The sequence below is a fragment of the Lissotriton vulgaris genome, unplaced genomic scaffold (genome assembly GCF_964263255.1).
Source record: "Lissotriton vulgaris unplaced genomic scaffold, aLisVul1.2 SCAFFOLD_2065, whole genome shotgun sequence".
Taxonomy (NCBI): domain Eukaryota; kingdom Metazoa; phylum Chordata; class Amphibia; order Caudata; family Salamandridae; genus Lissotriton; species Lissotriton vulgaris.
Window position 1 is genome coordinate 330,428 of NW_028246114.1, and position 127,327 is coordinate 457,754.

The following is a 127,327-nucleotide window of genomic DNA, read 5'->3' on the forward strand; positions in this document are numbered from 1 at the left end:
GCCCGGTGGTTTTGGTGCCCAAAGCCGCTCCACCTGGCGCCACACCAGAATTACGATTCTATGTGGATTACCGAGGACTAAATTCGGTAACCAAAACAGATGCTCATCCGATCCCACGGGCGGATGAACTGATTGACCGGTTGGGAGCTGCCCAATATCTCAGTACCATTGACCTCACTGCAGGGTACTGGCAGATTCCCATGACTGATGGAGCCAAGGAAAGGTCAGCCTTCTCCACACCTGATGGACACTACCAGTTCTGTGTCATGCCCTTCGGGCTCAAGAACGCTCCTGCCACTTTTCAGCGGCTGGTGAACACGATCCTCACCGGGATGGAGTCCTTCTCTGCTGCCTACTTAGATGACATAGCTGTCTTCAGTAGCAGTTGGGGGGATCACTTGCAGCACTTGCAGGCCGTTCTCCAAACCCTGGAAAGGGCTGGCTTGACAATCAAGGCCAGCAAATGTCAGATTGGACAGGGGTCGGTAGTGTACTTAGGTCACTTGGTGGGCAGGGGAAAGGTGCAGCCCCTTCAGGCGAAGATTGAGGCAATCATGGCCTGGAAACCCCCCAAGACCCAGACTGAGGTCCGAGCCTTCCTGGGCCTCACAGGCTACTACAGACGGTTTGTGAAGGGGTATGGCACTATCGTGGCACCCCTTACTGAACTCACGGCCAAGAAGCAACCCAGGAGAGTCATCTGGACGGAGGCTTGTCAGCGAGCCTTCGACACTCTGAAACAAGCATTGTTTAACGCTCCCATCTTGAAGGCTCCAGACTTCACAAAGGAATTCATTGTCCAGACAGATGCATCCGACATTGGCATTGGGGCGGTGTTATCGCAACTCAATGAGGAGGGTCTGGATCAACCCGTGGTCTCTCTGTCACGGAGACTGCTTCCCCGGGAACAGAGGTGGAGTACCATTGAGCGGGAAGCCTTTGCGGTGGTCTGGGCACTGAAGAAGCTGCGACCATACTTGTTTGGTTCGCACTTCCTTGTTCAGACAGACCACCGACCCCTTCGCTGGCTCATGCAGATGAAGGGGGAAAACCCCAAACTGTTGAGGTGGTCTATCTCCCTACAGGGAATGGACTTTCGGGTGGAACACCGGCCCGGAGTTGACCACGCCAATGCAGACGGTCTCTCCAGGTATTTCCGCCTTAGTGTTGAGAACTCCCAAGGGGTTGGGTAGCTCTCCCCACTTTCAGCTGGGGGGGACGCGTGTTAGACCCGTCTGCTTCTGAGAGTCCCCTCACCACTATGATTTCTTTTGTTCCCCTGTACCTCCCAAAATTTGTCGCTTTTCTTTGTCTACCAGGACCTTTTTGTGTGCTGTTTCAATGGGGCTAGATGTTCCTTGACGCCCAGTTGTTCACAAGGTTTTTGGCACCTATTCACAAGACACCTGGCGAAACCTGTGACATTATAGACTGGGATTGGCAACCTGTATGAATGATCTCAAAATGGTGGCCATCCATTTTCCTCATGAGAGTGACTCCCTGTGGAGCCTCCATGAACCCTGACCTTTCAAGGTTTTGGTGCCCTTTTACTTGGTGCGCATTCCTGACAGGAATTACTTTATTTCCCTCAGGTACACAAAATGGCTGCTCTAGAACCCCAGTATGGTGGCTGTTAGAGACCCAAATACCCCAGTAGTGCCATGTCATTGGCCTAACCCAAAGAAGGTTCTAGAACCTACTGGCACGAGCCAGCACCTCAGGGCACTGGCTATATAAGGTCCAGTCCCTGGCGGCCATTTTAGATGACCAAAAGACTAGATAGGATAATGATGTTCCAGATCTAGGTGAAGAAGGAGATTCCAGACTTGACACCAGATTGACACCTGCCCTGTTGACCCCTGAGGCGGCTGGTAGTGTGGCAGTAGAGCAAGCAAGAGTCACTGGCGTGGATCCTGACTGGCGTTCCAGTCAGCTGTGTGTGCGGTGACCTCGCGCCTACAGCGCCTGCCCAGCGAGTGCCTCGTCACCCCCAAGAGACTGTGGCCGATTTTTCGTGTGCCTCCCCACCCCCCCGTTGCGAATTACGACTGACTCGGGTCGCGGGGCGAGAGCAAGTTTGCCGTGACCACGAGCGTCTTCTGTGCCCCTTGTGTGACAGGCGCCTCCAGCGAGGAGCTCGGACGTCTCCGAGCTCCACCGGCGTAGAGTGCTTCCTGCGCAGACTGAGGTGAGGTGGTGCGCCGGGGCGGGGAAAGGCCGGCCTTCGTTGGGCGGGACTACTGTCTCTGCCCCTCCCCAGTGGATCGGCGGCTGTAGCTATGGGCGGGAACCATCCCTGTTTGAGGAAGTTGGAGGGAGGTCCGTGGAGCCCCTGAGAACCTGTCGCTGGCGAGAGAAGTGCTGAACCCGACTGAATCGCTTTTCGATTGCAGCCGATGCGAGGTGGGCCCGTTTCTTCAGGTGGGAAGCGCTGTTATAAAGGAACTGTGAACCGGCATTTATTTGACTGAGCGCGAAGATTGTGTGACCTCTCCGGCAGCCCCGTTCGGCAGTCTAAAGACTTGGAACTGGTGCCGCCTGAGTGCTAGCGGGGACAGAAACCCCTAGGCGCGCTTAGACCCCCACCGGCAAACAGAGATCTCAACCCGGTGGCAGCCGAGTGCAAATGAAGTGTTCACTGTCTTTCCTTGCCTTTTAGATATACGCGCATAACCCCCGTGTGATTCTTAAAGAGTCCCAGCACTCCCTGTTAAGCCCAGAGAAGCCTGTGTACACTAATGGTGAAATCGTCATAAACTGTAAGAGTAATCTTTCCAACCTGAAATGTATTTGCAAATGTAGTGTTCCTGAAGTATTTAATTGGTGGCAGCGATACCAGAATGAATCTGTAGATGCTCTTGAACTGAACCAGTATTTACTCTGCTACACAGACAGTGATATTTATGCTATTTATTGAAGATATTTATTCCCGATATTTATTCTATTTATTAACAATATTTATTCCTGATATTTAATCTATTTATTGATGAACTATACTCCTAAGCTTATTTATTGAATCTATTCCAAAATCGAAACCCAGCAAATTGTGACCCAAAAGAAATGTAATTGTGCTTTCCTAATTGATCACCATTCACAACAGAAAATTTTTACATAAAGGAATCGTATTTTTCTACAACAGTGGTGTGGTGTCCTTCTTTTTGGTGGTTGTTCAAGGAGATATTATTGGGTCGAAGCCGGCTTAACACGATAGCCTTCACTTGCCTTGACACTTGAGCCAAGCTACCCCCTTTGTGCTGGGCTTGCCCATCGCAGGTCCAACAGGTGGCTTTCTTTGTTCAAAGATGTACAAGAATTTTTAGAAACGTGCAATATATGTATTCAAAACAAATCTTCTCACCAAGCCCCTAGTGGTTTACTTAGACCTTTACCAGTCCCGCCTCCACCATGGCATACCATATCTTTAGATTTCATAGTTGATCTTCCCCCAAATAAAATAAAGGATACCACCATTTTCACAGTGGTGGATCAATTATCACGTATGGCACATTTTATACCTTTGAAAAAACTCCCAAATGCTAAAGAATTAGCACAAATTTTGGTGACCAATATTGTACGATTACATGGAATTCCATCAGTGGTAATCACTGATAGGGGTTCTCAATTTATATCTCATGTCTGGCAAAACTTGAGTACCTTATTGAACATGGAAGTCCGATTATCATCTAGTTATCATCCACAAACTGATGGTTTAACTGAACGTACCAATCAAACAATTGAACAATTTCTAAGATGTATGTTAACTAATTTAGATGATGACTGGTCAGACCTTTTAAGTGCTTTAGAATTTGCATATAATAATGCAGAACATAGGTCTATTAAAATGTCTCAATTTTTTTGCAACTATGGATTTCATCCAAAAAATATTCCAGGAAATTTGGATTCTGTAGATATAGTTCCATCAATCCATGACCTTATCTCCAAGATAACACCTGTTCATTCCGATGATAAATTTAATTTAGCTAAAACAAAAGAAAGCCAAAGAGAAACAGCAGATAAACATAGATCAGCGCAACCCTCATATGATGTAGGGGATAAGGTTTGGCTCAGCACAAGAAATCTGAGGATAAAAGGTTATAAAAAATGTAATCCTCATTTTATTGGACCTTTTCCTATAGAAAAAGTTATAAATCCGGTTTGTGTAAAATTGACTCTTCCTTCTAATCACCGTTTTCATCCAGTGTTTCATGTATCTTTGTTAAAGCCATACAACTCAAAAACTCGAATAATTAGTCCCCCTCCTCCAATTGAAGTTGATGGTCACCCATAATTCGAGGTAAAAGCAATTGTGTATTCCAAGAGAATTTGAGGAAAACTTTATTATTTAGTCGATTGGAAAGGGTATGGTCCAGAAGAATGATCCTGGGAACCGTTAATTAATGTAACTAATGCTCCCAGATTGATTAAAGCATTTCATATTCACTATCTAACCTAACCAAAACAATCCCAAAAGTCTTAGGAGGGGTCTTGAGAGGGGAGTACTGTCATGAAACTTAAACCACTTAAGCACCCACAGTATTTATGGCGCTAGTGGTTTATTTCACCATAAGAAAAATCCTCCCCTTTCCCGTGCACCAGCACCTCTTGTCAGTGTGATTTGGTGTATACTTGAAATATCTTTCTTGGTATGTTTTGTCTAGAGAGCACAAGTTGTAAGTTAGTTATTTGGGAAGTTGGTCCCTTGCATCCCTGCGAAATTCTACGACGTCATAGAAGACTTCTAAGGTAAGGGATGTTGTGGTACTTTGACACTTACTAGAGGTCTATACACTAAACTCTAGAAGCCTTCAGTGTATCACTAGACGTCTTTTCACTAAACTCTACCCGCCTTCGGTGCATCACTAGACGTCTATACACTAAACTCTACCATCCTTCAGTGCATCACTAGACTTCCATACACTAAACTCTACCAGCCTTCGGTGCATCACTAGACGTCTATACACTAAACTCTACCAGCCTTGGGTTCATCACTAGACGTCTATACTCTAAACTCTATCAGCCTTTGGTGCGTCACTAGACGTCTATACACTAAACTCTACCATCCTTCAGTCCATCACTAGATGTCTATACACTAAACTCTACCAGCCTTCAGTGCATCACTAGATGTTTACACACTAAACTCTACCCACCTTCAGTGCATCACTAGATGTCTGCACACTAAACTCTACCAGCCTGCGGTGCATCACTAGACGTCTATACACTAAACTCTACCAGTCTTCAGTCTTTAGGTGAAGTAGTGTGGCTCACTGGTTAGAGGCGGCAGACCCGAGAGCAGAGGACGGCCCGGGACCAGGGTTCGATTCCCGGCGCGGCAGGTTTCTGGACCAGGGTCAGCGGACTCGATAATTCTCTCGCCTCGGTGCCCACTCTGATCAGCGATCACACTCGGCAACTCTGGGCATTAGCTTGCCTCATCTTCACTAACGGCCCCACCAGACCGCCGGGGATGCCAGGTCTCACCCTGGAGATACCCATTAAGGGACCATCTCTCAGGGAAGCCAGGAAGGGTTTCGCAGCGGTCGAAGCGCCTTGGGGTAATTAGTGCGCTATATAAATGCCTATACATTACACAGTGCATCACTCGACGTCTTTACACCAAACTCTACCAGCCTTCGGTGCATCACTGGACGTCTATACACTAAACTCTACCAGTCTTCAGTGCATCACTAGACGTCTATACACCAAACTCTACCAGCCTTCAGTGCATCACTAGACGTCTATACACTAAACCAGAGTTCTTCAATCTGTGGGGCGCAACCCCCAGGGGGGCACGACACCATCTCAGGGGCGGCGCACACTCCACCCTAGCATCTTCCCTTTCAGAGTCTTTTTACTGTCCCGAGGTGTGCAAGTCTTCACCCCTTTCGAACGTTTATTTGCGAGCTCTGGTAACTGAGAGCTGCAGGAGGGGGGAGAGAGGGGAAATAGATAAGGCACGACTTGCGCTTTTGTCATGTATAGAGCGAACAGTTAACCTTCCCAGGTGGAGGTTAATTGGTAGAGCTGGGCTGCTTCAGCTGCAGTGGGAGGAAGGCTCTCTGCTAAAAACGAAACCAAATGAACAGACAGTCCTGTTCCTTTGCGTTTGATTTCATAGCAAAGGAGACTCCTTGCCTCCCACTGCAGCTGAAATTACCTCTGTTCCTTGCTTTCCGTTTTAGCAAAGGAGACATCCTGCCCCCCAAAGCAGCTGAAGCATTTCAGCTCTACCAGTTTCACCCCGTCCTGGGAGGAAGCTGTTAGCACAAAGGAGACAAAGTTTCTATTAAATTTACACAGGCAGGCGGTGCAAACCCACACAGCTTCAAGTTACCAAAAATAAAAATGTTTTAGCTAATTTATTAATGGACCTTACACCTTTTTATCACTTTTAAATATTCTAACATTTCTACTGACTTCTTATGGCATAAAACTTTTTGTATATTTGTATTGATTGTACTATGTATGTGCTTATAAGATATCTCTGCGTATCGAATAAAAGCTTATGACTGACTGACAAAATAAAAATGCAAGCCAGCCATGTGCTTTTTTTAACAACCTGCATGCAAATTGATTGTCTTGACACCAAATATACTTATAAATAAATAAGTATGTATACATTTGTAATGTGACTTTTCTGTCTTTGTTCCATTTTATTATCAGTCATGGACCATTCAGGCAGCCCTAAAACACAATTAAAAGTGCTACTATTTATATGTGCTGTTCAAGTATGCACAGACAAGTGCTGACAATGCAGCTTTAGGTGACTATTTTGATGGCCCAGTTGGTACAAAAATAAACAATGAGCTGGCAACCCTAACCATAAAACTGGAAGTTTGTTGCAAGATCAGCACATTTATTTCCTCCACCCTGATCCCTGGTTAATGCCATAAAAGCAATGGTTTAACATCTCTGAAACCCCACGCTGCCGTCAATAACCTGCTGTGTTAGTTCAAGGTTTTGGGAATGCACCCTGCATTCAGACAACTCACTCCTCATTCTCGCCCTTCACTTTCATGCTCACAATGCACTCACAGTGGTCACAATGCACTCACACTGATCACCATGCACTCACACCATTCACCCTCTCACCCTGCACTCACAGCCATCACAATGCACTCACACTTATCACCATGCACTCACACCATTCACCCTGCACTCACAGCGATCACACTGATCACCATGCACTCACACCACATACCCTGCACTCACACCATTCACCCTGCACTCACACCATTCACCCTCTCACCCTGCACTCACAGCGATCACAATGCACTCACACTTATCACCATGCACTCACACCATTCACCTTCTCACCCTGCACTCACACTGATCACAATGCACTCACACTGACCACCATGCACTCACACTATTTACCCTGCGCTCACACTGATCACAATGCACTCACACTGATCACCATGCACTCACACCATTCGCCCTGCACTCACACTGATCACTATGCACTCACACCATTCACCCTGCACTCACAGCGATCACACTGATCACCATGCACTCACACTGATCACCATGCACTCACACTGATCACCATGCACTCACACCATTCACCCTGCACTCGTTCTGACCACCATGCACTCACACCGATCACAATGCACTCACACTGATCACCATGCACTCACACCATTCGCCCTGCACTCACACTGATCACCATGCACTCACACCATTCACCCTGCACTCACAGCGATCATACTGATCACCATGCACTCACACTGATCACCATGCACTCACACTGATCACCATGCACTCACACCATTCACCCTGCACTCACTCTGACCACCATGCACTCACTCTGATCACCATGCACTCACACAGCGCAGAGGTATAATGTGCCTGCTAAAAAAAAATGTGTACCATGCAGATCAAAGAACTGAGTGTGGGAAACTATGAGTAGAACTATAAAAAAAATTACATGTTTGCCAGAAAGGTGCTATAGAGAGATGGGGTGCATTGTTGGTGAGTGGTAGTGAGGAAATTCATGGAGAAGGAGGAAATGGGGGAGGGGCGCCAAAACAGACTGTTGCACTATGTGCGACCAGTGCTAGGGCCAGCCCTGGATGGGAGTGTTAGCCCCCCTCGAAGTTCGTGTCTAGTTGCGCCCCTGTACACAAGTATGGACATGTCGTTCCCCATCAAGGTTTTCGTCCTAAATTACAAAAGGACATATTTACATGCACTGCAATCCAGCCTTTCAGGGGTTCCCTTGATAGAGGTAGCTCTGTTTTTGCCCTGATTCTTGTAAATTCCCTTTTTGTTTCATTTCTTTTTAATGTGATTGATGTGAGAGAGTCTATTACTATTTGCAGAGAAATGTTTTAGTTACATGCAATTTTAGATTAAAACGGGTCCACACAAATTATGTTGGTGGTGTTATTACTAATCTAGGTCATGTGTAAAAGAAAGAATCCTAGTAAAAAGAATTTGCGCACATTTTATCTTGAAAATTGTGTTTTGAGCTGTGTAATAAGCCTCTGTCATTTCACCACACCCATCCACAAACCTGCAGTTTACTAAACACTCTTATTGTGTTAAACATTATTTGCCGAATATGGCCTGTGATATGAACTTGGCAGTCGATTATGTAGTGTACCAGATTCCAGAAATTTCTGTCAGGTGGTGGGAGGGCCCAACATCTAAAAAAATTCAACTGGGGGGGCTCAACCTACAAAAGTTTGAAGACCTCTGCACTAAACTCTACCAGCCTTCAGTGCATCACTAGACGTCAGTACATTAAACTCTTGGTTATACCTTCACCCCCAGAAGTCCAGGTATTTGAATATGTTGAGAATACATTTTCATCTTGGGATGAAGGACAGGCCTTTGGGAAAAGCCTATTCAAGTATTTCTGGGATTTGGTCAGAATTTCCCGTGGAAAGCACCAGGCCCCCCATTCAGCCACAGTGAGTGGGAGAAACCACATATCAACAAGGTGGATCAGGTTTGGTGGAGATGTGAGTACCATACACAATCTGCAGTCATTTGGTGGTCTTATGCCGTACATCGACTTGGCCTCAACTATTGATGAGCTCTGCCAAGGTAGCTCTGTGCAGTGCATTGAGGACATAGTACTATGCTAACATCTACTCAACAAGCAACAGCATCTTAACACTACTAAAATGATTCAAAAGGAAGAAAGAAGTGCAGTCAGATGAAAACCTCTTGGAATGTGTGGTCGCTCAAGTATCACCACGGTCGTAAACATTATTCAGCCTCTACCATGAGCCACTGCGGTCAGGCAAATATGATGTGCTTCATATGTTCATGATTATGCTAACGTCACTCCATTGAATGTCTTATTGACATCGGTAAAACACACTGAAGAGTTAAAAACTTTCCCCATCAAAGTTGATGACTCTTCATCTCCTTTCCCTGAACTAAGGGTCACCACAGAATATGTTCTTCTTCTCCACGCTGACACAATCAAAAATCCAACATGGCTGGAAGAATATGCACCTTTCCCTCTACAACATTACCATGAACTTTAGTCAAAGCTCCTGGGTACACAATCGATTCTCAACACCAACATGGCCTCTACTGGAGTCCAGAGATGCAAGTCTAGGCGAGGCAGGCTCCATGAATTTGTAAGGAAGAGCAAAACATGGACCCCTGGTTTAAAAGTGAAGTTGGATTAGAGCTGAAGGGATGGGTATGTAAATAGAGTAATATCTGTTAGTGGATCATTTACAATGTAGATTTCACGTAGACATCATTTGCATTGTAGAATTCAGGTAGAAATCATTTACAATGTAGATTTCTAGAAGTCTTCATTTACAATGTAGATTTCTTGTAGACATCATTTGCAATGTAGAATTCAGGTAGAAATCATTTACAATGTAGATTTCTAGAAGTCTTCATTTACAATGTAGATTTCGTGTAGACATCATTTACAATGTAGATTAATTGTAGATATCATTTACAATGTAGATTTCTAGAAGTCTTCATTTACAATGTAGATTTCTTGTAGATATCATTTGCAATGTAGATTTCTAGAAGTCTTCATTTGCACTGTAGATTTCGTGTAGATATCATTTACAATGTAGATTTCACGTAGACATCATTTGCAATGTAGAATTCAGGTAGACATCATTTACATTGTAGATTTCTTGTATATATTCCTGATAATGCAGATTTCTTGTAGACATTGTGTGAGCGCAGACAACGAGCACTGAAAGCAGGAGAGCAGCACAGTGGAGAGCATGGCCTCTGGCATGAGTCTGAAGGAAATGTATGAGAAGTTATATGATCCACGAGCGTTGCTCCAGATGTACTATGGAGAAGACGGCCACTATGTGGAAGATACTGTTAATCAACTATTCCCTGCTTACCTGAGGATCTTATCATCAAGTGAGTACTATCTGTGTTACTCCTCACCACATAATGTGTGGTTAATTTTTTACGTTTAGTTGGGTGTGCCCCATTTCACCCACAGTTAATTAACAAAATATTGATCCATTTACAAGAGCAGTATTGATGAAGATAATTGTTATTGCTTGAAATGAGTAATTCTGTTGTATTTTTCAGATTACTTCATTTGGCTATCTACTTAGAGATTTTGGCTTTTTTTCATGCTTAAGGCATTGAAGCATTCCTTGAGACACATATGATTGAAATAATACTCTTTTTAATTAATTCATTACACACCTTAAATTGTATGTGAAATACAACATGCAAATGCCCATACTTCAGTCAATGGGAATAGTGTTTTGATCAGAAAAGCTTTCAAGAAAGATAGAACAACATGTGTGTGTGCTGAATTTCTGTTGTACCCATAGCAAAGAGACCGTTAAGGCTGCCCTGTCAGTATGATGATGTAACTAACTCCACAAACTAACAAGGCAAGTAATGTCTTTTAGCCTGGACAGTGAAGATTCTGCTGACACTTGGGTCACAAGTGGGGTCTGAGATTGAAGTCTTCATTTAAAATCATGCCTGTCCTCCTTCTCTTTTCATTTATTCACCTGCACTCAAACACTGACGGAAGGTGTATGTCCAGCATACGTAATTTACACACCTGTTATCACGAAACATTCAACCCATACTCCTCTGTGCATGTATCTAAGCACAATTTATTGAAATGCTTTTCTACATGGCCAGGTATCAAAAATACATTTTTAAACAAGTTTTACTTCTACCAAAACTTACTTGATCTGAGTTTCAAAACAGGTACAAATTAAGAAACTTTAATGAATGTGACTTCTCACCAATAAGCCACACCCAAACACTGCACTCCCACTTTTGGAGGCAAATATACCACTGCACCTTTAAATAATAAATGTTTGAGCAACACTCCCAAAAGACGAGGCAAAGACCCACCACCTCCCTTAAGGCGAGGTAAGAAAACAAATCCAGGTGCATCTAACATGACAAACAAGTTTATTTATGCAATATTTTAGAAAAGCAGGCCGAATATATCAGTAATTGCAGACTCCCAAATATCAAGTGAACAATTAAATGAACGATTGAAATATAATGCAGTATATACAAGTAGCAAAGAGTAGCAAATATATATATGTATTTGGTTAGGAACACCTCACCGATTGATATGGCATCATCCTTGCCAACTCAAGCTGGGGGAAGCCCGTCACCAGCCCAGGAAGGAGTTCAATCAGGACTCAAGTTCTGTCACCACATCAGCAATATGTCTATTCTGTGGTGAATTTCCACCTGGCCCTCGAAGGTTCCAAGCTTAAAAACCATTACTAAATGTAAGACAAAGCTTCTAGAAAACCTCACCCCCTTCTTATTAGAAAAGACTGAGCTGGCTGTACCAGTCTGGGTCAAGGCCAAGACGAAGGCTAGCCAGGCTCCCGTATTTTGTCTTCGAGGCAGAGTTGCACATTCCTCAGATAATATCCAGTCCACTCTGGTCAGTGAAGAGCAAAAAACAAGTGAGGAAAAATGCCCTCCCACTTTGCAGCTACGTGCGAGCAGCAAGGCAAAGCCAGAAAGCAAGATGACATGAGGCCATGTCAAAGCCAATAGTAAGACCTCATAATTAACCTAAACAACTTGCAAGCACTGCTGTGCACGCAGAAGCAAGGCAAAGTCAGAAAACAAGATGACATGAAGCCATTTAAAGCAAATGGTAAGAACTATAATGAACCCAAACAACTTGAAGCAAGGGTGTTAGAAATGGGGTAGCCAATTCTACGGGGGGTAGCATGGTGCAGAGCGGGCATGCCAAACTCCTGAGGACATGTGTGAAGCATCCATGCAGTACCCACAGACGACACACCAGGCACACCTCAAAAGAGACACAACACCGGTTTGGATGTAAAAGAATAACTCATGTATTGTGTCCAACCTGTAAAAGTAAGACACCGTAATCACAGTGGGGCGCCAGGGCAATGTACACCAGGGGGTTATTCACAGGGGTAATCAGAAAAAGAATAAAAAGGTAAGTCCGTTAGTTTCCAGGGCTGAAATAAAGACAAAGAGTTATCACATGACATGAAATATCAGCAATATCAATGTGAGGGAAAGAACACTAGGCGTGAAAGCCCAATATGAATAAACTACTTAGGCCAGCAACACTGTGCACATAAACATGGCATCGACAACATTTAGCCACAGTCCTCCTAATACAGCGCGGTAGGATCAGGCAATATAGCGCTTAGCAGGCAGCCATTCTTTTAGGCCAGGCAGTGCTTCGCAGGCACAGTTCCTCACAGCACAGCGCTTTAGGGGGATAGCGCTTGGGGGGCAAGCAGTCCCAATAGTAAGCCCCAGGGTAACGCTCCTCACCTCCTGGGGGCGGGGGTCCAGTCCAAGGCGCTCCTTCCCTTCCAGGAGCTCTTAGGCGCAGCGCTTGCGTGGCACCAGGTCCCACCAGCCTCAGGGACCTAGGGGGGGGCCTCCTTCTCAAGGGGGCCAGGGAACAGAGCAGCAGGCACTACTGGGCCAGGTCAGCAGTTAGTGGGGACTCATCAAAACAGGGTGGTAGGCTTTCACCATCCCCACTGTAGCGTGGCCCTCCTACTCAGCAGCCTGAACTCCTGAAGTGGGGCTTCCACTAGCCCTGGGGACAGTAGAGGGGTTCTAGATGGGTGCAGGGTCCAGCACACAGGCCCAAGTGGCGGTATCCCCTGGCAGAAGGTCCCCTCATGTTCCTGTCCCAGCTCTGTCTCTGTACATTGTGGCACATCCCCCTTATTTATCTCCCCTTACCCCACCTCCCAGACAGTGCCAGAAGCTTCTGGAATTCTCTGGCGAACTGGTTTAAACTGGCTCAGGGGGAGGAGAAGAGCACCCTGGGTGCCAGGCTTTCCCTCCAAAAGCTAGGGTGGCTGGGTACCAAACATCTAGACCGCTAACCTACTGCAGTCAGGTGGCACATCGCACAGCCATGGCAGTCATTTCAAATGCAGCATTCCATCAGGGTACATTCTACACAATGGGGGGAAAATAAGTGCACACCATTGCATCACATTATCACATTAACATGGCGTCTCACACCACACATGGCCTGTACAGTAACCTTTACCCTGGGGGACACATCCTGAATTAGGGGGGAGAAAACCGAAAAATTTCGGGGAGAAGGGCCAAGTCCAACAAAGGGAAAGTCAGAAAACAAGATGACATGAAGCCATTTAAAGCAAATAGTGCACGCAGGAAAACTGCAGCAAGGCACAGTCAGAAAACAAGATGGCGTGAGGCCATGTCAAAAACAATAGTAAGCGCTCATAATTCTCATAAGTGTACAATACACATTTCTGCACAACTGCTTATAGCGTCACATACTTTATCTCTCAATGTAGAACACGAGCACATGTGTGCACCACCGATCACAACACTGAACTTCAACACTCCACACCTCTCTCTCCCTCTCACGCCTTCAAATGTACACACCACACCTCCTATTCTTGGCAACACTGTTCTACTTCGTGACAGCTCCCACTGAAAGACAGCAAGATTACAAGACAGAAGAGAAGCAGGCATATGCAGGACCATCCTACATTAAGGCTAGGGTAAAATAACACACTAAAGTCAATTAAAATGGTGTTAGTCGAAGGTCATCATAAGGTGCCCAATCACAAGAGTGCCTCTTTCACTACAGACACATGGTAGTTACGTTTATACATTAGTGTAGATTACACCTGCCTCACTGATTCATAATTCTATGTTTCTTATACATGAGTTTGAATGTCAGAGCTCACTTACGCCTTTTAGTGAACATGTTTTCCTATTCCCACCTTACCATGTGCACTTTACACATTCATATCTGCACAAATGCTGAAGGTTAGGAAAGTTCTGGAATTTAAAGTCATGCGTAGAAAACACAGTTGCATCTGGCATTAATCGCGGGCAGAGGTGCGGGGGTCGCGCGGGGAGGGTTCGACTGGTAAATGTAATAATTCATTTTTAAAAAACGTACCTGTCCGCCTGCCAGGCCCTTCATTTTCAAAGCTCCGGTTCCAGCTCCTGCTCTCCTCTCCTGCCTCCGGCAGGATCAGGAAGCATGCAGCCTCCCTCCCCACCCCTAAGCCAATCACACCGCTGCAATGGCAGCATTGTGATTGGTGGGGACGCCGGCCAGCCGGGTGCCTTTGGGAAGGTCATTTTCTCCTTGTAGGCTGCATGGCAGTCTGCATACAGAAAGGGCAGAGTGCACATTATTGGTTTTATCGGCCCCAGAGGGCCAACCAAACCAGTCATGCTCACTCAGGAGTGGGCACACTACTCTTTCCATGCCCAGCCTTGCTCGTAGAGCAGCCTCGTCCCCCACCCGCAACCAAACACTTCTGCTTTCTTGCAGTGTGAGAAGCAGAAACATAAAATGGTAGTTTTACCATTTTATGTTTCTGCTTCTCGCACTGCGAGGAAGCAGTGGGGCGACGCTCCTCCGCCCCAGTGGAGGAGCCTCACCTGAGAAAATACAAGGTTTGTGATTTCTTAACTGCAACACTTACTCAATCACAAGTAGGAAATCGCTATTCCTAATGTATGAAAATGTATAAGTCTTAAATAGCGATTCATCACTTGCAGGGTGTCCTGCTGGGGTCAATAGACCATCATGTCTTTGATTGGTTACCACCACCTTTGAGGTGTCAGTAAGAAATTCATATTTTGCGACCCTAATTCATACATAGCACTGTTTGGAAGAGATGCCCTAAACACACACTTTCCAGGTACAAAATTGATAAACACAAGTTGTGATTCGGCAAAGTGTTACCAATTTGTGATTTGCACATATGAAAAAGCGTTTTTGCAGTCAGTGCAGTCAGACAAGGCTCAATTATGCGAATCGTGCCACTTCTAACCTCAAAATTGTCCTTGTGTTTTTTTTTTGGATTAGATTTCTCTTTCTGCAAACAGGGGATTTTCTATTCTGCCTCCTCTCCTGAATACTCTGTGATTTGCACACAGTGTGATGCAGTTTGTCACACTGACTGCAGGACTTTCACATGGGATTTTCCCATCAGCCCTTGTGCACACTCCTGGGACCATTCATGTCTAAATTAAGTTGAGAAATACATCTCAACTTACAATGGACAACTCAGGAGTGAGTAGTTTGCTATGAGATATATCACATGTATTTGCCCCTGTTTGACTATTTTTCAATTCAGAGTGGTTCATGCTACTTCAGATATTTGTCAAAGTAACAAGAGGTCCTTAGTATATAGGAATAAGAAGAGACAAAAATATAGACCACAATGGGCTACCATATATTTCTCAATTCCTTGTCCAGCCGGGCAAGGAATGTTTATTGATTTGATAGATAGTTGGATTTTAGAAATACAACACATAACCCAAAACAGTCAGGTTATGGTAGGGCACAGTCCTGTGCCGTACGTGGAGAAGACGGGGGAGTGGGTGAAAGAAATATCAGGCAAACATGGTGAGCTTACAGGTCACTGATAAGGATTTACAATGACAGTGTATCCTGGAGTTACTCATACAAACAATAATACAATAGAATCACATGTATGAAGTACTCTACAAAGAGTCGACGTTTCGATCCCAAGCTCTGTTATAGAGGGATCATCTTCAGGACATGAAAAATAAATTTGCCTGAATGAAGCTTTTTAAATGCCAAGTTATGGTCTGGAAAAATTCTCTTTAAATGGAGTGGCCTGTGTAGTGGGATCGCCAGGCGATGTCCATTTGTCACTTGTCCCTTAGTTACGGGGCAATCTTTGAGATGAAGCTTGGGGGCTCAGTGCCGGTACCGAGGTTCTTTATTCAGTCATGGCGTCACTTTAGAATACTTTACAGGTTTCTGAATGGTGCACCGGGTTTATGCTTTACCGGCGCCACGATTTTCTACATGCATTAATTGCGTTGAGGGTAAATAACTGGTTAACGTGCGTCCTCGGGAGAGAAGCAACTTTTGGGAAGGCTGGCTTGTATTTTGTAGTATTCCAGATAGGGTCACGTGATAAATTGGTTCCGGTTACAGCCGTAGTAAGTGCGCCGGGAGGGTCGCGAACTGCAAGAAGAGCACTTTCGGATTAGTTTCTTTTTAAGATAGGGTGCATTCGTCCGGCGTAGTCAATGGTGCCGTATTGACGGGACGGCCAGGATGATCACTGGTCCGCGGGAAATGCGTGGGTACTCTGCATACGCCTTCGCAAGCTGAATCTGGCAGGACAAGGAATTGAGAAATATATGGTAGCCCATTGTGGTCTATACAGTATTTTTGTCTCTTCTTATTCCTATATGCTAAGGACCACTTGTTACTTTGATAAATACTTGATACCCATGGTCCCGAGCCATTTACTGGGTTCCCCTTGTTTTCCTTTCATGCTACTTCAGAGGCATAAGTCAGAGAACAATCCTCTGTAACCCAGACCCTTTGTGCATGGATAATATTCCCCTGATAAAAAGAGAGACATGTTTACAAGGGGCGATCAGTTACAGACCTGCAGAAAGAACTGCTGCTCCTGGGGAGGCTCTAGATTTGGCAATTTTGAGACATGAGTCTGCCACCGGAACCTATTTATGTATTCATTATTTCATTATTTCAAGCATGTAAGATTTACAAAGAGGGATATGTCAGACAAAATTTGAAGCCTTTTCTGTGAGACCTCGGGTAGTCAGTGGTTAGAGGGTTGTTTCCTGTGTGGCGCTGGGACATTCAGTCGTTTAGGGCAGTATCCTGTGTGGATCCTGGAGAACTCAGTGGTTACCGGGCAGTTTCCTGTGTCTGGGTATTGAGGCAGTCAATGGTTACAGAGCAGTTTCCTGTGTGGTCCTGGGGCCCCAGTGTTTAAAGGGCAATAGCATGTGCGAGTCCTGGAGCCGTTTGTGATTACGGGGGAAAATCCTGTGAAGTCCTTGGGCAGTCAGTGGTTATAGAGCAGTATCCTGTGTGGTCCTGGGGTAGTCCTTGGTTACAGGGCTGTTTCCTGTGTGGGTCCTGGGGCAGTCAGTGGTTACAGTGAGGTCTCATGAGTGGTCCTGGGGCAGTCAGTGGTTATAGGACAGTATCCTGTGTGGATCCTGGAGAACTCAGTGGTTACTGGTCCGTTTCTAGTGCCTGGGTAATGAGTCAGTCAGTGTTTACAGGGCAGTATCCTGTGAGTTCTTTCGGAAGTCAGTGGTTATAGAGCAGTATCCTGTGTGTTCCTGGGGCAGTCTGTAGTTACAAGACAGTATCCTTTGTGACTCTGGAACAGTCAGCGGTTACAGGGCAGTATCCTGTGTCTGGGTTCCAGGGCAGCCAGTGGTTAACGGACAGTTTTCTGTGTCTGGGTCCTAGGGCAGTGAGTAGTTACAGGGCAGTTTCCTATCTGGTCCTAGGGCAGTCAGTGTTTACAGGGCAGTGTCTTGTGTAGTCCTGGAGCAATCAGTGTTTATAGGGCAATAGCATGTGTGAGGTCCCAGGGCAGTCAGTGGTTATAAGGCAGGATCCTGTGTGGTCCTGGGATAGTAAGTGGTTATAGAGCAGTATCCTTTGTGGATCCTTGAGAAGTCAGTGATTGATTACTGGGCAGTTTCTTGTGTCTGGGTCCTGGGGCAATCAGTGGTTACAGGGCAGTATCCTGTGAGGTCCTTGGGTAGTCAGTGGTTATAAAGCAGTATCCTGTGTAATCGTTGGGCAGTCTGTGGTTAAAAGACATTATTCTTTGTGGCTCTGGGACAGTCAGTGGTTACATGGCAGTTTCCTGTGTCTGGGGAAATCAGTGGTTAACAGACAGTGTCCTGTGTCTGGGTCCTGGGGCAGTCTGTGGTAAGAGGGCAGTTTCCTGGCGGTCCTGGGGCAGTCAGTGTTTACAGGACAGTTTCCTGTGTAGTCCTGGAGCAATCATTGTTTATAGGGCAGTAGCACATGTGAGGTCCCAGGGCAGTCAGTGGTTATAGCGCAGTATCCTGTGTGGTCCTGGGATAGTCAGTAGTTACAGAGCAGTGTCCTGTGTAGATCCTTGAGAAGTCAGTGATTGATTACTGGGCAGGTTCCTGTGTCTGGGTTCTGAAGCAGTCAGTGGTTACAGGGCAGTATCCTGTGAGGTCCTTGGGTAGTTAGTGGTGATAGAGCAGTATACTGTGTGGCTCTGGGGCAATCTGTAGTTACAATACAGTATCCTGTGTGGCTCTAAGACAGTCAGTCGTTACAGGGCAGTATACTGTATAGTGCTGGGGCAGTTCGTTGTTACATGGCAGCTTCCTGTGAGGGTCCTAGGGCAGTCAGTGCTACCAGGGCAGTTTCATGTGTAGTCCTTGGGCAGTCAGTAGTTGCAGGGCAGTAGCATATGTGAGGTTCCAGGACAGTCAGTGATTATAGGGCAGTATCCTGTGTGGTCCTGGGACAGTCAGTGGTTACAGGGCAGTATCCTGTGTGGATCCAGAAGAAGTCAGTGGTTACTGGGCAGTTTCCTGTGCATGGGACCTGAGGCAGTCAGTGGTTACAGAGCAGTTTCCTGTGTATGGGACCTGAGGCAGTCAGTGGTTACAGAGCAGTTTCCTGTGTGGTCATGGGGTCGCCAGTGTTTAAAGGGCAATAGCATGTGCGAGTCCTGGAGCAGTTTGTGATTACAGGGCAGAATCCTGTGAAGTCCTTGGGCAGTCAGTGGTTATAGAGCAGTATCCTATGTGGTCCTGGGACAGTCAGAGGTAATAGGACAGTGTCCTGTGTGGTACTGGGGCAGTCAATGGTTACAGGGCGGCGCCCTGTGCAGTCCTGGGGCAGTCAGTGGTTATAGGGCAGTGTCCTGTGTGGTCCTGGGACAGACAATCATTTTAGGGCAGTAACCTGTGTGGATCCTGGAGAAGTCAGTGGTTATTGGGCTGTTTCCTGTGTCTGGGTCCTGAGGTAGTCAGTCGTTACAGGGCAGTATCCTGTGAGTTCCTTGGGCAGTCAGTGTTTATAGAGCAGTATCCTGTGTGTTCCTGGGGCAGTCTGTATTTATAAAACAGTATCCTCTGTGGCTCTGTTACAGTCAGTGGTTTCAGGGCAGTTTCCTGTATAGTGCTTTGGCTGTCAGTTGTTACATGGGCGTTTCCTGTGTCCGGGTCCTGGGGCAGTCAGGGGTTACTGGGCTGATTCCTGTGTGGGTCCTGGGGCAGTCAGCGGTTACTGGGTCGTTTCCTGTGTCCGGGTCCTGGGGCTGTCAGTGGTTACCAGACAGTTTCCTGTGTCTGGGTCCTTGGGTAATCAGTGCTTACAGGGCAGTTTCCTGTGTGGTCCTAGGGCAGTCAATGTTTACTGGGCAGTACTGCGTGTGAGTCCTGGGGCAGTTTGTGACTACAGGGCAGTATCATGTGAGGTCTTGTGGCAGTCAGTGGTTATAGGGCAGTTTCCTCTGGGCTCCTAGGATAGTCAGTGTGTACAGACCAGTGTCCAGTGTGAATACTGTTATTTATTACTGGTGTCCCATGACCATTACACCGGGTCACTCCCTTTGGGCTCTTGTCTCTCCAAGGGTATGGGGGCATCACCTCATGCTCCTGGGGGGGAGGGCTTTCGAACGTAGAGTTCAGTAGAACAATATACCACTCAACAGACCTAACAAATCTACAATCTGCTTTACAAAAGTAAATATTTTATGTGACATGACAAGAATAAGAGGGAATTCTCCAAGCTTCTCAACACTAAATAATCATTCATGAGAGGTGCTCAGACAGGCAGACAGGTGAACAGAGAGATAGACAACCTAAAGAGGTATGTCTTCAGTAGTATGTTACTGAAGCGGAAGAGAGTGCTGCGGTTTGGCGCTGGCCACAAAGATGACTCTGCCTCGTACCCGGGCATCTGCTGAGGAGGGGTGACCAGAAGGGATTGACTCTCTGAGCCCTAGCACTTGACTCTGTCAGACAGAAAAGATGGAGTGTTTGACAAGACCATGAAACATGTGTAGACCCTGCACACCTCAATGACGCTGCTTTAAACGTCAAACAATACTGTTTATTATAGTGATCTGTGTGTAGCACCTAAGGGTGTGTACACATCCCACACGAATCAAGATCAAAAGGCAGGCCAGCAACCGACCGGCCTGCAACACGAAGGCGCGCACAACTTAAGTGATATACAACATATAAAACATGGAAGCATTAAATTCATTTCTTCCAGAATTTCTAATCTCATTTCATTTCATTGTGATCATGAAAATCTTCTATCATTTAATTACAAGGGCACATAAGTCACTGTGCTACTAATTCCATTGTAATAAAACCAAAGAATTCAGTTGCAGTTTCATTACGTAACAATCTGATCAAACAAGAGTCACCATAGCCCAATGCATGCTGGGATTACTGTCCCTTCGTCAGGGGCACATCTGTGAAAAAAGGAATAACAATGAAACACATAAATATGTACAAACAAAGAAAGATACCCAACCAGCCTACCCAACGCATGCCTCTCCTGCATCTCCTTCCCCCTTCACAGCCATGTGATGTGGACTCCTGAATGTTGAAAACAGCCCCATGTGAAAGTGTCCAAAGTGTGCATCTAGATGAAAAAAGGAGAACCAGTCCCCCTAATCAGTCAGGCCACTTAAATGTAAATGTAGCATACTCACATGACGCGCTGCTCGCTGTTCGTTCAATCCGAGCCTCGGTAGTGACGTATGCTAAAAGAAGAGGTGCACAAACCCCTGGTGAAGAGCCCTGAAGGCTGCACATCACTGGACCAATCACAACAAGGAAAGCTCATACCTTCAACTGTCGTAAAACAGCGAAGACGGGGCTGTCAGCAGCAAACACAAACCTACGAAAGGAACGCTCTTGCAAGACGGACTCTACAATGACATGAAAACAACCTGCCTCGGTGTAATATCAGTGGGTGCCAAACCAGATGTAGCGCTTTCGTTGCATATTCAAATCTTTCGTTTCCACTCGGTCTTGCCAACGCAAAGGATGCCGCGTGGGCATTTCATCGAGTAGAGAGCATTGTTGGGATTGCAGTCCCCATCATAGAGCAGCTTGATGCTCTCACCTGTGCGCGGATGGGTCATGATATTACATTCTTGCAGTGAATGCAATTATGGCATTTCCTCATACCAGCATATCCGTCTTTTAAAGGGTTGCTTTAGTGGCGAGCAGTTCTTTGATATTTCTAGATCTTATATAAGCAAATAACGGTTTAGATGTGAATACATTTCTGAAAGCAGTCTCTTACTGTAGAAGCTCCCATCTTCCTGTACTAATATTCTGAATTTTTCTGTGAATTAGTTGAACATTTGGAAAGAAACCCCATCTTTTGTGTTTCTGTCTTTCCTTCAGTAAACCTCCTCGCTCCTGCAATAATGCTTTGTGCCTGAGCATCGAGAGGTTTGCTGGGATATCCTCGACTTATGTCTTTAGTCTTCAGATCCACAATGGTAGCTTCACCTTTCGTACTGTCAGAAACTCCTAAAACCTGAGAATATGGAAGATTCCTCAGTAGAGTTGGTGACTGAAATAACAGAGCGCTGTTTCGGTCCGTTGGGTTTTGGTACAAGCTGGTATGTGAACCTTAGTCGGTGATCTCAACCCAAACATCTAGAAACGATACAGCTTTCTTACTCATGGTGTAAGTGAATTTAATCCTAGTGTTTTTTGAGTCAAGTTAAGATTTCAATGTATACAGCGGATCGATAACCCACCAACTGAAGCAACTCGAGTTTATCACACAAAGAGAACTCACTCAGAGACTTCATGTTTCAACCTAAATCCAATATCATAAAGTGAAGGTAATCAATCAATCAATCAATCATCGTATTTATATAGCGCGCTACTCACCCAGAGGGTCTCAAGACGCTAGGGGAGGGGGGGTCCGCTACTGCTCGAACAGCCAGGTCTTGAGCTGCTTCCTGAAGGCCAGGTGGTCCTGGGTCAGGCGGAGGAAGGTCAGGAGGGAGTTCCAAGTCTTGGCGGCCAGGTAGGAGAAGGATCTTCCTCCTGTGGTGGCTCTTCGGATGCGGGGGACGGCGGCAAGGGCGTGGTTGGTTGATCGAAGCTGGCGTTTGGGAGTGTAGAAGTTGAGGCGGCTGTTGAGGTATCCTGGGCCTTGGCTGTGTAGGGCTTTGTGTGCGTGGGTGAGGAGTCGGAACGTGATTCTCTTGTTGACCGGGAGCCAGTGCAGGTCTCTCAGGTGTCCGGAGATGTGGCTGTGTCGGGGGATGTCCAGGATGAGTCTTGCTGAGGCGTTCTGGATTTGCTGGAGTCTCTTCTGGAGTCTGGCAGTGGTTCCGGGGTAGAGGGAGTTGCCGTAGTCCAGTCGGCTGGTGACGAGGGCCTGGGTGACCATCTTCCTGGTCTCGTGGGGATCCACCGGAAGATCTTACGTAGCATGCGCAGGATGTTGAAACATGACGCGGAGACGGCGTTGACTTGTCTGGTCATGGAGAGGGAGGAGTCCAGGATGAAGTCCAGGTTGCGTGCGTAGTCTGTTGGTTTGGGTGCACTGCCCAGGGCGAGGGGCCATCAGGAGTCTTACCAGGCGGAGGGCGAAGATCCCAGGATGAGGACTTCCGTCTTGTCTGAGTTCAGTTTCAGGCAGCTGTTCTTCATCCACTCGGCTACGTCTTTCATCCCCTCGTGTAGGCTGGCTCTGGCGGTGGCGGGGTCGTTGGTGAGGGAGAGGATCAGCTGGGTGTCGTCGGCGTAAGAGATGATGTTGAGGTTGTGTTGGCGTGCGATGGCCGCAAGGGGGCTCATGTAGACATTGAAGAGGGTGGGGCTGAGCAAGGAGCCTTGAGGAACGCCGCAGATGACTTTGGTGGCTTCTGATCTGAACGGGGGGAGGCAGACTCTCTGAGTCCTTCCGGCAAGGAAGGAGATGATCCATTCTAGTGCCTTCTATTGGATTCCGACGTTGCTGAGGCGCTGCTCTAGGGTGCGGTGGCAGACAGTGTCGAAAGCTGCGGAAAGGTCCAGGAGGATGAGGGCCACTGTTTCCCCGTTGTCGAGCAGGGCTCGGATGTCATCAGTGGCAGCGATGAGGGTGGTCTCGGTGCTGTGGTTGGCCCGGAAGCCGGACTGCGAGTGGTCGAGGGATCCATTCGTCTCGAGGAATGCGGCCAGCTGCATGTTGACGGTCTTCTCGATGACTTTGGCCGGGAACGGGAGGAGCAAGATGGGGCGGTAGTTTTTGAGCTTGGTGGGGTCCGCTGATGGTTTCTTCAGTAGAGTCCTGAGTTCGGCATGCTTCCAGCTCTCCAGGAAGGTCGATGTGTCGAAGGAGGTGTTGATGATGTCCAGCAGGTGGGGCGCGATGACGGAGTCGGCCTTGTTGAAGACGTAGTGAGGGCAGGGGTCAGTTGGGGATCCAGAGTGGATGGAGTTCATTGTGCTTAGGGTTTCCTCGGTGTTGATCGAGGTCCAGGCGCGGAGGGTGGTGGTGGGAGGTGCAGGTGCTGTCGTGGGGTGCGTTAGTTCTGTGCTGAAGCTGTTGTGTGTGTCCGTGATCTTGTTGTGGAAGTAGGAGGCAAGGGAGTTGCAGAGGTCTTGTGATGGGGTGATGTTGTTGTTTCCGGCGCTGGGGTTGGAGAGCTCTTTGACGATGTTGAAGAGTTTCTTGCTGTTGTGGGCGTTGTTGTCCAGTCGTTCCTTGAATGCGGTTTTCTTGGTGGTGTGGATCAGTTGGTGGTGTTTTCGAGTGGCGAGCTTGAGGGTGGTCATGTTGTCTGGTGTTGGGTCTCTGCGCCAGGCTCTCTCGAGGGCTCGGCAGTCCTCAGTGGGGCAAGGTCGTCTGCGCAGTTGCTGATCCATTTCATGAGGTTGTTGGCAGCCTGGCTGGGGTTCCCTGAGCTGGCGGGGGGGTCCTGGCTCAAGGAAGCGGCGAGCTGGTCAGCCATGATCTTGTTCCATCTTCTGCGTGCAACCTGTTGCTGGTGGTGGTGGATCGTGTTCTTTCTGTAGCTGAAGTGGACGCAGCTGTGGTCCGTCCAGTGGAGTCCGGTGGCGTGGCTGAAGGTGATGTCCTTGCTGGAGGAGAAGACGGGGTCGAGTGTGTGTCCGGCGTAGTGGGTGGGGTGGTCACCAGCTGCTTGAGACCGAGGGTGGCGAGGTTGTCCAGCAGGGTGGCGGTGTTGCGGTCGTTGTTGTTCTCCAGTTGGAAGTTGAGGTCCCCGAGGAGTATGTAGTCAGCAGAGGGGAGAGCGTGCGGGCTGATGAAGTCGGCGATGTCTTCGCTGAATTGTGTGCGTGGTCCCAGGGGTCTATAGATGAGGGTGCCTCTGAGGGGGGTCTTGGGGTCGGTGTGGATCTGGAAGTGCAGGTGTTCGGCGGTTGTGAGGGTGTCGTCGGAGTTGCTCGTGATGCGGATGGTGTTCCTGTGGATGATGGCGATGCCTCCTCCGGTCTGGTTGCCGCGGTCCCTCCGGATGATCTTGTAACCGTCTGGGATGGCGATGGCGATGTCGGGCGCTGAGGAGGCATTCATCCAGGTTTCCGTGAGGAAGGCGACGTCTGGTGATGTTGTGTCGAGGAGGTTCCAGAGCTCTACGGCGTGTCTGTGGACGGAGCGGGTGTTGAGCAGGATGCACTTCAGGTGGTTGCTGCTGGTTCCCGACTTGGTGGATGCGGGTGCGGTGCAGGTCCGGTTGCAGGAGAACTTGCAGGAGTGGCAGCTGAAGGGTCCTTGGGTGCGCCTCGGGGTGGCTCGGTAGCATCCAGGGATCCCGCAGGTGTTGGGAGCGATGAGTTCGGTGGCATTGTAGATCAGTCGGGTCGTCTTGCATCGGTGGGGGCCAGGGGTCCTGGCGCTGGGCGCGGTCCAGGTGCGGACGGGTGCAGACGGGCTTACCTTTGGCGGGCCTTTGGCGCACAATCGACGCACCCGCTGCGCGTACGCACGGTCGCCATTTATGGCGAAGTGGGAGGGAGGGAGGAGCAGCTGGGAGGTGGGAGCGGGGAGGGCACAGAAGGAAAAGGGGGCGTGGCCGTATGCTCAGCGGCGGGAAGCGGGGAGCGGGGCGGGGGGCACAGGGGCAGGGAGGGAAACGGTACAGCACTAACAATGTGGGATAATATGAGCAAACAGGCAATCAAAACAACAATATGGGGGACAGTACAGTACAATGCCAGAAAAACGAAAAAAAGCGATCAGAGTCAAACACGAGCACGTTGCTCCGGCGGGGGGGAGGGGGTTGTCGGGGCGGGCTCAGCGAGGCTGAGGTCAGCAGCGGGGGGGAACGCACACGCTACAGCTGGTGGCCGTGCGGCGCGGGGGTGTCCTGAGGACAGGTCACACTCACCTGCGCCGCACGGTCGCCATTTATGGCCAAGTGGGAGGGAGGGAGGAACAGCTGGGAGGCGGGAGTGGGGAGGGCACAGGAGGAAAAGGGGGCGTGGCCGCATGCTCGGCGGCGGGAAGCGGGGAGCGGGGCGGGGGGCACAGGGGCAGGGAGAGAAACGGTACAGCACTAACAATGTGGGATAATATGAGCAAACAGGCAATCAAAACAACAATATGGGGGACAGTACAGTACAATGCCAGAAAAACGAAAGAAAAGCGGTCAGAGCACGTTGCTCCGGCGGGGGGCGGGGTCGTCGGGGCGCGCTCAGCGAGGCTGAGGTAATCCCACGCAAGCTAAGACTGGCCAATAAACCTATGTTATACAGTTTGCAGAACAATACTCAATTCAAGGGAAAATAGTAGGCAATCCTTAATAAATGCTCTCTGGACTTGATGTTACTTCTAGTTGAAGAACTTGCTAAAACTATACACGAGCTGGAAGAGGAGATTGCAGTCATTTGAACAGATCTGTCAAGTAGAATGCCAGAGTTTGAATGGAAACTATTCCTATATGTCTTAAACATCAAACCGGATGTATATTGTAAAGAATTGCAAGAGACCAAGTTACGGAAATTCAAGCGTGATACGATTGATTACAAGCTGAATGAGACCTACACCTGGGCAGAGGTGTATGTTCAACGTCTTTTCACACGCAGGCCAAACACATCCTCTGAAGAAAGCATTGTGACAGACAAAGACACCGACACAGCGAGAATGCTAGTGAAGCGTGCACAATTGGTTAATGACGGGGCAACTGATAGTACAAAAGAAAAAGCAGGGTCATCTACGCAATCGGTTTCTTTTTTGTCCCAGGCACCGGACACGGGTCAACCACCAGACGTGAGCACAGAAAAAGGAAGCAAAAACAAGGCAAGGAAAAAAAAAAAGAAAAACACAAAGGGAAGAAAGGCCTGAGGAGCCAGGGCAAAACTTGTTGATCAATATATCTTCTAGAGCACTTACACTTCACAAAACAGCTATTTTGAATAAAGGGATTTCTTTTGTTCCAACATATACAGGTTGTTTCTTTGTATTACAATAGAATTAGTAGCACATAAACTTATGTGCACTTGTAATGAAATCATTGAAGATTTCATGATCACAATGAAATGAAATGAGATTAAAAATTCTGAGAGAAATGAATGTAATGCTTCCATGTTTCATATGTTGTATATCACTTAAATTGTGCGCACCTTTGTCTAGCAGGCTGGTCGGCTGCTGGCCCGCCTTTTAACAAGACTATGAAGCAGGTGGGGTGGCCGAGGAAGTTTATTAACTTTGGTAATTATGTCACCCCCTTCTGGTTTTCACTGCAGATTTATAACTTGATGTGACTGTCTCGGTCTTGTGGTGCACCTTTAAGTGTCTTTATGAGCTATACAGAAGTTGAGGCATCCTTTGATATCCCTGCAGTACACTGAAGTGTGAATGTTTCTCTGAGCAGGTGCTGTGGAAGGGGGCTCTCTGATCTACATTTGCACTGCCCCCCTCATCCATTACATCATCCCAGCCTGTGAGTATTTCTCTGAGATCACCTTCGCCTGCTTGAATGACAAGTCCACGGAGGAGCTACAGAAATGGGTGAAGAATGACCCTGATGCAGTGGATTGTAGTCACGCGATAAAGTTGTTGTGTGAACTCCAGGGCAGCAGGTAAGGATCCTACTATGTGAGAACCAAGCTCTTTTCTTTTTCTCTTCAGAAGATGGTATCTAAAACTATTATAAAAACCCCTGGTGTTCTTGGAGTCGACCACATTTGCCAGGGGAAGAGTGTGAGTGAATACTCAGTGGAATACACCTGAAAGTGCCACAGTGTATGTAAGGCTCCTTCTCCCTGTCAGAGGCAGTAGACAATCTTTGTGTCATGTAAGGCTGAATGTTTATCACACATTAACACTGGGCCACACCCTGCTCTAATGTCTCTGATGAACATATCTGGTGGACCTGGGATGATTCTTGCACTGGAGACTCAAGGGGACACTCAGGAGGTGTTTGTGAAATATGTTCTTCCACAAGATTGCTCTCAAGTCTACTGGTGATGGTGCTGACTAGCCCCATCCTTTTATACCTGTGTAGTCTGTTATCACTGGAACCCATGACTTCCTCTTGAGTGTGACAGGTGTGTGTAAAACATGTGGTGTACATGATGGCTTGTTGGACAACCAGCTGTGGGCCACCAGAGTACTTAGATGTTTCATTTCCATTTGACAATATTCATCTTTTTAGGTAGCTGTGTCTCACATCACTTCTATAAACACCTTTGTTGCTAATTCACCGCACCCACTCCCACAGAGGTAATTGTAGCCAGGGTGCTGTGTGTCCAGTTTGCCAAAATCAGTTTCAGATGTAAATCTTTTTGCCCACCTCACTGGATCTGAGGAGTTTGGAGAGATGAGATTGTGATGAGAACACTTTAACAAAGACTGTTTCTGGGGTATAATCGGTGCTATCAACTAGTCAAAAGAAATGTGCCACCCCTAGGTCTGTGGCCAGCTCTGGCAGTGAACAGCTGAAGCCCAGAAACAGTCCTTCTTACGCAGAAAAACTGACAGAAGTACACACTGCTTGTGAAAATTGTGGGATGTTTGCCATCTCCAGGGAATCATCGATATTGACAACCTTTGTAATGGTTAGTGCAGTGTACTGTGCAGTATCTGACATAAGGGCTTTTGAACATAATTCACATGCTGCACCTGCTCTCAGTGAAAGGTTGGTCTTAATGCACCTGTGAACCAGCTGCTAAAGTCCACATGCAGTGGGTTCCGTCTTCACTACCACGTTGAGCCTGATGGTGAAGTCCACCTGCAATGGGTTCAATCTTCACTACCACTTTGAGCCTGATGGTGAAGTCCACCTGCAATGGGTTCAATCTTCACTACCACTTTGAGCCTGATGGTGAATTCCACCTGCAATGGGTTCAATCTTCACTACCACTGTGAGCCTGATGGTGAAGTCCACCTGCAGTGGGTTCAATCTTCACTACCACTGTGAGCCTGATGGTGAAGTCCACCTGCAATGGGTTCAATCTTCACTACCACTTTGAGCCTGATGGTGAAGTCCACCTGCAATGGGTTCAATCTTCACTACCACTTTGAGCCTGATGGTGAATTCCACCTGCAATGGGTTCAATCTTCACTACCACTTTGAGCCTGATGGTGAAGTCCACCTGCGATGGGTTCAATCTTCACTACCACTTTGAGCCTGATGGTGAAGTCCACCTGCAGTGGGTTCAATCTTCACTACCACTTTGAGCCTGATGGTGAAGTCCACCTGCAATGGGTTCAATCTTCACTACCACTTTGAGCCTGATGGTGAAGTCCACCTGCAATGGGTTCAATCTTCACTACCACTTTGAGCCTGATGGTGAAGTCCACCTGCAATGGGTTCAATCTTCACTACCACTTTGAGCCTGATGGTGAAGTCCACCTGCGATGGGTTCAATCTTCACTACCACTTTGAGCCTGATGGTGAAGTCCACCTGCAGTGGGTTCTATCTTCACTACCACTTTGAGCCTGATGGTGAAGTCCACCTGCAATGGGTTCAATCTTCACTACCACTGTGAGCCTGATGGTGAAGTCCACCTGCAATGGGTTTAATCTTCACTACCACTTTGAGCCTGATGGTGAAGTCCACCTGCAATGGGTTCAATCTTCACTACCACTTTGAGCCTGATGGTGAAGTCCACCTGCAGTGGGTTCTATCTTCACTACCACTTTGAGCCTGATGGTGAAGTCCACCTGCAATGGGTTCAATCTTCACTACCACTTTGAGCCTGATGGTGAAGTCCACCTGCAGTGGGTTCAATCTTCACTACCACTTTGAGCCTGATGGTGAAGTCCACCTGCAATGGGTTCAATCTTCACTACCAGTTTGAGCGTGATGGTCAAGTCCACCTGAAATGGGTTCAATCTTCACTACCACTGTGAGCCTGATGGTGAAGTCCACCTGAAATGGGTTCAATCTTCACTACCACTTTGAGCCTGATGGTGAAGTCCACCTGCAGTGGGTTCTATCTTCACTACCACTGTGAGCCTGATGGTGAAGTCCACCTGCAATGGGTTCAATCTTCACTACCACTTTGAGCCTGATGGTGAAGTCCACCTGCAATGGGTTCAATCTTCACTACCACTGTGAGCCTGATGGTGAAGTCCACCTGCAATGGGTTCAATCTTCACTACCACTTTGAGCCTGATGGTGAAGTCCACCTGCAATGGGTTCAATCGTCACTACCACTTTGAGCCTGATGGTGAAGTCCACCTGCAATGGGTTCAATCTTCACTACCACTTTGAGCCTGATGGTGAAGTCCACCTGCAATGGGTTCAATCTTCACTACCACTTTGAGCCTGATGGTGAAGTCCACCTGCAATGGGTTCTATCTTCACTACCACTTTGAGCCTGATGGTGAAGTCCACCTGCAGTGGTTTCTATCTTCACTACCACTTTGAGCCTGATGGTGAAGTCCACCTGCAATGGGTTCAATCTTCACTACCACTTTGAGCCTGATGGTGAAGTCCACCTGCAATGGGTTCAATCTTCACTACCACTTTGAGCCTGATGGTGAAGTCCACCTGCAATGGGTTCAATCTTCACTACCACTTTGAGCCTGATGGTGAAGTCCACCTGCAGTGGGCTCTGTCTTCACTACCACTTTGAGCCTGATGGTGAAGTCCACCTGCAGTGGGTTCAATCTTCACTACCACTGTGAGCCTGATGGTGAAGTCCACCTGCAGTGGGTTCAATCTTCACTACCACTGTGAGCCTGATGGTGAAGTCCACCTGCAGTGGGTTCTGTCTTCACTACCACTTTGAGCCTGATGGTGAAGTCCACCTGCAGTGGGTTCAATCTTCACTACCACTGTGAGCCTGATGGTGAAGTCCACCTGCAGTGGGTTCAATCTTCACTACCACTGTGAGCCTGATGGTGAAGTCCACCTGCAATGGGTTCAATCTTCACTACCACTTTGAGCCTGATGGTGAAGTCCACCTGCAGTGGGTTCAATCTTCACTACCACTTTGAGCCTGATGGTGAAGTCCAACTGTAGCGGGTCCCATCTTTGGTTTACTTTGCTTTGAGGTGTGGAGTGGTAGTAGTAAGACTTTATTGATCAGTTAATTAAAACTTACAATACATCACAATATGATCACCAGATTAACCGTCATCAATAAATTACATCATAAAATCCGTCATCAATACGTTGGAAACCCATGATTTACTTAATGAAACCTCAAAGGAGAAATCGTTAACCTGAGACATATGATTTGTTGATTGATTGATTGATGTCGGATAATAATAATCTGCAACTTTAAACTACCACCTTTGGAAAATAATCCTGCTAACATGCCCAGTCCAGTGTGGGAGAAGGAGTGCTTTAATGTTCAAGTATTACAGAGCATGGGGTTTGCTCTAGTTTAATTCAATTGCAGTCAGCATATCCCAGCAGGTGCTACGTGCCTCTACTAAATATCCTACTTTGTATTAAGACTATTCTTATGGTAGCAGAACTACAAATAAAAACGTCCTACTTTATCACGATCCATCATACCTAATTCTCGTATTGACGGTTGAAGGTAAAATCATTAAAATTCATACTAAGTCGCCAGTTGAGATCACTTTTGAGCCCAGTATAAGTGGCACACAGGCAGCTCCTGCGGGCTACATGTACCATGGACAATTTCCGCTATAACTCAAACTTTGCTAGGTTTGACTCAGCGATAGACATAAACTTCAGGAATGTCCCACAAAATATCAAGTCACCTCCTTGGAGACAGACTTTACCTGTTTGTCGACAAGTTCATATAGTATTTCAATTAAAATGTATTATCTCAACAGTCATTTGCGCTCCGCCGTTAGGGCTGGGCAGGTACAGAGATTATGACAAATGTCTTCCTTAAAATAGTTACAAAGACAACATGATGACTCTTCAGACAATCTTTGCAAATCACCAAGTTGGTAAGAGAGCAGCTTTAGTTTTGGCTTTACACAAGTCAAACCCCCAAAGTATGAATGAAATTTTAGGGGGCCATAGAAACCTATAACCATTAGACACCACCGAGTTATCCATTTGGGATGAAATCTTTTTATTTGATCCATTCATATCTCTATCGAATGCAGTTCGAATATGGCATAAGGCCCAGAGCTCCTCCCCCTTCAAGGTAGTTAGGGCCAAGTTAAAATATTCACATGGTGCAGTATTTTCTTGGGTCACTTATTGTTTCCCACCCAATTGTGCTGAACATAGATCTTGGATAATATTTTTAGCTGTGGCAGAATTTCAAATACGACCCTAAACTACTTAGAAACTTCCACTGAAGACCAAACGGTAAGCAGATGAGGGCAGGCGAGGTAGATCAAACAGGCAACAGTAGGCTCCTGCAATTGCGTTATCAATTATTTTATCTGCTTTTCCTATCAATACCACAACTCTATACGCCAGAGAAGGGACATGATTAGCGGCCACTACTTGCAGGAGTGGCTCGAGGGACAAGCCTTTCAAAGAGTTATGTAATGCAGAGAAAACAGCTGATAGTGCATTATTTCTTCTTTGAATTGCTGAACCCTGGGGCATATTAACAAGGAGATGCGATAATTATCGCAAATCGTGCTTAGCGCGATATACTCTATCGCTGAATTACATCGCTGTTTTAGCAACGTATTAACAATGTTTTTCTAACAGGTGGTGTAATTGGAGCGATAGAGTGCGATTCACAGGAATAGCGCGTGAAGACCAGTGATGATTTCACAGCGCTAATGTACAGCTTGCTAATAGGCAGGTGTGGACTCACCCTGACAATCCACCTCCCATTGTCAAGATGGCTAAGTCAGGTTTTAATCAGGCGTTAAATACCGGCGATAATTGCGGTTAGCGCAACTTTTATTATCGCTTTGCGAGTCTGCTGCATGGCTTGCTAATATTGCGAAGCCATGTTAGCCAGCATTCCCATGTGGTGTAGCTCAGGAACACCTACTTTGCATGTCATTAGCGATATTAATCGCTGACATGCAAAGTAGCAAGGAAACACGCCCTAACGCTTGTTAGCGTGTCCTTGAGGATATTGAGATAACAAATTCCCACTTTTTCAGCGCTATGTGCCGAAAAAGCAGTTAAATAACTCTTGATAATATGCCTCTCTGTTTCTTAAATGAGCCTCAAGAGTAAATAACCAACCAAAGTATTTATACTCGAACACAGTTTTCAAAGCCGTCCCTTCTATATAGCATGCTGGTACGGATCTCCCCCTGACACAAGGATGCTTTTTATTTATTAAGATTGACTCTTAACCCATGATCCGCAGCGTACTGAGCAGTTGTGTTGATTAAACACTGAAGATCAACCTTTTTACAACTAATGAAAACAACGTCGTCTGCATACAACATGTGTGAAGCATTAAAACCAGGCACCGTAAGGGAAGGGGAATTGACCCCATTTTAAGGCAAAAGACATTCCAGCAAAATATAAATTAAATGAAAGGGGAGCCAGCACACAGCTTTGTTTTCGGCCATTTCTTGTTGGAAGTAGTTTGGAAATCGTTGAACCGTTATCCATCCTTGTCCTGGTATCTGTGTAGTGCAATTAGATAGCTCTTAGGCGTAGAGGAGAACTTCCCCAGTTCAACAGCGTGGACCACAAGATGTTTCTCTGCACCGTATTGAAAGCTACATAGCATATGTGCAGATTTAGGAACGATACCTTGCCTGTTCGATTAATAGAAAAGATAAACAATTGGTTCTTTCGGGTAATTATTTCTTCAAACAACTGACTTGATCAATGGTCTATTCTTAACAGAAATCAATTACTTTCAACAACACAAGCAACGACCATCAATAGTATTTATATGAGCTTTTATAAATTGCATCATTCATAAATACCCAAAAATGACTTTTTCATAAGACTGTCAAAACAACATGAAGTGCGCAACAGCTGACATTTTATGCTCAGTGATTTAGTGGTGGTGTCAAATATATACAAAGTGTTATACAGGGGAAACGGCCAGAGATGCAAGTTTATCGCAGAGTCTTTTAAATGGTCCATAGGATATTCGTCGACGTTTCAACCCTCTAAAGCTCCAGATCTGCGGCTTTACGTGTTAAAAAAAACAGAAAGATGATGTCAGGACACATAACTGGTCCCTTTATGGGACTCCTTGTCATCATGTTCATGGGCAGGAAGGAGAATAAACTGAGGTAAAGAGGCCACCCACAAGGGGAGAGAAGGTATCACAAGACTTACCACAAAAAGAAAGAGGCAGATGGCCTCACCCATAAGAGGAGAGAAGGTATTGCAAGAATTACCACAGAGATAAAGAGGCAGATGGCCCCACCCACACGGGGAGAGAAGGTATCACAAGAATTACCACAGAAAGAAAGAGGCAGATGGCCCCACCCACAAGAGGAGGGAAGGTATCACAAGAATTACCACAAAAAGAAAGAGGCAGATGACCCCACCCACAAGAGGAGAGAAGGTATCACAAGAATTACCACAGAAAGAAAGAGGCAGATGGCCTCACCCACAAGAGGAGAGAAGGTATCACAAGAATTACCACAGATAGAAAGAGGCAGATGGCCCCACCCACACGGGGAGAGAAGGTATCACAAGAATTACCACAGAAAGAAAGAGGCAGATGGCCCCACCCACAAGAGGAGGGAAGGTATCACAAGAATTACCACAGATAGAAAGAGGCAGATGGCCCCACCCACACGGGGGGAGAAGGTATCACAAGAATTACCACAGAAAGAAAGAGGCAGATGGCCCCACCCACAAGAGGAGGGAAGGTATCACAAGAATTACCACAAAAAAAGAGGCAGATGACCCCACCCACAAGAGGAGAGAAGGTATCACAAGAATTACCACAGAGATAAAGAGGCAGATGGCCCCACCCACAAGAGGAGGGAAGGTATCACAAGAATTACCACAGAAAGAAAGAGGCAGATGGCCCCACCCACAAGAGGAGGGAAGGTATCACAAGAATTACCATAGAAAGAAAGAGGCAGATGACCCCACCCACAAGAGGAGAGAAGGTATCACAAGAATTACCACAGAGATAAAGAGGCAGATGGCCCCACCCGCAAGAGGAGGGAAGGTATCACAAGAATTACCACAGAAAGAAAGAGGCAGATGGCCCCACCCACAAGAGGAGGGAAGGTATCACAAGAATTACCATAGAAAGAAAGAGGCAGATGGCCCCACCCACAAGAGGAGAGAAGGTATCACAAGAATTACCACAGAAAGAAAGAGGCAGATGGCCCCGCCCACAAGAGGAGAGAAGGTATCACAAGAGTTACCACAAAAAGAAAGAGGCAGATGGCCTCACCCATAAGAGGAGGGAAGGTATCACAAGAATTACCACAGAAAGAAAGAGGCACATGGCCCCACCCACAAGAGGAGGGAAGGTATCACAAGAATTACCATAGAAAGAAAGAGGCAGATGGCCCCACCCACAAGAGGAGAGAAGGTATCACAAGAGTTACCACAGGAAGAAAGAGGCAGATGGCCCCGCCCACAAGAGGAGAGAAGGTATCACAAGAGTTACCACAAAAAGAAAGAGGCAGATGGCCTCACCCATAAGAGGAGGGAAGGTATCACAAGAATTACCACAGAAAGAAAGAGGCAGATGGCTCCACCCACAAGAGGAGAAAAGGTTTCACAAGAGTTACCACAAAAAGAAAGAGGCAGATGGCCTCACCCATAAGAGGAGGGAAGGTATCACAAGAATTACCACAAAAAGAAAGAGGCAGATGGCCTCACCCACAAGAGGAGGGAAGGTATCACAAGAGTTACCACAGAGAGAAAGAGGCAGATGGCCCCACCCACAAGCGGAGAGAAGGTATCACAAGAATTACCACAGAAAGAAAGAGGCAGATGGCCCCACCCACAAGAGGAGGGAAGGTACCACAAGAATTACCACAGAAAGAAAGAGGCAGATGACCCCACCCACAAGAGGAGGGAACGTATCACAAGAATTACCACAGAAAGAAAGAGGCAGATGACCCCACTCACAAGAGGAGAGAAGGTATCACAAGAATTACCACAGAAAGAAAGAGGCAGATGGCCCCACCCACAAGGGGAGGGAAGGTATCGCAAGAATTACCACAGATAGAAAGAGGCAGATGGCCCCACCCACAAGAGGAGGGAAGGTATCACAAGAATTACCACAGAGATAAAGAGGCAGGTGGCCCCACCCACAAGGGGAGGGAAGGTATCACAAGAATTACCACAGAAAGAAAGAGGCAGGTGGACCCACCCACAAGAGGAGAGAAGGTATCATAAGAATTACCACAGAGATAAAGAGGCAGATGGCCCCACCCACAAGAGGAGAGAAGGTATCACAAGAATTACCACAGAGATAAAGAGGCAGATGGCCCCACCCACAAGAGGAGAGAAGGTATCACAAGAATTACCACAGAGATAAAGAGGCAGATGGCCCCACCCACAAGAGGAGAGAAGGTATCACAAGAATTACCACAGAGATAAAGATGAAGATGGCCCCACCCACAAGAGGAGGGAAGGTATCACAAGAATTACCATTGAAAGAAAGAGGCAGATGGCCCCACCCACAAGAGGAGAGAAGGTATCACAAGAATTACCACAGAAAGAAAGAGGCACATGGCCCCACCCACAAGAGGAGGGAAGGTATCACAAGAATTACCATAGAAAGAAAGAGGCAGATGGCCCCACCCACAAGAGGAGAGAAGGTATCACAAGAATTACCACAGAAAGAAAGAGGCACATGGCCCCACCCACAAGAGGAGAGAAGGTATCACAAGAATTACCACAGAAAGAAAGAGGCAGATGGCCCCACCCACAAGAGGAGAGAAGGTATCACAAGAATTACCACAGAAAGAAAGAGGCAGATGGCCTCACCCACAAGGGGAGAGAAGGTATCACAAGAATTACCACAGATAGAAGGAGGCAGACAGCCTCACCCATAAGAGGAGGGAAGGTATCACAAGAATTACCACAGATAGAAAGAGGCAGATGGCCCCACCCACACGGGGAGAGAAGGTATCACAAGAATTACCACAAATAGAAAGAGGCAGATGGCCCCACCCACAAGAGGAGGGAAGGTATCGCAAGAATTACCACAGAAAGAAAGAGGCAGATGGCCCCACCCACAAGAGGAGGGAAGGTATCACAAGAATTACCACAGAAAGAAAGAGGCAGATGGCCCCGCCCACAAGAGGAGAGAAGGTATCACAAGAGTTACCACAAAAAGAAAGAGGCAGATGGCCTCACCCATAAGAGGAGGGAAGGTATCACAAGAATTACCACAGATAGAAAGAGGCAGATGGCCCCACCCACAAGGGGAGAGAAGGTATCACAAGAGTTACCACAGATAGAAAGAGGCAGATGGCCCCACCCACAAGGGGAGAGAAGGTATCACAAGAATTACCACAGAAATAAATAGGCAGATGGCCCCACCCACAAGAGGAGGGAAGGTATCACAAGAATTACCACAGAAAGAAAGAGGCAGATGACCCCACTCACAAGAGGAGGGAAGGTATCACAAGAATTACCACAGAAAGAAAGAGGCAGATGGCCCCACCCACAAGAGGAGGGAAGGTATCACAAGAATTACCACAGAAAGAAAGAGGCAGATGACCCCACTCACAAGAGGAAGGAAGGTATCACAAGAATTACCACAGAAAAAAAGAGGCAGATGACCCCACCCACAAGAGGAGGGAAGGTATCACAAGAAATACCACAGAAAGAAAGAGGCAGATGACCCCACCCACAAGAGGAGAGAAGGTATAACAAGAGTTACCACAGAAAAAAAGAGGCAGATGGCCCCACTCACAAGAGGAGAGAAGGTATCACAAGAATTACCACAGAAAGAAAGAGGCAGGTGGACCCACCCACAAGAGGAGAGAAGGTATCACAAGAATTACCACAGAAAGAAAGAGGCAGATGACCCCACTCACAAGAGGAGAGAAGGTATCACAAGAATTACCACAGAGATAAAGAGGCAGATGGCCCCACCACAAGAGGAGGGAAGGTATCAAAAGAATTACCACAGAAAGAAAGAGGCAGGTGGACCCACCCACAAGAGGAGGGAAGGTATCACAAGAATTACCACAGAAAGAAAGAGGCAGATGACCCCACCCACAAGAGGAGGGAAGGTATCACAAGAATTACCAGAGAAAGAAAGAGGCAGATGACCCCACCCACAAGAGGAGGGAAGGTATCACAAGAATTACCACAGAAAGAAAGAGGCAGATGACCCCACTCACAAGAGGAGAGAAGGTATCACAAGAATTACCACAGAAAGAAAGAGGCAGACGGCCCCACCCACAAGAGGAGAGAAGGTATCACAAGAATTACCACAAAAAGAAAGAGGCAGATGGCCCCACCCACAAGAGGAGAGAAGGTATCACAAGAATTACCACAAAAAGAAAGAGGCAGATGGCCCCACCCACAAGAGGAGAGAAGGTATCACAAGAATTACCACAGAAAGAAAGAGGCAGATGACCCCACCCACAAGAGGAGGGAAGGTAGCACAAGAATTACCACAGAAAGAAAGAGGCAGATGACCCCACTCACAAGAGGAGAGAAGGTATCACAAGAATTACCACAGAAAGAAAGAGGCAGATGACCCCACTCACAAGAGGAGAGACGGTATCACAAGAATTACCACAAAAAGAAAGAGGCAGATGGCCCCACCCACAAGAGGAGAGAAGGTATCACAAGAATTACCACAGAAAGAAAGAGGCAGATTGCCCCACCCACAAGAGGAGAGAAGGTATCACAAGAATTACCACAGAAAGAAAGAGGCAGATGACCCCACTCACAAGAGTAGAGAAGGTATCACAAGAATTACCACAGAAAGAAAGAGGCAGATGGCCTCACCCACAAGGGGAGAGAAGGTATCACAAGAATTACCACAGATAGAAGGAGGCAGACGGCCTCACCCATAAGAGGAGGGAAGGTATCACAAGAATTACCACAGATAGAAAGAGGCAGATGGCCCCACCCACACGGGGAGAGAAGGTATCACAAGAATTACCACAAATAGAAAGAGGCAGATGGCCCCACCCACAAGAGGAGGGAAGGTATCGCAAGAATTACCACAGAAAGAAAGAGGCAGATGGCCCCACCCACAAGAGGAGGGAAGGTATCACAAGAATTACCACAGAAAGAAAGAGGCAGATGGCCCCACCCACAAGAGGAGGGAAGGTATCACAAGAATTACCACAAAAAGAAAGAGGCAGATGACCCCACCCAGAAGAGGAGGGAAGGTATCACAAGAATTACCACAGAAAGAAAGAGGCAGATGGCCCCGCCCACAAGAGGAGAGAAGGTATCACAAGAGTTACCACAAAAAGAAAGAGGCAGATGGCCTCACCCATAAGAGGAGGGAAGGTATCACACGAATTACCACAGATAGAAAGAGGCAGATGGCCCCACCCACAAGGGGAGAGAAGGTATCACAAGAGTTACCACAGATAGAAAGAGGCAGATGGCCCCACCCACAAGGGGAGAGAAGGTATCACAAGAATTACCACAGAAATAAATAGGCAGATGGCCCCACCCACAAGAGGAGGGAAGGTATCACAAGAATTACCACAGAAAGAAAGAGGCAGATGACCCCACTCACAAGAGGAGGGAAGGTATCACAAGAATTACCACAGAAAGAAAGAGGCAGATGGCCCCACCCACAAGAGGAGGGAAGGTATCACAAGAATTACCACAGAAAGAAAGAGGCAGATGACCCCACTCACAAGAGGAAGGAAGGTATCACAAGAATTACCACAGAAAGAAAGAGGCAGATGACCCCACCCACAAGAGGAGGGAAGGCATCACAAGAATTACCACAGAAAGAAAGAGGCAGATGACCCCACCCACAAGAGGAGAGAAGGTATAACAAGAGTTACCACAGAACGAAAGAGGCAGATAGCCCCACTCACAAGAGGAGAGACGGTATCACAAGAATTACCACAAAAAGAAAGAGGCAGATGGCCCCACCCACAAGAGGAGAGAAGGTATCACAAGAATTACCACAGAAAGAAAGAGGCAGATGGCCCCACCCACAAGAGGAGGGAAGGTATCACAAGAATTACCACAGAAAGAAAGAGGCAGATGGCCCCACCCACAAGAGGAGGGAAGGTATCACAAGAATTACCACAAAAAGAAAGAGGCAGATGTCCCCACCCAGAAGAGGAGGGAAGGTATCACAAGAATTACCACAGAAAGAAAGAGGCAGATGGCCCCGTCCACAAGAGGAGAGAAGGTATCACAAGAGTTACCACAAAAAGAAAGAGGCAGATGGCCTCACCCATAAGAGGAGGGAAGGTATCACAAGAATTACCACAGAAAGAAAGAGGCAGATGACCCCACCCACAAGAGGAGGGAAGGTATCACAAGAATTACCAGAGAAAGAAAGAGGCAGATGACCCCACCCACAAGAGGAGGGAAGGTATCACAAGAATTACCACAGAAAGAAAGAGGCAGATGACCCCACTCACAAGAGGAGAGAAGGTATCACAAGAATTACCACAGAAAGAAAGAGGCAGACGGCCCCACCCACAAGAGGAGAGAAGGTATCACAAGAATTACCACAAAAAGAAAGAGGCAGATGGCCCCACCCACAAGAGGAGAGAAGGTATCACAAGAATTACCACAAAAAGAAAGAGGCAGATGGCCCCACCCACAAGAGGAGAGAAGGTATCACAAGAATTACCACAGAAAGAAAGAGGCAGATGACCCCACCCACAAGAGGAGGGAAGGTAGCACAAGAATTACCACAGAAAGAAAGAGGCAGATGACCCCACTCACAAGAGGAGAGAAGGTATCACAAGAATTACCACAGAAAGAAAGAGACAGATGACCCGACTCACAAGAGGAGAGACGGTATCACAAGAATTACCACAAAAAGAAAGAGGCAGATGGCCCCACCCACAAGAGGAGAGAAGGTATCACAAGAATTACCACAGAAAGAAAGAGGCAGATTGCCCCACCCACAAGAGGAGAGAAGGTATCACAAGAATTACCACAGAAAGAAAGAGGCAGATGACCCCACTCACAAGAGTAGAGAAGGTATCACAAGAATTACCACAGAAAGAAAGAGGCAGATGGCCTCACCCACAAGGGGAGAGAAGGTATCACAAGAATTACCACAGATAGAAGGAGGCAGACGGCCTCACCCATAAGAGGAGGGAAGGTATCACAAGAATTACCACAGATAGAAAGAGGCAGATGGCCCCACCCACACGGGGAGAGAAGGTATCACAAGAATTACCACAAATAGAAAGAGGCAGATGGCCCCACCCACAAGAGGAGGGAAGGTATCGCAAGAATTACCACAGAAAGAAAGAGGCAGATGGCCCCACCCACAAGAGGAGGGAAGGTATCACAAGAATTACCACAGAAAGAAAGAGGCAGATGGCCCCACCCACAAGAGGAGGGAAGGTATCACAAGAATTACCACAAAAAGAAAGAGGCAGATGACCCCACCCAGAAGAGGAGGGAAGGTATCACAAGAATTACCACAGAAAGAAAGAGGCAGATGGCCCCGCCCACAAGAGGAGAGAAGGTATCACAAGAGTTACCACAAAAAGAAAGAGGCAGATGGCCTCACCCATAAGAGGAGGGAAGGTATCACAAGAATTACCACAGATAGAAAGAGGCAGATGGCCCCACCCACAAGGGGAGAGAAGGTATCACAAGAGTTACCACAGATAGAAAGAGGCAGATGGCCCCACCCACAAGGGGAGAGAAGGTATCACAAGAATTACCACAGAAATAAATAGGCAGATGGCCCCACCCACAAGAGGAGGGAAGGTATCACAAGAATTACCACAGAAAGAAAGAGGCAGATGACCCCACTCACAAGAGGAGGGAAGGTATCACAAGAATTACCACAGAAAGAAAGAGGCAGATGGCCCCACCCACAAGAGGAGGGAAGGTATCACAAGAATTACCACAGAAAGAAAGAGGCAGATGACCCCACTCACAAGAGGAAGGAAGGTATCACAAGAATTACCACAGAAAGAAAGAGGCAGATGACCCCACCCACAAGAGGAGGGAAGGAATCACAAGAATTACCACAGAAAGAAAGAGGCAGATGACCCCACCCACAAGAGGAGAGAAGGTATAACAAGAGTTACCACAGAACGAAAGAGGCAGATAGCCCCACTCACAAGAGGAGAGAAGGTATCACAAGAATTACCACAGAAAGAAAGAGGCAGGTGGACCCACCCACAAGAGGAGAGAAGGTATCACAAGAATTACCACAGAAAGAAAGAGGCAGATGACCCCACTCACAAGAGGAGAGAAGGTATCACAAGAATTACCACAGAGATAAAGAGGCAGATGGCCCCACCACAAGAGGAGGGAAGGTATCACAAGAATTACCACAGAAAGAAAGAGGCAGGTGGACCCACCCACAAGAGGAGGGAAGGTATCACAAGAATTACCACAGAAAGAAAGAGGCAGATGACCCCACCCACAAGAGGAGGGAAGGTATCACAAGAATTACCAGAGAAAGAAAGAGGCAGATGACCCCACCCACAAGAGGAGGGAAGGTATCACAAGAATTACCACAGAAAGAAAGAGGCAGATGACCCCACTCACAAGAGGAGAGAAGGTATCACAAGAATTACCACAGAAAGAAAGAGGCAGACGGCCCCACCCACAAGAGGAGAGAAGGTATCACAAGAATTACCACAAAAAGAAAGAGGCAGATGGCCCCACCCACAAGAGGAGAGAAGGTATCACAAGAATTACCACAAAAAGAAAGAGGCAGATGGCCCCTCCCACAAGAGGAGAGAAGGTATCACAAGAATTACCACAGAAAGAAAGAGGCAGATGACCCCACCCACAAGAGGAGGGAAGGTAGCACAAGAATTACCACAGAAAGAAAGAGGCAGATGACCCCACTCACAAGAGGAGAGAAGGTATCACAAGAATTACCACAGAAAGAAAGAGGCAGATGACCCCACTCACAAGAGGAGAGAAGGTATCACAAGAATTACCACAAAAAGAAAGAGGCAGATGGCCCCACCCACAAGAGGAGAGAAGGTATCACAAGAATTACCACAGAAAGAAAGAGGCAGATTGCCCCACCCACAAGAGGAGAGAAGGTATCTCAAGAATTACCACAGAAAGAAAGAGGCAGATGACCCCACTCACAAGAGTAGAGAAGGTATCACAAGAATTACCACAGAGATAAAGAGGCAGATGGCCCCACCCACAAGAGGAGGGAAGGTATCACAAGAATTACCACAGAAAGAAAGAGGCAGGTGGACCCACCCACAAGAGGAGGGAAGGTATCACAAGAATTACCACAGAAAGAAAGAGGCAGATGACCCCACCCACAAGAGGAGGGAAGGTATCACAAGAATTACCACAGAAAGAAAGAGGCAGATGACCCCACCCACAAGAGGAGGGAACGTATCACAAGAATTACCACAGAAAGAAAGAGGCAGATGACCCCACTCACAAGAGGAGAGAAGGTATCACAAGAATTACCACAGAAAGAAAGAGGCAGACGGCCCCACCCACAAGAGGAGAGAAGGTATCACAAGAATTACCACAAAAAGAAAGAGGCAGATGGCCCCACCCACAAGAGGAGAGAAGTTATCACAAGAATTACCACAAAAAGAAAGAGGCAGATGGCCCCACCCACAAGAGGAGAGAAGGTATCACAAGAATTACCACAGAAAGAAAGAGGCAGATGACCCCACCCACAAGAGGAGGGAAGGTATCACAAGAATTACCACAGAAAGAAAGAGGCAGATGACCCCACTCACAAGAGGAGAGAAGGTATCACAAGAATTACCACAGAAAGAAAGAGGCAGATGGCCCCACCCACAAGAGGGAAGGTATCACAAGAATTACCACAAAAAGAAAGAGGCAGATGGCCCCACCCACAAGAGGAGAGAAGGTATCACAAGAATTACCAGAGAAAGAAAGAGGCAGATGACCCCACCCACAAGAGGAGGGAAGGTATCACAAGAATTACCACAGAAAGAAAGAGGCAGATGACCCCACTCACAAGAGGAGAGAAGGTATCACAAGAATTACCACAGAAAGAAAGAGGCAGATGGCCCCACCCACAAGAGGAGGGAAGGTATCACAAGAATTACCACAAAAAGAAAGAGGCAGATTGCCCCACCCACAAGAGGAGAGAAGGTATCACAAGAATTACCAGAGAGATAAAGAGACAGATGGCCCCACCCACAAGAGGAGGGAAGGTATCACAAGAATTACCACAAAAAGAAAGAGGCAGATGGCCTCACCCATAAGAGGAGGGAAGGTATCACAAGAATTACCACAAAAAGAAAGAGGCAGATGGCCTCACCCATAAGAGGGGGGAAGGTATCACAAGAATTACCACAGAAAGAAAGAGGCAGATGGCCCCACCCACAAGAGGAGGGAAGGTATTGCAAGAATTACCACAGAAAGAAAGAGGCAGATGGCCCCACCCACAAGAGGAGGGAAGGTATTGCAAGAATTACCACAGATAGAAAGAGGCAGATGGCCCCACCCACAAGAGGAGGGAAGGTATCACAAGAATTACCACAGAAAGAAAGAGGCAGATGGCCCCACCTACAAGAGGAGGGAAGGTATTGCAAGAATTACCACAGATAGAAAGAGGCAGACGGCCCCACCCACAAGAGGAGGGAAGGTATCACAAGAATTACCACAAAAAGAAAGAGGCAGATTGCCCCACCCACAAGAGGAGAGAAGGTATCACAAGAATTACCAAAGAGATAAAGAGGCAGATGGCCCCACCCACAAGAGGAGGGAAGGTATCACAAGAATTACCACAAAAAGAAAGAGGCAGATGGCCTCACCCATAAGAGGAGGGAAGGTATCACAAGAATTACCACAAAAAGAAAGAGGCAGATGGCTTCACCCATAAGAGGGGGGAAGGTATCACAAGAATTACCACAGAAAGAAAGAGGCAGATGACCCCACCCACAAGAGGAGGGAAGGTATCACAAGAATTACCATAGAAAGAAAGAGGCAGATGGCCCCACCCACAAGAGGAGGGAAGGTATTGCAAGAATTACCACAGATAGAAAGAGGCAGACGGCCCCACCCACAAGAGGAGGGAAGGTATCACAAGAATTACCACAGATAGAAAGAGGCAGATGGCCCCACCCACAAGAGGAGGGAAGGTATCACAAGAATTACCACAGAAAGAAAGAGGCAGATGGCCCCACCCACAAGAGGAGGGAAGGTATTGCAAGAATTACCACAGATAGAAAGAGGCAGATGGCCCCACCCACAAGAGGAGAGAAGGTATCACAAGAATTGCCACAGAAAGAAAGAGGCAGGTGGACCCACCCACAAGAGGAGGGAAGGTATCACAAGAATTACCACAGAAAGAAAGAGGCAGATGACCCCACCCACAAGAGGAGGGAAGGTATCACAAGAATTACCACAGAAAGAAAGAGGCAGATGACCCCACCCACAAGAGGAGAGAAGGTATCACAAGAATTACCACAGAGATAAAGAGGCAGATGGCCCCACCCACAAGAGGAGAGAAGGTATCACAAGAATTACCACAGAGATAAAGAGGCAGATGGCCCCACCCACAAGAGGAGAGAAGGTATCACAAGAATTACCACAGAAAGAAAGAGGCAGATGACCCCTCCCACAAGAGGAGAGAAGGTATCACAAGAATTACCACAGAGATAAAGAGGCAGATGGCCCTACCCACAAGAGGAGGGAAGGTATCACAAGAATTACCACAGAAAGAAAGAGGCAGATGACCCCACCCACAAGAGGAGGGAACGTATCACAAGAATTACCACAGAAAGAAAGCGGCAGATGGCCCCACCCACACGGGGAGAGAAGGTATCACAAGAATTACCACAGAGATAAAGAGGCAGATGGCCCCACCCACAAGAGGAGGGAAGGTATCACAAGAATTACCACAGAAAGAAAGAGGCAGATGACCCCACCCACAAGAGGAGGGAACGTATCACAAGAATTACCATAGAAAGAAAGAGGCAGATGACCCCACTCACAAGAGGAGAGAAGGTATCACAAGAATTACCACAGAAAGAAAGAGGCAGATGACCCCACCCACAAGAGGAGGGAAGGTATCACAAGAATTACCACAGAAAGAAAGAGTCACATGGCCCCACCCACAAGAGGAGGGAAGGTATCACAAGAATTACCAGAGAAAGAAAGAGGCAGATGACCCCACCCACAAGAGGAGAGAAGGTATCACAAGAATTACCACAGAAAGAAAGAGGCAGATGACCCCACCCACAAGAGGAGGGAAGGTATCACAAGAATTACCACAGAGATAAAGAGGCAGATGGCCCCACCCACAAGAGGAGGGAAGGTATCACAAGAATTACCACAGAAAGAAAGAGGCAGGTGGACCCACCCACAAGAGGAGAGAAGGTATCACAAGAATTACCACAGAGATAAAGAGGCAGATGGCCCCACCCACAAGAGGAGGGAAGGTATCACAAGAATTACCACAGAAAGAAAGAGGCAGATGGCCCCACCCACACGGGGAGAGAAGGTATCACAAGAATTACCACAGAGATAAAGAGGCAGATTACCCCACCCACAAGAGGAGGGAAGGTATCACAAGAGTTACCACAGAGATAAAGAGGCAGATGACCCCACCCACAAGAGGAGGGAACGTATCACAAGAATTACCATAGAAAGAAAGAGGCAGATGACCCCACTCACAAGAGGAGCGGAGGTATCACAAGAATTACCACAGAAAGAAAGAGGCAGATGACCCCACCCACAAGAGGAGGGAAGGTATCACAAGAATTACCACAGAAAGAAAGAGGCAGATGACCCCACTCACAAGAGGAGGGAACGTATCACAAGAATTACCATAGAAAGAAAGAGGCAGATGACCCCACTCACAAGAGGAGAGAAGGTATCACAAGAATTACCACAGAAAGAAAGGGGCAGATGACCCCAGCCACAAGAGGAGGGAACGTATCACAAGAATTACCATAGAAAGAAAGAGGCAGATGACCCCACTCACAAGAGGAGAGAAGGTATCACAAGAATTACCACAGAAAGAAAGAGGCAGATGACCCCACCCACAAGAGGAGGGAAGGTATCACAAGAATTACCACAGAAAGAAAGAGTCACATGGCCCCACCCACAAGAGGAGGGAAGGTATCACAAGAATTACCAGAGAAAGAAAGAGGCAGATGACCCCACTCACAAGAGGAGAGAAGGTATCACAAGAATTACCACAGAAAGAAAGAGGCAGATGACCCCACCCACAAGAGGAGGGAAGGTATCACAAGAATTACCACAGAAAGAAAGAGGCAGATGACCCCACCCACAAGAGGAGGGAAGGTATCACAAGAATTACCATAGAAAGAAAGAGGCAGATGGCCCCACCCACAAGAGGAGGGAAGGTATTGCAAGAATTACCACAGATAGAAAGAGGCAGACGGCCCCACCCACAAGAGGAGGGAAGGTATCACAAGAATTACCACAGATAGAAAGAGGCAGATGGCCCCACCCACAAGAGGAGGGAAGGTATCACAAGAATTACCACAGAAAGAAAGAGGCAGATGGCCCCACCCACAAGAGGAGGGAAGGTATTGCAAGAATTACCACAGATAGAAAGAGGCAGATGGCCCCACCCACAAGAGGAGAGAAGGTATCACAAGAATTACCACAGAAAGAAAGAGGCAGGTGGACCCACCCACAAGAGGAGGGAAGGTATCACAAGAATTACCACAGAAAGAAAGAGGCAGATGACCCCACCCACAAGAGGAGGGAAGGTATCACAAGAATTACCACAGAAAGAAAGAGGCAGATGACCCCACCCACAAGAGGAGAGAAGGTATCACAAGAATTACCACAGAGATAAAGAGGCAGATGGCCCCACCCACAAGAGGAGAGAAGGTATCACAAGAATTACCACAGAGATAAAGAGGCAGATGGCCCCACCCACAAGAGGAGAGAAGGTATCACAAGAATTACCACAGAAAGAAAGAGGCAGATGACCCCACCCACAAGAGGAGAGAAGGTATCACAAGAATTACCACAGAGATAAAGAGGCAGATGGCCCTACCCACAAGAGGAGGGAAGGTATCACAAGAATTACCACAGAAAGAAAGAGGCAGATGACCCCACCCACAAGAGGAGGGAACGTATCACAAGAATTACCACAGAAAGAAAGCGGCAGATGGCCCCACCCACACGGGGAGAGAAGGTATCACAAGAATTACCACAGAGATAAAGAGGCAGATGGCCCCACCCACAAGAGGAGGGAAGGTATCACAAGAATTACCACAGAAAGAAAGAGGCAGATGACCCCACCCACAAGAGGAGGGAACGTATCACAAGAATTACCATAGAAAGAAAGAGGCAGATGACCCCACTCACAAGAGGAGAGAAGGTATCACAAGAATTACCACAGAAAGAAAGAGGCAGATGACCCCACCCACAAGAGGAGGGAAGGTATCACAAGAATTACCACAGAAAGAAAGAGTCACATGGCCCCACCCACAAGAGGAGGGAAGGTATCACAAGAATTACCAGAGAAAGAAAGAGGCAGATGACCCCACCCACAAGAGGAGAGAAGGTATCACAAGAATTACCACAGAAAGAAAGAGGCAGATGACCCCACCCACAAGAGGAGGGAAGGTATCACAAGAATTACCACAGAGATAAAGAGGCAGATGGCCCCACCCACAAGAGGAGGGAAGGTATCACAAGAATTACCACAGAAAGAAAGAGGCAGGTGGACCCACCCACAAGAGGAGAGAAGGTATCACAAGAATTACCACAGAGATAAAGAGGCAGATGGCCCCACCCACAAGAGGAGGGAAGGTATCACAAGAATTACCACAGAAAGAAAGAGGCAGATGGCCCCACCCACACGGGGAGAGAAGGTATCACAAGAATTACCACAGAGATAAAGAGGCAGATGACCCCACCCACAAGAGGAGGGAAGGTATCACAAGAGTTACCACAGAGATAAAGAGGCAGATGACCCCACCCACAAGAGGAGGGAACGTATCACAAGAATTACCATAGAAAGAAAGAGGCAGATGACCCCACTCACAAGAGGAGCGGAGGTATCACAAGAATTACCACAGAAAGAAAGAGGCAGATGACCCCACCCACAAGAGGAGGGAAGGTATCACAAGAATTACCACAGAAAGAAAGAGGCAGATGACCCCACTCACAAGAGGAGGGAACGTATCACAAGAATTACCATAGAAAGAAAGAGGCAGATGACCCCACTCACAAGAGGAGAGAAGGTATCACAAGAATTACCACAGAAAGAAAGAGGCAGATGACCCCAGCCACAAGAGGAGGGAACGTATCACAAGAATTACCATAGAAAGAAAGAGGCAGATGACCCCACTCACAAGAGGAGAGAAGGTATCACAAGAATTACCACAGAAAGAAAGAGGCAGATGACCCCACCCACAAGAGGAGGGAAGGTATCACAAGAATTACCACAGAAAGAAAGAGTCACATGGCCCCACCCACAAGAGGAGGGAAGGTATCACAAGAATTACCAGAGAAAGAAAGAGGCAGATGACCCCACCCACAAGAGGAGAGAAGGTATCACAAGAATTACCACAGAAAGAAAGAGGCAGATGACCCCACCCACAAGAGGAGGGAAGGTATCACAAGAATTACCACAGAGATAAAGAGGCAGATGGCCCCACCCACAAGAGGAGGGAAGGTATCACAAGAATTACCACAGAAAGAAAGAGGCAGGTGGACCCACCCACAAGAGGAGAGAAGGTATCACAAGAATTACCATAGAGATAAAGAGGCAGATGGCCCCACCCACAAAAGGAGGGAAGGTATCACAAGAGTTACCACAGAGATAAAGAGGCAGATGACCCCACTCACAAGAGGAGAGAAGGTATTGCAAGAAGTCTTCCACATAAATGTTGGTGCCTGCAGAGATTCACAAGCAAAATCACCAGATGCCAGAATTAAAGACTGCAGCAAAATGGCATCACATGCAAACTAAAATGGAACTGAAAAGTGAATACCAGCCCGTCTGCCAGGAGGTGTCCTATAGGCAGCATTTTTTGAATCTTTTTGTTTGAAACATATTGATAATGTACAGAATCTCCGCAATTAAACATCGTCACTATAGGGTTACAATCAAGGTCTCTTGGTTCAGAAGTCCATAGGTAATATATAGTACTAGATCTTTCAATTCAGAGTTAATTAGCTTGGATGAATCGAAAATCAATTTGTCAACATGGACCAATTTTAATTTATTGACGTCAGTTTACTTATATACTTAAGTTATGAGTGCATGGGCTGATTCTTTTTTTTTTACTATTTAATATTTCCCAAATTCCAACAAACAAAGACCTGAAGATTTTCAGTAGCAAGATATTGCTTTAAACAACTGCTACAACATTATTTTCAAATCAACTATAGTGCTCAGCTTCTCTGGAGCAGCATCCACGTCTGTTCCACCCGCTCACCGGTCAAACCGCTCTTTTCACTGCAGGAGGCAGGCATGAGTGTCAAGTAAAAGTCAATACTTCATGAAATATTACGTGCAAGTATTAAAAATAAAAATAATAAAACACACACAACAATGTTACACACAAGCATTTCTCACTCCAACATTTCTTTGAATCAGAAATATATTAAAAACAGACCTTCCAGAGCATGACACAAACAACTGTCTCTTGATGTCTGATTAATCGCTCTTTTACCAAACTCGGAGGTGCACCGCTTCAGTCCTAACATAAAAGTTGAAAATATAAACACCTCCACGTTGGGCATTCAATCAACTGAGCTCTAATGTCAGCATTTAGAGAGAATTAAACGTATGAATTCTCTAGTATTACTTCATTTTTTAAAATTATGTTTGTGTTGGTAAAAACAACCCAGTGGTTTAATAACTTGTGGAAAAGGGAGGTACTGCACCATTTAAAATCACAAATATTCAGAAAATCGTTTTTTAAGTTGATAAGGAAACAGAAGACGGCTCAAGAGTGCCCCTTAGTACACACAGATACACACACAGCAGCAGAAAGTGTATTATGCATTGAAATATTGTTTGGCAGGTGTTATAATGTTCAGATGATTGGAGTGGTCTCACGGCTGCGCAAAAGCCCATGTGGCTCATTCACCAGCCCCTTGTGCCACCGATACGCCACTTTTCCCATGTTAAAAATGACTAACAAGAGGCGCGGGGGAAGCCACTAACTGTTTCGAAAGTCTAGGATGGAGAAACAGAACTTATGGGAGCAGTTTTCAAAGTAACGCCAGACAATGAAGCTGGCCCAGTGGAGGCAGCAAAGCAACGCACAGACGTACAATGAAGCCTTTAAGTGGTCAAGGTAAGTGGCCTGTTGCTAGGCCATGCAAGCACCGGGTGAGAGAGGTAAGAGCCAGTGCTTGGGGGAAAAGACTGCGACAGAGTCTCGTGGAATCCAGCCCCCCGTGCAGCAGACACGTCATGCTGTTCCCGCGACACCAGGAAGTCGCCACCAGAGTTAAGCAAACCTCGTCTTGCTTCTCTCCAAAGGCTGCTGACAGACCAGTGCTGCTCCTCTCACCACCAAGCGGAGACGATCCGTTCAAGGAAATTAAAAAATGAAAAGTTAGGCACATGGGCGTAAAGTGGGCGCAGTGCAGCTAACGGGTTTGCTCTAAAGACATGATCCTCTCCCTCCAAAAACAAGACAAAGGTAGATCTAAAAATAGGGGGGAGGCCTGGGGTCCCCCAAGTGAGCACAATTATTCTGCTACATCATGTCCTGATTGCCTGCAACCATCAGGCTGACTGCGATCTGCAGCTGCTGCGTATGTAACCCCTAGTCAGACTTTTGCTAAAGGTATACCTGTGCGCAATACCCAAGGGTACTCCGAATCTTATCTTATCTTCAAGGATTTTGAAGGATGCTAAGCTGCCGTACTAATACACCCACCATGGCGCGGAGTGCCCAACACCCGAATTCGGATACAGCTATTGCCAGGATGCACACGAGGAAATGTGGACTGCTATAATACCCTTTGTCAGCCTGAGTCCTACACACAACTGCTCCCCACACCTTGACAACCCTGCCCCTTTTACAGGTCAACCACTCCAACCCCACCGGGCTGGAAAAGCCATAGGGCAGGCAGTCTCTAACTTTAAGTGAAGCGCCCTGTGGTACTCACTGGTTTTGCTGAGAGCTGCGGTGTCGATTTCCAGATTGGACCCAACAAGCCTTGTCAACAGTAACCCACGCAGAATGCAGAGATAGGCTTCGGTGCAGACCAGCAAGGTCTGAGGGACTCACCACTTGGTAGGGAGTCAGGGCACATCTGGAGCAACCAGGGAAGCCCAAAGAAAAGTGGAGTTATCTTTGAGGGGTCCCACCAGTCGACACTCGTGGAGTGTAGGCCCACAATCTTCGGTACAGATGGTGCTCGGGGCTTGGGCTACAAGTAACCCAAAGCACAACTTCAGATAAACTCGGGAAGTCAATGCACTTAGCAAATGTGCATGGTGTCCAGGGGTTCTGGTTCCACGTCACTCATGAGGGCTGCGGGTCTCAGCTTTGCTGGGGACTCGTGTCGGCCTCTGAGAAGTCTGGAAAACCTCTTCCTGTGTCGCAGATACTTCAGAGTCCGTCTGGAGCTTGGGAAATGCAGACCGGCAAGATGATTCCTTGTTGCTTGCTTGACCAGGGGAGTCACTCCTTGACCCCAAGGGAGATTCTTCCGTCCTCAAGTCTTTAGTTAAAGCGATGAAGTTCCAGGATTCAGTTTCAGAGTTTTGTCTAGGTGTAATCTAAAGCCCTGTTGCCAGGGGTCCCTTACTTATACTAAGAAAAGGGGCTGGACATACTCTGGGGACCCGCCTATGGGAGGGTTTGGAAAGAGGGGTGGCTACATCCATTTCCCTTTTCCAGTTTCGCACCAGAGCAGGGCTGGTAGCCCCTGCAACCGGTTTGAACTGGGTTATGCACAGGGACACCAAATGTGCCCCCAGTGCTAACTTCAAAACACTCTCAGAGTGCACCCACCCAGCAGCCCCAATACACTAAAGCCTTTCTGGGAGGTGGTTACACCTCCCTGTGACAGGAAACCTATTGTCCAGGCCTCCCCTGCCGAGTTTCATCCAGCAGCAGGAGGGCAGACCCGTGTCTGTGGCTGCAGCATCCATTTTGAGATGCCAGGGCTCTTTCAAACGATTACTGGTTAGACCAGTGTGCACATGTCTCTCCCTCTAGAAGGGTTTGATACCAAACATGACATGTTTCCATGTAGCCATTCCAAAGTTAGCATTTACCGCAAGGTTATAATGCACTTAAGAGTATATGGTCTGGCTGCATCACAGAACAGCCTCAGAGAATAGGCTCAGAAAGCTTCAGAGGGACCCTGCTCATGCATGGTCACCCTCTCACACAAAACCAAGCACTCTGCCTTCAGGATTCATAAGACCTACCATACGAGTGACTGATAGGCTTATATGCGTCAGTGATTAAAGGTAGATATAGGTAACCTATATCTTAGTAAGGGGTGCTTACACCACCTTACCCAGGCTGCAGTAGCAGACCTGTGGTGCCATTTTGTAAGGTTTCCCGGGGGTGGCAGCATACATGCTTTAGCCCCTGGTAGGCCTCTGGGGTACCTATGCCCTTAGTACCTAATATACCATATACTAGGGATTCACAAGGGTACCTCAGTAACCAAACTGGAGTGTACCTATTGTACAGTAATCAATTTAGGGATGAAGCAGCTAGGCTGGGGTCCTGGTTAGCAAGGCCCCAGCAAGACTAAAGTTGAAAAACAGTGAAGCACCAGCAAAAAGTGGGGGTAACCATAGTAAGCAGATCCTACCCTCCTACAGAAGGCATTGAGGCACTAATGTGGCAAAGACTGAGTCAAGGCAAAACAACACTTATTTGAAAGATATGAGGCCTGAGGGAAGGACAACATTTTTTTAAGTGGGGTTCTCGCCTCAGCTGCATTGCATATTGATACACAATGGCATGCTAGCCTTCTGGAAAAAAGCAAGGCGAAGTCTGGAGATTGCAGCTACGGGTGGGTGTGCGCCAGGCAAGGAAGTCCAAGATACTTTTGTCGTTTGAATAGTCTTTATTTCCAATTAATATTTTCCAAATATTATTGACACATTAGGCGCAGCCAACGCGTTTCGTTCTCTCACCAAGAACTTCGTCAGTGCTTAAGTAAAGCAAAGCAACGGTTCAAAACTAGCAAGTCGGTGTGGTCCAGCATGAGTGCTCCAGGGTGATCGGCATCCAGGGCTAGGTAGTGCCCGACAACAAAGATCCGAAAAAGCAGTCCAAGCGCAACAGTCCATGTGCCGGGCTTTGAACCCAGGGCTCATACATGCGAAGAACTGAGCTACAGCCCCGCTTTTGCAGTGGGGAGTGGGGCTGACAGTTCTGATTACCCTCACACTGGCAAAGGTATGGAGAAGACATTGAGGCACCTGGTGCCGGTTCGGGAGCCTTCCAACTTAAGGATGCCAGCTTCACAGTGACCATGAGGGACACGGCGCTCAGACCACCGACCCACTGAGGGTAGGATCTCCCTTGAGTCTCCTGGGCTGCTCTGCGTCTTAGCCAATGGAGACAAACACACCAACCAGTCATCTCACACTGGACCCCCTCCATTCGGCGCAAGAGGGACTGTCTTACATGGCAACTCTCGCCACCCCCCTTTACATCGCTCAAGACGAATGGCCCGTCTCACTATGTCCCCGTAATTGAGCCACATGCAGTTGGAGAGCAGTGGTGAGCCCAACATGGGGTGGGGGGCACGCGGATTGGATGGAAGGCCCCAGCATAGCCGGGCGATAAGCAGCGCCACTGAAACTGGTGGTATCCGAAGACGCAAAGCAGGAGATAAACAGAGGGCCCTGCAGCCCCTGCAGTGCAGGGGGCCCCCTCAGCACAGTACTCACGCCTGAGAGCGCCGGTTTAAATCCAGAGTGTGGTCCCCTCCATGTACCTTGCAGGGGATCCCATCACTGACTTGAAGCAGGAGATGAGCAGTGGCGGGCACCCTTCTCTTGTAATATAACTATCGCAGGTGATTCAGGCCAGAACCGTTTGACAGTGTGGCCAGAAGTTCACTCTCATGCCAAATGGAGTGGCCCAGTGTGAAAAAAGTAATAAGTAATCTGCCATCTTTCTGGTTCGCAACAATTTCAATATATAGTTCTCCCAGAAAAGCAATGCAGACGTAAGAAAACTGTACTTGTTCGGTGCTGCTTGGCCAAAAACGGAAGTGACATATCGCTGCATGAACCAATTAGGAGGGAGATTTGACGATCGACAGTGGCCTGAACCAATTGTAAGCAGCAGATGGGAACAAAGTCATTTATTAAATACAACAGGTCTTCCAACAGCGCATGCACACTGCCAGACTCAACCTTAAAAGGAATACACACCGACCCATTCTTGATTCAATAGTGTGGGTGCGTGTTGCATTTTTTACAACAGGCCCAACTGACGTGTCACACAGGCTGTGGAGCGGAATCGTCAGAGCACCAACCTTGACTCCACGCGTCTGCCTTGGCTGCTTTAGTAACTCTTACCAGCTCATCATGAGCCTGTGTGGGTGGCATTCTAGAATGGGCGCCACAGCTGGCAGACTTACAGCTGTCATCCACCCCACGGAGTCCTTCCCAGTTCCTGAGTCCCTGTGAGTACCACATTACCTTCCGCATGGTAAGTGGCCTTCTTTTCCTCACTTGTGCAGCAGCCGGTCAAGGTGCTGATGCTGCAGGTGTAACCTGTGGAAGAAGAGGGGGTGGGGGACATGTGGGTGGGCGAGGTGGACCCATCTCTGGTTGGGGGCCGGACGCTGCATTCATCTGTTCTCCCATGGTTCTTTTCTTTATGGTTTCAGAGCCCGGGCCTGCATGACAGAACAGCCTGTTAACCTGCCAGTGTTACAACGCTGTCTGTGCTTTTTACGAGGCTTGGGGAACAAAAGAGAGGCAAAGGGGATGGGCATATGGAAATGATTCCTCTCATTATAAAACGACAAGAAAGATTGAGAAAGAAGAAGATTACTTTGTCCTCGCACCGCCCCATGACTGCCCACTGACTCCGCCGTCAGTTCACAGTTCAGTGGGGGGTGAGTACCTGCACTTATGTCTATCTGGGCTCCAACCTGCGGACCACTTAAAAGACACAGGTCTCTAAAGCATGAATCTTATCTCCATGAATTGCTTTACTTGTGTGGGGCTGGTGCCCTGCAGATAGATCACATCTCTGCAGTGGGTGCATTTGTCCCCTGAGCTATGTTCATTTTATAGGAACCATTAGGATGCAGGACTCCTATATATCCCTGATGCAGATGTTTTCTCTTGTTTCTAAGTGCACCAAATATTTATTTTCTTTTTTATTGGGAGTTTTGTTCACTTCTACTAGACCCAGAGGACACTTTAGATCTGCGGAACATCAAGAAAGATAAACACAGACAGGTCTGAACACATGAGAGTCCTATTAGAGCCAGATGTGGGGACCTGACATTCTTCCAAGGCTCCCAGATGGACTGCAATCTGCACTGGAACCTTTTAGGACCACCTCGCCTTAATTACAGCAAACAATGCTCTGTTCAGACTCAAGGGCTTGGCTTTTTCCAGGGTTTTGGACCCTGAACCCCTTAGAGCTCCCGCCATACAAGTCTTTAGAAGAAGCAATGCCAGATCAACGGGGCTCACAAGGATCACGGAGTCCTGGTTGGAGTCTATTTGATTGGCAGGTTGTTGGAATAACTAGGACCTGGTATGCCCTGTGCATAATGTATAATGGCATACAGCTTTTAGGTCTTCCTTAATGTGGTAGAATTTTCCTCTGTGCAGACACATCCTGTCTGCTGATTTTGTCCCCATTGCAGTTTGGTAAAGAGTTGTTTCTTTTCCAGAGACCACTGAATATCCTATTTTACTGTCCTATCGTCTATCCACGGCCGGTGCCAACGTCACCTCAATATAGTCACTTTATTCGTGACTCCCTCCCTTGCCATCAGCCACAAAGTCCCCTAGCCCATCTGACTTTCAGGCCCACCAGCCCCTGCCCTCAGCCCCTCCGGCCAAAGCTCCTCTGCGCTCAGCCCCTCTGCCCTCAGCCCCTCCGCCCTCAGCCCCTCCGCCCTCAGCCCCTTCGCCCTCCGCCCCTTCGCTCTCCGCCTCTCCGCCCTCAGCCCCTCCGCCCTCAGCCCCTCCGGCCAAAGCCCCCTACCCTCAGCCCCTCCGGCCAAAGCCCCTCTGCCCTCAGCCCCTCCGCCCTCAGCCCCTCCGCCCTCAGCCCCTCCGCCCTCCGCCCCTCGCCCCTTCGCCCTCCGCCCCTCCGCCCTCAGCCCCTCCGCCCTCAGCCCCTCGCCCCTTCGCCCTCCGCCCCTCCGCCCTCAGCCCCTCCGCCCTCAGCCCCTCCGCCCTCAGCCCCTCCGCCCTCCGCCCCTTCGCCCTCCGCCTCTCCGCCCTCAGCCCCTCCGCCCTCAGCCCCTCCGGCCAAAGCCCCTCTGCCCTCAGCCCCTCTGCCCTCAGCCCCTCCGCCCTCAGCCCCTCCACCCTCTGAATGCTGAGAACTGGCCGAATCTGTCACTTTCAACATGATGGGGATGGAGCCAGAAAGCAGGAATCCCATGATTCATCCACAGGACACAAAAACGATCTGGGGCCCCTCTGCGTCGGGTTCTTGCCTCTTTCAGCAAACAAAATGCAGCGAGACATAGATCGAGGGCCGCCAATCTTTTAGCTTTTTGCTCCCACATTTTGCGGAATCTGTTTGTTGGCCTTAGGACTCAGCACATTACCGCTGCTGGTCAATGCATTCTATTCTATTCTATTCTTCTGAATTTAAGAATTGCATGGCTACCCAGAAGGGACATCCAGCACTAATGAGGCACAGCTAAGCTATTATGCCGAAACTACTGGAACAGATAGGTCTTTAGTAGTATCTTAAATATGCATGTGCTGCCTTCTTCCCTAAACGTGTGTAATTGGTGCATACATATTTGCAATATTTAATTTACTTGTAAATCCCTTGAAAAGTAGAGTACCACATACCCAGGGCCACTTGGACTTGACATTTAAAACTACTTGCCAAGCCTCAACCTCCCCTTTTATTAGACAGGTTACCCATGAGGTAGGCCCCAGGTTGCCCTAAGGGCAGGGTGCTATGCAAGTAAAAGGTACAACATGTACTGTGATGCTTTGAATGTCCTTGTTGTGGCAGACAGCTACATTTGTTTTTCACTACTGTGAGGCCTACTCTTCTCATAGGTTAGCACTGGGAAATCTTTAAAACACTTTTAGGCGGTGATTCCTGATCAGAGAGGAGCAGCTTTGTCATGCTTAATATATTTGGACTGATAAATCCTCCTTGCTGGTGAAGGTGGATTTAACGTTACTGTGCTAGAAATGCCCCTTTTTGAAAGTGGACATTTTTCTGCACGTACTGCACTGTGTGCCTAACAGCCTGCCTCCACTACACATCTGGAGTGGATGACAGCTACAGGTTGTGCATTCTTAAAGGGTGCTAATTCACAGGGAATAGCAATCCTGCTACATCAACTGCTTACTTGCTCTTTCATGCATTGAAATCAGAGGCACTTGCTACACTATTGAGGCTGTCAAAAGTGTAGCAAGTGTAGTGGAGCCACAGCAGAGCAGAATTGTAGTTTAGTTCCTATATCCCTAATAGGCTCTGTACATTGGAATAACATACACTATAGATTTGACATAGGACTGAGGTCAGTATGTCTCTATCGAGTATATTAAACTTAATTGTGTGTGTGCCTGCTAACTCAGAGGTCACTAGAAACTTTCTTGAATAAACAAGAAGGGATTAGTCTCTGACAACCGCATAAACATGACAACTTTGTTTCCCTTAGAGTTGAAACAATATCTTCAGAGTCGTGGAAGCAATAGATAACTGTTTCACTCAGCCAATCGTGCATGCTTAGTTTCTACAGAGTTGCATAGAAATAGAGAGACAGGCGTTTCAATAAGAAGGTTTATTGAACAGTCTTATTTGTCATGCACGAGATATGAACTGCTACACTCGTTAGACAAAGTGCGAAGTATAATGCGTACAGCGTAAACAGTAATATAAAATAATACTATAATATCATTGTCTGTTGCTATGACATATATAAAAATACATACATAAATAACACAGGCTAAAATACTCAACTGGTGCTTCTAAAATACACCTACCTCAGTGTACCTAACCTAGGTCTAGTACGAGGGAAGAAGTAGGCTTAGCTTTGCCAAGAATTGCCAAAGGTTTCTCTAGGGTCTAATCAGTTCCATACCTTAGAATGAGAGAGGTTGGTATCTCTTTTCCGGGACTTGATTTACCAGGAGTCAGAAACACGGGAGCTGGATTCTCGACATGAGAATGACAGCTTCTAGTCAGTGCGTCAGCTGGGGAGTTGGCTTCCTTCGGTACTTGCTGTGGTGAGCTGTGTCGTGCAAGTAGGTAGTCGAACTGCACCGAACCACACAGTGCTTTGCCATTGCTAGTGAAGGTATATTTATACCTTGCTGGTGTTCAGGAATGCCAGTACTGACATAAAAGTCGGACATATGAATGTCATGAATGAACCCCTAAGGAATAGATGTTCATGCATAATAAATGAGTTCTTGGAGAAATCAATATCCAGGCAAGGGGTAGTTTCTAAAGCTTAAGAGTATGGTTTTTCAAGAAATGGTTGTGACGTAGATGAACGGATGTAAGTAGCCATGCCTGTATTTTGGTAGCATGGACTATGCCTAAATAAGGACTGGATTTCTATGCCTACATAAGGACAATGTGAATTATACCTGTATAAGGGCATGAATCAGGAAATTCATACAGAATCTAAATTGATACACAACACCCACTCCACTTTCTTATGTACAATGTTACTAAATTTTAAACATGATAACATATCTAAAATATATCTATACACGAAGTGCTAAACATATGTTTCAAACACATTGTAAATAATGTATCCAAATTGTAAGCATTACGTTGCATTGGTGCTGTACACATTAAAGCAAAGTTTCATTCTAATCAAATTTTGACATTTGAGATACAATTTTGAATAAACTATGATAATATACATTTATGAAATGGCTCGCAAATACAGAAAAAAAAGGGCCAAAACCATTTAATTTCAGAATGCATTAAACTGTTTGTTTGTGGACAAGGTCATATATTGTCTCTGGAAGTATTCAAAGAATTCTTGTTCTCTATGAATAGTTCTATTTAAAGCAGATTACGTGTACCAAAAAATGAAGTAGTACTTTGTTTTGAAAAATTAAGGTCAAATTCAAAGTCTCTCAGAACACTGTGTGCCAACATCAAAAGTCAGTGTTAGGGCTTGGAGAAAAAATGAAATCTTCTATGTCTGTTGACAAAAATTCGTCTACCATTGTAGGTGAAAGTTGGATTACCTTGTTTAGAAGATTCACCGCACAGAGATGTGAACTATCGCCTTCAGCATTGGTCGCATCAGCAATGTTCAAATCGGATGTTACCTGCATGCCTGTTGTTTCCTCTCATACCTCAGCATCAGCATTTTGCATCTGTGAGATCTCAATGAATGCCGTCATCAGAATTGGTAGCCGCTGGGGACAACACAGAGCAAGGGCTGTTACGGGTCCAGCAAAGTATCTACATCCGTTGGCATGACTGATAGAAGTGTTTGTGGTGTTTAATTCTCGTAGACGAGGTAAACGCAGAATTTGGACAAAGCGCTCATGACACTTCACCGCCAGTAGAGTTGTCTCATTGGAGAACTGGGTGTTGCTGGTGGTTTGGCTTGCCATATCGCAGCAGTAGGAGCAAAAATAGTATCCCTGCAATGAGTCCAAAAAGGAGGGGCAGTCCGCCAAACACAGAGTGCACAAAGTTTGGAATTATTCCAAGGACTGCTTGAAATGGTGTTAACAGTCCGTAAAATACTTTCTTAAATATATGTACAATACCGCTCGTATCAGACATGTTTAAGATACGACTTAACATTTCTGAGAAATGTATAGGGCCGTTTTTATTCAAAAGGGCATGTATCTCGGCAGAAGTCCTTGCAATTTGTAGATCATAGGTTTCTTTGGCCGAGGTCAGTGGCACTGTTTTTTGCAAAAAAATGACTTTTATTCTGGTTAGAGTATCAATTTATATAGAAGAGATGTTCAGTGAAGGCCAGAAAGGTGACTCCCTGGCTGTCTTGGTTTTTGGAAACAATACTTGCATACAGCAAGTGACCCTGGAGGACACATTTACTAGATATGGAATACCTGGCAACATGCCACAGCAGCTGTGATCGTTCAACATGAGGTAACTTCCATTTGAAAGTTGTCCAAAAATTGGATCAATCATTGCAGCTGGTGAACCTTGCAGGTGACAGGATAAGATGTTAGAGGAACCATCACAGGCCCGTGTAAATGAATACCCTAACAAAGGAGAGAACCGCTTAGTGCATTTTCACAGTTTGAACCACTAAGAAACACTTCACGACCCCCACTCCAACATCTGTGTGTATGGTAAATCCCAGGATGTCTTGATGAATTCTTTACCCAACCTTCCATATATGCCTGCTGGTATGTGTTTTAGACAACACTGAAAATGGAAAATTGTAACAGGCATAGTAATTGTTCCATGAATTATCCATTCAGTACCTGGGTTTTCTGCTACCGTAAATGGCAATCTTTCCTGTTTTTCAATGCTAAGCACCGTATAGTCTGCTTCCCTTTGTGCCAATTTGATCTGTTTATCATTGAGATTTAATTCTGAAAACAGTGGCGTAGTATTGATCAAACGACAAGGCACATAGCCTGAATGCAGGTTTTAGAGCTTCCAACCTAATAGCATGATAGAATGTAGCTGGGACTGACCATGTTGCAACTTGACCAAGTCTTGTTCCATTATGTCTATGGCAGAAGATACTATGCTGTCCAATTAATATATCCTGGACGACAGAGTCGTTAACCCATTCTCAACTACAGAGAGAGATTTCTCCAAGTTAATACGATCAATTTCTTGTATTCGTTCTGCAGACTCTGCTTGCGTAATCTTCCATACTTCGTTATATGCAGCATATATACCGGCATATATGATACCTTTTTGACACGGTCTTCTTGGTCCCAGCAAGAATTCCCTAAGGTCTGCTCCATCTTTAAGTAAAGATAAGTGTTGCTTTACATCCTTAAGTGTAGAACTTTGTAGCCAATTAAGGCAGAACTTCCCTACACTGTATGTTGTTTACTATTCCAGGATGCTGTCTTTGAACATATCTTAGGTCTTCCCTATTGATTCTAAACCCTTGTGTTTTATTCAGGAATCTATCTTGACAGTGGTTTGTGTTTGTGGGCCAGATTAACCATTTATTCCAATCTGGGTCTGTTCTGTTGTGAGGCAAAATAGTATGTACGTCGACCTCCCCCTCTGAAGTGGTATTACTCTCAAGTGTAGGTGTAGGTATGGACGGATTATTCATGTCTTTGATCTTGGCTAGCCCAAGGCAAGACGTCTGTTGGACATTGTCATTCAAAAACATAATTTGCTCAGGGATGATGCAGGCTCTAAATAAAGCTTCTACCCCCTGTACTTGCTAATCTTTTGAACCCCAGACAGTTTTTGTTTCAATGTTGTCTTTCCAAAAGCAGAAACCAAGTTTAGACAGTTGGGCAAAAAAGGCTGCAGAATAAATCTGTTTTGTATTGGTCAACATACTTTTCATTCCTTTTTTTTATATATATTTTTTATTAAAAAGTTTGAATTTTTCCAAACACTCCAGTGAGTGTTAAAGCACACTCATACAAGTTATATCAATTTCTACCATGACACAAATATTTTCAAACGATACAATGCACCATGAATAGCAATCATAGCACCCAAATATTTACATTTTTTAAACAGTAGTGGGAGGTATATCTCCAGAAGCAGCATCAATCAGATCTCCATTGGTCATTGCATTTTTCCAATTAGCTATAGCTTGCCATATCTTCCTGCCCAATGTTCTAGCTCTTCATCCCTTTCTGTCATATATTGCTTTTTCCAAATTATAGGTAGAGAGTAACCTGGCAACCCAGATTTGAAAGGTTGGCGGTACCCTATCAAGCCATGACCTTGCTATGCATAGTCAATAAAATGCGGCTACCATGAACAGAAACTTCGTAGAAATGCCCTCTACCCCTGCCAGCACCCCCAACATTATTAATTCATCTGAGAGCTTAACCTTTAATCCCAATGAACCCTCAATAAAATTCTCGATAGTAACCTTTAAAGAATACAGTTGTGGGCATTGTGTGAACATATGGACGATGTCTGCATTACTTGAGTCACAACGCGGACAGGTTGTTCCCGAGTTGCCACCCCATTGTGCAATTCTGGCAGGAGTGTGGTAAAGCGAATACAGGGTCTTATAGTGCTGCGACTGTAGAGTTGCGACCCAAATCTAGAGACAGCTGTAACATACTTTTCATTCCTATTCTGTTTAAAAATTTTAAGTAAAAAGATTCTGCATTGGATACATTGAACCCTGAAAAGTATGGAAACTTATTCGCAAAAGATTTTGAGCTACCCTTTGGTGATGTAGGCCAATGTTCCCATTGGATATACATATATACATTTCTAAGCATTGTAGATTTGTGCAAGAAATGATGACCATAATGGTTATAACAATACATTTGTTCATAGTCCGAAGAACTCTCTAAATATTCATGATTTGTGAATACTGCAGACATTTCTAAATCTGACATCATATTATTAACTGTCTTGAAGTCCCAATCATCAGAAAAGGTACTAGATGAAACAAAGTCACTCAATTCAATCTTGAATAAGTGTGGAATCTTCAACAGCTCTCACGGGCCAAAAATGTCTTCTTCTGTTTTGTCCTAAGCTATACCATCAGGTATAGGAACGGCTGTGATGTTTACTGTTGACAAGACTCTTTGTTCACGATGGGATGATGTGTGTGGCTTGAGGAGTAAGTTGACATTCTTACTTGCTATGTCCATTATGACATATCATCCATTTATCAGCATACCCAAAGTTATTGCCACAGCTAACCAAAGTAGAAGAAAGAATATTCCCAGCACAATCCAAATTTCAGTCCGTGGTGAAACCAGATATGTCTTTTCCAGGTGATGAAAAAGGCCAGTTGCTTGTTCTTTGAAAGTTCTTTTCACTGTAATCGTTTCAGGTTTGCTGGGATCCTCAGAAAATGTTTCAAAGTTAATGAAATACCCAGAGGCATTTCTGTCAATGGTTTGAATAGCATCCGCATTTGTTGAAATCGCAGGGACCACTTGATCACTTGTTACTTCATTGTAGACAGGTGTTTCATGATGAACTGTTATTTGGGTCTCAAGAGGAATTAGTTCCATAGCTTTATTGCTTAGTCCTTCTTTTCTCACTGTTGATTCTTCAATGGTGATTAGTCTCTCAGTTTAAACCTCTTGGATTGTAGCTAGAGGAGTGCGTCTGCTACTTGGTCGGAGTCCACATGGCCTACTGCTTAGTTTCGGGCACATAGTGTGGTTTGATCAGGTCGATGGACACTAACATGTTCTCATTTTTACCAGCAAGGGGCAGCAGCAAAACTATTCTTGATCCGTGGATTGCTAGGACAGGTACTGGTTGTCTGTAAGAAGGCCCAAATTCCTTCTTGTCCATGATCTTTTCTCTGAGTAGATCACCAAGCTTTGGGATCCAGACAGGCCTTGCTAGCGGTCGGTTCCCCCCAGTGGTGGTTGGCTTCAGGAACACGTTGCTTTGTTTCATTCTTAGTTCATTTAAGTCCTGTAAAACAGCCAAACAATCTTTGATATCAAAATTTTTTGGTTCCCCCACTGATGTGTGACAATCAAGGTCCGAGACCAACATTCTTTTCCCAAAAAGGACCTCATATGGAGTGATTACCCCCTAGAGAACTTCTCGGCAAGTTGTTAAGATGACGTTGGACACTTATTAGATGTTTGACCCACCCGTCACCCGAACCTAATACCCTAGTTGTTATAGACTGCTTTATGTCACAGTTTTTTCTCTCCACAACTGAATTTCCCTCAGGATGGAATGGACTAGAGTACCGCAATGCAACGCCCAAACTGACCATGGCTTCTTTGTAAGCTCGAGAGCTAAACGAAGGACCCTGGTCAGAATGTATCGTGCCTTTTGCGTTTGTGCCGATAAAGACTCGCAAATCTTTTATAAAAGTTCGAGCGTCAGCCAAGCACTGAGACCACATCCAAAGGAACCTTGAACACGAATCCACTGCAACTATGATATATTTATAGTTACTTTCTTTGTAAGGGACCACAGTGGTCCAGGTAAACACACGCTAATGGTTTATCTGAAATCAACAGGGGCGTCTGTGTAGGACGCTTCACAGTAGAGACTTTCAACTTCTGACATATTTCGCAGTCCAAAACTTAGTTTCCGGTTTGTTTCCTAATGCCTGGCCACCAGTACTGTTGTTTTAATAATGATAATGTGGCGGAAACACCTGCATTGGCAGAGGAGAGCCCTTCATGTTCTGCTAAGATTAGTCCCAATCTATGTTCCATGTTTGGAATTACCCTATCTCCCACTCTAGGGATTCGAGCAAATGGAACATTATTTGTATCAATTACATATGAGTATTTGACTGGAAACCCTTTAGGTAACACTGCACCGCTGCCTTTGCTTGTAGCATTGACAGCCAGCCTTATTTCACTGTCTATTTTCGCTTTTGAACAAGTGATTGCAGCTACGGAAGCCGTTTGTGCAGTTGCCTTTGCAGCTTCATCAGCCAATCAATACCCTTCAACGTGAACACCATCACGTTGATGACTCAGCATGTGTATCACGAGTGTTTTGTAGTCCTTCTCGTAACTGAACAACTTGTTCCCAAATCGTTTTATGCTTGATTGTGCCACCTTTTGCACCTTTGAAACCGTTTTGAAGCCAATTCTGTAAATATGAATTGTAAGATTCGACACAGTAGAAAGAATCGCACACTATGAGTGTGGGGAATTCGCTATCCATATTTTCAAGTGCCATTTTGAATACTTGTAGTTCAGCTCGTTGTACTGTACAGTCTCTTAGAGATTGCTTTTTTGTGACCATAGGTCTAAATTTTCCATCGAGCATACGACCTTTAACGATCGTTCAAGGAGCACTACAAGCTTGTTTACCCCCCGTAGCGTGTTGTGCTGATCCGTCAGTATAAATTATACATTCTTTCTGGTCTGCAAGCAGAATTTCAGTAGGCAGAGAACATTCTTGTTCGTACTGTAAAAATGCTTGTGCTTTCAAATAAGGGTCAAAAATGTATTCAACAGCAGTTGCAGTAAGAGAATTAACCCATTGTATCCATCTCAAATGTAAATCTTTAGATTCGGAATGCTCGCTTTCATCACTGCCTCTAAGGCAGGTACAGGAGTTTAGACCATAATGCGTTTCCCCTGTGCTAGGGCTCTTTATTTTGCCACAGCGGTTTGAAAAGCTGTCAGAATTTTTTCTGGTGATGTAATTTTCATTTCTGCTTGTGTGTACAAATGTGATTTGTATGCGATTGGTATTTTTTCACCTTCATTAAAAGTTAAGTAGGTGAATCCACATTGACCCGGAATAATTCGGATCACTAGATTGCGCACATTTACGCATGTTTGTAAATGTTTGGTTGCTAACATGTTTGTTTGGAGTGAACGCAAAATTTCTGTGTGTTCTTTTTTCCAATGAAAGATTTTAAAACCAGGTTTGATTAATTCGTAGAGAGGTTTAACCCTTTCTGCGTAGTTTAAAATGTAAGTTCTTCCGAAATTCAGGAAACCTAGAATCAACTGTAAGTTTTTTAGCATTTCTGGAGATTGGAGCGAGCAGCGCACACTTTTCTAAAAAGTTGGCTGCCAGGCTTTTGCCGTCACTTGGTAGTTCATATCCTAGAAAAAGGTCGTTGAGATGTGCAATTCTAGATTTTTTTTGTTTAAATCATTTTTATTGTTTTCAAACAAAAAGGACATTGCGGCAAAAGAATAATGCACACATCCGGGAAGTACCCCTGTACTTCAAACGCCACCCCGCCCTCATATAGGGTGATGAAAGCCATGCGAGGCGATGTGTCCATGTGGGCGGGTATGGATTGGGTGTGAACCTCGCAAGTCCCAGGGAACCCCAACAGCCCCAACCCCCCCCTCCCCTCCCCTTAACTCCCTAAACCCCCCTCCGATGTGGACATTTGCATTGGAACTATGTGTTGGCGCCTCTGTCCGGGGTTCAAGGGGCAGGGGCGCCCGAAGCGTTCCGTAACTCTTCAGGTAGCCTTAGGACTCTGAGGTATTTCGGGCATGTGAGTTCATTGAATTTGCTGGCCAGTAGGTCTACCAGAGGTTGCCAAATTTCAAGGAAGGAGTCCTGTGTCTGCGTCACAGAGGCTTGTATCCTTTCCATCCCCATCGTGTACCAGAGCTTATGGAGCCACCCCGTGTGCGTGGGTGCCCGCTTGGTGCCCCATAGAGACAGAATGTGGTGTACTGCCGCCCCTAGTGCTAAGCCCATCTGTTTTCCCCTTGGTGATTTGAGTGGGAAGGTGATTTTGTTGGGTAAGCCGAGCAGTGTGTATGCCGGAAAGCGAGGTATTTCAGTGTCGAAATGGTGGTCTACGTCCCTGAGAACCTGGTCCCAGAAGCTCTGAACCTCTACACAGTCCCATAATATGTGTGTCATTGTGCCTGGTTGGCCGCACCCCCTCTAGAGGGTCTCGGCGTGGGTTGCTTTGGTGCAGTCTTGCGGGTGTCAAGTGCCAGTAGTACGCAATCTTAACCGCCGCTTCTTTGCTAGCTACGTTCTTGGCTGTGTGATGTGCCCTATAGTATATGTCGTGCCATTCTTTATCTGTGAGGGATCTGCCCAACTCCTTTTCCCAACGTCTCTGGCCCGCGGATCTTGCTGAGGGAGGGCGAGGGGGGCAAAGCATTGCGTACAGTTCTGATATCGCCTGCTTATCTGATTTCTTGACATGGAGCCATTTCTTCAAGGGGGTGAGGCGTCTGCTGGTCTGCGGCAGCTTGTGCTTCCCCAGGAGCCAGTGACGGACTTGGAAATATTCAAAGTGCAGGATTTGGAGGAGCGCGTAAGCGTCCTGTAAGTTCTGCCATGTCATAAAGCCGTTGAGATCAAAGAGATGTCCGGCTGATCTGTAATCAGATTGCCCCCAATGAGAGAAGGATCCCGGCACCGTTCCCCGGTGCGAAGGCCGGGTTATCGAATAGGGGCGTCAGAGGCGAGGGATATGTGGTAAGATCTCTGGCCACCACCACTTTGTCCCACACCTGCAAGGTAGTGCGAGTGATAGGTGATCTCTTCATGTACGCGGGCCTGTCTTGACGTTTGAGGAAGGGGATCCCCCACAGCGGCATCTGAGCCATTGCAGGATCCAGAAAGAGCCATCTCTTCTCGGATCCTGGGCGGTTCCATTCTAAAAGGTATCTGAGCTGCGTTGCCTGGAAGTACCGTAGGAGGTCAGGGACCCCCAAGCCCCCCTCGGCTGTAGCACGGTGAGCCAGCTCCCTGTGCAAGCGCGGCCGTTTGCCTGCCCAGACGAAGTGCCTGATGGCATCCTGGAGTTTTGTGAGCATTCCGAGTGGGGGGGTGACCGGCAGGGTCTGGAATAGATAAAGCACCTTCGGCAGCAAGGACATTTTAATTGCCGCCACCCGCCCCAGCCAGGAGAGGGAATGCTGCCACCACCTCATGAGGTCACCTGGCTAAAAAGGGTTGTATAGTTCTGCTCTACCGTTTGGGCCGTGGACGGCATCAGAGATATGCCCAAGTAAAGCACAGACATACTGTAGGAAAGCCCCCCTAGGCCTCGGGGAAGCGGGCTGGACGTGCGTGCATTGCGACCCAACGGAAGGAGCAGCGACTTCCCCACGTTCATTTTAAACCCCGATACTGTCCCAAAAAACTCCATCTCCGCAAGAAAGGCCGGGACCGAGTTAATAGGATCCTGCAGGGCTGCAAGAATAACATCCGCGTAGAGGCTTATGGTCTGCGCTTCACCCCCAAACATGACGCCGGTGATCGCCGGGTTGTCCCTGACTTTTTGTGCGAATGGCTCTACAAAGAGCGCAAAAAGCAGCGGTGAGAGGGGGCAGCCCTGTCGTGTCCCCCTCCGAATGGTAAATGGTTGGGATCAAACCCCATTGACTCTGATGGTCACCTGCGGGGCAGAATAACAACCGGCCACCCAAGCTTGGAAGCGGTCCCCTATGCCAAAGCGTGCCAAGGTGGTGTCCAAATATCCCCAGCCGACCCGGTCGAACGCTTTCTCTGCGTCCACTGACAGCAGGGCCGCGTCTGAGTCGTTGAAGTGGGCTTTGTCTATAACATGCAATAAGCATTTTGTGTTGTCCGAGGATTGCCGGGTGGGGATAAAACCCACCTGGTCTGGTTCGATGATGCCAGGGAGGCATGGGCCCAGTCTCGTGGCCAGGATGCCGGTAAAGAGCTTTAGGTCTAGGTTGAGCAGTGATTTGGGTCTATAGGCCCCGCATGTAGTAGGGTCCTTCCCCGATTTTGGCAACACTATGATGTCCGCTTCTAGCATGTCACGGGGATGGAGCCGTGGCCCTCAAATGAGTTAAACAGGAGGGCAAGGACCGGAGCAATCAGGGGGCAAAATGCTTTATAAAAATCTGCTGAGAAGAAGCCGTCCGGTCCCAGAGATTTAAGCGGCTTGAGGCGTGCTATCGCGGAGATAACTTCCTCCGGTCTTATCAGCGTCTCTAGGGAGTTCGCGTTTGCTTCGTTAAGGGCCGTGACAGCCGCCGTGGCAAGATAGGATTCAACATCTCCCCCCCCTCGGCCGGTTCCGCAGCGTACAGGGATTTGTTAAACGTCCAAAACGTGGCCGCTATCTCGTCGTCGTCCTTGTGCTCCATCCCAGCAGTGTCCCGGAGGGATGCGATTTTTGAGCGCAAGACCTTGGCCTTGAGCTTGCTGGCCAGGAGCCGGCCTGTCCTGTCGCCGCCCACATAATATGTGTGTCGCAAGCGCAGGGCTGCGTATTCAGCCCAGTCCAGATCGAGGCTCGCGAGTTGTGCCCTGGCCGTTTTGAGCTGACGCCAAATTCTGGGCGCCCCGGTCCAGCTGTGGACCCGCTCGAGTTCGAGCACTTGGTCGGACAGCGCCTGCCTCTTCTCCCTATGCTCCCGAGCTTCCCCGGCAGCAATCGCTATCAATTCTCCCCGGACCACTGCCTTTAACGCTCCCCACAGTGCTGCAAGGGAGACGTCCGGCGTATCGTTCGCCGCTAGATATTCGACAATACTCGCAGTGATGTGTTGAGTCACCCCTTTGCGCTGTGAAGCGCCTCCTTGAGGCGCCACTTGCCTCTTTGCACCCTGGTTCTGGGAATCCGAACGTGCGTCGTGATCAGACAGGCTGCAGGTACAATCTCCGTGTCAGTGACCAAGGCCTCCACCTCCGTGGAGCCTAGAAAGTGATCGATTCTGGCATAAGTGCGGTGTGTGTGGGAAAAGAACATGTGTCCTGGATTGTTTGGGCGCTTTGCTCTCCAGATGTCAACAAACCCTCTGCTCTCCAGCCAGTGTCCCCTCTCTCTAGAGATCGCTCCCGTAAACCCGAACCGTTGTCCAGACCTGTCTTTGTGGGTGTCCATCACCAGGTTAAGGTCGCCCCCGATAAGCATGGACTTGACGTTATGGGCTAGCGTGTCTGCAAGGGCCCCAGTGAGAAAGGATTCTTGTTTGGTGTTAGGAGCATATATAGAGCCTATCACCGCTGACCACCCCCCTATCTGTACTTTGTAGGCGAGGAGCCTCCCCTTGATGTCTGCCACCTTGTCCCCCACCACGCCCCTGAAGTGGCGGGCAAATAGAATGGCCACCCCCGCCTTCTTGTCAGCAGTAGAAGAGTAGTGTTGTATCGGGAACGCTATAGCCCGCATGCGATGCCAATCTGTAGATACTAAGTGCGTCTCCTGCAATAGGCAGATCTACGCCCCGGAGTTCTCTAAGAAGGAAAGGACAGCCCTACGTTTAATGGGATTATTGAGTCCCTTAACATTGAGAGAAAGAACCTGCATTGTTGTGTCGGACCCCCGAAGGTCACCTCCCGGAGTCCCAGCTGTCTCAGACATCCCTAGCCCCGGTGTCGCCACTGTGTTGCCTGTGTAATGCCACATTGGAGTCCTCCCATCCCCCCAGCTCGACCCCAACAGTCCCCACACCCAACCCAACCCCTACCCCCCTTGCATTCCCCCCACCCACACCCCAACATGACCCTCACCCTGTGCAAGCAATTGTCCCCCTTACCAACCTCCCCCGACCCCCCGCCCGAACCCCAACTGAGCACCCCAAAAGACAACCCATTGTCCCAGGTCTATCCGGACGTAGTCCAGACCTGTGGAAGTTCAACGTGTGGGCGAGTGTAGCAGCAGCGGCCCATCAGACCCCCCGCCCATCCCCCCCACCCCGCATATGCAATGCTATTAAGACAAATCCCCCAATGCTCACTCCTCAATGTGGGCTCGACGTGTCCTTGACCACCTCCTGCACAGCTGCCTCCTGCTCCCGAGTCATGGTCTCCTGATCGGGTTTGAGGTCCGCCTTAGGGGTGCGACATCGTCTTACTCGCTGCCACCCGCTTCGCAATGAATGTGAGGGCCCCTCCTGTGAGCGCCGCGGTGAAGACTCTCCCTGAACGTCCTCCTCCGCAGGTTTGATGCCCAACAGGGTGCAGGTGTCTCGGAGTGAGCGCATTTGGTGAAGGGTCCTCTGCCACTTGAAGATCAATCTGAACGGGTGGCCCCAAGAATATGGCACTTCCTTGTCCCGCAGAAAAGTCGTGACCACCCGAATGGCCCTTCGTTTCTGAAGCGTGATGACCGAGAGGTCCTGGAACAGGGCCACCGGGTGGCCTTGAAAGCGGAGAGATTGCTTCTGGCGGGTCTCCGCCAGGATGCGCTCCTTTAGGGGAAAGTCCAGGAGATAAGCCAAGATGTCAGGCCGAGGAGCAGGTGTGCGCCGCGCCAGGCCCACTCTATGCGCCCGGTCAATGCGGAGTTCGAAGTCAGCTACTTCGATAAGGATCTCCCTGAAGAGGCCCTGCAAGTAACAAGTAACGCTGTTTCCCTCGGCGTTCAATGGCACGCCCCGGACGCGAATGTTATTACTCCAGGAGCGGTTTTCGAGGTCTTCCGTGTGCGCCTGGAGGTTCACCTGCAGGCCTGGTCCGCTTCTTCCACTGCCGCCACTCTCTCCCCCAGGCTGTCCACGTCTCTCCACATCTCGCGCTGCTCCCTCGCTAAGTCTTGCTTCAGTGCCTGAAAGTCGTCATCCAAGGTGTTAAATAGCGATTCCAAGAAGGCCTTTGTGATAGGGGCTCCCCCATCGTCCTGAACAGGGGCACCGGCCGGCGCTGTAGGTGGGGAGGGCGGCAGGGGTTTCTCCCCTTTTGCAGTGTTTTTGAGTAGTAGTTCAGTTATAGGGCGGCCCCCCCTGCGCCCCGAGTTGGCCATGGCGCTACCGTCCCAAGACCCCAAGGGCAGGGCCAAGGGGCCAAGCACTCCCCTGGTGGCTCAGCAGCCGCGGGGTCAGGTAGGTCCAGCGTGGGATGTGCCGCTTAGGGGGTGACCTCCAGTTAAACCACTTGTAGCTCCCAAGTTCCGTGTTGCGGGTTAGGCAGCCGGGCCCCACACCTCTGTTGTGCCTGCTCAACCGGCCCAGAGGGGAGCCAGCCCTAGAAAAGGCGTCCCCTTAGGGCCTCTATATGGGGAAGGATGTGCTACAGGCTCCTGCAGGGAGCGTACATTGCAGGTGACAAGCAGTGCCCCTACCCCCATCCCGGGCCAGTCGTGCAGTAGGCAGGCGAGGTGTTCCTTGTTTCAGCGGACCCTCCTCCTCACCTGATATGTGCAGGGAACAGGCCCGGCTTGGGGCACCATGGGGCACAGCTAGGCCCCCAGGGCTGCCAGTCACGGTGTGGGGCCCCGACCGGCCGCTCCTCGCTGTAGGCCCCGAAGCCTGGGCCTAGAGTTTCGCGACGTCCCAGAGGCAGTCTCAGTGCCTTACTGCGTGCTCCCCACTGACTGCGCACCGCAGGGGGCAGTGCCACACTGCTCCACACAGGCCGTGCCGGGAGATCCTTCGGTTATGCACACCCCCGCCTCCAGGCACCTGTAAGGGCTATCTGCCCGGCTCCGGATAGGCCCGAGACCAGGACCTCGATTTTGGCAGCTCGCCGCTCTCCGCCTGCGGGCACCTCCGCCCCTGCCCCCGGCCAGCTCCGTCGTCTGTTCTTGGACTCCCGGTTCGGATCAGAGACCCGACCCTCCGTCTGCAGTCGCGGCGTCCGCCGTTGGCCCCCTGCAGGACTCTACTGCTGGGCTACCTCGCCTGCCCCTGAGTCTCCCGGGCGGCAAGGCTGCGCGGTCCCTGGCAAGCCGCAGCTCACTGGTGTGGCGGCGGCTCCGGTACTTTCAGGGCGGTCAGTGTGCGCCAGAGTCAGGTCTGCCTCTTCACTGGGCAACGTCAGGAAGGCGCCGATGTACAAGGGGGGTTAACGGGCAGATATCAGGGGCTAACGGGGTTCAGGGCCGGGGAGCCTCACAGTCGGACATCTGTTCAGTCTGCCATCTTAGCCACGCACCCATTCTAATTTTTTTAAATTGAATTTGTACCCTTCAGAGGCGAATCCAAGTATAATGGTGTTCACCGTGTTCAAGTGCCTATCCAGGTCATCGTCTGTCAGATATATATCATTGACATTTGACAATGCCTCGTCATCATATGTTTGTAATAGCTCTCTGTTACCCTTGCTGAGAAAAACCCAGGACTATTCTTGAATCCTTGAGGGAGACAACAGAAGTGACTCTGTTTCGCCATTATTGAGAAAGCGGTCAAATACCTACTTCCTGGTGCAATATTTTGACAAAAGAAACCATTAGAAATAGCCAATGTGGTTTCATATTTTTTACGTACAATGTTATTCATTAATCCTGTACTGTTTGCATTTTGCACTGCATGTTTTGCAACAAGAGTTTAGATGTCTGTAATCCAATACCAGATGATATGTATTGTCTGGTTTGGAGACAGGAAACAAAGGAATGTTCATTGATGAGGTGCATATTTCAGTCACCCCCTGGTACTCAAGTTGATCTAAGATCTCCCTGACCTGTTTTTTAGCTTCTTGCTTAACAGGATACTGCCTTTGTGCAGTTGGTTGGTTTTTCAACTGGATTTTATGGTGAGGTGAGTCCTCATCCCATCCTACATGATTTTTGTATAATGCTGGGGCTTGGGCGACTGCCAATTTCCTGGCATACATATATTTTAAATGTACTGGAATATGGTTAGAGAAGGCTGGCATAATGATGTCTTTGCCATGTGAGTACTCCCTGACAAACTCTGGCGGCCAGTCTTTTTCTGCTAGAAGTATGTCATAACTCCTTGAAAGTCGCCCCCAAAAGAGTGCTTTCACTTTTCTTGGTGTGTCTCCCTCCATCTGGAGTATTATTTCATAACACTTTTGTGGAGAGCTAACCCTGGTGTCTGCAGTTTCAACTTGAATGTCTTCATTCAAGTCCACTGTCTCCAGAAGTCCCTTCAGGTTCTGGCGAGCTAATGTTACTTCTGCTGTGCTGTCCAACATAATCTGAGCCCATTCTCCGTTCTATAGTTGTGTCCTTAAGATCCTTGGCATGTCTGATTTTTAGAACTGCTGTCTTCTTTTTTGATATATTGAGGTTTTGGTTTACTTTTCTGAACGTGTTGATCGTCTTTGGACTTTACGCGTTCATCCTTGTTTTCTGATCGTCCTCTCCTTTCGGATGTCTGTGACGATATCTGAAAGGTACGAGAGGAACGTGTATCAGTATCTTGATATCTATCAGGTTTTCTCAAATTATCCCTATTTCTGAGATTGTACCACTTTTCAGAGGGCTCCTTTTGAGGAGACCTACCTCGGGATTGAGAATCTTTCTCTTTCGAATGTAGTTTATTATTTTCCCACTTCTTTTAAGAAGAGTTAGGAATGTTTTTAGTAAAGACCTATTCAGGACTTTCAGACAGTTGAGGTTTTACTGGTTTCCCACCCAAACTGTCTCTGCCTAATTTTTCTTAGGATTTTTCAATTATTCTGGCCAGTTCTTGTAGTTGTTCTCTTACATCAAATTCCCTTAATGTTTGTCAGATCGCCACTGATGCTGCTTCTGCTTTAATATTAGATAATATTATTGTGAGACCTGGCTAAAATTTTTCTGTAATTTCATACCTAAATTTAGAGTAGGCTCTGACCTGTATTCGTTTTGAATCTTTTTCAGGACATCCGGTATTACCGCCATGGACGGAACACCATGTGTTTTAGTGTAGATTGCAGCGAAGACTGTACCCGAAGTCGTGCAGTCCTCCAGATGTGGTATGATCCTCATTGGTAAACAGATTGTTATAATTCTGTTTTTTTCATGAGGGCTAGTATTAGGAAATACTGCTTCGATCTGAGTAATTTTCGGAGATATCCAGAATGGAACTTGTTCACGTTTTGTGGGTAACTTACCCATGACTGCGTGTAAAGTCTGTGGTGTAATTTTTTGTGTATTCCCCTGGTGAGAGATTTGTTGTGGAATAACTACTGTAGGTTGGACTGAAAGAGTCCACATGGCATATTGTACCAATTATCTGTAGATTTTAATTATCTCTTTGAATTGAGCTAGTACTTCTACGTCTGACATGTCGTTAATGTCAGGATGTGGTGTATAGCCGGCTAAAACCGGCCATGTTGCTCCTGGTCTACCTAGTGGACCGAGCCTTGTAATGTGATTTAAATGTTTTAGGGCACGTTAAACCAGAGCTCATGCTCCTGGTATGTGAGTGGAATTTCAATATCCTAGAAAGGAATATATTCCTCTAGTGGATCATCTTCTTTGTTGAAGTGAAACATACGCGTTACTGAATTTGCTTCAAAGAAGACTATCCATTAATAGAATACCTCTGTCTGGTGATATTCATGTGCCTCTATCACAAAAACTGCTCTAACACCAGGCCATGTTTTATTAATTATAGTGATGGCTTTCCTTAAATTTGGAGGAATTATTAAAGCATTCTCATCGGTTTCTTGGAAACGTGTTAAGTTTAAAGCTCTGTCGACGCTGTCGCCTGTAGCTCCACCGGCCCCGGGATTATCTTCGGCATTGACTTAAAATTTGCAGAGCAAGTTTGAAGGGAACAAAGATAAGGTGCACAATATTTTGGACGACTGTATCCTTCAACGTTGAACAAACCAAAAAGCTAATACATAGGATTTTCAGTCCTACTTCGCTATGGCGGATTTTATCCCTTAACCACTTCAGACACCAATTGGAGTATTCTGAGTAGGGGGTCTCTGAGAAAAGCATGACTGAGTTACTTCAGTATCTAGCGTTAAATTAGTGCCTTACCAAACCATTGGGCGCCATGTAGTGTAGTTCCTATATCCCTAATAGGCTCTGCGCATTGGAATAACACACATTAAACTTAATAGTGTGTGTGCCAGCTAACTCAGAGGCCACTAGAAACTTTCTCGAATGAACAAGAAGGGATTAGTCTCTGACAACTGCATAAATATGACAACTTTGTTTCCCTTAGAGTCGCAACAATATCTTCAGAGTCGTGAAAACAATAGATAACTATTTCACTCAGTCAATCGTGCATGCTCCGTTTCTACAGAGTTGCATAGAAATAAAGAGACGGGTGTTTCAATAAGAATGTTTATTGACAAGTCTTATTTCTCATGCAAGAGATATGAACTGCTACAATCATTAGACAAAGTGTGAAGTATAATGCATACAGCGTAAACAGTAATACAAACTAATACTGCAATAGCAATGTCTGTTGCTATGACATATCTAAAAATACATACATAAATAACACAGGCTAAAATACTCAACTGGGGCTTATAAAATATGCCTACCCCAGTGTACCTAACCTAGGTCTACTACGAGGGAACGAGTAGGTGCTGGATTAGCATTTGGTTACGTTTGCCAAAAATGGTCAACGGTTTCTCTAGGTTCTAATCAGCTCCATCCATTAGAATGAGAGAGGTTGGTATCTCTTTCCTGGGACTCGATTTCCCAACACTCGGCAAGAGGAGTCAGAAACACTGGAGCTGGATTCTCGGCAGGAGGATGACAGCTTCTAGTCAGTGCGTCAGCTGGGGAGTTGGCTTCCTTCGGTACCTGCTGTGGCGAGATGCGTCGTGCAAGTAGGTAACGAACTGCACCGAACCACACCGTGCCCACAGCGGGTTGGGATGGCCCCTATGATGAAGCATGTCACTGTGAGGAAACTCCGGTGAGTGAGGGGACTCAACAAAATCCAAGATTTCGGATTTTGTTGACATATACATTGGCTGAGGAGGGCGAACCTAGCTAACATCCCTCTACCTCCCCCCTTATATTTGGATTTTGTGATGGGTAAGTCATACACACGCCACATACATCTTTGCAGTAATTAATTGGAGCCATCTTATTCTAATTATGGAAAGCAAAATTGTGAAGCATTTAAAGTTAACAGTTTGTACACTGTTCTTGTTACATTACATTTATTACAGTTATTGTATTTCTTTTTGCAAGATTCTAGCTCAGAGGACAGAAGCATTGCTGGCTTTTTAATGAGGAGAAGGCAGACAACAGGCATAGAGTGCAGCAACAATGGCAGACATCAGGTTGTGGTTGGGAAGAACCACTGGAGCTAAAACTCCACTGAATAAAGCAGGAGAGAGTTCAGTAGATGGGAAAAGGAAGGCATTAGAAGAAATCCACCCACAGCAAAGGGAGAATGATCGAAGAAAAAGACAGAGAGTTGTACAACAGAAAGTGGGAAGTGATTGAAGAAAAGGAAACTAACAGTGCTGTTCTAGAAGAGAACAGTTTAAAAAAGTGGAGTTTGCAGGACGTTTCCTCATCTTGCAGATTCCAAGTCTTCCCTATATGTTGGTGTGATGGGAAAATTTAAAATGCAGACCTAGGATTGGCACAGCAAGAGCAAATCACATCGAAAATGAATATTCCATGAAGAAAAACCCACATGAGACCTGCATAGATCACAAAAATGCATGAAAACAATATTGGGCATCTACACATTCTATTTAATACAGTCTATTATCTTGCAAAAGGAGGTAAGGCCTTTATTAAGTTTCAAAAACTCTGTATACTGCTGTATACTGCATAAAAAGAACAATCCTGACTGGCAGGTGGAAATGTATACCACTGATCATGCATACAATAACTTTGTAATAGCAATTTCAGAGACCATAAAATGACAATCCGATCACAGATAGAAAATGCTAGGTTCCTCGGTTTTCTGTTGGATGGGTCAACTAACAATGGAATACTGGAACAGAAACTTATTAATGTATGATTTGTTTGTGAAGGCACCCATGTTACCCATCTGTGTGGCATCGTCAGCATTAAAAGCTTCACTGCATCCAGAGTGAAAATGATATATCACTTGGTTTGCAAAGCATGAGCCTATCTCTGGATGTTCACAGTCAGAAATGCATTGGTCTGAAAACAGATGGAGCTGCTGTGAACCTGGGCAGTGAATCAGGTGCTGTGAAGCAGCTACTGGACGAAACCTCCACACATCAAGGATGGGAAAATAGCGTGCACATTGTGGTTGTGCACCTTGCTGCTCACATTTAGAAATTGCTGTGTGTGATTTAAAAAAGTTCATACTTATTCAAATTTGAAGAGGTGCTCAAAGGATGTTTCAAACTATGTTATTATTCACCTAAGCAGAGAAAGGAACTTAAAGAGCTAGCTGAGAATCTGGACAAGCAGTTAAAACATTTTCATCGATTGCAGCACATCAGATGGGTAGCAAGTTAGCACAGGGCAGTACCAGCACCTAAGACAAACTGAGAGTCTGCAGCACTTCATCTTGAGCACCTTGCTACTGGTAGTGATGAATATTCACATAAAGCCTAAGGATTACTTCATGACATGAAATCAGAGAAGTTACTTTATTCCTTCACTGCATGATAGACTTCACAGAGGTGCTTCATCAAGTGTCTAAGGCATTTCAATAAAAAGACAGTAATTTCTGAAGCTGCAGGAAGGATCGGGGTGCTTCAATAGAATCTAAAAATGCTGAAAGCAAAGCCAGGAAATGCACTAACACAATTTCACTTGCTTTGTACAGAGAATTATTTTGCAGGGTTACCACTACTAACACTGGCAAAGCCTGCTCGAAAAGGCAGCTCGAGTGAAACTAGTGTCAAGGAAGACACTGCAGAGTTAATAGAAGAGGTTGTTTATTTCATAAATGACTGGCTTCTGAAGCACATCTCTGGTAAGCCGCACTCTTTAACATTTTTGATTTCACATTGTGGCCAGACTTACTAATGATGAAATTCAGTATTTCACCCAATGACGCATGAGCCAGTATCCCTCTTCACTCAGCCATTGAAAAAACAGCCAAAGTGAAACATGTCCTTCCAATTTTTTAAATCATGCTTTCAATCAGTCCAACAATGGCAATATGCGAACGTGGGTTTAGCAGCATGAATCAATTAAAAAAGGAGATTGGTACCGCCCTCAAAAAGGACACAATGTCTGCTTAAATGTGAACCCAAGTAGACACTTTTGATCCAACCCCATTAGTTTCGCATTGGCTGGGAGCAAACCCAGGAAAGAGAGATATTATGGGCCACAAACCTCGTTGTCACAGAAACAAGACAGTTACTGAGTCAGAAGATAGCGAGTTATTCAAATCAGCACCATTTTCCTTAACAAGTTAATGCCTGTTGCGCTGTGTTATTTTACCATCCAGTTTTTGGCCAGTGATTTCTTGATATGAGGCTGTGTATTACTCTTCACTCTCAGCAGCTATTTAAGACTACCCAGAATATGTTAAAACGCATGCTGCCAATCATTTAACACAACTCAGTGCTTGATTTGAGCTGGTGATTTCTGGTGTTCGGCGCTGGCACTTGACAGGAAACACTTCTGACAATCTGCCATGTTGGAGCTGTTTGCCTACTTTGGAGACGAGCACAGCAACAGCTGTTTATTAATTCAAAATACATTAACAATGGCTAATACCTACCGCCAAAGCCATTGTTTTGATTTGGGGGCCTGGAATAAGTCAGAAATATCAGCCTTATGGGAGTGTGATGTTTAGTAGCTGTGTTGATGCTGTAATTGGCAGTGCTGAGAGCAGCAGTGGACGGTGCAAGCTGGAGTGGACTCCTAACATGTTATGTTATGTTATGTTACAGCGTTCTTTTATAGCGCACGGCTACTCAAAAAGAGTGTCCCGGCGCTTTCCACCTGCATCTCAGAATAAAAATAACACAACACAGCAAAAGAATGAGAAAAAGAACTGAAACTGAAGCAATAAGAACAGCCTAAAGATTAAAAAGCCAGGTCTTCAGGCTCTTCCTGAACTGGAACAAATTGACAGTGCTGCGCAGCGAAAGAGGAAGCGAGTTCCACAGCTGTGGGGCTTTGCAGCTGAACGAGCGCCCTCCCGTGCGGGCCTTCCTCACCCGAGGGACCACCGCTTTGTAAAGGGATTCCGAGCGCAAGGAGCGGACTGGTCGATAGAAGGCTAGTCTCCGCCGCAGGTATCCAGCCCCTGATCCAAACAGGGTTTTGTGCATCAGAGTCAGGGATTTAAACTGGATCCGCTTCCGGACAGGCAGCCAATGTAGCGCCTGAAGCAGCCCGGAAGCTCGGGCTCGTCTACGCAGGCCAAAGATAGCCCGGGCGGCAGAGTTCTGTACCACCTGTAGGCGCTGAACTAGGTAATCAGGGAGGCCAAGGAAGAGGGCATTAGCATAATCAAGCCTCGAACCGACGAGAGCCTGCACAGTAATACGCCTGTGCTCCTCAGACAGCAGGGGCAGGAATTTACGGAGCATTTTCAAAATTCCATAACAGGTGCCAGCCAGACCCAGAATGTGTGTTCGCAGCGATAGCTGGTTGTCCAGCTTGACACCCAGGTTTTTAGCCACCAAGGAAGACTGTGCAGGAGGGCTCATGTCGGACGGCCACCAATGCTGCCACTCCGGATCGACACCGCAACCAAAAAACAGAACCTCAGACTTGCTCGAGTTGGCGCTTAGACTGTTCCGTTGGAACCAGTCAAAGACCAATGTAAGACAGTCCCGAATTCTCCCTCCATCAAACTCCTGGTCTTTCCCGCATGTGAAGAGGAGTTGCGTGTCGTCGGCGTAAGAGATGATCTGGGCCCCATATGCTTCCACCAAGGCCGCCAAAGGGGACATAAAGATGTTAAACAACGTGGGGCTCAACACAGATCCCTGTGGAACCCCAACTCCCAATGGCGGCATCTCGGCAGAGCTCTGGGAAACCCAGACCGTCTGGCGGCGGCCTTCAAGGAAGGATGTAAACCACCTGAGCGCCGTCCCCCTAAGGCCGATGTCATAAAGCCTCGCTAAGAGCGCCCTGTGGGGGACGGTGTCGAAGGCCGCCGATAGATCTAACATGACCAGCATCGCCCTCCCGCCGACATCAAGAGTCTCCCTGATGATCTCAGTGACCTCTAGCAATGCCGTTTCCGTACTAAAATTAGGACGGAAACCGGATTGAGATGGATGGAGCAGATTGTTAGCTTCCAGAAAGCGCGACGGGACACCGTGGACGTGTTTTTCCGTGATCTTCGTGAGGGCCGGAAGAAGTGAAATTGGCCTATAATTGGCCAGAACCTCGACGTCGAGACCCGGTTTCTTTAGGAGGGGGATCACCATCGCTCTCTTCCAAGAGCTGGGGACCCTCCCCTCCCTCAGCGAGGCGTTGAGGATGGGATTAACCAGCGGATTCACCACCTCCACCATCCCAGCCAAAAATTTGGCGGGGCAGGGGTCAAGTGGCGAGCCAGATTTCAAATTGGCCAACAGCTGCCTGGACACATCGCTGGAAACAGCAGGAAAATCAGACAGCACCGCCGTCGGTGTGTGCAGAAATCCGCACCCAGCCCCGGTGACGCCGCTTCCATCCTCCGGTCCTTCCACAAAGGAGGCCTGAATCGCCTTGATCTTATTAGTGAAGAAGCCGGCCAGATCACCTGCCCACGTATCTGAAGAAACTAGAGGGGGCGATTGGGAACTAGGGGTCGTGAACTCCTTCACAATGGTGAAGATCTCCTTACAGGAGTTCGCGGATGCCTCGATCCTCCTAGCCAAATAGTCCCTCTTAGCTCCCAGAATGTCCCGATGGTAGGCCTTCACCACCGCCTTGTAGGCGAGTTTAGCCTCCCCATCATACAAACGTCGCCAGGCCCTCTCGGCCACCTTACATTGGCTGCGAGCCACACGAAGAGCCTCCGTAAACCATGGTGCAGATTGCCGTGCCACCGTGGATCGGAGGGCTACCTTGGGGGCCAGATCGTCCAGCCTATCAATGAGCCACCGCTGCAGAGCCTCAGTGTCGCTATCCAGATCGCCCGAAAGATGGCATGGGTGATCCAGAAGCGCCTGTTCCAGCATGTCAGGTGTCACTCTGTGCAGCGCTCTCGAGGTCGGTCTAGACAAGACTGAGGCACTGTTATCCGGCCGCGCACTCTCCAGCACCGAAAATCTGATCAGCCTGTGATCGGACCAGAGCACCGGCAGGGTGTCAACCTCCGTAAGAGGGACAGATGAAAACACCTGATCCAGGGTATGCCCCTTCTCATGGGTTGGCCCCGACACGAACGGTAACAATCCCAGTGGAGATGTAATATCCAACAGTTTGACCGCATCCGAGTCATCCGCTACGTCAAGGTGGAAGTTGAAATCACCAGCCATGACGCAGTGCTGTGAGGTCAGCACCAACTCAGAGACAGCTGTCTGCAGATCTTCCAGGAAGGAACCCAAAGGGCCTGGTGGCCTGTAGACCAACAACCCCTTCAGGGCCCTAGCACTTCTTTTTTTCTTTTTTATAAATACGCTTAACCACAGCAATATGGATGAAAACATGGAGGATTTGTCAGCACAAACTGATTAAAACATGAGCCACATCCTGCCTTAAAGCTCACATATCAGCGTTAATGCAAATACAAGTGGATAGCTCAAAAGTTGACACTTTTATCCAACCCGAGCAGTATTGTTTTCGCTGAGAGCAAACCCAGGACAAAGACACATTACTGGACTCAGCCTTCCAGGTCCAATATGCAAACCTGTTCTCATTTTGAAAGAGTGGGGGCTTGTTCTGGCTCTGGTAGTCTCTTGGCAGTCTTCATCAACCTCTTTATTGATACAAGTGTGGTCTAGTTTTCAAGACAGAATGTAGTGTAGTTCCTATATTCCCAATAGGCTCTGCGCATTGGAATAATATACACAGCACTGAGGTCATCTAGGTCTCTACTGACTATATTAGACTTAATTAGGTTTGCCAGCTAGCTCGTGGGTCACTAGAAACTTTCTCAAATGAACAGGAATGAGTTAACTTTCCTGATTAGACAAGAAGGGATTAGTTTCTGACAACTGCATAAACATGACAACTTTGCACCCTCAGAATAAAGAGTGCATCTCTAGAGTCGTGGGAAAACAATAGACAGCTATTTCACTCAGTCAATCATGCATGCTTACTTTCCTCACCACCCCTTGTTGTAAATATTTTTGTCCACCCTAAGCGTGGAAGGGTATTCTCAGATGTGAGACCCTTGCTCATTGCACCATCAGGATTCAAGCAAACCGGGCCGAAGACGGCTGTAATGCCAGAAACCGGTCCCCGGGAGCTTGTTTCCTTCCCAGTGTAAGAATTGGCTTTTGTAGTTTGGTTTGCCCTGTTCCCATCATGCACTGGGACAGGAACAGACTAATTTGCATACAGCCAGGTTCTGAAACTGGGATGGTGCAGTGAGCTAAAAAACGGTGTTGGATCTAGCCCTGATCTCTTGACTGGGTGAGAGCTTTCTGCTTAATTCAGAGACTCTGTCCCTCACCACCCCTTGTTGTAAATATTTTTGTCCACCCTAAGCGTGGAAGGGTATTCTCAGATGTGAGACCCTTGCTCATTGCACCATCAGGATTCAAGCAAACCGGGCCGAAGACGGCTGTAATGCCAGAAACCGGTCCCCGGGAGCTTGTTTCCTTACCAGTGTAAGAATTGGCTTTTGTAGTTTGGTTTGCCCTGTTCCCATCATGCACTGGGACAGGAACAGACTAATTTGCATACAGCCAGGTTCTGAAACTGGGATGGTGCAGTGAGCTAAAAAACGGTGTTGGATCTAGCCCTGATCTCTTGACTGGGTGAGAGCTTTCTGCTTAATTCAGAGACTCTGTCCCTCACCACCCCTTGTTGTAAATATTTTTGTCCACCCTAAGCGTGGAAGGGTATTCTCAGATGTGAGACCCTTGCTCATTGCACCATCAGGATTCAAGCAAACCGGGCCGAAGACGGCTGTAATGCCAGAAACCGGTCCCCGGGAGCTTGTTTCCTTCCCAGTGTAAGAATTGGCTTTTGTAGTTTGGTTTGCCCTGTTCCCATCATGCACTGGGACAGGAACAGACTAATTTGCATACAGCCAGGTTCTGAAACTGGGATGGTGCAGTGAGCTAAAAAACGGTGTTGGATCTAGCCCTGATCTCTTGACTGGGTGAGAGCTTTCTGCTTAATTCAGAGACTCTGTCCCTCACCACCCCTTGTTGTAAATATTTTTGTCCACCCTAAGCGTGGAAGGGTATTCTCAGATGTGAGACCCTTGCTCATTGCACCATCAGGATTCAAGCAAACCGGGCCGAAGACGGCTGTAATGCCAGAAACCGGTCCCCGGGAGCTTGTTTCCTTCCCAGTGTAAGAATTGGCTTTTGTAGTTTGGTTTGCCCTGTTCCCATCATGCACTGGGACAGGAACAGACTAATTTGCATACAGCCAGGTTCTGAAACTGGGATGGTGCAGTGAGCTAAAAAACGGTGTTGGATCTAGCCCTGATCTCTTGACTGGGTGAGAGCTTTCTGCTTAATTCAGAGACTCTGTCCCTCACCACCCCTTGTTGTAAATATTTTTGTCCACCCTAAGCGTGGAAGGGTATTCTCAGATGTGAGACCCTTGCTCATTGCACCATCAGGATTCAAGCAAACCGGGCCGAAGACGGCTGTAATGCCAGAAACCGGTCCCCGGGAGCTTGTTTCCTTCCCAGTGTAAGAATTGGCTTTTGTAGTTTGGTTTGCCCTGTTCCCATCATGCACTGGGACAGGAACAGACTAATTTGCATACAGCCAGGTTTTGAAACTGGGATGGTGCAGTGAGCTAAAAAACGGTGTTGGATCTAGCCCTGATCTCTTGACTGGGTGAGAGCTTTCTGCTTAATTCAGAGACTCTGTCCCTCACCACCCCTTGTTGTAAATATTTTTGTCCACCCTAAGCGTGGAAGGTTATTCTCAGATGTGAGACCCTTGCTCATTGCACCATCAGGATTCAAGCAAACCGGGCTGAAGACGGCTGTAATGCCAGAAACCGGTCCCCGGGAGCTTGTTTCCTTCCCAGTGTAAGAATTGGCTTTTGTAGTTTGGTTTGCCCTGTTCCCATCATGCACTGGGACAGGAACAGACTAATTTGCATACAGCCAGGTTCTGAAACTGGGATGGTGCAGTGAGCTAAAAAACGGTGTTGGATCTAGCCCTGATCTCTTGACTGGGTGAGAGCTTTCTGCTTAATTCAGAGACTCTGTCCCTCACCACCCCTTGTTGTAAATATTTTTGTCCACCCTAAGCGTGGAAGGGTATTCTCAGATGTGAGACCCTTGCTCATTGCACCATCAGGATTCAAGCAAACCGGGCCGAAGACGGCTGTAATGCCAGAAACCGGTCCCCGGGAGCTTGTTTCCTTCCCAGTGTAAGAATTGGCTTTTGTAGTTTGGTTTGCCCTGTTCCCATCATGCACTGGGACAGGAACAGACTAATTTGCATACAGCCAGGTTCTGAAACTGGGATGGTGCAGTGAGCTAAAAAACGGTGTTGGATCTAGCCCTGATCTCTTGACTGGGTGAGAGCTTTCTGCTTAATTCAGAGACTCTGTCCCTCACCACCCCTTGTTGTAAATATTTTTGTCCACCCTAAGCGTGGAAGGGTATTCTCAGATGTGAGACCCTTGCTCATTGCACCATCAGGATTCAAGCAAACCGGGCCGAAGACGGCTGTAACGCCAGAAACCGGTCCCCGGGAGCTTGTTTCCTTCCCAGTGTAAGAATTGGCTTTTGTAGTTTGGTTTGCCCTGTTCCCATCATGCACTGGGACAGGAACAGACTAATTTGCATACAGCCAGGTTCTGAAACTGGGATGGTGCAGTGAGCTAAAAAACGGTGTTGGATCTAGCCCTGATCTCTTGACTGGGTGAGAGCTTTCTTCTTAATTCAGAGACTCCGTCCCTCACCACCCCTTGTTGTAAATATTTTTGTCCACCCTAAGCGTGGAAGGGTATTCTCAGATGTGAGACCCTTGCTCATTGCACCATCAGGATTCAAGCAAACCGGGCCGAAGACGGCTGTAATGCCAGAAACCGGTCCCCGGGAGCTTGTTTCCTTCCCAGTGTAAGAATTGGCTTTTGTAGTTTGGTTTGCCCTGTTCCCATCATGCACTGGGACAGGAACAGACTAATTTGCATACAGCCAGGTTCTGAAACTGGGATGGTGCAGTGAGCTAAAAAACGGTGTTGGATCTAGCCCTGATCTCTTGACTGGGTGAGAGCTTTCTGCTTAATTCAGAGACTCTGTCCCTCACCACCCCTTGTTGTAAATATTTTTGTCCACCCTAAGCGTGGAAGGGTATTCTCAGATGTGAGACCCTTGCTCATTGCACCATCAGGATTCAAGCAAACCGGGCCGAAGACGGCTGTAATGCCAGAAACCGGTCCCCGGGAGCTTGTTTCCTTCCCAGTGTAAGAATTGGCTTTTGTAGTTTGGTTTGCCCTGTTCCCATCATGCACTGGGACAGGAACAGACTAATTTGCATACAGCCAGGTTCTGAAACTGGGATGGTGCAGTGAGCTAAAAAACGGTGTTGGATCTAGCCCTGATCTCTTGACTGGGTGAGAGCTTTCTGCTTAATTCAGAGACTCTGTCCCTCACCACCCCTTGTTGTAAATATTTTTGTCCACCCTAAGCGTGGAAGGGTATTCTCAGATGTGAGACCCTTGCTCATTGCACCATCAGGATTCAAGCAAACCGGGCCGAAGACGGCTGTAATGCCAGAAACCGGTCCCCGGGAGCTTGTTTCCTTCCCAGTGTAAGAATTGGCTTTTGTAGTTTGGTTTGCCCTGTTCCCATCATGCACTGGGACAGAAACAGACTAATTTGCATACAGCCAGGTTCTGAAACTGGGATGGTGCAGTGAGCTAAAAAACGGTGTTGGATCTAGCCCTGATCTCTTGACTGGGTGAGAGCTTTCTGATTAATTCAGAGACTCTGTCCCTCACCACCCCTTGTTGTAAATATTTTTGTCCACCCTAAGCGTGGAAGGGTATTCTCAGATGTGAGACCCTTGCTCATTGCACCATCAGGATTCAAGCAAACCGGGCCGAAGACGGCTGTAATGCCAGAAACCGGTCCCCGGGAGCTTGTTTCCTTCCCAGTGTAAGAATTGGCTTTTGTAGTTTGGTTTGCCCTGTTCCCATCATGCACTGGGACAGGAACAGACTAATTTGCATACAGCCAGGTTCTGAAACTGGGATGGTGCAGTGAGCTAAAAAACGGTGTTGGATCTAGCCCTGATCTCTTGACTGGGTGAGAGCTTTCTGCTTAATTCAGAGACTCTGTCCCTCACCACCCCTTGTTGTAAATAGTTTCACCAGAGTGCAGAGAAATAGAGAGATGGGCGTTTTAAATAAAAGGTGTTATTTTATTGAGCAGTCTTCTTTCTCATGCAAGAGAAGTGAGTTGCCACAATTGCAATACTTATCATGAAGTAAAATGCGTACAGTAAAAGGAGTATTTTAAAATAATACTGTAAAAGCATTGATATGGTTTCTTAGCCATATGATACTTTAAAATAGATAAAATATATACATACATAAAAACATTGACTAATGTACTCAACTGGTGCTTCTAAATACGCCTACCCTGGTGTACCTGACCTAAGCCTAATACGTGGGAAGGAGTAAGTAAGTTGCAGTTTAAGTTAAGTTGGTTTTTGCCAAGAATCTGAATCAAGAATTCTCTTAAGGGTTTAGTCAGCTCCGTACCTTGGTTCTAAAATGAAGGAGGTCTTGCATCTCTCTCTCAGGACTCGATCTCCCAGCAACCCGCAAGGGTGACTGGAAACACCGGAGCTGGAATTTCTCGGCAGGAGAAAAGACAGCGTCTCTCTCAGTGCGCTCAGTGCGTCAAATAGGAGGGTCGGCTTCCTTCGGCTCTCGCATCAGCTGGGCTTCGGACAAGTAGATAGCCGCTCTGCTCCAAACCACTGTGTGTTTGCTTAAGGCAACGTTGGTATATTTATACCTGAAAGGTGCTGAGTTTGACATAAGGTTGGACATAAGACGTCACTAAGAACTAACAGTTCTTTCTGGACTCCAGGAGGACTTGTGCAAATCAAAAAAAAGCAGGGGTTATTCCCGGGCTGCTGGAGGCTTGGTTTATTTAAAGAACGCGTTTTACTTTCTAGGAGTCTATAGGAGTAGCCTTGCCGTATTTGGACTGCATTGGCTATTACTAAATATGGATATGATTCTTATGCCTTTATAAGGATATTATTTGTTATAACCAAATAAGGGCATAAATCGGGAATATCGAATTAGGGTCCTAGATAGAATCACAACACCCACTCCACGTATTAATGTCCATCATTACAAAATAATAAGCAATATTAAACATATAACGATGCATGTGTGTTTTCCAACCCACCCCAAAATACATAAATTGCATTTGAAATGGTGTATGGTGTATACACGAAAATGAGTATTGGTACTGTACACTTTTTAAGCAGGGTTATCATTCAGTTAAATGCATATATATATCAGCTGAATGAATTGCGAAAATTACACATGAAATGGCTCTGTATACAGAAAAGAAGGTCGCAACCCTTTCATCACATATTTATACAATACTGTGCATGTACTAGAGGCTGAGGTAAAATATTGTCTCTAGTATCTCTAAAAATAGAAGCTCTGTTCTCTAAGAATAGTTCTACTTTAAGCAGAGTACATGTGCCAAAAAAAGGAGTAAATATTTTTGAAGTGGAAAAATGATTTTCGCTTTCAGGGGAAAAAAAATTAGTTCCAAATGTTTTCAGTAGTGTTGTTTATCAAAACCTGAAGGCCGAATTCAGAGTTCAGGGAACGCTGTGTGCTCACTATTTCAAAAGTTATTCTCGTTGTTAGGAGAAAACATCATATCAGACAGGCTTGCAAAAAATTGGTCTACAACATCAGGTGTAAGTTCCACCAAGTTCGAAAATGCTGAAATTGTGCATATGTGAGAATGATTTCTATCATCGATGTTTGGATCAGCAATGCTCACAGAAGGTTGTACCTGTTTGGTGCTGCTTTCCTCTCGTACTTCACCTCCACCTACTCGTAATGGTGAAGTCTCAACAAATGCCGCCATCAGAATAGGTAGCCGCTGGGGACAACACGTTGCATGAGTCGTTACCGGACAAAGCAAAGCATCGATATCCATTGGTACTGCTGATGGTAGTGTAAGACAAACGTCCAACACGCATTCTTCTCTGCATAGCAGACATCGAAGCACAGGTAAGATGCAATCTTGCCAGATTGGTCTGAATGAAAGAAACCAAGTTGCATTCAGATCTCTTAGCCGGGCTAATCCGAGGACTTTAGTGATTTGGTCTTGGTAGCGTATTGCTAGGATCGTTTCTTCCATCGTAGCTGGAGTTTTGTCTGTGACTTGGCTTGCCATATCGGAGCAGAAGGAACAAATATAAAATTCCTGCTACGAGTCCCAAAATAAGAGGTAGGCCACCGAAGACAGAATGCACAAAATTCGAGAAGATGCCCAGAACTGTTTCAAAGGGTGCTAACAGTCCCGAAAAAATTGTCCTAAATACATGTGCGATGCCACTGGTATCAGACATGTTTAAAATTTGACTTAACATTTCTACAAAATGCACGGGGCAATTTGTCGATAAAAGGGTATGTATCTCTGCCGCTGTCCTTGCAACTTGCAGATCATACGTTTCTTTGGACGAGGTTAAAGGCACAGTTGTCTGTAAAAGAATAGACTTCATTCTGCTTAAAGTATCAATTCGAATAGAAGAGATATTCACATAAGGCCATATTGCCGCCTCTATGTCTGGATTGCTGTTTGGATACAATACTTGCATACAGCAAATGACCCTGGAAGTAACGGTTACGAGATAGGCTTTTCCTGGCACCATTCCACAACAGCTGTGGTCACTTATTAGAACGTAGCTACCGTTGGATAGCTGTCCGAAAAATGGCTCTATCTGTGTTGCAGGAGTGCCGTACAGGTGACATAAAAGGTTATTTGATGACCCTTCGCAGGCTCCATGCAAGTTAATACCTTGACACAGGAATGTACCACTTAGTGATTTTTTACAATTGTTACCACTTTAGAAATACCTATTTTTTCCCTTTACTATAACATCTATGTGTATAAGGTAAATTCCAGGTTGATTTGATGTATCCTTTACCCAACCTTTCATACAGGCCTGCTGGTATATATTTTTGGCAATACTTAAACTGGAAAGTTGTTATTGGAATTGTAATCGTTCCGTGTATTATCCATTCAATGACAGGTCTCTCTGACATTGTCAATGGTAACCTCTCTAGTTTTTCAATGCTCAGATTCGTATAGTCTGCTCCTTGTTGTGGCAAACTGATTTGTTTATCAGTAAGGTTAAAGATAGAAAATAATGACGTTATGTTGATGGCACGTAGCCTGAACGCAAGGTTTGTAACGTCCAGCCTAGCTGTACAATAAAACGCAATTGGGACTGACCATGTTCTAACAATAGCAAGTCCTGCTCTATTATATCAATAGCAGATGATACAATGCTGTCCAGTGAATATATTCTGGAGGACAGAGTCGTTAACCCATTGTCCACTACAGAAAGTGATTTTTCCAAATTATTACGATCAATTTCTCGTATCTTTTCAGCTGTTTCAATTTGTGTTACTTTCCAAGCCTCGTTGTAAGCAGCATATATACCGGCGTATATGAAAAGTTTTTGACGCTGTTTGCGAGGTCCCAGTATGAAATCTCGCAAATCAGCACCGTCTTTAAGTAAAGTCAAGTGTTGCTTAATTTCAGCCAGTGTGGATTTTTGTAGCCACTCAAGGCATAGTTTCCCTACACCATATGTTGTAACTATCCCTGGATGTTGTCTCTGTGAATATCTTGGGTCTGGCCTGGTCTATTTGAACCCCTGTGTTTTGTTCAGGAATCTATCTTGACAGGTATTTGTGTCTGTGGGCCAGATCAACCATTTTTTCCAAACAGGATTTTTTCTGTTTTGGTGTAAAATATGGGATACGTCTATCTCCACATCTGTAGTGCTATTACTATCAGGTATGGGCTTTGGAATAGACGGTTTATTTAAGTCTTTATCTTAGCTAAGCCAAGACAAGTAGTTTGTTGAATGGTATCATTCAGGAATATTATCTGTTCTGGGATCATGCAGGCTCTAAATAATGATTCTAGACCTTGTACCTGCCAGTCATTTGTACCCCAGATGGTTTTTGTTTCAATGTTGTTTTTCCAAAATTCAAAACCAAATGTAGACATTTCATCATAAAATTTTTCAGAATAAATCAATTTAGTATTTGTCAACATCGTTTTCATTCCTGTCTTATTTAACATTTTCAAATAAAACGTTTCTGGATCACTATTGTTAAACCCTGAGAAGTATTGGAATTTCTCATAAAATGTTTTCGAACTGCCTTTTGGTGGAGTTGGACAATGTTCCTATTGGTTATAAGTTAAAACATTTCTTGGTTGAGCAGTTTTATGCAAATAGTGATGACCATAGTGGTTAAAACAGTACATTTCTTCATAGTTCGATGAACCCTGTAAGTAATCATGTTCTGTGAATTTAACTGACATTACTAAATCTGACATCAAATTATTAATATTTTCAAAGTCCCAATCATCAGAGAAAGTACTTTGTGTCACAAAGTCACTTAAGGAAACCTTAAACTGGTGTGGATATTTCAAGAGCTCAATCGGGCCATAGATTTCATAATCCGTTTTGTCCCATACTACCCCACCAGGTCTTGGATTGGCTGTGATGTTCACTGATGACAGTTCTCTTTTCTCGATGTGAGAGGATCTGTGAGGCTTTAGGACCAAGTTGATGTTCTGACTTGCTGTGTCCATTGTACTATATTTTCCATCAATGAATCTACCCAAACATAAAACCATGATGAGCCAAAGCAGGAGGAAAAGTACACCTAACACAATCCAAAATTCAATCCATGGTGAAATCATATATGTTTCTTTTAGTTGGTGAAAAAGTTCAGTCATTTTTTCTTTGAAAGTTTTTGTTGCTGGCATGTCTCCATGTTCACTTGGATCATCGGAAAAGTCATCAAAGTTGATAAAGTAGCCAGATGCAGTTCTATCAATTGGTGGAATTGCTTCCGGATTTCCATTGATCTTTGGATTTTCTTTTGTTACATTTGTATAGTCCGATGCTACATCATTGTAGATTGGTGTTTCTTGACGAACTGTTGCAATTTGGGTTTCAAGAGGGACAAGTTCCATGGCTTTGTTGCATAGCCCTTTTGTATTCACTGCAGGTTTATCAAATGTGATTAGTCTCTCAGTTTGAACCTCTTGGATTGTATGTTTGAGAAATGGGCCAGCAAGGGATTTTGTTTGAAATTATCAGTTTCAGCAAAAAAGGTACTCCGGTTGAATGGGGTACCCACACTACCGTTAGTTAGTGGCTGGATATGATTTCTCTAATACAGATCAATGATGTTACCACACTAACACAATGAATTGAAAAAATACAATAACCAGGTTGTTGATTCAAAAGATTATTATTTTCTTTAGAAAAGGTGAATTCAGTGAATGCTAAAAATAGGGTACAAAGAGATGCATTTGAGACATAGAAGGGGTATCTTATATGCTCCAATCAAACATCACAAAATAAGTCTATGCTGCTGGTAAATAGTAACACAATGATTTCAAATCAATACAAGAAAATCAATGATAACTGATAAGTAGTAAGCAGGATTAGATTTGGTAGTCGACGTTTCGGTCTTTTGGAAAGTCGTTTCATAAGACCATCATCAGGGCAAAGACTTTATGCATTGTAATTGATGACCGTAGAGAAAAATGAATTGAGGTAAAACAACATACACCTCCAAGAGTGGTCAGTGATGCTTGGTGAAGTTAATCGAAGCAACAGGGAAACTTTGCCAATTGTCAGGTCAGAAGTTTAAAGCAACAGCATTGCTTGTGCTTAGAAATCTGATACACAGCATAATCATGCAGGTATCAAAGTTGGCTTCAGTGGCAGCCGGTGAAGAGTCACGACTTGTAAGTACATCAGCTGTACTCAAACTGATGCGCTGTTGCTGCCGAGGTCGTGAACTTTGCTGCTCCGTTCCTCTCTTACAGGTCGTGGCTCTTCACCGGCTGCCACTGAAGCCAACTTTGATACATGCATGATTCTGCTGTGTATCAGATTTCTAAGCACAAGCAATGCTGTTGCTTTAAACTTCTGACTTGACAATTGGCAAAGTTTCCCTGTTGCTTCGATTAACTTCACCAAGCATCACTGACCACTCTTGGAGGTGTATGTTGTTTTACCTCAATTCATTTTTCTCAAGGTCATCAATTACAATGCATAAAGTCTTTGTCCTGATAATGGTCTTATGAAACGACTTTCCAAAAGACCGAAACGTCGACTACCAAGTCTAATCCTGCTTACTACTTATCAGGTATCATTGATTTTCTTGTATTGATTTGAAATCATTGTGTTACTATTTACAAGCAGCATAGACTTATTTTGTGATGTTTGATTGGATTATATAAGATACTCCTTCTATGTCTCAAATGCATCTCTTTGTACCCTATTTTTAACATTCACTGAATTCACCTTTTCTAAAGAAAATAATAATCTTTTGAATCAACAACCTGGTTATTGTATTTTTTCAATTCATTGTGTTAGTGTGGTAACATCATTGATCTGTATTAGAGAAATCATATCCAGCCACTAACGGTAGTGTGGGTACCCCATTCAACCGGAGTCCCTTTTTTGCTGAAACTGATAATTTCAAACAAAATCCCTTCGTGGCCCATTTTTCAAACACACTATCTGCCCAAGCCCGCAAGGATATATTTGGTTGCTCACCCTTTCTATAAAACCCCTTGGATTGTAGCAATATTTGGTCTTCTGCTATTTCTTGGGAGTCCTTTGGGCCTACTACTTATTATTGGCCACATGATTGTGGTTTTACCAGGTCGATGGATACAACTCAGTTTTCCTTTTTACCAGCAACGGGCGGTAGTACAACTGATCTTGTTCCGCTGACAGCTAAGACAGGTACTGCTTTTCTGTAAGAAGGCCCAAATTCCTTCTTTACGCGATCTTTTCTCTGACCAGATCCCCAATCTTTGGAATCCAGACAGGTCTTGCTGGGGCAGGTGGTTTCTCTTCAGTGGTCGTTAGCTTTAACTTTATGTTACTTAGACTTCTTCTTGTTTCATTTAAGTCCTGTAAAACAGCCAAACGGTCTTTGATATCAAAGGCTTTTTCATTCACCACTGAAGTGTGACAATCTAAGTCCTGGATTTGCATTCTAGTGCCGAACAATAGTTCGTATGGAGTGATACCTTTTAGAGAATTTCTTGACAGATTGTTAAGACTACGTTGGACACTTGTTAAATGTTTGACCCACCCATCACCCGAACCTAATACCCTCGCCGTTATAGATTGCTTTATGTCACGTTTTTTTCTTTCCACTACCGCATTTCCTTCAGGATGGAAGGGAGAGGAGTACCGCAATGCAATGCCCATGCTGGTCATGGCCTCTTTGTAAGCTTGAGCTCTAAACGCAAGACACTGGTCAGATTGTAGCATGCCATTTGCGTATGTGCCGATAAAGACTCGCAAATCTTTTATAACAGTTCTGGCGTCAGCCGAGCGCTGGGGCCACATCCAAATGAATCTTGTGCAGGAATCCACTGCGACCATGATATATTTAAAGTTCCATCCCTTTGTAAGGGACCGCAGTGGTCCAGGTAAACACATGCTAATGGTTTATCTGAGATTAGAAGGGGCATCTGCGCTTGTCGTTTCACCGTTGATACTTTCATTCTTTGGCATATTTCACATTCTAGAACATACATAGTTCCTGGTTTGTTTTCTCATGTGCGGCCACCAATATCTCTGTTTTAATCATGATACTGTGGCGGAAACACCAGCATGTGCAGAAGCAAGCCCTTCGTGTGCCGCTAAAATTAGTCCTAACCTGTGTTCCATGTTTGGAATTGCCCTATCCCCCACTCCAGGGATTCGAGCAAAAGGAACATTATTCGCATCATTTATGTATGAGTACTTTACTGGAAAGCCTTTCTGGAGTGTTTTTCGATCATCTTTTACTGAAGCACTGACAGCTTGCATTATATTGCTGTCTATTTTTGTCTTTGACCGTGTGATAGCAGCTACGGAAGCCGTTTGCACAGCTGCCTTCGCTGCTTTATCAGCCAATGAATTCCCCGCAACATGAACGCCATCACGCTGATGACTCAATGTATGTATCACGTGAGTCTTTTGTAGTTCTTTCTGTAAAAGAACTACTTGTTCCCAAAGTGTTTTATGCTTGATTGTGCCACCTTTTGCCTCTTTGAAGCCGTTTTGAACTCAGTTCTGCAAGTACTCATTGTAAGACTGAACACAGTAATATGAATCGCACACTATTAGTGTGGGGAATTCGCGATCGGTATTTTCAAGCGCCATCTTAAAAGCCAGGAGTTCAGCTCGCTGAGCTGTACAATCTCCTAGAGATTGAGTTTTATTGACCAGTGGTCTAAATTTTCCTTCGTGCCAACGGCCTTTAACAATCGTGCATGCAGCACTTTATGCTTATTTACCCCCAACTGTGGGTTGTGCTGATCCGTCTATATATCTTATACAGCCGTAATGTTCCAGAGGCAGGATTTTGGTCGGCGGAGGACATTCATATTCATATTGGAGAAATTCTTGTGTTTTTAAATTAGCATCAAATTTGTATACTACGTCTGTTGCAGCAAGAGAATTAACCCATTGTATCCATCTCGGATGTAGAGCTTTAGCATTTGGAATGCTTGCTCTTGTTACCGCTTCTAGGGCAGGTACTGGTGTAACGATTATTATTCGTTTACCTTGTGCCAGGGCTCTTTCTTTTGCTACAGCAGTTTGAACCGCAGTCAGAATTTTTTCAGTAGAACTGAATTTCATTTCAGCTTGTGTGTACAAATGTGATTTGTAAGCTATTGGTACCGTTTCTCCCTCATTAGAGGTCAGGTACGTGAATCCGCATCTTCCTGGGATGACTCGGATTACAAGGTTGCGTTCGTTTTCGCGTGTTTGCAGTTTTGTTTTAATTAACATGTCTGTTTGTAATGATCTTAAAATTTCTGTGTGTTTCTGAGTCCAATTAATTGGTTTGAAATAAGGTTTTATCAATTCATAGAGAGGTTTAACCCTCTCCGCGTAATTTAGAATGTATGTTCTTCCGGAATTCAGGAAACCTAGTATTGATTGTAAATTCTTCAGCGTTTTTGGTGCTTGGAGAACAGCACATTTCTCTAAGAAGTTGTCTGCCAGGCTTTTGCCTTCACTCGATAATTCATATCCTAAAAACAGGACAGTTAGATGGGCAATTCTTGACTTTTTAAAGTTGAATTTGTAACCCTCTGATGCGAACCCAAGTATTATGATGTTCACTCTTTTTAAGTGAGTCTCCAGGTCATCATCTGTGAGATAGATGTCATCGACATAAGATAATGCCTCATCATCATATATTTGTAGTAACTCTGTTACCCTTGCTGAGAATAATCCTGGGCTATTCTTGAACCCCTGTCGGAGTCGACAGAATTGTTTTTGTGACCCCTTTATTGAGAAAGGGGTCAAATACCTGCTTTCAGGTGCTATGTTTTGTTATGTTATGTTATGTTATGTTATGTTAGGCTCATTTATTAAGCGCAAAGATGCTCCAGCGAAGGAGCGTCCTGGCGCCCGACAAGGTAGCAACACAACACAACTGGACAGAACATAGCAGGGAAAATTTAAGGAAACAAGAAAGTTTTTACAGCTCGACGAAAAGAAAGCAGATCCCTAAGGGCGCGAATTGCAGGGGGAAGGGAGTTCCACAACACTGCGGCGCGAACTTGAAAAGAGCGGCCGTCTGCCCTGCAACGCTTAAAGCGGGGGACAACCGCAAGTTCTAGGTCTGAAGATCTTAAAGCCCAGACCGGAACATAGCGGGACAGAAGATTGGAAAGGATCATAGCAGGGGATCCCTTGAGAATTTTGTAGGCTACACAAAGGACCTTGAACTGGATCCTTTGCGCAATCGGTAGCCAATGCAGCGTACGCAAGGTGTTAGCCGTTGGACAAAATCTAGGTAGTCCCACAACAGCTCTCGCTGTGGCATTCTGGACACGCTGCAGGCGGGTGATTTCCGATTGATTTAATCCCGCTAGAAGGGAGCTTATGTAATCAAGCCGAGAGATCACGGTTGCTTGAATCACAATTTGCCTGGTGGTGGCATCAAAAATTTTTAGTACAGGCCGTAGTCCACGCAAAATGCCAAAGCAGCAGGCCGCCGTGCGCTTGGTATGGCAGACAAAGGTGAGAGTTGGATCGAGCCAAACCCCAAGGTTTTTTAACTCAGCGACCGGGGTTGGCATAGGGCCCAGATCCGACGGCCACCACCTGTCTCCCCAGAGTTCCGTTTGTTTGCCAAAGATAATGACCTCCGTCTTGCTTGCGTTCAGCTGGAGACAGTTGGAAGTCATCCAGCTGGCGACTGCCCGAAGTCCTTTCTGGAATCTGGGGGCATCCACATCCGCATCCCCGCTGATCGTGACCGCTAACTGGGTGTCATCGGCATATGACACCATGGTCATACCCCAATGCCTGACCACCTCAGCCAGCGGTCTCACATACAGATTGAATAATGTGGGACTCAGCGAGGAGCCCTGGGGGACCCCCAGATCCAGAGGATGGAGTTTGGACGGATAAGGCGGGACGGCCACGCAAAAGGAGCGGTTGGCAAGAAAAGAACGGAACCACTGGAGAGCAAGGCCAGTGACACCAGCTTCCTCCAGATGAAGCAGAAGGATAGGGTGGGACACGGTGCCAAAGGCGGCACTCAGGTCTAATAGCACCAGCGCCGCCGTTTGCCCCGCATCAAGCACGGAGCGTAAATGCTCCACCATATACAGTAGAGCAGTCTCCATGCTGTGCCCAGCCCGGAATCCATTCTGCGTGCTGTCTAAGATGTTTGCCTGGAGAAGATGGTCCGAGATGACAGAGTTGACATGCGCCTCCGCCACTTTGGCAGGCCACGGGAGAAGTGAAATTGGGCGGTAGTTCTCGGGATTGCCGACGTCCAGAGACGGTTTCTTGAGAATGGGCATGACCACTGCCTGTTTCCACTTCAGTGGAACCACGCCAGATGCTAATGAGGTGTTGATCAAAGAGCAAACCAGCGAGAGACCGTGGGATGCTAGATCTTTGAACAGAGCTGGCCTTAGAGGATCAGCCGGTGACCCTGACTTAACCTGCTGGGCCAGTTTACTGAAACTTTCTGATGTTAAGCGCGGGAAAGAATGTAAAACATCCAGAGTTAGGGGCTTGAGAGGTCTACCGACAGGGGGTACAACCAAGGGAAAGGCTCTATAGATGGCGTGAACCTTTTCCAAAAAGAAAGCCGCCAAGGTTTCACAGTGTGCGATAGAGCTCTGATGAGTCGCAACCACCTTTTTAGCAATAAGGTCTTTCAGGGCCTTAAAGATAGTTTTGGAGGGGTTTGTGCTGGTGCGAAATTGCAAGGCGTAGAAAGCCGCGCGGGTTCTGCAAACTGCGCAATGGTAAAGTTTTACAGTGGCCAAGTACAAAACTTTTTTGTCGCTGTTATAAGTTTTGCGACATTCCCGCTCAGCACGCCTACAGGTGCTTTTAAGCGCCCGCAGCGAATCATCGCAGCGAATCATCGTACCACGGGCTCGGATCCCTTGACCCACATTTACACGAGACTATCGGAATAAGGGAGTCAAGGGCCCTAGTAACCCACTCACAGAAGCGATCGTAGCCCACATCCACAGTCTCAATTGGACCTAGCGGGTCGGTAGACAAAAGATGGAAAAAGTCATCAAGTTTCAATTTATTCCAACGCCGTCTAGGAATAAAGCGCACCATGGGTTTGAGTTGCGGCTCATACAGGGGGCACTGGATACACACCAGGTAGTGATCGGTCCAGGCCAGCGGAGATGGAGTGGAAATACTGGCTTCTGCTAGATTGGTGAAGAAAGGATCTAGGGTGTGACCACCTACATGAGTAGGCTGCGACACCAACTGAACAAGCTGAAGAGCCTCAAGATCAGCGACAGAGCTGTATACCGCTGCAATAGACATATTGTCATAGTGGAGGTTTAAGTCGCCGAGGATGGAAAAATTGGAGCAACCTGCTGCCAAGGTGCTGATAGCATCTGGGAGGGCCTTCCTGAAGGCCACATCACTACCAGGGGGGCGATAAATCAAAAGGCCCGAGAAAGCAAAGTTGGGCGTAATAGCGATCTTAAACAGCGCGCTTTCACAGCCAGTGATTTTTTGCCCTTGCCAGACGCACGGGTAGCAGGACTTAACCGCAAGCGATATTCCCCCACCTCTAGAGGCTCGGTTAAGAGTGTACACCGAGTACTCGGGCGGGAAGGCCAAGTTGATAACGGCCGTGTCAGCGTCTTGTAGCCAGGTCTCCGTCAGGCAAAAAACGTCCGGCGACTCCTTACCTATCAGGTCGGAGATGTCTTGATGATGTTTGACCATCGACCTGACATTCAGGTTCCAAATGCTGAAAGATGGACTGGCGCTGTCTACCGCAGCGGCAGAGTCATTGCTCACACATGTTGAAGGGGCGGAGAGGTCCAACGTCCCGCAAACACATGAGTGAGGGCCACACAGCGGCCCAACCCGCGGAGCGTCACAGGTCCTGTATCGTTGGCCAATGGCCAGCAATGTGTCCCTAGAGTAGCACAGCATTATGTACCTCGTAGCATCCAGCGGTTAAGGGCCAGGGTCCTGCCCTGTCCTACACGTCCTGGCGCGGACGGGCGCAGACGGGCAGGACTCTGGCACGACTCCGGCCACGCGAAGGCACGCCCGCTGCGCGATCCCACTGCGCTAGGGGAGGAGCTTTAAGTAGGTGTTCCCTCGCTGGCTCCTGCGCACTAAAGCGCAGGCAGATAGTGGCGCCTACACCAACACTCACCCCACTCCAAGATGGCGACCAAAAAAGGAAACCCACCCCAAGAACCGGACCCGCACAAGCGGCAGTGAAGTACCGATTATAATGCAGGTGAGGGGGATTTAAAACCAGGGGATAACAAACTAAAAAGAAAGCAAATAGTAAAGAAGGCTTTTAAAATAGAAATATCAGCAAAAGCGTGCGAAGCGCTACAGCAGCAGTACGCTACCTTGTCAGGGCGAGGCTACAAAGGGACTCGCCTTAAGTAGGTGTTCCCTCGCTTGCTCCTGCGCACTAAAGCGCAGGCAGATAGTGGCGCCTACACCAACACTCACCCCACTCCAAGATGGCGACCAAAAAAGGAAACCCACCCCAAGAACTGGACCCGCACAAGCGGCGGTGAAGTACCGATTATAATGCAGGTGAGGGGGATTTAAAACCAGTGGATAACAAACTAAAAAGAAAGCAAATAGTAAAGAAGGCTTTTAAAATAGAAATATCAGCAAAAGCGCGCGAAGCTCTACAGCAGCAGTACGCTACCTTGTCAGGGCGAGGCTACAAAGGGACTCGCCTTAAGTAGGTGTTCCCTCGCTGGCTCCTGCGCACTAAAGCGCAGGCAGATAGTGGCACCAACACCAACACTCACCCCACTCCAAGATGGCGACCAAAAAAGGAAACCCACCCCAAGAACCGGACCCGCACAAGCGGCGGTGAAGTACCGATTATAATGCAGGTGAGGGGGATTTAAAACCAGGGGATAACAAACTAAAAAGAAAGCAAATAGTAAAGAAGGCTTTTAAAATAGAAATATCAGCAAAAGTACGCGAAGCGCTACAGCAGCAGTACGCTACCTTGTCAGCGTACTGCTTTTTGACAAAAGAATCCATTAGAGATATCTAATGTTGTTTTGTATTTTTTGCGCATGATGTTATTCATTAGTGCGGCACTGTGTGAGTTTTGTACTGCAAATATTTTGCAGCAGGAGTTTAGATGTCTGTAGTCCAAGACTAGACGATATGAATCATCTGGTTTGGAGACAGGAAACAAAGGATTGTTCATTTGTGAAGTGCATGTTTCAATCACCCCCTGATATACAAGTTGATCTAATATCTCCCTGACTTGTTTTTTAGCTTCTTGCTTGACTGGGTACTGCCTCTGAGCAGTCAGTTGATTTTTTAACTGAATTTTGTGGGGAGGAGAATCCTCATCCCATCGAACATGATTTTTATATAATACAGGGGCTTGGGCCACTGCCCATTTTCTTGCAAATGTGTATTTTTTATGAATTGGAATATGATTTGAGAAGGCAGGCATAATCATTTCTTCGCCATGAGGGCACTCCCTGACAAACTCTGTGGCCAGTCTTTTTCAGCTAACAGGATGTCATAGCCTTTCAAAAGGTTATCCCAAAAGAGACCCTTTACTTTCCTAGTTTTGTCCCCCTCTATACGTAATGTTATTTCATATAATTTATGGGGTTTGCTAACTCTGGTATCTGCAGTTTCCACTTGAATGTATTCATTTGTGTCCACTGTCTCCAGAAGATTCATCAGGATCCTGCAAGCTATGGTCACTTCTGCTGCGCTGTCTAGCATTGTCTGGGCCCACTTTCCGTTTTTCAGTTGTATCCTCAGAATCCTCAGCATGTTTAATTTTACTACTGGCTACCTTCTTTCTGGGAAATTGTAATTTTTTACTTTGATGAGCAGGTTCCTTGTCTTTGGACTTGACATGCTCTTCTTTATGTTCTGACCATCCTCTTCTTTCCGATTTCTGTGAGGAAGTCTGAAAAGATCGAGAGGGACGTGTATCAATAACTTGATATCTATCAGGTTTTCTCAATTTATCCCTATCTCTAAGGTTATATCTTTTCTCAGAGGGCTCCCTTTGGGAAGTCTTGCCTCCTTGTTCTGGAGATCTATCTCTTCGTTGAGGAGACCTTCCTCTGGACTGAAATTGTTTTTCTCTTGGAGTGGTTTGTTTATTACCTTCCCATTTCTTCTTTTGAGAATTGAGATTATTTTTAATAAAGGTTTTTTCAGGATTTTCAATTAGTTGGGGTTTTACTGGTTTCCCTCCCAAACTATCTCTACCTAGTTCTTCATAGGATTTTTCAATTATTCTGGCAAGTTCAAATGGTTGGTATGCTATATCTGTCTCTTTCAATTTTTGGCGGATCTCCACAGATGCTGCTTCTCCTTTTATGTTGGCTAGTAATATAGCCGAGACCTGCTTAAAGTCTTTCAGTAATTTCATACCTAGAGTTAAAGCAGGTTCTGGACCGTATTCATTTTAAATCTGTCTTAGCACATCTGGTATAGCCACCATGGACGGAACACCATGTGTTTTTGTGTAAATTGAAGCAAAGACTGTGCCCCAAGTGTCACAGTCCTCCACATGTGGTGCGATCCCCATTGGAAGACAGATAGTCAGAATTCTGTGTTTTTCATGAGGTGTAGTATTAGGAAATACCGCCTCTATTTGAGTGATTTTTTGTGCTAACCAGAATGGAATTTGTTCCTATTTTGCGGGTATTTTACCTATGGTTGATTGTATATTCTGTGGTGTAATTTTATTTGTGTTCCCCTGATGAGGGGTCAGCTGTGGAATATTAATCGCTGGTTGGACTGTTGAAGTCTGCATGACATATTGGACCAATTGTCTATGTATTTTAATTAGTAATTTTAGCTGAGCTAAAAGTTCCCAGTCTGACATTTTCTCAATGTCGGGATGTGGTGTGTAGCTGGCTAGAACCGGCCACGTGGCTCCTGGTCTACCTAGTGGACCGAGCCTGGTTATGTGATTTTGATGTTTTAGGGCGCCATTGAACCAGAGCAGGTGCTCTTGGCATGTTAGTGGAATTTCAACATCCTGGAAGGGAGCGTATTCCTCTGGAGGTTCCTCTATTTTATAGTAGTGGAACTCGCGTGTCACAGCGTGTGCTGCAGGAAAATGTATCCAGGAATAGAATACCTCTGTCTGCCGATATTCATGGACCACAAATATGACTGTACCACCTCGGGGTGATATTCCGTTTTCTATAAGTTTCATAGTTATAGTTTTTCTTACGTTGACCGGAATGAGTATAGCACTCGAGTCATTATCTTGAAAACTTGTGTCATCCGATAAGAGTTGAGCTGCTAATTTAACTCTCTCCCTTTCTTCGTCGCTTTCCGTCATTTTGCTGACTGAAAGTTTGCTTTTGCAGATTAAGTTTCAAGGAAATAAAGATTAGGTGCACAATATTTTGGAACACTGTATCCTTCAACGTTGACTAAACCAAAAACTAATACATAGGATTCTCATCCTACTAAGTTCCAGCGGATATTAACCGTTTACCCACTCCAGACGTCTTTTGGAGTTTTTACAGGAAAAAGGGGTCTGTGTCAAAAGCACGACTGAGATACTCTAATGTCTTGCGTTAGATTATCGCCTTACCAAACGGTGGGCACCATGTAGTGTAGTTCCTATATTCCCAATAGGCTCTGCACATTGGAATAATATAAACAGCAGTGTAGACGTAGGACTGAGGTCATCTAGGTCTCTACTGACTATATTAGACTTAATTAGGTTTGCCAGCTAGCTCAGAGGTCACTAGAAACCTTCTCGAATGAACAGGAATGAGTTAACTTTCCTGATTAGACAAGAAGGGATTAGTTTCTGACAATCGCATAAACATGACAACTTTGCTCCCTCAGAATAAAGAGTGTATCTCTAGAGTCGTGTGAAAACAATAGACAGCTATTTCACTCAGTCAATCGCGCATGCTTAGTTTCACCAGAGTGCAGAGAAATAGAGAGACGGGCGTTTTCAATAAAAGGTGTTATTTTATTGAGCAGTCCTCTTTCTCATGCAAGAGAAGTGAGTTGCCACAATTGCAATACTTATCATGAAGTAAAGTGCATACAGTAAAAGGAGTATTATAAAATGCTACTGTAAAAGCATTGATATGCTTTCTTAGTCATATGATACTTTAAAATGGATAAAATATATACATACATAAAAACATTGACTAACGTACTCAACTGGTGCTTCTAAATACGCCTACCCCGGTGTACCTGACCTAAGCCTAATACGTGGGAAGGAGTAAGTAAGTTGCAGTTTAAGTTAAGTTGGTTTTTGCCAAGAATCTGAATCAAGAATTCTCTTAAGGGTTTAGTCAGCTCCGTACCTTGGTTCTAGAATGAAGGAGGTTTTTTATCTCTCTCTCTCAGGACTCGATCTCCCAGCAACCCGCAAGGGTGACTGGAAACACCGGAGCTGGAATTTCTCGGCAGGAGAAAAGACAGCGTCTCTCTCAGTGCGTCAAATGGGAGGGTCGGCTTCCTTCGGCTCTCGCATCAGCTGGGCTTCAGGCAAGTAGATTGCCGCTCTGCTCCAAACCACCGTGTGTTTGCTTAAGGCAACGTTGGTATATTTATACCTGAAAGGTGCCGAGTTTGACGTAAGGTTGGAAGTAAGACATCGCTAAGAACGAACAGTTCTTTCTGGACTCCAGGAGTTCTTGTGCAGATCAAAACAAAAGCAGGGGGGTTTCCCGGGCTGCTGGAGGCTTGGTTTGTTTAAAGAACCCGTTGTACTTTCTAGGAGTCTATGGGAGTAGCCTTGCCGTATTTGGACTGCATTGGCTATTACTAAATATGGATATGATTCTTATGCCTTTATAAGGATATTATTTGTTATAACCACATAAGGGCATAAATTGGGAATATCGAATTAGGGTCCTAGATAGAATCACAACAAGAAAGTATTCCAAAGACAGGAAGTGTTGCATCTGAAGACGGCAACCCCTATATTTACGGTTAGCTCAGAGCATCAGCATCTCCACTAACAAGTAAGTGCCTGATATGTTGTTCATAACTATTATTTTAGTATCATGTTTAAGTTTATGGGGTATATTTTGCCATATTTAATATGTTTTTCCACCTCCTCTGATTCACACATCTTAGGGAGGTACTTGGGTGACAAATTGAAATTTGCTGTTGGCTATCAATTTGTTTCGCTAACGTTTTCTTGGGTTGTAGGCACAGTGAAACATCCTGGTTCTACTGCTTCTGCAGATACACATTGCCTCATTTTAGCAGTTTATAAAATCCTTCTATAGTCATGCTATTATAAATCATGGTTACAACTTGGCTTGTAGTTCATATTCAGGAGATTGACCCAAAGAAGTGGGTGATACAAAGTGCACAGCAGATACCTCTGGGACCGCCATCCTGGAAACTTTCTGTAACTGTTTGTTTGCCCTGAATAACAGCCATGAAGGTTAACATTATGTTACAAAATAGGTGGTAACCAGTAACTAAATCATATTAATCATGTTATGTATGTTTGTTTTTAGTGAAACATGGATTGAGAAGCAGAACATGGTACAAAGAAAAGTCAAAACAGTTTGCAATTGTGATATCGACAGAAGTGACCCATTGTCTCCAACTGTCCTACCCCAGGCTGACTGTCTGATCATGGTGAGCTCTTTGGAGGTCTTCACCAAAGACAAGAAGACGTACTGCGATGCTTTGAAAAATCTGTCTTCACTGTTGAAATGCGGAGGACACCTAATACTGATGGCAGCCCTCGAGGCAACATTTTACATGGTTGGCGATGTGAAGTTTCCTTATCTCTTCATCAATGAGGAGTTTCTGAGGACCGCCCTCACAGATGCTAGTTACGTCATAGAGGAGCATCACATTATTAATCGGAAAGTGCAATGTTTATATAGTGTCACGGATTACAGTAGTTTTATCATTGTAAAAGCACGCAAAGAAAGAGATATGTAATCTTCTGGTACATAAAGGGGGCAGCAGAGGGAATAGTGACAGATAGGTCAACTGTTTCCTCCATCAAATTTTCTCGGTTGCCTTTTTTACATTTTCTTTAAAGCAGTTATAAAATACTGGCAAAGGATAAAAATGTTTCATAAGCAGGACATACAATGTTAAGTTACAATAAAGTATGAAAACATTACTCAGGTGTCTGGACATAAATCCACTCAATAACCCTTGATGTGCTTCTATCTCATTGTCCGCCATCATTTTTCTGAAAACACTCTTCTCAAGTTTTGAGATCTTTTTTAAGAATTAATGACAATATCTGACTTCTTGTCCGACCACCATAGTGCTGTAACTCATGTAATGAATTTGAGGAGCTGCACACATCAGTTTCCCCTCTCGATAGTGTTTACACAGTCTGTACAGTGAGAGATGCTTCCCATCTTACTAAAAGTGAACATCACATAGAGATGTGTCTTCTCGTTCTGTGCAGACCTGCGATTTGCAGTCAAGGGTTCTTGGCACTGTAGCCCAGTGCAGGCCTGCTTCGCGGTGGCTGGTGACCTTTGTAAGAGGACGGGGATAAATATCTACCATGAACTTTCTGAGTGAAGCAAGTTTCCCCATTGGTGTTTCTGGCTGGGTTCTTTCCTGAGACTTTTCTGAAAACATTTGGCCAAATAGAGTAATTTAGAGCACAATTGTTATGTAACTTTGTTAAAGAGTCACAGGTTGTTAGGGTGGATTCTTGAAAGAACCCAGCACTTTGTTGCATGATCCTATCAGGAAGTTATAATCTTACACTGCAGAAACATTTGAGAAAAGTTGGTTGGTAGGTACCTGTGACAAATAGGGACCTTTGTGTCTAGTCAGGGTAAGGGGGTACACTCCTAAAATAACCCCTGCTCATCCCCTTGGTAGCTTGACAGGAGCAGACAGGCGTATCTCAGAGGCAGTGTGTAAAGCATTTGTGATCACATACAGAAACCCAGTGACAACACTACAGATGGACACCTCACAAGTTGTAGTATAAAAATAAGTATTCTTTATACAGACTTATCACAAGACCACAAACAACACAAATCCACAATACTGTACTTAAAATGGTAGAGTTAGCTTACTTCTCTTTAGATGTTCAAATGCACACTTTGAGTCAATGTACCTTAGGATGAGTAACGCAATACATCGAAAGCGTTGCAGGGAAGGGGCTGCGTCGGTTCCTTACACGCAAGAACGGTGATGCGTCGGTTCCCTACTGATGCGTAGTGGACAGTGACGCGTCGGTTCTTCTTTGCGAGGGGAGGTGATGCGTTGGTTTCTTACCGCGCTTTTGTGGCGATGCGGCCCGCAACACCACGATGTGATGAAGATCCAGTGCAAAGAAACAAAGATGGCATCCTTTTCTTGGCGCAACATGATGCGAACCACGACAGGGGCGTCTGATGTGACATCTATCCTCTTCACCGGCGATGCGAGGCGGATAGCAGTAGAGCAAAGCCTTGGTGAAAATGTTTACCTTCAGACTTAAATGGAAGTAAAAAATATCCAGAATGATGTAGCCGAAGACAGTTCCACGAGGTTGGACACCCCTTTCGCAAAGGACCACTGAAAAGGATTCACTACTGTGGAGAAGAACGTAGCGGGAGATGCAGCAAAGTCAATCCCACCGGTGATGTACCTGGGGCAGATAGGCAAGCAGGTTGGTCCCAGTCTCCTCCTGGTTCTCAGAGCACTTTTTGGCCAAATATTGTTCAAGTCCTCAGTTTTTGAAAAATGGCCCTCTGGGCACCTTTAGCACCACAACCAAGGGTTCAGGAGTGTTTGCAGACCTCTTCGGGATTCAGAACTTACCCAGGGGGGGTCCAGGTGTGGGATTCAAGATGGTGGAAGCCTGTCATGGCCCGGTGTCTCTAAACAGGAGGCTAGTAAACTAGTCCTTATAGTCACTTCTGGAGGTCCAGGGTGCAGATGAAGATGCAGGGCTCACCAGCAGGACTGGCCTCTGAGGGTTCAAGGCAGGCCCCAGGCAGTCCTTGTATGTGCAGCAGCCAACTGGTAGAGTGCACAGCCCGTCACAGCAGCAGGCAACCCTTTTAGGGTCCTTTCACAGGTCCAGAAGCGGACTGAGGAGTGGGTCTGAGAGCCCTATTCTAATACTCAAAGCTGGCTGCACTGACGATACAGGGTCGTTAAACCTATCATGTTAGGAGTTAGGGCACAACCTATTCTGGTGCAAATGGGGCTGTGCTCAGCTCCTTCCCCATGAAACCAGTTAATGGTCCATTCATGCTCTACTAATCTCACTATTGTGTGACTGACTGGGGTGAATTCACAAAGTCCCAACTGTCAATTACACCTAGTCATGTGACCTACGCCAGTCTGCAGCACAGAGGGCTGAGGGCAGGAAAATTCAAACTTTCTAAAAGTGCCATTTTCATACTTTTGATGGTAAATTCTACTTTACTATTAAAGAGGGTATATAATTAAAAGTTCATAGGTCGTATCTACCTTCCCTATGTTATCCTATGGGAGGGGTAGGCTCCATGTAGTGAAAAACACATTTGGGAGTTTTTCGCTACCAGGACATGTTAAACTTAAACGTATATGTCCTACCTTTTAATTACACAGCACCCTACCCTATGGGCTTCTTGGGCCTACCTTAGGGGTGTCTTATATGAAACAAAAGGGGAGTTCAGGGCTTGGCAAGGGGTTTTTAAGGCCTGGTCGACATGGCAGTTTGTCACTGCATTCAGCCTGCAATGGCAGGCCCTGGGCAAGTTTTAAGGTGCTAAATGTGGGTGGCACAAAAAGTGCTGCAGGCCCACTGGTAGCATTTAATTTACATGCCCTGTGTATATGGTATACCACTCTACAAGAGACTTACAAGTAAATTCAATATGCCAATCATGTGTATGCCAATTAAACTGTGTTTAGGGGAGTGAGCTCAAGCACTTTAGCACAGGTCAGCAGTGGTAAAGTCCTAAGGCCAACAGAGCACAAAACCAGAAAAAGTAGGAGGAGGAAGGCAAAACATTTGTGGGTGACCCGGTAGAGAGGGCTATTTCTAACAAAAATTAAGGTTTGAGCCTGGTAAACAGTTTATTTTGCCAGGTTGAAATGACAGTTTGAATTGCACAGAAAGCTGCAATGGCCACCCTGAGGCAAGTTTAAAGTGCTACTGTAGACGGTGGCAAGGAGTGCTGAGGGCCCACTAGTAGAATGTAATTTACAGTCCCTGGGTACATGTAGTGCACTTTACTAGGGACTAAAAAGTAAAATAAATATGCCAATTAATTGTAGGCCAATTTCACCATGTTTAATGGGGAGAGCACAAGCACTTTAGAACTGGTTAGCAGTTGCAAAGTGCACAGATCCAAATGCCAGCACAAACCGAAAGTCAATAAACAGGAGGGGTGAAGGCAAAACTTTTGGGGTGACCCAACGGAGAGGGTCAAGTCCAACACCACCTAAAAACCTATTACAAAAAATAGATGTAACACCTCTCATGTTTCACTGTTCCTGCCCACAAAGGCACCTAGAACAAACAAAGATCTTTAGTGTGCACTATGCAGCTACACATAAACATATAAAATTAAGTATGTGCAAAAACACAGAGCCCGATTCACAAAAGTAATCTGAGACAAAATCCTAACTTTATGACTCTCGGTATTCAGAAAGTGCATTTAGGAGTAGTAAGCTAGGAGTCCTAACTTTACCACTCTTAAATGCACTTTGTGATTACCGAAACTCGTAAAGTTAGGATTTGGTCTCAGATTACTTTTAGGAATTGGGCCCATAGAGCTGAATGTGACTCAACCTGGCCAGACTTCAAAGTTTGTGAATTTGGTGTGTGCTTGTGAGAGAACACAGTAGCATGTTCATTTATTTGTGAGTAATTGATTCCCAATTTCTAAAATGCACGGTTATCCAAACCTCTGGCATAAAAAGATTGGTTTTAAGATGTTTGAGAAACATGGTAAGAGACAGGCTAGAGCTGAGGGAGAAGGGAAGACAACATGAAGCTTTGGCAGTGAGCAGAGAAAGATTTGCCTATTAGTCTAGCACCTTGGATTCTGGAGTTGTGTAGAAGATGAGCCGACATAGGATGCAGACATTTTGTAGGCTAATGCTGAACTACAACTTTGTGATACACACCGGTCCAGCCTGACAAAAAAAAGAGAAACTTGAAAAAAAAGTTTTGCAGAATGATAACCAATAAAGAAAGAGTAAGTGGGTAGAGAAGACAGTGTTTTTTCTGACCAAGTGAGGATGAGGAGTCAAAGTTTGAATGACTTAAAGACAGTGTACATGATATTTATAAAGACACAGGAAAGAATTTCAATAGTCAAGACATGATACAATTATGGCTTCAACAACCACCTTACAGAAGTCAGCTGTAAAAAGAGGTAGTCTTTTTTTTCAGAAGATTAAGCAAAAAGAACAAAATGGAGATGAATTTATAAATATAATTATGAAAAATTAAGCCGGTGTCATGGATGATCACAAGATTGCGAGCAGAGGAATTAGCGATGTCTACAGCGTGAGTCTGAGGCCCACGAGTCGAAATCCCAAACTGAAGCTGTGGCAAAGGCCAGAATCTTGGTTTTAGAAGGATTAGGACATAGTGAGTTGTGATACTTCCAATGCACAGTTGCCGACAGACACTCTTTAACATGGAACTGTTCCTACCCAGGTGTAGAATAGTTTGATGTCATTCGTGTAGTAAAAGTCAAACCAAATGAGTGAACTAGACCTAAAGGACCAGCATGAGGTTTAAAAAGTGTGAGGTCTCTGACTATTGATAGTTGGGGCAAAGATATGGTGGAATGGGCTACTTCAGATGAAATTCACGAGAAAAGGGTCAGTCAAGATGAAAAATAGGTTGGAGACTTAATATGCTCCGAACACTAGACCACAGAGAACATATGTGATTAGTTATACATTTTAGAATGCAGACAATCAATATTGTTGTATATGATGCCTAGAAACTGGGAGGGTCTGGGTTGTGGGAAATTGAAAGATGAACAGGCGTAGTAAGATATGCAAGTAGTCCTGAGGCTGAATCTAAGTGCAAAAGGAACTGCCCTCGGCTGGCCAGGTGGTCAGTACACTGAAACGGCTATGGTGGTTTAGTATGTGTGTCTTCTGGGGGGACCCCTTAGGAAATGTCAATGTGGACATGATTCTGGGACAAAACAGTAGGGTATGGCGCATGAGGTGGAGGAGAAAGAGAGTAGATGTAGGGTTTGCCTAGCGACCTGGTAAGGTTTTTGGTTCTATAGTGGATTGACATTGAGATACTGTTGACGCTCAAAGTAACTAAGGGCTTGTGTTGCTCATGTTTCACACAAGGTGATGCAAGGGCAACACAAGCCCTTAAGTAAGATGTACTGTGCCACGCAGAGCCACCTTGTGTTACTCTGTCCTGGGAAGGCATTTCATGGATGGAGTGAGGGTGTTTCCGCACATCCACGCATGGCTTTTGGTGAATTCTTAAGTATACTATTAGTAGCAAACCTAGGATTGAGTCAAACGTCATCGCAAGGGAGGCCTTTCAAGGAAAAATACATGTATTTCTCATTGTTTTACTCTGTCTACGTGTTCTGCATTCTGCAGCAAACACAGAAAGTGGAAATATCCGAAGAGGATTGCGTTTGTGCAGGAAGGTGTTCCTTCCGGTACAAAAACAATTCTACCTGTGTGGGAGCCAAACCCCAATAATCATCCGAATTCAAATATTTTAAACACCCTGATTTTTACCCAATTAATTCTGCCCTAAAATCTCCAATAAATGTAGAGGTTAGAGACTACAGAATATATTTCATCAAAATGCAATAGAATAAATGAGGTACTGTCAACTTATTTGAAAGAAACTTGTAAAGGGTGGGTTTGGCATCTTGAGCTGCAATGAGATACTTACTCTCAATCCCTCGTCCGTTCTGATGTCCTGTCCTCATGCGGATGAAGATATATGTGCTCTCTCAAAATCAAACCTGGACGTCTAGTGGGATAATCTCATAATCCATAATAAGAGTGTCACCTCTTACTGTTTAGAGGTCATGTTAATGAAATATATAAAACAACCTGTAGCTTGCGATACAACAAGTAGAAGGGTGGTGTAGACCAGTGGTTCTTGGTCTTTTGAATAGTGGGGAGCTCCAAGGAATTTATTTATTTATTTATTTAGTTATTGAAGTTTTGTATAGTGCTAGCTGGACTAGAGGGTATCAGAGCGCTTCACAGCATGAACAATTATGAACAAACAAGTACAAACAATATGTACACAGTTACGGAACATATCTCCAGGTTGAGAGGTTTCACAAAGTGGAGTTAGTAATCCTTCGCCAAGTCCTATCTGGATTACTCATTACGCTCGGGAGCACTCTAGGAAAAGGGCTTTGAGTAGTATCTTGAATTTCGGGAAGGAGGTGGTCATTCTGATGTGAGGTGGGATGGAGTTCCAAATCTTGGGCGCATTACCCGCAAAGGATTTATTTTCTGTTTTGTGTTTCCGTGATTTCAGTGGGATGAGTAGAAGCATGTTGGAGCTTCTGAGGATCCTGGACTGACCGGCCCTTTTGAGTTTGGAGGCCAGATATTCAGGTTTACCTTTTGCAAGGCTTTATGCGTGAGATAGGCTGTGCGGAAGCTGGCTCATTGATCAATAGGAAGCCACTTCAGTTCCCTAAGTGCCGGCGAAATATGCTCATATTTATTAGTTCCTGTGACCATTCTTGCAGCGGCGTTGAGGGTAGTGGTCAGGGGACCTCGGCGAGATTTTGCTGGCCCGGTCAGTGCTGCGATTCCATAGTCAATTCTGGAAAGCACCAATGCCTGCGTGGCCTGTTTAAGATCTTTCGGGGGGAGGAAGGGTTTTATTCTGTACAGCAGCTTCAGGTTTAGGAACGCGTTTTTTGCGGCTTTTGAGATGCGTTTTTTCATGTCCAGCTTGGGGTCGAGGGTAATTCCTAGGGATTTCACCGAGTCCGTTGGCGCAAGGGCACCATTGAGGGCGTCTATGGCTTTGAGCCATTCTTCGATTTGGGGGTTCTCGTCTCTATTAGAGATGAGGAGAACTTCTGTTTTCTCTTGGTTGAGTTTGAGGTGGTTCATTGAGAGCCACTGTTGGACCTCTTTGAGCGTGACATTTAGTCTATGTATGTCTTTGATCGAGGTGGTTTCCAGATAAAGTTGTGTATCATCCGCATAGAGGTGGAAGGGGATGTTGGAGTTCCTTAGAAGTGTGGTGAGGGATCCATGTAGATGTTGAGAAGTTGTGGAGAGAGTACTGTCCCTTGTGGAACTCCTCTACTGACGGGAAGGGGATAAGACTCAAAGTTATTGATTTTTATTCTTTGTGTGCGGTTGTGAAAGCAGGAGGAGAACCATTTTAGTACCATCCTTTCAATGCCTGCTCTCTCCTGAGGACTTTAAGGAGCAGGGTGTGGTCAACTGTATCGAACGCGGCCGATAGGTCAAGTAGGATGTGAAGGGTACATTGGTCAGAGTCAAGTGACATGTGAAGATCGTCTAGGACATTTAAGATTGCGGTTTCGTGCTGCATCCCTTTCTGAATCCTGATTGGTGTAGGTCTAGTAGTTTGATGTTCTCTAGGTGTTGGGTTAACTGTGGGAGAACACATCTTTCTAGAATTTTGGATAAGAGAGGAAGGTTATATACAGGTCTGAAGTTGTTCATATCCTCAGTGTAGAGGCCAGGTTTTTTTAGTAGCGGAGTGACTTGTCCTACTTTGAAGCAGTCTGGAATGATTCCAGTGCTCAGTGAACTGTTGATAATCTTGCACCAGATTGGGGCTAGGGTAAGCTTCAGGTCTTTCACCAAGCTCGAGGGTAGCTGATCTAGGGAGTGGGATGAGTGTTTAGCTGCGGCTATCAGCTTACTAATCTCTTCCTCCTAGATGGGACGGAAGGAGGACCAAAGAGTAGGAGTGATCACTGGGGTGTTGCTTATTGTTGCAAGTGTCAAGGTCTCCGTGAGGGTGGAGGGGTAAGTGCTGAGTGATAGATCTATTTTGGTGATTTTTTTCATTGAAACAGCTGGCAAAGTTGTCACAGAGCGTTTTGGACGGCACCATGTTGGTTGTCGATGGTTTGGATGTTTGGCTCCTATTGATGTTAAAGAGTTCATTGGGGCGTTTTTTTGCGTTGTCTAAGGCGGAGCAGAAGAAATATGTCTTTTTGTTCTTGATGTGCTTATTGTAGTTTCTGCGTGCTGCCTTGAGTTGATCGCGATGAAGGGAGGAGGGATTATTCCTCCAAGTTCTTTCTAAGGTTCTGAGGTGTCTTCTTACCGCATTGATATCAGAGGTGAACCAGGACCTGGAGGGGGTGCTTCTGGTTTTTTTTTATTTCAGGGGCGCCAGCCGGTCCAAGGTGAGCGACAAATTAGAGTGGTAGAGTGAGGTAAGTTCAGTGGTTGAGAGGTGCTCCGATTCGATTGAGAGGAGCGTGTTTAACCCTTCTTCTAGTTTGTCTCGAGGGACTCGGGATGTGTTCCTGGCCCTTTTAGGTGGTGCCGGAATAGGGGGTTTGGTTAGGGCCGGTTGGTTGATTGAAAAATAATAATTTGGTGGTCGGACTAGTCAACGGGAATGATGTAGTCAATAGTGATTGATTTCCTGCCTGAGATGATTGCATCCAGGATCGCTCCTCTGTGGTGTGTTTCTTCTGAGCATTGTTGGACCATACCGTTATCTAGCATGAGGCTGTTGAGAGATTGGATGAGCGGGTTTTTTGTTTGATTCCATTATAGGTTAAGGTCACCCAGAATTATGCTGTTATCGTTGCTGAGAGCGCATTGGGTGATCAGGTCCGAAAGCTGTGTCCCAAATTCGTTGTGGTTACCAGGTGGGTGGTACAGTAGATGGCATTGTAACGAACTGTTAATACGAGATTTAAGGTTGACCGAGAGGCATTTGAAGGAGTTATAAAGGCATGAGGGACTTTCTAAGATGGAGAGGTTACTTTTGTGAATGATTGCTATGCCACCTCCTCTGTGCTCAAGTCTGTCTTTGTGGATAGTTGAGAAACCGGGCGGCACCAGCATATCCATGTTGCGGTAAGACAGGGTGTTCAGCCAGGTTTCCGTGCTGAAAGCTACATCAAGTCCATCGGAGAGGATGGCTTCTGCTATTTCAGTAGCGTGTTTGTAAGCGGATCTGCTGTTGATGAGCATGCAATTAATGGGAGGTTCTTCTTTTGTCTTCTGATTGCCAGGATGGGCTCTGGGTATGGAGGATAGGTACGCTGGGGGTCTGGTGGCTCTACGGGGGGAGTGTCCCTTCCCATTCCAGTAATAACTTGGATCACAGATTTGGGTGAAGAGATCAATGTCGGAGCTTGAGCTAGGGTGGGTGGAATCATTATCTGAGGGGGGAGCAGGCTTAGGATAAGGGACAGTGGGATGATCATATGATGAGACGAGTGTGGTCGCTTCCTGGGGGGAGAGGTTGGGATTAGTTCTTCTGGGTCTGTCTGTTCGTGACTCCGTCCAGGGTTTGGTGAGTTAGGGCCGAGATCCGGGTATGCCGGGGTATGGATGGGGGGTTGTGAGGCATTCCTTCTGGTTTGCGGAGGGATGGGGGGGTTGCGGAGTCTGGGGTTGGACAGATGGATTTTCCCTAGGGAGGATAGGGTTTCCTTCAGGCCATGAATCAGGATTCCGAGCTGGGCTTCCAGCAGGTCAAGGCGTTGCACCCCCTTGTATGAGGGGGTGGGGAGGGGAAAGAGAGGAGCTGAGCCCTATGGGTGAGGGGCTGCTGGCCATGTCGTTTCTAGAGGAATTCAGGGCGGCTGGGGTGCTTACTCCGGCTTAGCGTACATCTGTGATGAGGCTGGAGGGGGAAGGTTGTGGCCTAGTTGAGGATGGGAGTAGTGATCCTCTCTGGTGTGGAGGCTCTGCTCAGGTTAAGTAGAGGTTGACGGGGGTGGGGCTGGGGATCGATTTTGCTTGGAAGTCGGGCTTCACTTTGGGGGGTTGTCTGTGATCTAGGCGCGATCCGAATGGTGGTTGATGGGGTGCTGTGGAACAGTAGTGGTTGGGAGGAGGGCTCAGTTCTGGGAGGCTGGGTGAGCTGGATGGGGGCGCGGGGTGGGTGATAGGTGATAGGTGGAGCTGTGGTTGCGGGGGACGCGGGGCTAGAGAATTGAAGAATCATGAAGGGATGGGCTCTGGGAGCGGGCGTGTGCTGGATCAGATGGCTTGATGCTTGTATGGGGTTGCTTGGGGGGTGATCCACGCATGGTGTGAGTTGTGTGATGATGCTTTCTTTAGTGCGGGGAAGATGGAGTCAAAGAGCACGAGGTTCTCATCCTTAGCCTGAATTAGTATGGTGCCGTTCTCAAAAATGGTAATGGAAATGTCTCCGGTCAGGGACTGGTGTATCAAGTGGGAGATTGTTAGTTTGTAGCTGTGGGCTTTGATGGGGGTTTTGGAAATGGGGAGGTGAGAGTTGAAGATAGTGACCCAGAGGTCGAGCCTGTCTGTATGGAAGATGAAGTCCATTTTCCGTTGCCCTCTAGATGTGCAGTGGTATGTGTCAACAACTAGTGTTTCGGGATGTTGCCTGATTAATTTGTGTTTAAAGACTTTTTTCCCTTTGAAGGAGAGCGTGTGGGAGAAAGTTATAGTGAAAGTGTTCTGTCCGTGGGGTGTCAGGTAGTTAGGTGTAGGACATGGATAAGTGTCCAATTGCAATGCCGGGGGCATCTTAGCTGATCAGGGGCAGGAGGTGGTCCTCAGGTATGAGGGGGGAGAGTGTTGGGTCGGGTGGAGGCTGGGCTGTTCGATGAGGGGTGTAGTGGGGTAGAGCGCAATGAGGTCCATTTCCGCCACCGCTCATGCCTTTCTATGAGTTGTGACCCCCAATGCGGTTGTTACGGGTCGCCTCGCCACCATTCCCTGTCACGGGTGAGTGCCAATCTTACTTTCTCCTTTTGGTGGGGCTTCTGTGAGGGAGGATGCCATTCCAGTTCCCCTGTCGTGGCGGGGGGGACTCTCATGGGAATGGGACCCAGTCCTCCGTGTTGGCCGCGCCAACTCTTATGTTGTCAACCTCCGTGTTCCTCGGGGGTTACTGGGACTGGGGTTTAGGATCGATTGGGATGTCCTGTTGTAAGCCATGCCGTTCGTAGGGTGGGGGATTGGGGGGTCGTTCCGGTCGGGATTTTCACTAACTGTGATCCTTTTACCCGGAGATCATCCCAGTAGCTCCCTCCATGCAGCCATCTTTGAAAGTACTGGACCCCCAGGACTTCCAATTAATGACTATGAACTCCCCAGTGAATGACTACTAGACACCAGGGACTCCACCTAAGCAATTTCCACAATTTAAACCTCAAAACAATCCACAAATGTATGGAAACAAGCATACATTACACAAATACATACATTATTAAATATTTAATTTTTTGCCTCCAATTTTAAATTCCTTTGCATTTGCAGAACATTTTATATTCTTCATTTTAAAAAAAAAATGTATTTATATATCCTATGTTATCTACTAACATTTATATTTTTTAAACAGTCAGAGACACCCAGATCAGGTGTTGTAGACCCCCAGGGGTCCACGTACACCAGGAGAAGAACCACTAGTGTAGACAGGATGGAACAAAGGATGCATCTTTACAAAGCTACATGTAACACTACTGTGTTGTATAAGAAGCTGACTATGCAATTGGTGCAGGAACAGAAGGACGGAAATTCCCAATACCCCTCTTGAGAAACACCCGGACACTCTTTGAATTCTATAGTGTCTGAGAATGTCTCCTGAAGGGGAAAGGGGAGTTGGATAAAATAATAAACAACAAGAAGAAGATTTTGCCTCTGTTCATCTGATGCCTGCACACTCAATGAATGAATGAATGAATGAATACTCATTTATATAGCGCGTGGTTACCCGGAGGCATCCCAGCGCTGCAATGTACCAATTCATCACCCGAGAGATTACAGAAACAGGAAGGTTTTTAGCATCTTTCTAAACCTAAGGTGGTTCTCTTCCATCCGAATAGGGTCCGGCAGGTTGTTCCAGAGTTTAGCTGATTGGACAGAAAAACGTCTGCCACCCATGCGGATTCTCCTTATTCGTGGGACTGCCAGGAAGTTCTTACTACTGGATCTAAGGGTCCTATTGGTTTGGTAAGGACAAAACAGAGATCTCCTCAGCGTTGTATTGTGCCTTGGTAAGTGGTGTTCTAGGAAACTAAGCACATAGAGATATTAGTTCTCTCATCTATACCTCTTGCCTACTTATTATATATTTATATATATACAACGATCGTTAATATTATTGTACATACCTAGATAACATTAGGTGATTGCTCCTCTTTTATTATTATATTAATGGTTTCAATTTACTGAAATAATCTTCTTATAATTTTTTCTTGTGCTTCTTAACAGAACATTTGATATTTTTCAATTTTATTTTTATCTTTTTTATTAATGTAGCCTCTGTTATCTGCTAACATTTATATTTTTAAAACAGTCAGAGACACCCAGAGCAGGTGTTATAGACCCTCAGGGGTCCACGTACACCAGGTGAAGAACCACTGGTGTAGACAGGATGAAACAAAGGATGCATCTTTACAAAGCTGCATGTAACACTACTGTGTGGTATAAGAAGCTGACTATGCAATTGGTGCATTAAGCTACTCTCAATGCTTATGTTGTTGTCCAGCTGCCTTTACCTTCTTAGACTTGCGCAGGAACAGAAGGACAGAAATTCCTAATTCCCCTCTTGAGAAACACCCACGACACTCTTTTAATTCTATAGTGTCTGAGAATGTCTCCTGAAGGGCAAAGGAGAGTTGGATAAAATAATAATCAACACGAAGAGACTGTCTCTGGTCATCTGATTCCTGCACAATCAATGTTCTCCTCAGCGTTGTATTGTGCCTTGGTAAGTGGTGTTCTAGGAAACTAAGCACATAGAGATATTAGTTCTCTCATCTATAACTCTTGCCAACTTATTATATATATATATATTCAATGAAAAAACCATAGGTTTTAGCCCATATATAGTTAGGGATTAGCATTTACAAAACTTTATTTTACTCGCATAAAACCATTGAAATTCGCATATATAGTTAGTTGCGCTAACTATATATCGCGCACCCGCAATCCACTGCTGATGATGTCACATATTACATCATTCATGACATGGTCAGTGACATCACTGATGACATCATCCAGTGGCTGTCTGTTTCTGTAAAGTTAAAATATGTCTTACATATTGAAGAATGAGTGGATGTATAAGTGTCTGGATGGATTTAGTAGGTGCATGACTGACTGTATGAGAGATTGATGAAATGTGTCTCACTGAGTGCATGGGTTAGTGACTAAACTATCTTAATTTGTGCATCATTATATCTTTTGTTCTATGAACTACTGCATGTGTTGATCAGTAGCTATATGAGTAACTGTATGGGTTATTGATTGGTTGCCCAAGTATTTGTATGGGAGAGTCAGTGTGTGTGGGTGGCTGGGAGGTGTGTGACTCTGTGCATAGATGTGTGAACAGTTGATTCACTAGATGTATGGGTTCAAAACTGCATGTGGAAGCAGCTGTATGGGTGGTTGACTGTGTGCATGAGTGTATTGGTGAGTGATTGGTTTCTGAGTGCTACATGTCAAAGTAAGAACATATGTAAAACACAGTACATGTGAGAGTTGACATATATAAATAACTGTGCATAAGAGCCAGTGAATGTGTGAGTGGCTGTATGGATCATTGTGAACTTGTATCAGGGATTGTATAAGGGAGTAAATATGTGTTAGTATATGTTTGAATAAGTAAGGTGTGTATAACTGTATAGTTGAGGAAATGGAGGTGTGATTGATTCTTTGCATGACTGACTAGGTGTGTGAGTAACTCCATGGATGAGTGACAGTCTGTGAGTGTCTGTTTACACTGAGTGTATCTAAGGTTATATCAGAGTCTGAAGAGGTTCATCGTATAATCACATGAATGATGTCATCAGTGATGTGATCAGTAATGTCAAATGAGATGTCATCAGTGATGTCATTTAAGATGTCATCATTGATGTCATTTGAGATGTCATCAGTGATGTCATCAGTGATGTCATTTGAGATGTCATCAGTGATGTCACTGACCATGTCATGAATGATGTAATATGTGACATCATCAGCAGTGGATTGCGGGTGCGCGATATATAGTTAGCGCAACTAACTATATATGCGAATTTCAATGGTTTTATGCGAGTAAAATAAAGTTTTGTAAATGCTAATCCCTAACTATATATGGGCTAAAACCTATGGTTTTTTCATTGAATTTCAATGGTTTTTTAATAACAAATATCAAAAGCTGTCAAATGTCAAGTACGTGATAGGTAAAAACAATTTCGTGTTTATGCACGCTGATGTGCTTTAAACGCTGCCCCCCCCCTCTTTTCTCTTAGAAGTACTCTCTATTTGCAGATAGTGAAGGGTAGTTAACGCAGGCCTTTGCCCCCGTTGTAATCCGTCATGCCTGCTTGTCTCTCAATTTGATTGATTGTTATCCAAGCATTTACTATTTTAGAATTTATTCTCTTTGGTTCATTCTCTATTTACTAACAAGCACAAAGCCGCAATACTCTGTTTAGTCTTTGCAGATAGTGAAAAATCGTGTTAAAAAAAAAAAATAATCGAGCAAAATCAGTAGGCCACTAATGGGATCTCTTTTTGACCTCGCTAAAATAGAAACATTAGGAACAACCCTTCATGAGAAATACGAAACTAGTGAGATGAACTGAGCTCCACACCATGATGGCTGCAAGACAGCTCGGCTCCGCCACCCACCCCGCCCAAAATAACGATAAACTCTATGCAAATAGTATAAATATATACAACACACCAGCAAAGTAACAGGGTAAAACATTTTATTAAATAACTATTTACATACCTATTTTATACTTTTTGTTGCCTGATCCGGCTAGCTCAATCGATCGAGCATGAAACTCATGCATTCTGATAACAAGCGTTGCTGCTGATGCTATGCAAACAAAAACTGGTTTTCAGTTTGTACATTCTTCAAGATTTTTCATCCAAGGCTGGTTGAGAGTTTGTAGAACGATGGCTTCAGATTTTCAACATACGGTGTGGTGGCGCGGACTGGGAGGGTGCGCTTGACTTCTGCCCCCTCCCCAAGTCGTGTTGCCCTGGCGTGGCCTAAGATCGCCCCCGACATAGGCGGCCGGCTCCCGGGGTCCGGCGGAACTTTTTGCCTTTTGATGACTCTTCCATTCTGGACCTTATCCCACAATCCGTTTGACCTGAAGACACGCTGTAGTGGGGAGCCCCTTCACCGTTTCAGTTGCCATTGCGCCCGCTTTTGCTACACTGTGCCTCTTCACGCCATTCAGCTGTTTACTGCCCGCTCTTGCGACTACAGCGTCTCGCTCACCATGTAGTTGAGTTGCTCCCGCTCTTGCGATGCAACTATAGGCGGCTGCCACAGGACTCTCAAAATGGCGGCCGCCTCTTCAGATTTGGGCGTGGTCCACTAAAATGGCCATGGGACACCTTGGAACTCGGACGCTTGTCTGCTAGGGCTTGGGCCCCATTCTCGAAAGCGTCCACTGAGCCTTGAAGATTCTACAAAAGTCTTGGGGGCCCCCGACTCCCGCAGGCTTCTGGTGGGGAGCAGCTGCCATTATTGCTTGTGGAATGGCCACGACTGAGATACGAGATGGTGGTGCTCTCATGCTAACGCCAGCTTCAGTCTGAAACATCCAGAAACACTGTAGACTACCAATTCGATCAGTTCCGGTAGCACCCCAACGTGACCCGGTAGGGAAGAACTTGCCCTCCACTCTTTGACTGATGGTTCTTGTTGCCTGTCCCTTCTGTTGTCATTTATCAGAACTTTTTAGACTGCTGAAAGGGGTTGTGTTCCGACCGCTGGTTGGCGGAGACATTTTGACTATATTCTGGACCTACGTTGTCGCGTAATGCGTTATATGACACGCCGCGTTAGCGCACCCGGAAGTACTCCAGTGCATGAAGCGCAGCTTCCCGGAAGGGATCCGAGGCGCGGCGCGCAGCGCGTAACGTAAGCATAACAGGTCATGTGACTTGTTAATAAAACTTTTCCTTGGTTCATTTTACTTTTGTTATACTAATGATGAAAGGCTTGGTCATATGACCAAAAAATTACGCTTTTCATTGCTTTCGGACATTATTTTTTCTTAAACATATATGTTATAATGTTCCAGGCTAATGTATTTTCCCAGAAAATTTACAACTGTCCAGCAAGTAAAATATATTCCTTTTTCTAGCAAAAGGGCGTTTCTTCGTCCCATGACGGAGCCGTTGAGCAAAAGATGCTCGGCCTGCTGTCTTAGTCGCCGATACGCCTGAATATCAGATTCTTATCGATCACTTTATGTTGCAGGAGTAAAAAACACAACAGCCCTTGACCATTTATCTTTACTGCGTTCCTGCGTATTATACCTTTTATCCGTCATGTAATTGGACTGCTTTATTTCACTTGCCTTTTACTGATTCGAAAACAGTGACTAAAATTAAAAACTTTACCAATGTAAATACTACTACCATGTTTTGTTTTAAAAACCTTTATTGTGAAAATGTCAGTATACAAATACGGGCCTATAACCACGTGGGCCGGCCACGGAGCAAACTGGAATCGTATATGATGAGGATACATTTACACTGTAGAGGAACGCAACGAGCGGGCCATTAGGTTGCAAGAACTAAGGTGTCTAACAGTTGCGGAATCGGTGGACGTACATTTTGTAATTAAAATACGACAGGGCCACTTACAATAAAATTATCTAGATATACATTTGCGGGCAAGTGCCATGGGTGACGTTAATTCGAACTTTCAATAGTACAGTAATCAATAACACATCAGAACTTAATATCAATAGGGATGTCGAAATATTCAATCAATTCTCATTCCCGCCCGCCATGTGCTTCAAAACTGCATACGTATATCGTGATATCAAGGTTGTGCAACCAGTACACAACAAGAAGTTACGAGTCCCATTTATACCGGCGCCATTTTGGGCGAGGCCAGGCAGGTCCAGGATATAGTCAAAATATCTCCACCAACCAGCGGTCGGACCAGAACCCCTTTCGGCAGTCAAAAAAGGTTCAGTTAAATGACAACAGAAGAGATAGGCAACAAGACCAACAGTCAAAAGAGGGGAGGGCAAGATCTAAAGCCATTGTTCTACAAACTCTCAAGCAGACTTGGATGGAAAAATCCTGAAGAATGTACAAACTGAAAACCATTTATTGTCTGTATAGCATCACCAGCAACGCTTGAGTCAGCTTTGTGTGAAGCCGCCATTTTGATTCAATCAATAGCGTCCCCCTGCACACATTCAGGGACCTGGTCGTGTCTAAAGGTTAAACGGATTGTGGGACAAGATGCAGAAAGGAAAAGGAAAAAAGTTACGCCGGACCATGGGACTTTCGGCGCAGCATTGTAGGATGGCCACACCAGTGCGGCAACTTGCTAGACACCACCTCGGTGCCATCCAGATCTCGGCGCGTTGTGCTTCCTTCGGCCTACTGTAGCCGCAAGTGCGGACGCAACTCAGCTGGATAGCGAGTAAAACACCAAGGGGCAACCCACTGCAGCCGAGGAGCCTCCATCTTGCGGGCGACGCACAGCATCACATTGCTTTCTCAAACAGCCCCCATTGACTGACGCGACCTCACAGGCCAACGGGGCGCCCCACGCCGAATTTCGGCGCAGCATTGTAGGATGGCCACACCAGTGCGGCAACTTGCTGGACACCACCTCGGTGCCATCCGGATCTTGGCGCGTTGTGCTGCCTTCGGCCTACTGTAGCAGCAAGTGCGGGCGCAACTCTGCTGGACGGCGAGTGAAAACATAAGGGGCGCCGCACTGCACATCAGGTGCCTCCACCTGGGGAGGCGAGAGAGGCCAGTTTGCACCACCTCCCCCCCCCCCAGGCACCCCACGCCGACTTTCGGTGCAGCATTGTAGGATGGCCACTCCAGTGCAACTTGCTGGACACCACCTCGGTGCCATCCGGATCTCGGCGCATTGTGCTGCCTTCGGCCTATTCGCACATCGGTCCGCTACTGACGCCGCCTCACGTGCCAATGGATTTTCTACGCTTTTTATAGCAGCGCGTAACGTAAGCATAACAGGTCATGTGACTTCTTTATAAAACTTTTCATTGGTTCATTTTACTTTTGGTTTCCTAATGATGGAAGGCTTGATCATATGACCTAAAAATATCACTTTTCATTGGATTAAAACATTTTTTTTCCCAAACGATGAAAGCCCCACCTTGTTTCTAGATGTTTCAGACTAAAGCTGGCGTCAGCCTGAGAGCACCACCATCTCGTGGCTCCGTCGTGGTCATTCCGCGAGCAATCATGGCAGCCGCTCCCCACTGGAAGCCTGCAGGAGTCGGGAGCCCCCAAGACTTTTGTAAAATCTTCAAGGCTCAGGGGACGTCCGAGTTCCAAGGTGTCCCAGGGCCATGTTAGTGGACCAGGCCCAAATCTGAAGAGCCGTCCGCCATTTTAAGAGTCCTGTGGCAGCCGCCTATCGCTGCATCGCAAGAGTGGGCGCAACTCAACTACATGGTGAGCGAGACGCTGTAGCCGCAAGAGCGGGCGATAAACAGCTGAATGGCGGATGAGGCACAGTGTAGCAAAAGCGGGCGGAATGGCAACTGAAACGGTAAAGGGGCGCCCCAGTACAGCCGACGAGCCTCCACCTGGGGAGACCCGTTCACGCCACCTCCCCCCCCCCCCCCGGGGCGCCCCACACCGTTTTTCGGAGCAGCATTGTAGGATGCCAAAACCAGTGCGACAACTTACTGGACATCACCTGGGTGCCATCCACATCTCAGCGCGTTCTGCTGCCTTGGGACTATTCGCACAACAGACCGCTACTGACGAGGCCTCCCCGCGCACCCCCCGGGACGCCCCACGCCGTTTTTCGGAGCTGCATTGTAGGATACCAAAAACTAGTGCGGCACCCAGGTAACATCACCTGGGTGCCGTCCAGAACTCAGCACGTTGTGCTGCCTTGGGACTATTCGCACAAAACACAGCTACTGACCATTGTTGCTTCTTTTTTGAAAAAAATGTTTAAATGTATTTACTGTTTTTGTTGCGTTCTATATATTTAAAAGTTATTAAAGTGTTATAATCCTACTTTGTTGGAGTGCTATATATTTATAATGTGACACATAATTGTAAAAACTTTGATGTACAAAGAGGCATCCCTGGAATCTTCCGCTTAAGGCTCGGTCCCACATACCCTCACAGTGAGAATCCCCTCCCCAAGCACAATACAGGATGGTTATCAGATAGAGGGAACGCGTGTGGTGTGACGGATCTACTGTAATTCCTTTGAAGAGGGGTGATTCTCTACAGCTGGGGCCATAAACTACATCTGCAGGGCTAGGTGATAGCCTGGGACCGGCCTGGACAATTGGACACAGAGGAAGAGGAGTGTCAGAGGGTGCGGTAGTGAATAGGGTGAAAGGGTGGTGTCGGGCGGGCACAGGGTGTGATTCTCAGGGAAGAGCAGCGCACATGGGAGGATGTTTCTGGCCCATGCATGAGAGAGAGAGCGGGGGTGACCAGTGCGTGGGGGAGATGCTTGCGAGAGTGAGGAGCCATGCTGAGGATCGGCGGCGTGCAGAGAGTGGGTCTGGTCAAGGCATCTAAAATGGCTGCCGTGCTCAACAAAAGTGTGGCATTGCAAAAAAGACAAGATGGCGCAGACAATGTTTATCAATAAGGATTAATTTATAACAATTATTTAAAACAAAATATTTACTCGCAGTGACAAAATGGCGGTCAACAGTTCCTGATTTCCATCGAATCGAACGTTAACAGACGTCACGCAACAAAAAAAAAAACGCTCACGCACAGCCGCTGGAAGACATGTAACAACATATATGAGCCTCCTCAGCCACCCTCAGAAAACAAAAGGGGTCAGGATACGTCTCCCGTACCCCCTTATACCTAGTAATTTAATGAAATCGAAACACAAAATGGCGAATTCACGTTTCGCTACCAGTTTGCGAACCGAGAAGCGCTTCTACCGCGAAAAATCAAATTTTTATTATTTGCCCCATGGGACCCTTTAATAACCCCAACATCATTCCTAGGTGGTCAAGAGAGGTCTACCTAGCCCCCTTTCATTAAATTCCCCCTTCGTTTTTCTCCTCCTCTTGTCTCTCGATCCTACCGACAGACAAGATGGCGGCCGCACCGGACTGTTTAGAATGTTGACAGACACCGGAGAGCCAATCAGCTTCGCTACGCAAAGCTCCGTTACGCGAAAAGTACGCGATCTGGAGCGCTATCTGGGTCGCTGTCACAGATATACCTGTTTTTTAAACGTTAATTTCTCAAAATCCACTGGAGCACATATATTGAGACCCAGCAAAGGCACATCAGGCTAGCAGTCCCTATAATTTTGCAAAGTTTCGTGCAAATCCATTCAGCCGTTAATTTGCGAACCAAGAAGCGCTTCTACCGTGAAAAATCGAATTTTTTTAATTTTCCCCACGGGACCCTTTAATAACCCCAACATCATTCCTAGGGGGTCAAGAGGGGTCTACCTTGCCCCCTTTCATTAAATTCCCCCTTCGTTTTTCACCTCTTCTTGTCTCTCGATCCTACCGAGAGACAAGATGGCGGCCGCTCCGGACTGTTTAGAATGTTGACAGACACCGGAGAGCCAATCAGCATCGCTTCGCAAAGCTCCGTGACGCCAAAAGTACGCGATCTGGAGCGCTATCTGGGACGCTGTCACAGATATATAAATATATATATATATATTACCTACTGGCAGTCGCCAGTAGGTATATATAGTTAGGATGTTTTCTCTATGGAACTTTTGAAAATTCTATGTCTAATAACTTTGGCGTTTGTGGACGGAATCGGCTGAAATTTTCAGGAAAATGGCACATTTTGTTTCTGAGCAGCCCCTGGAAATTTGGGGGGGTTTCGTTAAGGGGGGGCCGAGAAAAAAGGGGGGTCCCAAAACGCATTTTTCCCATTCATTTTTCTATAGGGCGTTTGGCCTCACTTTTAGCTCGAACGACTGAATGGATTTACACGAAACTTGGCAAAATTGTAGGGACTGTTAGCCCGATGTGCCTTTGCTGGGTCTCAATATATGTGCTCCAGTGGATTTTGAGAAATTAACGTTTAAAAAAACAGATATATCTGTGACAGCGTCCCGGATAGCGCTCCAGATCGCGTACTTTTCGCGTAACGGAGCTTTGCGAAGCGAAGCTGATTGGCTCTCCGGTGTCTGTCAACATTCTAAACAGTCCGGTGCGGCCGCCATCTTGTCTCTCGGTAGGATCGAGAGACAAGAGGAGGAGAAAAACGAAGGGGGAATTTAATGAAAGGGGGCAAGGTAGACCCCTCTTGACCCCCTAGGAATGATGTTGGGGTTATTAAAGGGTCCTGTGGGGCAAATAAAAAAAATTTGATTTTTCGCGGTAGAAGCGCTTCTCGGTTCGCGAACCGGGTCGCAAACTGGTAGCGAAACGGGAATTCGCCATTTTGTGTTTCGATTTAATTAAATTACAAGATGGAGGAAAAACAATGTGAGAAATGGGTATAAGGGG

General features: G+C 46.3%; 1 protein-coding gene across 1 annotated transcript; it reads left to right on the forward strand.

Moving 5' to 3' along the window:
- The first annotated feature begins 10,170 nt into the window (after nucleotides 1-10,170).
- On the forward strand, nucleotides 10,171-105,847 carry LOC147666143 (nicotinamide N-methyltransferase-like). Its single transcript, XM_086949274.1, has 3 exons — nucleotides 10,171-10,356; nucleotides 27,114-27,321; nucleotides 105,275-105,847. The coding sequence occupies exons 1-3, from the start codon at nucleotides 10,209-10,211 to the stop codon at nucleotides 105,708-105,710; spliced, it is 792 nt and encodes a 263-aa protein (XP_086805400.1). The 5' UTR covers nucleotides 10,171-10,208; the 3' UTR covers nucleotides 105,711-105,847.
- The last annotated feature ends 21,480 nt before the right edge of the window (nucleotides 105,848-127,327 follow it).

What these genes read in the sequence shown, in the direction of transcription:
- LOC147666143 (XM_086949274.1), top strand. Translation starts at nt 10,209, where the DNA reads ATGGCCTCTGGCATGAGTCTGAAGGAAATGTATGAGAAGTTATATGAT. An exon ending in CCTGAGGATCTTATCATCAA is followed by an intron (nt 10,357 to 27,113) that starts GTGAGTACTATC and finishes TTCTCTGAGCAG; the next exon opens with GTGCTGTGGAAGGGGGCTCT. An exon ending in TGTGAACTCCAGGGCAGCAG is followed by an intron (nt 27,322 to 105,274) that starts GTAAGGATCCTA and finishes GTTTGTTTTTAG; the next exon opens with TGAAACATGGATTGAGAAGC.